The sequence below is a fragment of the Muntiacus reevesi genome, chromosome 1, assembly GCF_963930625.1.
Source record: "Muntiacus reevesi chromosome 1, mMunRee1.1, whole genome shotgun sequence".
Lineage (NCBI taxonomy): Eukaryota > Metazoa > Chordata > Mammalia > Artiodactyla > Cervidae > Muntiacus > Muntiacus reevesi.
The window spans coordinates 176,281,355-176,424,240 of record NC_089249.1 but is presented as its reverse complement, the minus strand read 5'-3'; the positions used below and the strand labels follow the sequence as shown (position 1 = coordinate 176,424,240).

The 142,886-nt window shown below is 50.6% G+C and overlaps 1 protein-coding gene and 1 long non-coding RNA gene across 5 annotated transcripts; one reads left to right on the top strand and one right to left on the bottom strand.

Annotated features, from left to right (window-relative positions):
* Positions 1 to 41,163: 41,163 nt before the first annotated feature.
* On the bottom strand, positions 41,164 to 93,502 carry TWIST2 (twist family bHLH transcription factor 2). Of its 2 annotated transcripts, none has more exons than XM_065917177.1 (2): positions 92,831 to 93,502; positions 41,164 to 41,584 (listed from the first exon to the last, which is right to left on the bottom strand). In XM_065917177.1, the coding sequence occupies exon 1, from the start codon at positions 93,346 to 93,348 to the stop codon at positions 92,866 to 92,868; it is 483 nt and encodes a 160-aa protein (XP_065773249.1). In that variant the 5' UTR covers positions 93,349 to 93,502; the 3' UTR covers positions 41,164 to 41,584; positions 92,831 to 92,865. The 2 variants fall into 2 exon arrangements, with proteins under 2 accessions (XP_065773249.1, XP_065773250.1); XM_065917178.1 differs by lacking the exon at positions 41,164 to 41,584 and adding an exon at positions 82,955 to 85,381.
* A 168-nt stretch (positions 93,503 to 93,670) lies between these two features.
* On the top strand, positions 93,671 to 103,970 carry LOC136165022 (uncharacterized). 3 transcript variants are annotated; one of them, XR_010662441.1, is made up of 4 exons: positions 93,671 to 93,891; positions 98,645 to 98,833; positions 101,487 to 101,603; positions 102,265 to 103,970. It is a non-coding gene; the product is annotated as an uncharacterized lncRNA (long non-coding RNA). The 3 variants fall into 3 exon arrangements; XR_010662443.1 differs by having other exon boundaries at positions 98,645 to 98,852; XR_010662444.1 differs by lacking the exon at positions 98,645 to 98,833.
* The last annotated feature ends 38,916 nt before the right edge of the window (positions 103,971 to 142,886 follow it).

The window sequence follows — 142,886 nt, the reverse complement described above, 5'->3', positions numbered from 1 at the left end:
ACTCAAAGGAATCTGCAATGCTATAGGATGGCTAATCCAAATTTCATTGTTAGATACCAATGCCAGTAAATAATCTGGACACAGGAAAGGCTAGATGTTCAATGACACTCATTGCAACCTGAGTCATAAAGTGAAAAACTAGAATCAATCTCAAAGTCTAAATTAGGAGAAAGAGTAGGTAAATGATCCTGCATTTTCTCACTAGATAGAATGGCATGTCCCATTTTCTGAGGTAATTATGAAGACAAAGTAACATGGAGGACTTTTAAGAATGTCTTTATTAAAAAAAAAAAAGGACAAACTGCTAATTGCACCATATTTATAACTCTGGAACAATTATATATGTGCATGCACAATGGCCAGAAGGCAAGAGAGAAAAATGAACACAATTTGTTAGGGTGGAGAGAACTGTGGGTGTTTTTAAATTAGATGTTTTTCCATCTTATTTTTATGCTGTGAGTGCAATAAATGTGAAGTTTGAAAAATAGGTCAGCATGTCTAATAGAAAAAAAATGATTTTCCCACAGCCCTTCCCTGCTGGATGGGGCACAGGTCAAAGGCATCCTTTAGAGGGTCTGTGAGAGGGCCAGGTGATTCTTCCATGACATGACCCAGGGACAGAACGCTGCCTCCTCAGCCATGGTGATGGGCCCTGGGGACCTGGGATGGGATGGAATGCAGTTCCTGGCCAAGCTGCTGGGAGGAGGGGAAGGGGAGGAGGGGATGGGGAGGAGGGAAAAGAGTGTTCTCTTCCTCCCCTCCTAGAAGAGATGTTTTTCCAATAAATAACTGTGAAGTCCCAAATGAAATATAAGCCTTGAATTATTTGGCCTTTGAGGGATCCAGGAATCTCTCAGTGTCTGCACAGGGTCACTGAGAAGGCTTCTGAGAGACGCCCATATCTCCCCTGAGGAGGGGGCGCTCCCTTCCTGATGATAATGGGTGACCAGCCCATTCCACCTCTCCTCCCATCCCACTCCTTCCCCCTGAATCTAGGGGCTTCCAGCTTCACTCAGTAGTCCAGAGCTGTCCTCCTGCATTTCTGTCCTGTTATTTATTTATTTATGTGTCCAAAGGGGAAGGAAGAATGTGCTGCGGAAATAATTTGTCAGAGCATTTTTCCCAAAGAGGGTTCCGTGTAGGCTGAAGAACCATCCTGGTTTGCCTGGGCTCAGGTGTTTCCAGGACACAGAGATTTTCCTGCTAAAATCAGCAGGTCCTGGGCCAAGTCCTGAGATGAACTAGTCTCCCTGGTTCCATGAATCTCTAGTTTAGTGGGAGACTCATAAGCAGTATTTGAAAATGGTTCCAAGATCACACTGGTTGGCAAAATACTGGACTGAGCAAAGTCGCACACATGTCTTTGCTGCAGGACTTATCAGAGCCTTATGTTGAATGCTATATACCTATACATATAGTGGCTCAGTATAAAGAATCCGCCTGCCAATGCAGGAGATGCAGGTTTTGAGTCTAGGTTGGGAAGAACCCCTGGTGGAGCAAATGGCTACTCACTCCAGTATTCTTGCCTGGGAAACCCCATGGACAGAGGAGCCTGGTGGGCTACAGTCCACAGGGTTGTAAAGAGTTGGATATGACTGAGCACACACACGCACATTCAAGGCAAGGTGCCCCTGGTGTTGAGGTGGGGAGGCTGAGACACGCCACGACACTTAGTAGGACGGGGCTCCCGGGGCCGAGCAAGACGTGGGAAGAGTGAGCACCTTCTGGGGCAAAGAGGACAGCGTTAACATCAGGGGCAAGGGAGTCCTTGTCCACCATCTGAACCCGGGGGTCTCCAGCCCAGCCGCAGAAGAGTGACAGCCTCTGTCAGCAGCTGGGGGGCAATGCCGCCCGGGCTGGGGTGAGCAGGGGAGCCCTGGGTCAGTCACTGACCTGGAGGTGGCCTGCAGGGTCAGTGCTTCGGGGGCAGTGCAAGGCTGTCGCAGTTGCAGACGGCAGCCGCCAGGTGGCACAGGAGTGTCCAGCTCGGGCAGCCGTGGCCAAGTGTCCTCCGGCTGCCCAGAAGGACTCGAGGGCTCCAGACACGGCCCCTCCCTGCCTCCAGTCCACCCCACGCCATCTCCAGGTGAGGCGAGGCCTTCTGTGTGTTCTGGGGGCATCTGACTGACTGTGGGTCCTGGCATGACGGGGTGCTAAGGCGAGTGGGATCAAAAGCCCCCTCCTCTCACTGGCACCAGAGACTGAGGCAGGAGGCCCAGGAGCAAAACTGGAAAGCCCCGAAAGTGCAGGAGAAGGAAGGACAGGAGTAGGGACAAGTGGGGACCTTCGTCCCGGGCGTCCAAGTTCACGTCGAGCTTCAGCCGCGGGAACGAACCCTGCAGAACCCTGTTCTGATTTTCCACATTAGTAGACATTTTAATCAAGGATAGGTGGCACCTGTCAACACAAATTGCTCATTCTCAGAGCAGTCTTCCCTTGGGTCCGGAGGGTCCTTCTTTCACCAGGACCCTGCATGTGTGTTTGTGTGTCTGTGTGTGTGTTGTGTGTCTGTGTTTATGCCTGCGTGTGTGTCTGTGTGTGTGCCTGTGTGTGCATGTGTCTCTGTATGTCTGTGTGTGTGTTTGTGTGTCTGTGTATGCGTCTCTGTGTCTGTGTCTCTCTGTGCATCTGTGTGTGTTTATGTGTCTGTGTCTGTTCTGTGTGTGTGTCTGTGTGTGTGTGCCTCTGTGTGTGTCTGTGTATGTTTGTGTGTCTGTGTCTGTATGCATCTATGTATGTGTGTGTGTCTCTATGTGTGTGTGTGTCTGTGTGTGTGTTTTTGTGTCTGCGTGTGTGTCTGTGTGTGTGCATCTGTGTATGTTTGTGTGTCTGTGTATCTGTGTGTGTGCGTCTGTGTATGTTTGTGTGTCTGCGTGTGTCTGTGTGTGTGTCTGTGTGTGTGCGTCTGTATGTTTGTGTGTCTGTGTGTGTGTCTGTGTGTGTGCGTCTGTATGTTTGTGTGTCTGTGTGTGTGTCTGTGTGTGTGCGTCTGTGTATGTTTGTGTGTGTCTGTGTGTGTCTGTGTGTGTCTTTCTGCGAGTGTGTGTGTGTCTGTGTGTGTGTGCATCTTTCCGTGTGTGTCTGTGTGTGTCTGTCTCTGTGTCTGTGTGTGTCTGTGTGTGTCTGTGTGTGTCTGTATGTTTAGGTCTGTGTGTGTGTCTGTGTGTGTGTGTGTCTGTGTGTGTGTCTGCGTGTGTCTGTGTGTGTGTATCTGTGTGTGTGCATCTGTATGTTTGTGTGTCTGTGTGTGTCTTTCTGCGAGTGTCTGTGTGTGTCTGTCTCTGTGTCTGTGTGTGTCTGTGTGTGTGTCTGTGTCTGTGTCTGTGTGTGTGTGTCTGTATGTGTGTCTCTGTGTGTCTGTGTGTGTGCATCTGTATGTTTGTGTGTGTGTGTGTGTCTGTGTGTGTGTGTCTTTCTGTGAGTGTCTGTGTGTCTGTCTCTGTGTGAGTATGTGTCTGTATGTGTGTGTCTGTGTGTGTGTCTGCATGTGTCTCTGTGTGTGTGTCTGTGTGTGTGCGTCTGTATGTTTGTGTGTCTGTGTGTGTCTGTGTGTGTCTTTCTGAGAGTGTCTGTGTGTGTCTGTCTCTGTGTGTCTGTGTCTTTCTGTGTGTGTCTGTATATGTGTGTCTGTCTCTGTGTGTGTGTGTGTCTGTATGTGTGTGTCTGTGTGTGTCTCTGTGTGTGTGTCTGCTTCGATGTCTCTTTGCGTGTGTCTGTGTCTGTCTGTGTGTGTCTGTGTATGTTTGTGTGTCTGTGTGTGTGTGTCTGTATGTGTGTGTGTGTCTGTGTGTGTCTGTGTGTGACTGTATATGTGTGTGTGTCTGTGTGTGTCTGTGTGTGTCTGTGTGTCTCTGTGTGTGTGTCTGCTTCAATGTCTCTTTGCGTGCGTCTGTGTCTGTCTGTGTGTGTCTGTGTGTGTCTGTATATGTGTGTGTGTCTGTGTGTGTCTGCGTGTGTCTGTGTGTGTCTCTGTGTGTGTGTATCTGCTTGGGTGTCTCTTTGCGTGTGTCTGTGTCTGTCTGTGTGTGTCTGTGTATGTTTGTGTGTCTGTGTCTGTGTGTGTGTCTGTGTGTGTGTGTGTCTGCTTGGGTGTCTCTCTGCGTGTGTCTGTGTCTGTATGTGTGTGTCTGTGTATGTTTGTGTGTCTGTGTGTGTCTGTGTGTGTCTCTGTGTGTGTGTCTGTGTCTATATGTTTGTGTGTCTGTGTCTGTGTGTCTGTGTCTGTCTGTGTGTGTATGTATCTGTGTGTGTGTCTGTGTGTCTGTATGTGTGTGTCTGTGTGTGTCTGTATCTGTATGTTTGTGTGTCTGTGTATGTCTGTGTGTGTGTGTCTGCTTGGGTGTCTCTCTGCGTGTGTCTGTGTATGTTTGTGTATCTGTGTGTGTCTGTGTGTGTATGTGTCTGTGTGTGTGTGTCTGTGTGTATGTGTGTGTCTCTGTGTGTATGTCTGTGTGTGTCTGTGTGTGTGTGTCTGCTTGGGTGTCTCTCTGCGTGTGTCTGTGTCTGTGTGTCTGTGTGTGTGTGTGTGTGTATGTGCATGCGTGTGCACTCAGCTCCGTGGCGGGTCACAAACTCGAGGACACTTTGTAAGATGTGCTTCTCTCTCTCCAGGTCCAGAGTCCCTCGTGTGATCCACTCTGCACGTGGTTTCTGGGAGGCAGCTTTGCGGTCCTGCAAAGTCGCCGAGAGCTGGTCACAAGGTGAGCAGTGCCTTCTGGAGCTGTGGCACCTCTGTGGGGCTCGATGCACAGGCTGCCCTTTCCAGGAGACAGCCCCGGGCAGACCTGCCTGAGGAGGCCATGTCTGTAGGGAAGGCCTGGGGAGGAGCAGGAAGGTCGGGAGGAAGCTGAACCCGCCCCAGGGATGGGGGACCCGGAGACTCGAGGGGACCCGGGGAGCCGGGGCCTGTGGTTGTGGCCCCAGCTGCCCTCCCCAGGGCCAGGGCGGCCGAGGTGGCCAGGCCGGCCCCAGCTCGATGCATTCACTTTTAAACAAACTCGCCGCAGCCCCAGTTCTTTCCTGGAAGGCCTTGTCACATAAATTTTCATTTAGTGCCATTGCGTTCTCATCCAGGGAGCTGTCAGGGGTATTTTGAGAAGGAACTGGGAGGTCAGCTGGTCAGGCTTCAGCGGCGGCGCGGATTATGGCTCAGGCTGGATGCCAGACTTGGGGAAGACTCAGGGGGGCTGAGCCACAGGCCCTGTCTCCTGTGGGGTCCTCAGGACGGCACTTCCAGGGAGCTGACCCTGCAGACAGAGAAGCAGCCACTGGGGTTTGACGTCAGAGGGGCCAGGGCTGTCCCCCTTTCTCCTGGATGTGAGACGCACAGAGGGGAGGCTGACGAGGCCTTCAGAATGTCCTCCTTCTCCCTCAGGGCTGCAGATGGTGGCCTGGACGTGTGAGGGTCCGTCTGTGCGGACTTCTGTCTTGCCAAAGCACTCTCGCGTACATCACCTCACTCGGGTCTCATGTGCGTCTGGAGTGATGCAGGACAGGAGCTCGGCCGTCTCCACAGGACTGCGGCCCCACGGAGCTGGCAGAGTCCCCAGGGTCACTCCGGCAGAGGGGTCTGCAGGGGCCAGCTGCCCCCTGCCTGTCTGAGAAGCACCTGCTCACCCCAAGCCACTATTTAATGTCCATATGAAACCTTACAGTGTGTGCAGAAAGGAATGACTTCTTTCCCCCCCACCCCATCAGAACTGAGGCAGCTGGAGTTGGGGGTCTGACATCCTCCCCCCAGGACCCATGGCCACTTAATTAACAAGAGCGTCTTCAAGCCACCAGGCGTCAGCTCTCTCTACCACATCCTACAACTCCTAAAATCTGGCCCTCACCTTGAATCTGCTCTGGAATTTTCAACCCAGGAGAAAAGAGGCGTAAGGGTTTCCCTGGCCAGTTGGGCCTCTCCAACATAAGAGATTAAATTCAGCAAATATTTATGGAAATGAACAGGTACCGCAGGCTTGGGACAGACCTGGGTGCAGCAGGGAAATGGAAGCAGTCTCCCAGCAGAAACCTAGGAGAGATTCACGGAGGTGGTGTCCCGGGACCCCAGCCTCAGAGGAGCCTGGCTGTGCTGGCAGAGAAGGCGAAGGCTGGGCAGAGCCGTGCTGCGTGAGGGCAGAGCGGGTGCCCCGGGAAGCGTGTTTTTGTTGGCAGCCCTGACGCTAGAGCCAGTCTGCATTTGGATGGCTGTGAGATAGGAGAATGTAGGTCAGTGGGTTTAAAAAAACACATCTCCGGACGTAGAGTGCATGTGAGTGTGTGCAGAGAGGCTGAGCCACTTGCCTGAGAGTCAGTGCGTATAAAGCCCACTCTGGTTGGGAAGGGTGGAAACGGTGGGCATCCCAGTGGTCCTGGCAGGGGACGGGAGGCAGACGAGGGCAAAAGACGCTCCTGTCTTCGTGAGACCGTCGCGGGTGCAGAGCGTCTACCGTGTGCACGTCCGCGCGGGTGGCACGGATACCAGTTTAGGAAGCTGCAGGGGAAAGAAAACGCCAGCTGGTGAGAAAGTAGAGAGACTGGGGCACCTGGACGGTGGAGAGGGGGTCGGGGACGCGGAGGGGATCCGGGGACCAGAGGCCCCAGACCGGACGGGTTAGCGAGGGAACCTGGAAACGGAGCAGCAGATCCACGCGGACTGCGCCCGAGGAGCTGACGCCTCCCGGCTAAGGTGGAGCCGAGATGTTTGAACACTGACCACAGCCACAATCTCAGGGGTGAAATATGGGACCCTCTATCTCAGTTCGGGTGGATTTTTTAATCATCTCCCAGCAGTAGCTGTGGTTCTGGGAGATGCACACCAGAGCTGAGGGCTAGAAGCACCCTGGGTGGCCCCGGGAACACTTAATTAAACAGAAAGCCCGTCACCAAGGGCCGATGACAACCCCCTGCTGGTTCCGGGACTCAGGGCCTGCCTGACGCTGGCAGAGGTGGTCTTGCCTGCAGGAGCCCCAGAGACGGTGGAGGGAGGAAACAAGTGGGAGTCGCGGGGGGCTCACCAGGGCTGCAGATGGCCCAGTGCACTCCCCTCGTCAGGGGCAGTGTCCTGGAGTCACCGTACTGGCCGCATCCTGGGTTGGCCACTTAGCAGGCAGGTCTCAGCCTCTGCGAGCCTGTCTCCTAACTTCGTGCTGGGGCCACTGCAGCCCTTCCCCTCGGCCCTGCAGGAGCACTAGGTCCCCACACCACGGGCCCCCTTCCTGCATTTAGCGGGGAGCTCCCTCCCAGGAGCACGGAGGGCAGGCTTTGCTCCCGGGCACCTGGGCGCCTTGCCTGCCTGTAGGACTCCAAAGCAGCTCCCCAGCCTCCCCCTTCTGAGGAATTCCTTGGCTGCAGAGGGGAGATGCTGAGGATAAGAAAAACACCTTCCCGAATACCAAGGAGCAACCCTGAGAGTTAAATCACCTTGGTGGGAGTCCTGAGCCGGCTTCCTCCGCTGAAGTAATTAATGGGATGGAGAGAGCAGCGGGGTGAGCCCGAGCCACAGCTACAGTGAGCACCAAAAATTTACAACACGTTATTTTAGCCGTAAAGAGCCCTTGGGGCCCTTCCACTTGCAGGTCAGCTGGCATGGACGCCTGTCCCAGCCCCGATCTGTATTTACTGAGAAAATATCGCATGCCTCCCCATCTGCTCTTACACTTAATATCTGAAACGGAGCCACACAAAAACAAGAGGATATTTAGGAAAAGGGGCAGGCTTTCCCTTGCACACGTGGAACATCTCATCTGAGTGTGTCTGCGGGTCCAGGAACCTCACTCAGGCTGGTTCCTCCTCCTCCTCCCTCCGGCAAGCAGGGGTGATAACTCTTGGTGCCACGCAGAATGAGACGGGGTGGGAGACCCAGGATGGCTGGGGGCTTCAGCCCGGACCACTAGCCTGCCCCTCCTCTCTCTGGCCTCTCCCACGAGAGCCTGCTTTTCTGCCCTTGACCTTATCATTCTTTCATTCACCAGTATTTGCTGTGCACCTACTAGGAGCCAGGTTTTGTTCCAGAAATACGTCAGTGAAGAAATGAAAACAGATCAAGGTCCCTGGCCTAGCGGACTGTGTTCCGGTGGGGGAAGGATGTCGGGTCACAAGCGAGGGGAAGCAGTGAGCTGGGCGGTGGCCGCTGTGGGGATGGAGGGGGGTTGTAGCTGCTGAGGGCTGCAGGTGGTCTACATTTTGGCCAGGGCGGGCCGGGTGGACCTCGGTGTGAAGGCAGCCACTGTACAGAAATCTGGGGGGGCATTGGGGTTGGACAGAGGCCCCTCATGGTGGAGCAAGGATGGGAGAAGAGGTGGTGGGCCAGGACCACCGTGGTCCGTGTGTCAGTGTTCTGAGGCTGCTGCAACAGATGACCACAAACGGGATGGCTTGGAACAAGAGACATTGATTTCCTCACTGTTCTGGGCCAGGAGTTTGAAATCAAAGGTTCTGCAGGGCTGTGACCCCTCCAGAGGCCCCGGGGAAAGAGTCATCTCTCGCCTGCTCCTGATACTGAGGACAGTCCTCAGATGCATTGCTTCATCTCTGCCTCTGTGTCTCTCTTCCGTTTCTTTTCTGATCAAGTCTCTTGTCATTGGGTTTGGGGCCCATCCAGTGAAACCAGGATGGGCTCATCTCAAAACTCTTAATCCCGTCTGTCATCATTGAGTCACCAAATCATGTCCCACTCTTTGTGACCCCATGGACTGTAGCCCACTAGGCTCCTCTGTCCACAGGATTTCCCAGGCAAGAAGACTGGAGTGGGTTGCCATTTCCTTCTCTGGGGGATCTTCCTGACCCAGGGATCAAATCCACCTCTCCTGTGTTGGCAGGTGGGTTCTTTGCTACTGAGCCACCAGGGAAGCCCATCCTATCCACAAAGACCCAAACATACTCGTGTTCACATGGACCAGGGGTCAAGACCTGGGTGTATTTTGGGATCCCCATTCAATGCACTGCAGCCTGTAGGTCAAGCTCACGGGATGAGTGGGATTAGAAATCTGTACGTCCTGGTTGGAGGAATCACGGTGCAGTGTGGAAACCCAGATTCCCACCAGGAGAGGAGGGCCAGAAAGGTTCTAGACCTGACTGCTCCAAGGCCCACATCCCGGTGTGAGCTGGGGGTTAGCAGGCCTGCCTTGGGCTGGTCCCCCTCCTGGCCAGGCACAGTCAGGATACAGGGTGGGCGGGGTTGGGCCATGCTGCTCACCAGAGGTTCTGTGCAGTGAGATCACTTAGGCACATGCTCAACGGGCATCAGAAACTCCACCACATGTGGACACAGTGATTAGAACAGAAGGCGGACAAGCCCCGTCCAGCCGGAGATGCACCCACAGCTCACTGGTGATGGCGTGGAGAGGCCTCGGGGCAAAGAGGGGAGGGGGCTGAGCCTGCAGGAGGCTCGATGGGGCTCAGCATCAGAGTCCCCACAGAAATCCCAGGGGTCGAAGCCAGCTCTGCAGGGGCCAGCATGTTGGGAGGACAGGTGGGGAGGGAGTGACAGGGGGGATGCGGATGCGGGAGTGGGGACAGAGCAAGGAGCCGGAGGTGGGCTGGAGAGGTGGGCAGGGCTGATGTTGGGAGCCTGACTGGCAGGGCTGGGATGGGCCCCTTGCTGGGGAGCGGTGTGCTGGGTCCGCTGTGTCGTAACCGGGTCCCCAAGAAGGGGCATCAGGACGCATTCGAGGTTAAAGGCGCTTGAGGTCGGTGGTCCCATCAGCGTTCAGCATCAGAGCACAGACGCAGCACAGCTGATGTCTGAAGCGCTTCCCCCCAGCACGGTCTGACTTAACCTCCTGAGCCCCGCTTACTGGGTGGTGGGGAGGCCTCCCTGCCTGCTGTGGGAAGTGAAGGCAGGAGGTGACGGGTCGCAGGAATATTTTAAACTTTTCTTTCTCAGACACCTGGATGTTCCAGTTATGGCTGGAAGGTTGAAAAGGTTCGAAGTCCCATTCCTGGTTCCGGCCAATTGCTGAGGTCAGGAGGCTGCCAGCAAGGGCCTGGGGCCTAAAGGGGAATTTCTGGCACGCATTCTGTGCTGGGAAAACAGCGACTGACTTCCTAATGGCGAGAAGAGGAAACACGAAAAGAAACAGAGAAGAAAGTTTATAGGTTGCAAAACAGGGCTGAGAAAGGAAATCTTAACTGTATTATTTAAGCCAGGACAGAAGAGAAGAGAGACCTCTGTGTCCTTTGCATTTTAAGTGGGGAAAGAATCGGTTAAATAATTGCAACAATAAAATAGCATCTTCTCATAAGAACACCCAGAGCCAAGGACGTGCAAACTCATTTGCTGACTCATTAAATATCAGAACAGGTAGGAACCTCTGCCTGGCCTGCATCCCAACTTTCCCACTTACCGGGCAACCCCCAGCTCTGAACCTTGGTGTTCTCATCTGTAAAATGGGGCTGAAAGAGTGCTGACTTCTCAGGGCTCTTTTGAGGGCTAAACAAGATCATGTGCAAGAAAGTCTTAGCATGTTGCCTGGTAAGCATGAATAAAGGTTATTGTTATTACTCTTATCGCAGTTGTTTAAATACCAGTCACTGTATCAGGGGAATTAATATCTAATCATTATAAGAACTTCCTTTTACAGTGTGAAATTTGCTGGGGTACACAGGAAAAAATCATTACAGTTGTGTGTAAGTTACTCAGTGCTTTAAGATAAGGAAACAATGGATACTTTAGGGGAGGGCAAGAAAGGGGTCTAGTGCAGGCCATTTGTTGTTGCTCAGTAACTCAGTCGTGTCTGACTCTTTGCGACCCCATGGACTACAGCACACCAGGCTTCCCTGTCCTTCACCATCTCCTAGAGCTTGCTCAAACTCATGTCCATCGAGTCAGAGATGCCATCCAACCATCTCATCCTCTGTCGTCCCGTTCTCCTCCTGCCTTCAATCTTTCCCAGCATCAGGGTCTTTTCCAACGAATCAGCTCTTCTCACCAGGTGGCCAACGTATTGGAGCTTCAACTTCAGCATCAGTCCTTCCAATGAATTTTCAGAGTTGATTGCCTGACTGGTTTGATCTCCTTGCTGTCCAAGAGATTCTCAAGCATCTTCTCTAGCACCACAATTCAAAAGTATTATTTCTTGGGTGCTCAGCCTTCTTTATGGTCCAACTCTCACATCCGTACATGACTACAGGGAAAACTATATAGACCTTTGTCAGTCAATTGATGTCTCTGCTTTTTAATAATCTGTCTAAGTTTGTTGTAGCAGGCTATGTAGAGAATAATAAAGTTACAGTAGACATGGCAATTTTGCTATGTTGTCTAAACAAGCCAAAGATGGCCCTCTATCCTAAAACTCACTACTAGGTGCTGAGGTCAAAACTGCACCCACGGAGCAATTCTAGGGTTAAACAACTTAAATACCAAATAAGGAGGACCCTATATAAAGAAACTAAGCATAGAAAACATGAAAACTAGAAAAGAAAAAAATAAGAGAATTTAGAAATTCCAATTTGAAAAATGTGGTGGAATTGAAAACAAAATCGAGAGCTGGTTCTTTTCAATAAGATTAAGGAAATTGAAAAAAATGACTGGCTAGCCTAACTTTTTAAAAAAGAGGAAAAAGATAAACAAAATTAGAAATGGAGAAAATAAATCATGATAAATGGTGGAAAATGGCATGTAAAACTTTTTAAATCTTAACAAAATGCATAAATTTAAAAAATACAAATCACAACATTAGTTTCAGAAACACTAAAGCCTAAATAAACCAAAAGCATTAAGATTTGAAAATATTGTGAGAGTGTTATTTCCAAAGTAAGCGCCAAGTTTAAATGAACTGGGGTGAATTATTTCAAGCATCAATATGACATATGATTCTTGTGTGTTCCACAATGATGTAAGATATGGAAAAAGATCAAACATTTCCAATATGTTTTATAAACATATATATATATATAAAACTTTAATTCTCAAAATTAACAAGAATAATGCAAAAAAAAATACTGTGTTGCTTAGGAAGAGAAGCCTAAGAATACAAAGTAAAATACTTGCAAGGTGACCTCTTTGTCTACTAAACAAATACTACATACCCAACAGGAAGGATGGATTGCAGAAATGCAGGATTATTTTCTACTAGAAAACCTGTCTATTCCATTTTATTTAATAAATCAATAAAGAAAAAAATGTAATAATAGTCTGTGCAGCATGGTCAGAAAAAGCCAAGACTACAATAATATAGAATGTGCAAAATCTTCGAAAATAGAATCTCAGTACTTTGTTAGGAGCCAGCAGGACCCTGGCAGGAGTGCAGAGGCCGGTCCTGCCCCTGAGCGGGAAGACTCCATACTGAAAGCACAGAACTTACCCTAGGCTGAGCTGAGTTCGGGGAGAATGGATACATGTGTGCGTGTGGCTGAGTCCCTCCACTGTTGGCCTGAAACTACCACAACACTGTTAACTGGCTATACCCCAATACGAAATAGAAAGTTAAAAAAATTCCCCCCAGTTAACCAGTAGATTTTCTATTATTTGAATTTAGGTTGCAGTGTGCTCAGAGAGAAAGACAGAAGGAGAAATTTGATGATTCTGGAGTTCATTACTCTCTCTCTCTCTCTCTGTATATATATATATATATATATATATATATATATATTTGCAGGAAGTGTTCATTTCCCATCAGGACTGGAGACTTTGTTTAAGGCATACGTGGCAGGAAGAACCTCAGCACTCGTGGGCCACCGATGGGCAGATAGGAAGCTGCGAAGGGATGGAGCCAGGAGGCACCATGAGGCCAGGAGGCAGCGTGGAGCCCTGGAGGCCGCAGCGGTGGTGCTGTTCTCTGACCCTCCATCCTCGGGGACCCAGCCCATGTGCGTCCTTGCATGCAGCTGCCCCTCGGTTCCCGTCAGCCCCCCCTCGGTTCCCGTCAGCCCCTACCCCACCCTCTAGGCTGTCTTCTCCCCTTGCCCCGTGGCCTTTGCTGACTCCTCCTACAGTCCGCTCTGAAGGTCAGCTACATGAGGTGGTGGGAAACGAGGCTTTAAGGATACGTCAAGCGCAGTCAGAAGGGGTTGGGTCCAAGCTTAGGAACGCACCTCCATCAGGAGAGCGAGGGGAAGACTGGGAAAGAGTTTCAGATGAGGAAAGGACATCAGATGATGCAGGTAGAGGATGGGGAAGAAGGGCTGAGGACTGCCGTGGCTCCAGGAGGCTGGATGGTACCCAGGGATGCTTCCAGAGGGAAGGATGGTCTCCAGGGATGCTGAGACCTCCCCTGGGAGCCCTCCTTCTGCCTCTCAGCACATTTCATCATTCCTGAGGTTTCGGGGCCAGATTCCAGGACTGTGACTCATGGGGTCAAGCTTTCCAAGGGTTAAAGGTTGGGTCACCGGGGCCTTTCCTGCTGACGCAGACAGGCAAGTGGTGGGTGTGTGATCCTCACTCCCTCTGAAAGATTTTGGAGAAACTGGGTAGACCTCACACATTTTAAGTTTACATATAAACATTTTAGTCACGTTTTAAAAAGTTGCCAAGCCTATAATTTCCAGGATATTGTAAATAACAAATTTAAGCAAAACTGTTACTTTTATATTTCAAAGATATTTGTTAGACTGTAAATATCATAATGAATCCCTTACTAATATTAGCTTAGAAAGTACATCATAAGCGTTACCTGTCAGAAAACGTGCATGTTCCCTTTCTTTCCTTTAACTCCTAATTCTTTTCCATTTCCTCTACCTATGTCTGTCTTCATGTAATATATTTTCATGCTGAAAAGCCTCTTATGGAACACCCTGTTATTATTCTGTCTCCTACTAATCCTATCACAAATGATGATATTTACATATATTAAAATTTAAAAATACATTTTTTCCTATAACCATGAAGCTCTAATATTAAAACATTTTAATATTAAAAAAAATTGGCCACACCCAGGGACCAAACCTGAGCCCCCTGCTTTGGAAAGTGGAGCCTTAACCACTGGACTGTTGGGAAAGTCTCTTAAACTTTTTGATTAAGACAATTAAATTAAATAATTATTGACTAAATTAACAATTAAAATAGCATTGCAATTAATATTATTAATGATCAGAATTGTATAAATATGTTTAAATTTGATAAATATTAAGCAAAAAAGCAACATTCTCACAAATTGTGCTCAAACTTTTTCTATGCATTTAATAAAGGAAAGATATATGTTGCCAAAATGAATTGGCCAGTTGGCTGGACTATTCTTTTATCTTTTTGTTAATACAAGACAAAAAAACCAAACAATTTTCTAAAACAGATAGGGTGAAGAATAACTGATGCAGAATACATATTTAATAAAATGCTATGAGAAGTATGTTTTAAACATCTGATTAAGGAACAAACATCCCATCTGAAAAAAATCTCATGAAACATTTACCCATGGTGTTCCTGAAGTTGTATCTGTCAGCTTTTGCTGGGTTAGGCTGCATAACAAATGAGCTCAAAATGCCCAGGGCCCACAGCTCTCATTTCTTGCTCAGGCTCCTGGGGGCTGGGTCTCCGCTCTGTGGATCTTCACAGCCCAGGACCCAGGCTGGGTGAATCAGTCACTTTTCAGGACACCCAGCCTCCTGGTTGAGGAACTGGAGCAGGAGAGCTGGTGTGAGGAGGCTGGGGGGACACAGCTCAAACCACTCACACCTGGAGTGAGCAGCGTCTCTGCGAGGAGGGAGCTGATCACACCTGAGGACATAAGCTGCCACAGCTGTAGCTTGAACAAGTGGGTCACCCTGGACCAGGCACCAGTTACATTTGGGAGAATCAGCACGTCTCATCCATACTCCGTAACTGCTTACAGAGGCTTTTTCCCCAGCTGGGGACACATCCTAGCCAGTTGCTTTTGCTTAATCGGGTGGCACAAGACCTGGGTTCAGTACCCAGTGTTCCTAGTGATGCTTTCTCTTGCTTTCTCAGCAAGAACACGTTATTTGGTATTGATTGAGGGATGGAGAGAGGAAGTCAGGAAACAGGAGCCATCATTGTTTTTGCCCCCAACGAGCACATCTCTACCCACACACCTCAACTTTTACAGAAGTGTGTGCCTTTTACAGAAGGCTTGGAGCCTGAGTGGGGGATGGTTCCCAGAGTCATTAAAGTAGGCTTCCTTGGGGGAATGGGTCCAGACATTTTCCCCACCATGGATGGGTGAGCACCCTGGTTTTATTTGCAAAAGGGAAAACAGCTCCTGGGGGCTCAGGCAGGGTCCAGGCAAGTCCCTTTCAGTCTGGAGGCTCTGCTTTGAGTGGCTCTGTCCTCGCTGGGGGCATGGGGACTCAGACTTAGGTTTGAGTCAGGCTTTCTTCCTGTTGCTCTCAAGGTGAATCTATCAGGGGCTGCAACTACCCACAGCCTGGGACAGGTCTATTCTGAAGAGTCTTCCCAGGCAGGTGCCCTCACCCCGGGAAATGTGGGCCCTCCCCCAAATCCAGCTTCAATTAGTCAGACAATTGCTCACATCACACAGACCCCTCCAACCAAATCTGGGCAGGGGAGGGAGTGGCAGGTTAGTTGGGGAGGGTGCCAGGAAAGACATATCAAAGTCACATCTCAGTAGATGCAGAGAAAGCATTGACAAAGTTCAACATCTCTTTATGATTGAAAAGAAATCTCCGAGAAAACTAAGATTAGTAAAGAACTTTTCAGCTCAGCAAATGAAGCTTACTAAAAACTGTGGCTAAGGTAAATTTATGGTAAGAAAACAAGATACTTTCTTCCTGTGACTGGGAACCAGGCAAGAACGTCTGTGTTCACACTTCTGTTTAATATGGCGCTGGAGGCTTCACCATGGCAATAAGGAAGTGAAAAGAAACTTACACCGATGGAAAGAATGAAGAAAAACCATCTAAATGCACAAGTGACAGGTTGTCTGTGTAGAAAAGTCTAAAAGATCTATAAGAGAGCTACTAAGAGTGGTTAATTTTGGCAGGTTGCAAAATAGCAGATCAATACTCAAAAATCAATTGCACTTCTATACACTAATAGGAATCAAATGGTAATCAAATTTTTTTTTAAGTAGTGCCATTGACAATGAAATACTGTAAGTACATTTAACAGAAAATGTGTAACACTGGTGTGTTGAAAAGCAAAATATTCAGAAATTCGAAGTGACCTATCTTAATGGAATGTTATATCATGTTCCTGAATCAGCAGATTCAATACTGTTTCAGATGTCAGTTCTCAAATTGATCCAGGTTTTAAGTGCAGCCCCAATAAAAATTATAGCAGCTTTGGACTTCCCTGGTGGTCTAGTGGTTAAGAATCTGCCTGCCGGTGTGAGGGACACAGGTTCAATCCCTGACCCAGGAAGATCCCACATGCCAAGGGGCAAATAAGCCCATGGTCCCAGGAAGAGAAGCCTCTGCAAGGAGGGCCCGCGCACCCCAGCCAGAGAGTAGCCCCTGCTCGCCACAGCCGGAGAAGCTGCATGCGGCAGCGAAGGCCCCGCGCAGCCCCGACTGCCTAGGGAATAATTCTAGCAACTTTTCCGGGGGTAGAAATCACAAAGCTGATTTTCAATTTACATAAAAGTACAAAGGACCTACGGTAACCCAAATAATTAAAAAAATAAAAAGAGTAGGGCTGGAGGATTTACGCCACCTGATTTCAAGGCTTTGTATGAAACCTCAGAAATCAAGACTTGGACACTGTCATACAGATGACCATATAGAGGTATAGAACAAAACAGGGAATCTAGACAAAGGCTCAAGCAGATATGGTCTCTTAACTGAGATGAGAGCAGATCATGTTCCAGCAAGAGCCTTCTCCCCGGTGGGAATTTAGGACTGATTCTTATTTCTTGATTTTTTTATTTTTAAAGGAGGGTACTTTTTTTTTTTTTTTTTTTACTGTGTTCTTTGAACATCACTGGAAACAAAAGAAACAGAGTTTGTACTGAACAGGAATGTCTTTTACGACAGGAAAAGGCCCCGAAAGATGCAGCCGCCAGGATTCTGGCCGCAGGGCTGACCTGAGAGGAAAGAAAAACAGAGTGAGTCAGGCTGCGGGGGAGCTGGGGGAGAGGGGTCTGCCCTTGCAGCCACCTGGGAGGTGGGGACCCCCGTCCTGCAGATGGAGGCTCCCACGGGCGCCTGCAGATGGAGGGTCCCACGGGTGCCTGCACCCCGGGCAGTGCCGGGCGAGGTTTAGACCGGCCGCACAGCCGTGGGAGCTGGCCAGATGTCCCCCGCCTGGTGCTCAGCCCCAAGTGGGTGCTGCTCCCAGAATGCCGTGAGAAATCACCTGGCCCTTCTGAAGGGCCTCTTGCTTCCAAAGACCTTTAAGTAGCCACGGAGAGAGAGTTAGTAGCCCTCACTGCAAAGCTCCCCAGAGGCTGCCGGCCGGGCGGGGAGGAGGGCAGCGTGGGAAGCCGGGTCAAAGCCCCCAGCAAGTTACCACTGCGGGGCTGATGCTGGGTGACCTGGGAGGTTCTCTGGGGCAGAGCTGGACTGCGAGTTTTGCTGTCCTTACCTCAAGCCGGGAAACTGTCCTGGCTTGCAGAGGGGCAGAACCTCTGGGCACCGACCCTCGCTCAGGCCGGGAGCACCTGCTGGGCCTGGCCTGGGCCGTTTGCCAGCGACCCGGAGTTAAATCTTCAGACCTTTGGGTGACAGTGAAAGGCACACAGAACTGTCAGGTCATGGAGGGAGGAGGAGCTCTTCCCTGTGTCATCCACTGGGAGACAGTCAGGGTCCAAAGGGGTCAGGAGTGCAGGGGCGAAGCTGGGACATCGCGGAGGGGACCGTCATGGGGAAGAGGATTGGATCTCAGCAGCACCGTCGTTGTTCCCTCGTCTTCAGGGATGTTCATTTCCTGGGGCTGCTGTAACCAGTCGCCACACCAGACACTCAAAGCAACAGAAATACATTGTCTTCCAGCCTGGAGGCCAGAGTCCCCAGATCCAGGGGTCGGCAGGGCCACCCTCCCTCCTGCGGCCCCAGGGGAGGCTCCTTCCCTCCTGCCTATTCCAGCTTGTCGTGGCTCCAGCCGTTCGCCCCTTGGTTCGGGGTGCGGCCTCCAGTTTCTGCCTTTTCTTCACACTGCCTTCCCTCTGTGTCTGGGTCCCCGCCTCCCCTGCTAAGGACCCTGTTGACTGGATTGAGGACCCAACCTACATCAAGGAGGGGCTTCCCCAATGGCCCAGCAGGCAAAGAATCTGCCTGCAATGCAGGGAATGAGGGAGATGCAGTTTCGATCCCTGGGTCAGGAAGATCCTCTGGAGGGGGAAATGGCAACCCACTCCAGTATTCTTACCTGGAAAATCCCATGGACAGAAGAGGAGCCTGGTGGGCTGCAGTTCACAGGGTCACAAAGAGTCAGACACGACTGAGCGACTGAGCATGCATGCCCTGCATCTAGGATATTGCCATCCGAGATTCTCACCTAACTGTGTCTGTGCAGACCCTCTTGCACTCTGGTTCTGGGAGGACGTGAATCTGGGGGAGAGGGTACTATTCAACCCACAGCAGCAGGTACATGTTTGTTTGTATCTGTTTTCCCCATTTCTGTATCAAGATGGAAAAAGTGATATCTACACAACCTTTTCTCAGGGACACAGTTCAGGTAGCTGGCGGGGTCACATTGAAACCAACTGGGGTGGACAGTGAGAAACCAGGGCAAACTCAGCATCAGTAACCAGTAATAAAAAGCTGCTGATTCAGGGGGCTGGGGAGGCTTCTTCCAGGGTTTTGCGGGGCTGGGACCAGGTTCTAGGAAGCAGCCGATCTCAGGCTCCAGGAAGGAGGAGAGGGGAGGGGAGGGGAGAGAAGGAGGGGAGGGGAGAGAAGGGGAGGAGGGGGAGGTCCGCCTCGTGGAGGTGCCAGAGAACGAGGCAGGAAGGGGATCTCGGGGACTCACACCTGGAGAGACTGGGGAGAGCTCTCCTCTGCCTTTCCCTACAAAATGGTCAATGAAAAAAGCGGTCAGTGAAGTCCACCCCTGATGTTTGGTGGAGAGTGCTGTTTCTGGAGAATTCTCTGAGGAAGGTGCCGGACAAGAGCAATGTTTGCACGGGGGGACAACCAGCATCGGAGACATGGCTCCTCTCTCCCAAAAGGAGCCGGGAGCTTGCAGCCTGCACCCAGGGTGGGTGGGAGGAGGTCAGCTCCTGACCAACGGCAGCCCTCACCTTAGGAGAAAACATGTGGACGAAGCTCTTGGTCTCTGGGAAGACGGGGCCCAGGGCCGTTTGTAGTCGGGACTGTGGAGACTGTGGATGGCGGTGGCCGTCCTTCAGCTCTCGGAGGGACAGCCCCTCCTGATTGCCCTCCGCACCCCACTCAGCACGTGTTTGTGCCCCAGATTCTGATCCCCCGGGACCCTTCCATCCCCATTGCTCTCTGGGAGCCCGGCACTGGAACAGCTCTCCCCACCCCCAGACCCCCAGAGGACAGCCTCCGGCCCGAGTGCAGCGACACAGGGCGCCCTCCGGCAGGTGTGCGTGGCTCCGTGCTTGGTGCCCCGTGGCTCCCCGCCGGGCTGGGGGGAGGCCGCTGGCCTCTAGCTCCTTTGTTGCCTCTGCCAGTCCCTGCAGCAGCCCCTGCCTGTCTCCACTGCTTCTCTTGGAGGACTTCTCCGAGTTTCTGGAAGAACGCAGCCTCGAGGATCTTCTCCCGAGCGCTCCCGTCACTAAGGTCGCTCTCCCTGGGACTCTCCCCCATCCACCACGTGGTCCAGCTTCCCCGGGGCCTCCTGGCACCTGGGGGTTATGTTGGCCGCGTTCCATGGCCCCTGTCAGATGCCCCTGAGACCTGAATCTACTTATTGCTCTGATGACCAGGGGAACGGCATGGGCCCAGGGGCTGTGCTGTGTCAGGAAGCAGGGGACCCCGCATCCTCTCAGGTAGGGGGAGCACTCATGGTTCACAGGCTGGAGGGGGCTCGTTGGTGGGAATTGGGAGTCTGCACACTTTCTAGGGTATTGGCTTGGCAGTCCCCATCCTGTATCTCAGGACCCCGGTCTCTGCTCCCTGCATGGCCCTGACCTGGCCTGAGAATGGAGTGCTGGCCTGGGTCTAGGTCCAGATGGACAGGGCCTACGGTGGGTCCCCGGGGGGGGTACATGTGACCTGGGTGGGACTGGGTCACAGCGGGTGCTCGGCAGAGGGAGAGGAGAGGAGGGTGGAAACCCTGTCTCCACCCACGACACGCAGTCTCGTAAGGGCTACGTGCGGGTAATTGCTGGAGAAGGAGAACACACGTTCAGAGAAGATGAAATAGGACGAGGCCTCCCCCAGCCGATGGACGCAAGGGCACAGATGTTCCGACTCTTTCCCCTCCTAGATGGACCACAGGCAGAGGCTGGAGCCCGTCCTTCCTTCTCTGGACACAGACAGTGAGACACGAGTGAGGACAAAAGTGTAAACAAGGCGCCCAACCACGTGGTGATGAAAGACACTTTCAACCGGAGACAGTGGGTCCACGAGGAAACGAAGAGCAAAATGAAACTGTAACCACACAAAGAATGCAAAATGACTTCTTACCCTGGAGGATACTGAACAAAACTACACATAAAAAATTGAAGGATTACGGTCAGGGCAGCACCTGGAGGGGTTGAAATGACTTCTTTATCAAAATAAGAATATGATCACACTGAGTCTGCAGTGTATGATCCCAAGAAGGTCTAAGGAAATAGGAGGGAAAATAGTAAAAATGGAAATAGATCACGTTAGCAGAAGTAAACATACATGGCGTGAAGAGTAGAAATAAATGCATTTAAAATATGGAAAAAGCTGAAATCAGTCACAAAAGCCAAGGGCTCATCCAAACAAAACAGATGAGAGGATATTTGGACAGAACCTAGAAGGGAGTTTCTCAGCCTCTGTTACTGACATTTTGAAGCAAGTCATTCTTTGCTGGTGGGTGGGGTGCCCTCGTGTGCAAGCTAGGGTATTTAGCAGCATCTTCTACTGGAAACATCCCCCAGACGTGACACCCTAACATATGTCCAGATATTGCCAGATGTTCCCAGGGGAGAAATGGCCCTGGGGAAGAACCATGGCTCTAGAAATAAGATCAGAAGAGCCCTGACCCTTCTGATGGGTTATCTGGTCGACCTCATCCTCCCAAGGACAAATCATTTTCATAGTACATAACTTCTTTCTGAATATTCTTTGAGGTATATATCTTGGGATGAGAAAATCTGAAGAAGATTTCAGGTGCAAGATTGCTATTTAGAGACAGTGTGAGAATCAGCAAGGGATGGAGGGAGAGCAGAGACCAACCAACTGGTAAACTTTGCTTCCTTTTCAAGCAAAATTGGGAAAAGACCCAAGGTTTTGAAAAGAGGTGACAGAGGAACGTCTTTTGTTGATGACTGATGACAAGAGTTCTCTGATAAAACAGCATCTCCTAGATGGACCACTTTCTGGAAGACAAGGCTAAAAACTTGTCACCCAGATGAGGCCAAGAACCAGTAGGTCGCGGATGCCCGCTGAACCACGATAGCATCAGGAGTGCCAAGTTCCAGTCACACGCCTGCTCTGCAGGGACGCACTACCCCTCCTAGGCCTCGCAGGGCAGAGTCTTTGGTCATGAAGGCCCTCGCCAGCTACAGGCGCACTTGGGGTCTGTCCCGATGGCTGCCATTTCACGCCCCGTTCCCTGGATGGTGCTCACCTCCTTCCCCAGGACCAGAAGAGGTCTCCCCTTTGGCCTCAATCCCTGGGTCCTGGGGGCTCCTAGTGCCTAAGCCTCCAGGCATCAGAGCTGGGCTACGGCCCAGCAGATGTTAGCAAAGTAGCGCCTCCCCACCCAGCTTGAGCGGCTGCACCTCTGGGGGTCTCGTCTGAGGAATTCCTTCGGGGGAATGTGACTGGCAGGGGGACCGGCAGGGAGGCCAGCTTCCCACCCTGGTCTTGCCGGCTCAGTGCTGCACCTGTTACCAGCCCACAGGCGTCTCCCCGCTTCTGCACGAAGGCTGCAGCCAAGGTCAGGGACACGGTCTCACCTTTCAAAACAGAGTTCATTTTTTAACCATCCCCCGGGACTCTTCCACATCTCCACAGAGACCAGCTCTGTCTACTCAGGTGGTCAAACAGGTGAGTGGCCACGCTTGTGGTCTTTGTCCTTTGGCCCCGCGGGATCCTTATGACCATTTTCCTCTCAAGAGTGACCTGGTGCGTTCAAGCTCTGTGCTCGTCCCCCTCCCAGTCGTGCACACACACAAATGGCACCGGATCCCAGAAATCCTTCTCAAGACACCTGGCAGACTTTATCCTTTGAAGTAGCAGGACTCGAGGACCGTTTAAGGCCATATTGTGCAGAAAGCTGGAGGTCACCTGGAGTCTGTCTTCTGAAAGGGGACCAGTGCTGAGCAACCCAGGGTTCCCCGCCCTTCCCCCGCCCTCTCCTGCCCTCCCTCAACCTCCGCCTGCCCTCCCCTGCCCTGGGCCAGCCCCTGGACTCACCAGTGTTTCTTCCAGCACTTCTCCAGCTCCACCTCTCCATCTACCACCCACCACACCGCCCACCAGAGTTGTGTCTATAGGATGAATCTCGGTCTGGACCCTGTCTAAAAGCTGCACCGTCTCCCCTGGACGGGGGTGCCTTTGACCCCCACGGGCGACCTCCTGCTGTCCCAGCTCAGACGGGGCTGAGGGTGCCAGCGTGGCATCGGCCATGTGATCCTCACCTGGAGGCGGACAAGGGCTTCAGGAACGGCGTCCTGGCCCAGACACGGGAGCGTGCATGGGCTGTGGACCCATGCGAGGCAGGGGTCCCACCGAGCTCAAGCACGTTTCCTGGAGGAGGGGGTGCCTAGGCTGAGTCTGCTAGGGTGTGAAGAGTGGCCGGGGAAAGGCAGGGGGCCCTCCCTGCAGAGGACTGGAATGAGCACCGGCAGGTGACAAGCAGGTGTGCTGAGCCTGTGCTACGTGGGAGGGCTGGGGCCGGGGTGGGATCTGGTCACACGTGGACACACGTGTGCAGGCGGCTCGGGAGGCCCGAGCTGCCTGAGAACTCAGTCTGGGGAGGCTGAATCCCCTCTTTCTGGCCCCACACCACCAAGAAAGCTCTCCTACAAAGTCACAGCTTACCTTCCAGAAACATCAGCTACCAGGTTAGAGGGACCCCACAATATAAGGGAGCAATCCAGCCTGGGACATACAATGGATCCTGCGACGGACCCCCGGCGACTGCAGAGTGCCAGGCATGCTGCCTGGGACTCTCGTGGGCGAGAAGTATGTGGACTGAATGAAGACCACCCAGATGGGGACAGAGCCTGCGCCCGCAGAGCTGGCTCTAGCGAGGGACTCGGCCACCACAACCTGGTCTGGCAGGGTCTCTGGGCAGGCCGAGGCCAGGGGAGCTGGACGGTGGACAGAGGGACGGCTCCCCAGCGCCCCGATTGGAGGTGGGGACCCAGGGAAGTGGGGCTGGGCCGACTAGCAGTGGGGCGCCCCCCCATCATTCCTTAGGGTGCAGATCTGGCTTTCTCTGGGAAACTGGAAACTGAAATTAGAGATGCCGTCAGTTATTAATCAAGTCCTGGTTGTTCGGGGCCAGTTATTACAGGGGTTATTGTCTCACTTCCTGGACCAGTTCCTAGAGATAGTTGTCTGACTTCCTACATGAGACAGCCTGACTCAGAGCAGCTGCCTCCCGGCTGGTTGGTGCAAAGAAGGGGTTGGTGGTCTGGCTGGTTAGTGCAGAGAAGAGGTTGGTGGTCTGGCTGGTTAGTGCAGAGAATGGGTTGGTCTCCAGGCTGGTTAGTGCAGAGAACGGGTTGGTCTCCAGGCTGGTTAGTACAGAGAACGGGTTGGTCTCCAGGCTGGTTAGTACAGAGAACGGGTTGGTCTCCAGGCTGGTTAGTGCAGAGAACGGGTTGGTCTCCAGGCTGGTTAGTACAGAGAAGGGGTTGGTCTCCGGGGCTGGTCGCTGCAGGCTGTGGGTCAGAGTTCTATTTGCACACACGGTCTTGCCATCCTCTGCTTGCATTTCAGTCTCTCTGGTGAAATGGGGGTTTGGGACTTGGTGGTTGGTCATCACACTAGAAACACCCCATGTTCTGACACCTGCCAGGCTGGCACGTGGTTAGGTACAAGTGCAGTCTGGCGGTTCATGGAGGCCTCTTGTGTCTCACATCTGACGTGGCCACAAGCAGGGCAGTCCTGGAGCGCGTGGACACAGCAGGGCCGCGTCAAAGGAGAGGCATGTACCCAGCTACTCCTGGGCCCGGCTTCCGTGAGAACCATTTTATTGAGATGGATGGTATGCAGCGGTTGAGAAACTGCCGGTGGTTGGGAAAACAATGAAAAAGCCTCCCAGAACAAAATACTGATGAGAAAAGTGCCCAGATTGAGGGAGGAAGGCGAGGAGGAGCATGTGGGAAATTGCAAACTATTTTAAAAAAGGGAGCAGAGGGAAGCGCGAGCTGACTGTGTGCCAGTGCTGGGGAATTTGGCCGGACGGCGGTTCTGACTGCGTTTCGAGTGTAAGATGCACTTTGATTAATTTCTCTGGACTTCACCAGAGTTACACCAGCAACTCCCAGAACACTAATTACGGAGAAGAGGCGGACAGTGACTCATGCTGGAAAGAACCCAACTGACGAAACCCTCCCAAGCCCTCGGAAAGCATCCGTGGTCCGCATGCGATGGGAACCGCCTTGATCAGGCAGCTTTGGCGGGAGGTCAGGGAGATAATGGAGACAGAGCTCTGATTAATGTTGGTGTGCGAGTGCATGTGTGTGCACGTGCACGTGCATGGGTTCTGGGTGTGTGTTCCTGAGAAAAGCTGGCAGGGACATCTGGCTGGCATGCTTCCTGCGGGGGTCACCCTGCAGGAGACGGATGGACCTGCCAGCATTCTGGGGTTTCAATTCCCGGGAAAACAGCAGAAGCCAGGGCCGCGGAGGCTGCTGGGCTCCCCGACCCGCCACCACCGCGGCCTGGACATCACCTCTCCCAGCTGGACCCGACCACGCAAGGCCGCGTTGGCTGACCCAGCTTTGGCTTGAAAGCCTGGGGGATGGAGAACAGAACCATTCATCCCCCAAATGCAGTGGGGACGGGATGGGGCAGAACCGCCTGCCTCCCGCCTCTGGCCTGGAGCACGTGAGAGCCCAGGAGGACGCTGAGACGTACATTCTCTCTCCAAGTGCCGAGCGGCCCCAGGCCCTGCTGTGACGGGACACCCTGGCTCAGAGCTGACGGCCTCATGGTTGGTCCTTGGAGGGCCCACAACCTGGGGCTCCTTTGTGAGTCAGATGGACTCCCCTCCATCCAGAGACCGGATGGACCCTCGTTGTGGTTGATGGATCCCCCTCCACGGCTCTCAGTTCAGGACTGGGAGCATTCCTCTCACCTATAGCCATCCCGGGGCACAGGCCCTCCGGGGCCTCCTGTGGGACACGAGAAACATCACACTCCACAAGGGCCCTTCACCCTCGACCCCTGGGCACAGACTGAGGACAGATAAGAACTAACAGAGGTAATCTTCTCCCTCAAACTTGTGAAGGGCTGAATGGTGGCTGTATCTTTCATAACTGCAGGGTGTGTGTGTGTGTGTGTGAGTGTGTGCGTGTGTGTGTGTACGTGTGTGCATGTGTGTGAGTGTGTGCACAAGTGTGTGCATGTGTGTGCATGTGTGTGTGAGTGTGTATGTGTGTATGAGAAACAGACTGGGAAACAGGGAGGTCAAGAGCAAGGACTCTGACTCCTGATTCTACCCTGGCAGGTAAACAACCTGTGTGGGTTCAGCTGTCCCACCCTTGGGCAGGGACCGTGAGACCTCCCAGCCCACAGAAGCCCACTCAGGCAGAAGACGGGAGAAGTCGCAGCCTCCGGGAAGCGCTGGGTTGCCGTGCCAGGGAGCTGGCCGGGCTTGGGGTCGCCAAGCAGTGGTGTGGACTGTGGGGGCCTGCACGCTTCACGTCACAGGGGGCGTGAGAACCCACAGGGGAGCGTGCTCCATTCGATGAGACCTTTACGAGTCTGTAACCAAAGCACCAGCTCAGGAATGATCGTCGTAATTTTTAAAATCATAATTAAAAAGGAGGGGAAGGGCAATGTAGGGGCAGGGGAGCAAGAGGCACTAACTCTTAGGTAAGAATGAAGCTGCAAGGATGTATTTACATCACGTGGAATACAGCTAACATGGTTTCAGCGTTTTTTTAAAATGTATTTATCTGTAGTTGGAGGATAGTTGCTTTATGATGTTGTGTTGGTTTCTGCCACACGTCAGCATGGATCAGCCACAGGTACACACATGTCCCCTCCCTCCTGAACCTCCCTCCCACCTCCCACCCCATCCCACCCCTCTAGGTCGTCACAGAGGACCAGGCTGAGTTCCCTGGGTTATATGGCCATCTCTATAGCTGTTCGATATCTATGTATACAGCTATGCCCCCCGCCCTCTGTTTGACACGTGGTGACGTACATATCCAGCGCTGCTCTCTCAATCCGCACCACGCTCTCCTGCCCCCGCCGTGTCCATAAGTCAGTTCTCCACGTCTGAGTCTCTGTTCCTGCCCTGCAAATAGGCTCTTCAGTACCATGTTTCTAGACTCCATATATACGATATTTGTTTTTCTCTTTTCTGACTTACTTCACTCTGTATAACACAGTCAGCATTTTATAGTAACTGTCAATGGAGTATAACCTTCAAAATCGTGAATCACTCTCTGTTGTACAACTGGGACTCATATGCTACAGCAACTAGACTTCAATTTAAAAAAAAGAAACCTATGTTGATACTAAAAAAAACCTAACAGTCCCAAGACTTAAATGCTCAATATGTAATGAAACTGTGACGGTTAATCTTATATTTCAACTTGATTGGGCTAAGGGATGCTCAGATAGCTGGTAAGACGTATTTCTGGACTTGTCTCAGAGGATGCTTTCCAAAAAGATAAGCCTTTGGAGTGGTGAACTGGGTAAAGATCACCCTCCCAGTGGAGGTGGGTGTCATGCAAGCTCTTGAGACTCAGATGAAGCAATCAGGTGGAGGGAGGGTGACGCTGCTGTTTGCTTGAGCTGAGACCCCATCCACTGCCACCTCAGAAATCAACTGCCTGGGTTGTCTGGCCTTCTACTTGGCCTGCATGATATCACCAGCTTTCCTGGTTCTCCAGCTTGCAGATGGCAAGTGACGGACTTCTCAGCCTCTGAGAATTCATGGGAGCTAATTCCTGTAATTGTTGTTTAATCACTAAGTTGTGTCCAATTCTTTTGTGATCCTGTGAACTGGAGCCCACCAGGCTCCTCTGTCTATGGAATTCTCCAGGCAAGAATATTGGAGTGGGTTGCCATTTCCTTCTCCAGGTGATCTTCCTGATCCAGGGATTGAACCCATGTGTCCCGCATTGCAGGCAGATTCTTTACTACTGAGCCACCTGGGAAGCCCAATTGCTATAATAGATCTCCTCTTATATATCTCTATGTCTGTCTGTCTGACTGTCTCTGCTGTTGGTACCACTTCTCTGGAGAACCTTAAGTAACACAGAAATACTAGGTAAATATCAGACTTTGCCTTAAAAGGAGGGGGCAGCTTGATGGGCAGCGTGAGAAGGGCTGACACCACGGAAACAAGGGGACAAGGAAGGAGGTGGAGAACGGACACACAGAAAGTACTTCTAAGAGGACCCTGCACCTCGCGGGGGACCCTGGGGAGAAAAGCTGTGACCAGAACCGCTCTGTGCCTCCCAGGACTTGTGTTCACCTGTGTGTGCACTTTTCATTCAACTGTGATTTGTTAGAGCAAACACCTGTTGTCTTGTGCTGGGAGAAATGAAACAGGAATCAGTCGCCTGGTTTGGCCTTCTGAGGTGGTGCTAGTGGTAAAGAACCCGCCTGCCAGTGCAGGAGACATAAAAGATGCAGGTTCGATCCCTGGGTGGGGAAGATCCCCTGGAGGAGGGCATGACTACCCACTCCAGCATTCTTGCCTAGAGGATCCCATGGACAGAGGAGCCTGGCTGGCTACAGTCCATGGAGTCGCAAAGAGTTGGACATGACGCAGTGACTTAGCACAATCAGCAAGTGGAGTGAATATTCACACAGGTGCAGGGAGGCTCTCCCATGAAGGGCTGAGCCCTCTGCTTTGGATCAGCAGTTCTGGCTGGCACACTGGACCAAAACCAAAACAGGCTTGCCCCTCAATCGGTTTAATACTTCTCCAAGCAGACCCTGTAGGCTGAGCACCGTGCTAGGGCCTGGAGAGCCAGCAGGGAACAAGTCAGACAACAATCCGACCCTCCTGGGGCTCACACTGCAGTTAATGAGCACAGCGACAGTAAAGGCAGAAGATGCAGGCTCTGACCATTGTCCTCTTGGGCATCACAAATGAGCTTAAATGAAGATGCATAGCTTAGGACATCAGCAATACAGACCTCAAGGCAGACATCACCATGATATCGACAAGCACAGATTATGCTTCCAACATGGAAATCTTTTGGAAGATTGTGGAGGCTTTTGAAAACATGCCTTCTTTCATCTCTCACGTGAGGAGGGGGGACACCCGAAGCAAGGCAGTGATCAGCTGAAGGTGCATTGTGACCCCACAGAAGGTCCCCACACTCACCCAAGTCAATCACCACTCTTCCCAACATCACAGCATGCAGAGGTTCCTTCTTCACAGTGGAGAGTATCTGCTTCATTCCATTTTACTTTGATGTATTTTTATTTTTAATTAAAATGTTTATTTCGAGACAATTGCTGATTCCCATGCAGTTGTAAGGAATGATACAGAGATTCCATGTACACATCACCCAGTCTCCCCCAAAGGTGAAAGTGAAAGCCGCTCAGCCGTGTCCGACTCTTTGCGACCCCATGGTCTATACAGTACATGGAATTTTCCAGCCACAATACTGGAGTGGGCAGCCTTCCCCTTCTCCAGGGGATCTTCCCAACCCGGGGATCAAACCCAGGTCTCCCACATTGCAGGCAGAATCTTTACCAGCTGAGCCACAAGGGAAGCCCAAGAACACTGGCATGGGTAGCCTATCGCTTCTCCAGGGGATCTTCCCGAACCAGGAATCGAACCGGGGTCTCCTTCATTGGAGGCGGATTCTTTACCAACTGAGCTTAAAGCTGCAGTGCAGTGTCACATCCAGGAAATCCACCCTGACACAGGCACGATACGAAGCCTCCCATCACTCGGTCAGTCCACATGCCGTCACCATGAGGACCCCTCACCTCGATGATTTGCATAAAGCTACACGCGCTCCCTTTCTGCCTCTTCTTCCTAAGTTCTGGCAACTGCCATTCTGTTCTCCATTTCCATAATTTTGTCATTTCAAGTATGTTACATAAATAGAATTGTACAGCATGCAATCTTTTGGAACTGGCCATAATTCCCTGGAGATCCATCCAGGCTATTGTGTGTATCAGTAGTTCATGCCTATGTATTGCTGAGTGATGTTACATGCTGTGTGGGTGGACCACAGCTTAACTACTCACCTGTTGGAGGAAATCCAGGTTGTTGCCAGTTTGGGGCTATTTCAAGGTAATCTGCTACAAACATTCATGTGTAGTTCTTGTGTGAGCCTAAGTTTTCATTTTCTGGGATAAATGCCCAAGAGTGAAACTTCTGGGTCATATAGTAGTTGCATGTTTAATGTTTTGAGAAACTTCCAAAGTACTTTTCCAGAGCAGCTGTATCATTTTACATTTCCACGAGCCATGAATAATTCAATTTCCCCACATCTTCATCAGCATTTGGTGTTGTCACTAATGTGTATTTTAGACATTCTGATAGGTGTGTGGTTATACTTGGGATTGTAATCTGCATTTCTCTGGTGGCTAATGAGGTTGAACGTTTTTCATGTGCTTATTTGTGTTCTGTGTGTCCTCTTTGGTGAAATGTCTGTCCACATCTTTTGTTCATTTCCTAGCTGAATTGCTTGATTTTTTCTTACTCTTGAGATTTGGAAGTTCTTTACGTATTCTAGATACCAGTCTTTGTCAGGTAAGTGGTTTATAACTGTTCTTCTAGTCTGTCATTTGTTTTTGTTATTCTCTTGACACAGTCTTTCACAGCAAATGCTTTTAAATTTTGAAGAAGTTCAGCTTATTGGTTTTTGTTTTTTAGGTTGCATTTGAGGTCTCAACTCTAAGAACTTTTTGCCAAGCCTAAGATATGAAGTCCTGCTCTTCTTTTTTTCCCCCAAAAGTTTACAGTTTTAGATTTTATGTTTAGTGTGTGATCCGTTTTGAGTTAATATTTTATAAAGAGAAATACTTAGGCTGAAGTTCATTTTTTTGCCTTTTAATGTCCACTTGCTACATTTGTTAAAAAGTCTATCTTTCTTCCATTGAATTGTTTTTGTCCTTTATCAAAAACCAGATGAGCATATGTTCATGGGTCTATTTCTGTGTTCTCCATTCTGTTCCATTGACATATATGTCTGTCCCTTTGCCAAAATCATATCATATTGATTACTGTAGCTAAACAGTGAGTCTTGGAATAGGATTGATTGATTGATTCCTTCTACTTTCTTCTGCTGCAAATTATTTTAGCTATTGGTTACTTTGCTTTCCACATAAATTTCATAATAATTTTGTCTCTAGCTAAAAAAATTCCTGCTGGGGTTTTTGTGGGGGTTGCTTTCAACCTGTATACCAATTTGGGGAGAATTGGGATCTCAGCTGTGTTGACTCTTGCAACACATAAAGGTATGTCTTTACGGTATGTCTCTCCATTTATTTAGATCAGCGTTGATTTCTTTCACCCACATTGTGTGGTTTTCAGCATGCAAGTCCTGTCCATGTGCTGTTAGACTTATATACCTAAGAATTTCCATTTTAGAGATTAATTGTAAATGGTGTTGTGCTTTAAACTGGGGGGTTTGTGTGTTCATTGGTAATATATATAAATGCAATTGATTTTTGTATGTTCATCTTGTATCCTGTTGCCTTGCTGAATGCACACACAAGTCTTTGGAATTTAAAAAAATAGACTCCTTAGGATTTTCTATGTAGACAACTAGGTCATCTTCAAATAGCAACAATTTTATTTATTCTTCTCAATTGTGTGCATTTTATTTCCTTTTATTGACTTACTGAACTCGCTAAAATTTCCAGCTCTATGTTAAGTTAGAGTGGTGAGAGTGGGCATGCCCTTTATTAAGTTGAGGAAGTCCCCCTTTTCTGAGAAATTTATTTACTTATTATAATGATTTTTTTTATCATGGATTTTGAATACGTTCAAATGTTTTTTTGTGCATCAGATAATAAAATCATTTGATTTTTCCTTTTTAGTCTTTTATTATGATGCGTTATATTGATTAACTTCCTTGCATATCCAGAATAGATCCTACTTGGTCATCAGTTCAGTTCAATCACTCAGTCGTGTCTGACTCTTTGTGACCCCATGGACTGCTGCAGGTCAAGCTTCCCTGTCCATCGCCAACTCCCAGAGCTTGCTCAAACTCATGTCCATTGAGTTGGTGATGCCATCCAACCATCTCGTCCTCTGTCATCCCCTTCTCCTCCTGCCTTCAGTCTTTCCCAGGATCAGGGTCTTTTCCAATGAGTCAGTGTTTCTCATCAGGTGGACAAATGATTGGAATTTCAGCTTCAGTATCAGTCCTTCCACTGAATATTCAGGACTGATTTCCTTTAGGATTGGCAGGTTGGATCTTCTTGCAGCCCAAGGGACTCTCAAGAGTCTTCTCCAATACTTCAGTTCAAAAGCATCAATTCTTCGGTGCTAAGCTTTCTTTATGGTCCAACTCTCACATCCATACATGACCACTGGAAAAACCATAGCCTTGACTAGATGGAATTTTGTTGGCAAAGTAATGTCTTTACTTTTTAATATGCTATCTAGGTTGGTTATAACTTTCCTTCCAAGAAGTAAGCGTCTTTTAATTTCATGGCTGCAATCACCATCTGCAGTGAATTTGGACCCCAAAAAATTAAAGTCTGACACTGCTTCCACTGTTTCCCCATCTATTTCCCATGAAGTGATGGGACTGGATGCCATGATCTTAGTTTTCTGAAAGTTGAGCTTTAAGCCAACTTTTTTACTCTCCACTTTCACTTTCATCAAGAGGTTTTTTAGTTCTTCTTCACTTTCTGCCATAAGGGTGGTGTCATCTGCATATCTGAGGTTATTGATATTTCTCCCGGCAATCTTAACTCCAGCTTGTGCTTCTTCCAGCCCAGCGTTTCTCATGATGTACTCTGCATATAAGTTAAATAAGCAGGGTGACGATATACAGCCTTGATGTACTCCTTTTCCTATTTGGAACCAGTCTGTTGGTCCATGTCCAGTTTTAACTGTTGCTTCCTGATCTGCATACAGATTTCTCAAGAGGCAGATCTGGTGGTCTGGTATTCCCATCTCTTTCAGAATTTTCCACAGTTTGTTGTGTCCACACAGTCAAAGGCTTTGGCATAGTCAATAAAACAGAAATCGATGTTTTTCTGGAACTCTCACTTTTTTGATGATCCAGTGGGTGTTGGCAATTTGATCTCTGGTTCCTCTGCCTTTTCTAAAACCAGCTTGAACATCTGGAAGTTCACAGTTCACATACTGCTGAAGCCTGGCTTGGAGAATTTTGAGCATTACTTTACTAGCGTGTGAGATGAGTGCAATTGTACGGTAGTTTGAGCATTCTTTGGGATTGCCTTTCTTTGGGATTGGAGTGAAAACTGATTTGCTTACCACCCTCTAAATGTCTAAACTCTCTATAGTAAAACCCTTCGTTTTATTATTAGCAATTTTTGTCTTTTTTTTCTTTGCTAGTATTGCTGGAGGAGTGCCAATTTTACCAATTATTTCAGAGTACCATCCGTTTGTTTACGAGTTTCTCTACTGCCATGTTTTGAAAGATGCTGATTTCTCTTTATTAATTTCTTACTTCTGTTTGTTCTGAATTCTTTTGTTTTTTTTATGGGTTTTTCAGGCGGGAGTTCAGAGGTTGATCTGAGGTTTTTCTTCTTTTCATACATAAGCCATTAGGGCTATAAATTTTCCTCTCAACACTGCTTTACCTTAAATCCGCGTTTGGGGACAGTGTCTGTTTGTTCTCGCTGCTCTTCATTTCCCTGTTATCTTTCTCCTACTTCCTGCGGGTTACATGAACATGTTTTCAGAATTTCATTTTCATTTTGTTCTGGCCACAAAGTAATACAAATTTAAGGTACACACACATCAGGGTTGGCTTGTGTTCACACTTCTCACAGGCGTGTCTTGGAGCGTCTCTACTCCGCTCCAAGTCCCCAATCCTTAAAGCCCCTCAGTGTGATCTGGGGAAAGCAGGGGTCTGTCTGGGTGTCTCAGATCCATGTAGACAGGCTCTTTTATTCAACTGCCCATTTTGAGAGGTTTCTGCATCACGTAAACCAACGCAGCCCACGTTGCCCTGAGTCTCCAAATGCCCTCAGGCCACAAGCCGCTGCCACACGCTGCTTGTCTCTCCAGTCCCCATTTCCCCCAGTGCTTCAGCCTGTCGATTTCTTAGCATCTTGTTTGCTCTTCCTTGCTTTTAAGAAGATTTTAAAATACTGTTTTTCCAGCCCATTGGTTATCAGCAGGAGTTTGGTTTGAGTCACCGAGTTTGTCACGTTCCTGGAAGTTGAAGTATCAAACTGCTTTATAAAGTACCTTCTGGGTGGTGGTTTCTGTGGTCAGTAAGAGAGATTCATTTACATCACCTCTGGAGAAGGGGTGTCCTTGCTTGGCTTCCCCTGCAAAGCAGAGTCTGAGACGACATTTTTTTGCCCAAGTGACTTGTTCTATGAAGTTTCCAGGGAACGAGAGATGGGGGACCGGGACAAGGAAACCGGGGAAGAGGGGAAACTGAGCCAAGGGTGCCTGGCTATGCTGGGGGAGTGGTGGACGGGGGCTCCACGCTGCCGAGGGCCTGCTGGCGGGGCATGCTTCTCCTCTGGCTACTGTCCTGTGGGTCGAGTGTTGCCCAGGGGGTGTGAACTCCCTTCCGTGCATTTGAGAGCACAAACCAGAAGGGACCAGGGGTCCAGGACAAGTGATCGGGAGCCCCGGGACAGAGGCTGAGAGACATCTGAGCCCTGAGGTCACGCAGTCAGGACAGGGTTCCACACAGCTCATCTCTCAGCAGGACTGGAAAAGACTGCAGGAGACATAAGAGAGGCAGGTTTGATCCTTGGGTCTGGAAAATCCCCCTGGACAAGGGCAGCCCACTCCAGTGTTCTTGCCTGGAGACTCCTATAGACGGAGGAGCCCAGTGGGCTGTGGCACAAAGGGTCGCCAAGAGTCAGACACAACAGAAGTGACTTAGCATGCATGCAGGAGGAAGTGAGCGAGGCCCTGAGAGACGTCTGAACCACTGAATACACGGTCTGGAAGGTGAGGACATCGAAGATCAGATGGCCCCCTTTCTACTTGCTCCTGGGGTGGGATGATCATCCCCGCTTCTCTCCAGGGTTCCCCCGCCAGCCAGCTCTCTCTCCTCCCTCGTAGGTTCGGTCCCTTTCCCTCTCCAGCTTCTTTGGGGGCCAAAGTTACTGCACCTTCATCCCAGTTGTGACTATGGAGATGTAGGCTTATGGCCTCAGCTCCCGCTTCCACCAAGACCTATCTGTGTCCCAGTTCCCAGGAGGACGCTGCTAGGCCCATCTTCTTGACCACAGCCACTCAGGCCACATGCCCTTGGCATCCGAGCAGCCAGCTGCGCTTGGTCCAGCATCCACCCTGTTCCAGATGGCCTGGGCGGAGGAACGGGGGTGGGGACTGCGGTGGCTGCACAGAGAGATGGCTCTGTACCCAGAGGAGCTGTGGGCAGGAAGGCCCTATCAACGCAGAGGACATCAAGGCGAAGGCAGGGAGCTTTCATTTTGTTTTTTATTAATTCTCACAGCTCCCCAAGCGGACAGTGGGAGGAACCAGGTCTGCAGGGTCAGCAGATCCTCCAACGGACAGTATGTGCAACTCTTTCCAGCGTGATTAGTTTTACTTTTTTTTTTTAAATCTGTGAATTGTTGGGTCAATTCCCAACATCATGAAGAGCCAGGTTTTGTTCATCTTGGCGTCCAAATGATGTGTTTTCGAAATCGGAACTAAAATAAAGCAGTAACAAGACTAAAGAAGCAACATCCTGTTTTATGGAAGGTCTGTTTAAAAAAATGTGAGAAAAAACACTGTGTGCAGAGTAAATATTTAACACCGCCCACCCCCCCCCCCCCACTGTTGGGAGATGGGGGGCTTTCATCTGGCCAGGACACAAGAAGATGAGAGTCTCAGGACGGACACATCACACCCTCCCCCTCCCCAAGGCCTTGGCATGACTTACGGGTCACCTTGCCTGGTACCATGCAATCCCCGCCCTCCTGAGGGCTGCGACAGACAGAATGTCACCACAGATGGAGAAGAGCTCAATCAAGCACAGGTTTTGGGGACCTTGACTCCGAGAGGATGTGCATTTTTAGCAGGTCAGTCAGGAGTGAGAGTCGTTCACCTTCCCATTCGCAGACCTGGGTTCATGACCTGGTCCTGAGATCAGGATGCTCGAGGCTGAACTCAGCTCTTGACGCCCTCCTGGAGGTTCTTCCAGTCTCTGGGTGTTGAGAAGATGGGTGTCGACACAGCCCCCCGACAATCCGCAGTGAGAGCACACGTCTGGGCTGCCCTTCCCAGGAGACAGGCTCCCGTGTGGTCACCTTCATGTCAGGGATTTCCGCTCAAAAGGAGGGAAACAACAAAGACTGCTGGTCTCACTTTGGGGGGAAGGACGGGGTTTGGGGAGAGGTTGGATCAGTGTTCAGGCACACTGCTGCTCTGTCATAGCTGGTGGATCTTCAGGTCCCCTCTCTGCACCCCCTACTCTGCCCTGAAGGGCAATTGTCCCCAGCAGGGTGTCCCCAGCAGGAGTCCCAGGCTTCACTGAGCTGCCTTCCTGTCTCTTCCGGGACCCACAGGTGTTTTCCTGAAGCATCCAGGTTCCCAGGTGATGGGGCCCTGCGGGGATCATGCACTGGGGAGCACTCGTCTGGGGGGGCCATTTGCTGAAGGGCTCCCCTTGGAAGCCCAGGGCTTGGAACCCGATGGGGTAGGGCGGCTCAGAGGAGGGGCCCACCTTCTCTGGGAGCTGCCATGAGCACCTGCTCCGGTCACCTTCCGCTCAGAGCCGGGGCGATGGGCGGTCACGCGGCTACCTCCCCCATGTCCGTTCCTGGGCCCTGAGACCAGGCCACGTCCCGCCCACCCTGAGGGCCTGACCCTCCCGGGCACAGCACTCTTCCTGGAGTCAGGCTTTCTTTGACCTTCTTGAGCTTAGTTGGGGCTCCTCCAGGAAAGCACCCCTCCTCCAAAGCGCCTTCTTCCAGGGCCCTTCTTCTTCTGAGCTTATTCAGATATCTGACTAAGCCAAGGGTCTCTCGGCCTCTGCCCGCCCCTAACACACACGATTCACGCTGCCTGACCTCCTGGGGGACCAGGCGGGTGGAGGAGGGGTGGGAATGCGGGGGGCAGGCTGTCTCCCCCGGCCTGTCCCCTCCCTGGCTGAAACTTCACTCTCAGCTGATTTGAGAACCGGGGACCCAGCCTACCGGCTCAGCTGAGCTTCCGTTGACCGAGCTTGGTGTTTTGAAACAGAAACTAAAGAACCGTGGGGAGCTGGGGTCGTGCAGAGAAAACATTCTCCCTGACTGTCTCTGCGGAGAGGGCGGGAACAGGCATGTGTGAAGGGAGACCCAGCCTCCCTCCCGCTTGCTCCCCGCCCTAACGCCAATCACCTGGTTAAAAGACAAGCCAGAGAAACACACAAAACTCATGGCCTTGGGTCAGCAGAGTGTGGCGGTGCCCCGTATCTGCTCACTCCGGGATCTTGCCGGCAATCTACCGACGGGCAGCCGAGGCTAGAGACGGTTTTACACAGATGGCCTGGCTGGTTGTCACAAAGCCCCACGAGAAAGGCAGCAGTGGGGTTTCATCCCCATTTCACAGCTGGGGAGACTGAGACTGCGAAGCCAGTTTCCGATGGTGACTGTGCCTGCTTGCTCCGGGGACGTGGTGTGACACACGCCGCAAGCAACAGCTGTGGAACAACCAAGAGGAGAGAGAAATTCCCAGTGCAAACAGAGCCGAAACCTCCCCTGTCTCTTTTGGGCCCCAGCTGTTCACGGCTTGGCGGGCAGACTGTCTTCTCCGAAGCTCGGGGAAGGGGGACCTTATTCTGGGCGGGGAGGGTCAGGGCCATGGCGCCCGCCTCTGCCCTCCAATCTCAAGCCTGGAGCACGAGAGCCGACGGCCAGCCCCTGGTCTCGGCCGGCTGCACCCTGCCGGGAGCACAGATAGCTCCCCGCTTCCTGGGTCAGGACGTCCACCCGCCCGACGCCAGCCACCTCCCCGGGCTGGGCGCTCAGAGCGCCGGTCGCCTCTCACCCAACCTGCCGCCTTCCCAGCAGGTGATGTGGGTTGCGTGGCAAGGCCGGGAAGAACTCACACCCCTGGGTGAGGCACGCAGAGTGATGCGGATGCCAGACGGCAAGAGGTGAGTGCTGAGCGCAGCTGGGCACTGAAACCCACCTAGGAACCCAAAACGGGTCCCTGTCCACTCACGGGGGACACAGTCGCCCAGGCCACACCACGGGGTGCTCTGGGAGGAGCCTGTCCCTTGTGTGCGACAGGGGGCATCCAGAAGGTGTGGAGCGGGGAGGGGCTGGGTGCTCGGCCACCTCCGAGATCAGGAACACCTGCGGACCTTCTCTCTTTACACATTTGTGGGTGCGGCAGCCACAGCCTTATCAGAGGGGTCCCCAGCCCAAGTCCACCTGGCGCCAATTCTGAGCCTCTCTTCCCATGAATGATGTCTGGAGACCTCGTGGCCTGGAATGTCTCAGTGAGCAGAACTGGACCACAGCGTGGGAAGCAAGACACATCCAACATCCAGCCCAGAGAGGCGGCTGGGAGCGTCGCAGCTCAGCCCTTCCAGCAACACCGAGGAGTCACAGTCCCTAGAAACCCATCACCCGCCCGCTCTGTTCATGCAGGCGCAAGAGCGAAAGTGCCCACGGCAGGGCACACGTTTCACAGCGAAACCTAGAGCAGTGGGGATGCTGGGACTTCAAAGCTCCACCCTCGCCTTGCCCCTCTGACATGGTGTCTCAGGATTCTGGCAAGCTCATCTCTAAATGCCCTTGGGTTTTGTCATTGCCCGAGAAGATGTGCCCAGCCGCCACCTCCCAGCTGGAAACGTCTTCTTGTGTGAAAACACCCCAAGGTGGTTTCAGGTTTGGCGGTAAGGGGCCGGCAGTTGCAGCGGGCCGCCTCCTTTCCACTCCCTGGGCATGCGGGACTCTGGGGAACATTGAGTTTCTATGGCCCCTGCAATCGCGCGGTTTCCTCCCTTGAATCAAGCCCTGATCTTTGAAGCCTTGAGTTTTGTAGATTTAAACTGACCTGAAGGGATCGAGAAAGGACTCAGTGAGGCCGGGAGTCTCCCCGGCCGCTCTGAACACAGCAGGGAAGGGTCGGATTGCTCACCCCTGTGGCCGCCCCTCGGAAATGACTCCCACACTGCGGGGAACTTTGCAAACGCTCCTGAGGTCAGAAGGGCTACAGGGTGGGCCCCGGCTGGGGGTGGGGTCACGGCCTCTGCCCCCTCCCCACCACCCAAGGGGGCATTTTAAAGTAGGGGCTCAGCTTGTGAAGGATTTGTGCCTGTATTTGGGTTTTTGTTTTTTTGCTCTAAGCTGGACATTTTGCTTTGAAGGGAGAGGTGACCACGGAACTGGAGGCTGGAGGGGCTGGACACGTACCTGCAGTGGAGTGGACACTCACCAAGAGCTAGAGGGCCTCTCTTTCAGGCAGTGATTCTGCCGTCAGCCAGGCGGCCTGGCTCAACTGCTAACGGTGACGTTTACTTTCAGGCGGGGAGGAGTCAGTCCAGCAGGTTCTCTCCTTGCACGAGACCTGAAGTGGTGCTGGGAGAACGAGCTGCCTGGATGGCCTCCTCCAGCTGTTGGTAAGTGGAACCGGGAAGTGTAGCAGTTTTATCCAGAGCTTTTTCTGTGAAGTGTGTTCAGGGCCCCCTGGAAAGGTCCCTTTGGCTTTTGTCAGTTCCAGAGACCCAGATGGACGCCACTTGTGCTATTGAAAGATGCTTCTCACGGCCTAGGTATTACTACCTCTTTCCACATTTCCATGGAAAACTCGGGGATGGCAATGTTAATTTAAGAAACTCTATCTGATTAGGCAGAGGGAGGGAGACATAGATAGGGGAGCCCTCAAAGACAACACAGTAGGTAGAGAGTGGCTATCAAACCGCTAACTGGGGTATCACTATTCTCGTCACGAGGCCTGGACCTGGAGAGGCAGGCTTCCTCTGAGCACGTGTCCAGACAGGGGAGGGATCCAGGCGCAAAGAGCTGGGTTTTGTGGGTCCCCAGATGTGACCTGGGTTCTCTCCTTGGACTTTGGCCTTGGGGTCTCCTGACTGTCCCGTGTGGGTGCCTGCGTGCTCACCTGCACGGGCACTCCTTGTTCCTTGCCCGCTCTGTGGTCAGGCCCTCTGCCTTGGGCTTGGGTGTGGGAGGCTCACAGGGCCTGGTCACCGGCAGTAGAGACCAAGGGGCTGGTCAGTCTGCAGGGATGCAAGACACCCCTCCAGCCCTAGGAGGAGGGGCATGGGCTTTGCGATTCAGAAACCAAGAACGTTCTCTGTGGCCACCCTGTCCGTAAGTTTTGGATGATTTGATCTGACATTGCTCTAATCAGCCCCCAGAGAATGACCATGACCTTTGCAGTCTTCATGACCTCCAAAGGCCTGGAGGACCCTGCGGGACAGCACAGGGCATGTCTGGACTTCATTGCCGAGACAGCAGCTCTGCCTCCCAAGGCCTCAGCAAGGAGTCCAGGTGTGTGTATGTGTATGTGCACACATCCGTCTGTCTGTGTTTGCGGTATGCAGCGGCCACTGGGGCTCGTGCTGCAGGGTACTGCACCAAGGTCACCTCTAGGGGCCCGCAAGGTGAGGACAGGCTGGCATTTCTGGAGCTCATGCCTTTCTGGTGGGAACAGAAGTCAAGAGTGGGGTGAGAAGGTTCAGGGTCCACCACGTTCTGGCACAGACCCCACTCTCCGGAGCCCTGTCTGGAGGTGGCAAGGGGTCTGCGTGGCCTCTCACCCGTGGACAGCTCCATCCAGCTGACCCAGGTACCAGCTGTCCTCCACGAGCCATACTTCTGGAGCCTCCGGGTGGCAAGCAGGTGACTTGCAGCTCCCCGGCCGGAAACCCTCTACCTGGGCGTCACCCCAGCTCCCACTGATGTCCGTGGACACAGTAAGTAGGCCAGCAGGAGGGGAGTGGGACTTCCTGCCCCAGGTGGAGCGTGTCTGTACCGACCCCCTGCCCGCCCAGACCAGAGCCCGGCCAGAGTCTCCTTCTTGGCCACAGATCGTGGCCTTCATGGGGCCTCTGCCCCAGGGCTCCCTCCTTACCTGTACGCACAGGCATCACATCCTCACCCTCGCCCAGCCGCATGAACCGGGCTGCAGGGGACGGGACAGCTGCCATGGAATTCGTCATCAGGGAAACCGAAGGCACGCAGAGCAGACTGTGGCCCACCAGGAGACAAACCTAAGTGGGCATGGAAGTCGTGTCAAGGGGAAGCAAGGAATTCCACCCGGGAAGGCTCTGCAGGGCTGGTCCTGGCTGGCCCTGACCTCAGGCCGCGGGGGTAGGACACAGGATGGGTGACTGACGGGGTGGGGGTAGCAGACGGGCACATGGAGGGGCTGAGGCCAACCTCACCAGCTTTCCCAGACCTGGGCCCACTGAACACGCTCAACCACACCAGTACTGGCAGTTCTAGAAAGTCCTATGGTCACGCACAGCCTAACACGCCTCACATCCCTGCTGGTCCCTTTTAAAGTGACGCGATTGTTATTTTTGCAACCGGTTCCAAGTTTCTCAGGCCGTGCTCAGGCTGCAGTATAGAGAAAAGAGACGGAAGGCGGAGGCTGCAGGGACGTCTTTATTGTTCCTGGGAGGGGAGCAGTATACACAGCCACACTGCAGTCACTGAGCTCTTTAAAGACATCTCAATAAATAAAACAAATAAGCAACATATACACTGAAACAGAAAATATTAAAAAAAAAAAAATGATTAGCTGAGCGAATCATGGAGGAAGAGAAAAGGAGAGGTGAGAATTCCAGGCTAACTTGAGACAGTCATGCAGAGGCTGGGACGGGGGGTGGGGGGTGTAGCTCAAGGTTCCTTTGCTAAGAGCCTTGGTCCAGTTGAAACAGAATGTACAGGAAGGCATTTCTGGTTTATTTTTCTTAAAAATATACAGTAAAAAAAAAAAGGCACTTAGAGGGAAATACAAAATCAAAATCCTCGTAAATGTGTTCCTGAATTCAGCGATTTTCAGAATCAATCCCCGCCCCCTCAAAAAATAAAAATAATAAAAAAAAAAGAACCCAGGGCTGGGTCTGTGAACACTCTCAAACAGCGGCGACAATAGCGCCGTGAGCTATCGGGCGAGATGGACCCCGAGCGCCGCTTCCTCGGCGGAGGCGTCTCGGGGCGTCTGGGGGCGGAGGCCGCGCGGCCCAGGGGCTGCCGCTGGACCCTTGTCTGGACGCCGCCACGCGGGAGCGCCGAGATGACGGGGCGGAGGGGCTTCCTGGAGGTCGTTCGGGTTTCAGAAGTTGCAGACTCGGACGTTCCCCAATGCCAGCTGCACTCAGCCCCGCAGGAGCCTCTGGAAGACAAGGTACAGGGAGACTGAGAAGCCGCTGCAGCCCTCGCGTCCGGGCCGCATGGCCGTTTCACCCCCGTGGGCCCCCGACGGCCGTAACAGCTGCTCCGATACCTGCCTGCCCCCACCCTCCCGGCAGGAGCTGGGCAGGGGGCCCTGCCTGCGGGCCGCTGCCCCCAGGGGCCCAGGCCCGGCCCGAGGGCTCCCTCCCGCCCCACCTCCACCCTCTGCAGCCACTCCCAGGCCCCTAGGGCCGGATGCCCTGCCTCCCGCGCCCACCAGAGCCTGTCCCGCACGGGCCCGCAGGCCGCTGCCGCCCCGCGGAGGAGCCGCCCCCAGGCGGGCTCCCGTGGAAAAAGCAGTCCCCACCCTGGAAGGGGAAGGGGGTCGGGGTGAGCTGTTGGGGCTCCAGGGTCACTGAGAGCAAAGCCGGCCGCGAAGGGGGGAGAGTGAGGATGCAGAGCAACGGGGCCACCGTGGGGGTCGGCGCTGGCAAGGGCAGAGGATTGTTTAAACCCGAGCTTTTTAAAAAACGCGCTTATTTACTTAGGCTGCTTAGGTCTTAGCTGCAGCACGCGGGCCCAGCAGTTGTGGTGGGTGGGCTTAGTTGCCCCGTGGCATGGGGGACCTTGGTTCCCCAACCAGGGACTGAACCTGAGTCCCCTCCATTGCAAGACCGATTGTAAACCAGTGGACCACCGGGTCAGTCCCTAACCTGTGCTTTTGAAGTAACCGTACAGGCAGTTGCAAAAAAAATGTATAGGGAGGTGCTACATACATCTCACTGGGTTCCCCCACTATGCTCACCTTGCACTAGTCAAGTGAGGCGTCTCAACCAGAAAAGGGGCCTGGGCGTGGCTGGAGGGCTGACTCACACTTCACTCGTGCGTGTATGTGTGCGTGTGTGTGTGTGGCCTGACCCCGCTGGGCAGTGGGCAGCAGCAGGGACGTGCCCCGCCCTCCCGTGCAGTCTCACGCTGAGGCCCTGCAGCTCAGGGGGCTCTAGGACCCTTGAGGGTACCCGGACAAACCCCCGCGAGCGTGAAGACCCTGCCTCCCTGAACCCCAGCGCCTGGAGACACACACGCACTCCTTTTTTCCAAGTTCTGAGCACTCCAAATATGTCAGCGGTTTAAAGTGGTCCTGGGCAGAAAGTCAAAGGCTGCTCTCTCGGAGAATGTGGTTGTAATTAGATAATTAATAAGAGGGGCAGCTAGAGAAAGCTAAATGGAAGCCTTCCTCCGCGGGAGGAAGTCATTACAACAGGTTTTGATATATGAGCCTCGCCAGCCCTCCAAGGGGAAACGGCATCATCTATGGAAGCCAGGACGGCAGGGCCACCCGGAGCAGTGTGGGTATTGGGGTTCGCTCCACATGCCCGGGGGACCTGGGCAGGAGCCGGCAGCAGGTTCATTAGTCTACCTGACTGAGGGCCTCTGGGCCAGCCCCTTGATGTCACCCTGACCCTGGCGTGTCTGCTGACGTGGGCGGTGCTCTCGGCCACAAATGTGAGACAGCTGGGGCCCCGACTGCCTCCTGCGTGGGACAGCCACCTGAAGCCGTGCGCACGCGTCCCCTGCACTGCTCAGCCGGCCTCTGTCTGCCGGGTGCAGAAGGGGGCAGGGGGAGAGGCCAGGGGGGCGGCTGTGCTGAGGGCATGGGCGCCCTCCTCTCTCACCAGGCCAGACCGCAGGGCACTGAGAGGCAGTGGAGGGTCTTACTCCAGTCTGTGTCCCGAGGGCCAGGGCTGAGGGCCGGCCCGGAAAGGGGCGTGCCCAAAAGTCTCCAGAAACAGAGGCGGGTAGGCTTAAAGGGGAAGCACTCATCCTAGGGCCTTCCATTCATTCACGGATCCCCAACACCCCATCCCTCCACCCACGTTCCCTTCCTTCCTCCCCCCTCACTCCTTTCCTTTCTTCATTTCTTCCTTCTTTCTATCCACCCATCAATCCATCATCCATCCACCCACCATCCATCTATCCTTCCATCCACCATCCATCCACCCATCCAGCCACCCATCCATTCATCAATCATTCATCCATCCATCTATCCATCCAACCACCTATCCATCATCTTTCCATCCATACATCTACCCACCATCCATCCAGTCATCCATCCACCATCTATCCACCATCCATCCACCCACCATCCATCCACCCACCATCCATCCACCCAGTCATCCATCCATCCAGTCATCCATCCATCCAACAAGTCATCCATCCAGCCACCATCCATCATCCATCATCCTTCCCTCCTCCCTTCCATCCACTCTCCCTTCCATCTATCCCCCATCCACTCTTCCATCATCTACCCTTCCACCCATCCATCCATCTACCTGTCCATCTATCCATCCATCTTTCCAACATGCACTGAGCACCTTTCATGTGCCAGGAATGCTGCTAGTTGTTTATAAAGCCCAGGCATGGATCGAAGAAGTCCATCAGGGGAGGAGAAACGTGCTGATAAACAACTAGAGCTCAGGGTAGACAATGGCAACTTTTTTAGAGGAAGTACAGCTAAGACTCTGCAACCAGAAAGAAAGGGACAAAATACCTTGACTTTCGTTGGGGCTGCCAGTGGGACACTGAAGGCTAGAAGTGAGGGTCAGGAGGCCCGAAGCTTCTCCCCGAAGTCAGGGGCTGTGGCTGTGGGCCGCAGCACAAAGCAGATGTCCAGGGCACTGCTCCAGCTCCCACTGCCCCTTCCATGTGAAAAGCAGAGGCACCTTCACCTCTATAGAGCCCAGCATCCACGGAGGGGGCCAAGCTGCTCTTACTGCCACAACTCTTCCCTCCTCCCACTCGCTGCACCTAAAACAAAGACCCTCAACTCCTGGGTTCCCACGGACACTAGGGTGGGGGTGGTGAGGGTGCCAGGGGAGACAAGCAGCAATTGGCCCAGTGGTGGAGAAGCTGACAGCTGCCCCCCACCCTGGCGGGCCTCACCCAGTCTGCACAGGTCGGTCCATCTGCCTCTGGGGCATCTGTCTAGCACTGTCCTTCAGCTGGGCCCTCCGGCCCCTCACCAAGCCTGGACCTAGCCTCCTGACCATCTGAACACAGCTCCCAAGAGTGGTTTGGAGGGAGAGAACCAACAAAATGCGCCGTCAATACAGATAGAAAACAAATGACAATTCACAACAGGGGACTGAGGGCCAGAGAGCGGAAACGGCCTTGCTGAGCACCACTCACACACATGCGCACACACACACATGCACACACACATGCGTGCGCATACACACGGCCCAGTGAACAGGGACGAAACCCTCAAACAAGCGGAAATTATCATCTCGGGAGAAGCCAGAGGAGTGCGTGAGGATGAAACAGGGACACTCTGCTTTGAAAGAGAAGGAGCAATAGGAGACGAGGGAAGAGGTCCAGGAAATCACGGAAAGAATAGAAGCAAAATAGCAACACAGACACGGACGAGAAACCGTTCCTAAACTGGAGACTGACCTCTGGCGTCTCCTGGCATCTGAGCCAAAAGACTCAGCGGACGCAATCACACACGAGATCCAGAGGGGAGGGTCCCGGCACTCAGGAAAGACAGGAGGCTTCAGATTGGAAGGAACATCCAGCTCTGGAAAGGACACCCAACGAGACAGGCAACCGAGCCACAGTACACAGAAATTTCTGGATCCTAAGACTGGAGAGAAACTCCGACAGGTCTCCAGCAGAAACAGGGAGACCCGGCCGGACTGGGGTGACGGCCCCGTGCTCACACCACTGGCTAACTGACCATGGCAGGACACCCAGAGGTTCGACGGAGAAGGGTGGTGTCCCTGGAGCACTGCTCCCCGAGAATCCGCAGACCCCCTGGAAGGAAAAGAAACGTGAGGCTCTGAAGCCCTCAGAAAGTGCCCCTCTCCGATGCCACTTCCAGGAAACACTGCTAGAAAACACCTCCCATCCGGATGAAAAGCAGTCTGGGCTCTGTCTCCACAGGCACGACGACATCTGACCTAAGCACACCAGACAAACCGCACACCAGACAAACACATAAGACGCTGTGCTCAACGCTCTTGTAGTCTCGAGAGGGCCGGGCACCGTCTTTTCTCCAGCCAGGTCCCTAGGGTCTAGTGTGGCAACTGGCATACAATAGGAGCTCAATAAATACCTGCTGAAAGATGGACTCCAATGAAGAAATCAGACCCACAGCAGAGGAGATGGTCATCCAGGTGTGGTGTTGTTCAGTCGCTCAGTCATGTCCGACTCTTTGTGACCCCAAGAACCACAGCACACCAGGTCTCCCTGTCCATCACCAACTCCCGGAGTCCACCCAAACCCATGTCCATTGATGCCAGTGGATGCCATTGATGTCCAGTGATGCCATCCAACCATTTCATCCTCTGTTGTCCCCTTCTCCTCCTGCCCTCAATCTTTCCCAGCATCAGGGTCTTTTCCAATGAGTCTGTTCTTCGCAGCAGGTGGCCAAAGGATTGGGGTTTCAGCTTCAGCATCAGTCCTTCCAATGAATATTCAGGCTTGATTTCCTTTAGGATGGGCTGGTTGGATCTCCTTCCTGTCCAAGAGGTTCTCAAGAGTCTTTCCCAGTGCCACAGTTTGAAAGCCCAAGTGTATCGGTCACCCGGGTGTGACATTCTGGGCTCCCTGCAGCGCCCCCCCAACATAAAGCACTCAGACTCCTGAGCATCTCCTCAAGGCCAGCAGCGGTGGCACCAGCACACAGAAGCCTGTGAGAAGTGCAGAGGGCAGGCCTCGCCCCGAACCAAGGACTGAGCACCTGCACTCAGGCAAAATCGCTGTTCTTTGGCGAGCTCCTCGGGCAGGGAGAAGTGGGTGGGGGTGCCCAGCCGCATCACCTCCACCCCTGTTCAGAGATTAGACCGCGGTTGGGATGGGCAGAGACGTGCGAGGGGCAGACGTGCGAGACGGCTGCATGGAGAGCAAGAACTTGGGCATCGTGATGCTCCCTGTTGGGCGCGGGACCCACCGTGGGCAGCCAGGCCTCAAGGTCATGCCCACCGCTGAAATCCTGCCTGAGAGTTCCAGACACAGAGACCCCCAGGGCCCAGCTGCGATACCCAGTGGGCACAGCCATGTCCGGCTGTGATTTTACCTCGATGATCACCCCCCTGAACAGGCGGGCAGCAGGGGTGCCAATGACAGGCCCCCGGGGGGTCTGAGGGTCACCCACTCAGCTGCCTGGGTTCTCATCTTCCCGCTGGGTAAGGCCTCTAAGAGACCGTGGGGCCCTGGGTGCAGCAGGCTCTGGCCCGACAGGGATGTGCGGTGTCAGCGGGAGGCCAGAACCAAGCTCAGCCCCAGAGTGGCGTGCCTGCCCCGAGGCCGTCTCTGTGACACGTTTGTCCAGGGGTGAGAGGAGATAGGGGCTCTGCTTCCACTGGAGAGGACGGGGAGCCAGGGATTCAGGCATCGTGCTCCGATCAGGCCTGGCTGACGGCAAAGCGGGCAGGTGGTAAACAGCACCGCCCCTTTGCGCCATCGGAGAGGCCGGGGGTCCAGCGAGGGTGGCTCAGAGGCGGGGCGTCCTGCCCGTTCGGGCCCCTCTTCCCTGCAACCTCTGGGCACCTGTCCTGGCTGGAAGGCCAGAGAGGCGGAAGCGTAGAGAAGCAGCCATGGGAACGACAGAACAGACCTGATCCCGCGACTGCTTGGGAACCCACGCCTAGCAGGGCAGGAGTGAGCCGGAAGCCACTCTCTGCAGGCCCGACCCTCGATTTCAGACACATTCCTAGGAGATGATGGTGGGCCAAGGAGGGACAAAAGCAAAGCCCACTTCCTCTTCCAGCAAATGGAGATCAAAAAGCACCTGGCCTGTGAGAACGCTGCACTGTGTCCAGCTTCCCCTGGATGCACCTCAGTCCCTCTCCTAGTCCTCCCTACCCTCGAAGGGGCTGCAGGTGGTCCCCGAACCAGGCAGTGGCTTTAAGAGGCAGGACGCCCCGGTCTCTCTCTGCAGGCCCCTGGGCACTCTGTCAGAGGCCGCGGCCATGTGAGTCTCCTTAGCCCAGCGATCAGCCAGGAGGCGGCATATGGGGCCAGAGGTAAGACCCCGAGTTTCTCTGCCGGCGGCCGGCCCGTCCCCTCTGGACAGGCCTGCTCACCTCAGAGTGGCTGGGTTGGCGGGATGCCCTGACCACACCTCAAAGCACTTAGGACTCCTGGCGTGGGGGGAGGGGGGGGCGGGCGGGCTCCTGCTCCTCCACAGAGATGCTCGGGCCCTGGGCACTCTGCTCAGCGCTGCTGGGACTGCAAAGATTCCAGGAGCTGTGTGTCCAGCTCCAGGGTGACGCTCAGGACCGCCGCTCCGACCCCGGCACAGGCTGTGGGCTCCAGAGGGACCGTGCCCATCTGTGCTGGTGGCCTCGGAGCCCCCGGGAGGTTCTCTGTCCCCTCTGCCTCCCAGACAAGCCCTCAGCTTGCAGACCCCATTTGCCTGGGGCCCCTGCCCTGTTCAGGGTCTGGGGTCACTGGGAGGGCGAAGGTGGGTGAGGACCCCTCTCTCCAAACTCCGGGACTCAGACGACTGAGCCCAGCCCGTCCACCACCCGTGAGAAAGAGGATTCCCCTCTGGAATGGCCGTGTTTATGATGCCAGGGCACTTCTATGGCTCCCTGGGGGCTTGCAGGCAAGCTGTTGGCCTTGCTCCTGCAGGAAGCGAGAACTTCACATCCACTTAGAACCAGAGCTAGCGTATGCTCTCTGTCTCTCCCCCTCATCCTCTCCCTGGACTTGGCCTCAGTGACTCAGGCTGACTGTGTCTGGAGTGGCCTGTCTGCCAAGGGGAGATCGCCCTGAGAACACGCTGGGGAGGGGGCGAGCTTACCTCTGGGCGCCCCGGCAGCTCCCTCCCGCTGGCTGCTCCCCAGCCTCCAGGCCTGGAGAGGCCCGCCCTGTAGAGCCCACCCTGGCAGCCAGCGCCCGCCGCCGCAGGGCCAGCCCAGCTCCCCCGGGAGCTGCAGCAGGAAGGCCCCGGGTCCCCGCCAACCCACCCTCAGCGCTACCCCGTGCAGTCTGCCTCCAAGGGAGGCTGTCCCATTTCTTCTCCATGAGTCATGAGACACTGCCGAGGGTCCTCCCACGTTTCAGAGACAGAGAGAGTTAAGTCAGCAGACAAGGAGGGCGCAGTCTCCTCCTGGTACACGGCCTCCCAACCTGGAACTACTTTAACCAGTAAACCAGCATTTCTTCAGATGCCACTGCATCCAGCTTCCGGATAAAATTCACAAGTGGAAGGAAGAGAGGGGAACAGACTCCCACCCTGCAGGTGCCCCCTTTCAGCCTGGAGGTGCAGCAAGTGCCTTCAGAGGCGGTTGTCCAGGGACATCATTTCAGAGATGACCAGAGGGAGCCCGGGGGTGACTTACCCCAGGTCACCAGGCGGGTGTGGAATCACCCACAGAACTCGGGTCAGCTAAGCCCTGGGTCAGAAACCCTCCCCCACCCACAGTCAACTTCATTCCCACGACACCCTTCACTCGGGTCCAGACCTGGGGGCACCAACTTAATAGACATCTTTACGTGTTTGACAAATGAGTGTGTGGAAACACAAGGGTCCTAGTGACGGCGGCACCAGCTCGAGAGAACACCAACTGAATGTCTTCTGACGTCAGGTGTCCTGCTGACACTGGTGTGTGACGGTCAGCGGCACTTGGTCCCTGCTTCCAACCAGCTCACAGTTCGCTTGGGCACAGACAGACATTATTATCACAAACTGCAGTGTGTTCTAATGCAGGTGTAATAAAGGTACATAAAGGTGTCTGATTGTTTCAGTGAAAATCACTCAGTCATTTCTGACTCTTTGCGACTCCATAGACTGTAACCCGCCAGACTCCTCTGTCCATGGAATTCTCCAGGCAAGAAAACTGAAGTGGGTTGCCATGCCCTCCTCCAGGGGATCTTCCTGACCTGGGGATCAAACCCAGGTCTCCTGCCTTGCAGGCAGATTCTTTACTGTTTGAGCTACCCATGAAGCCCTCACTTTAAAAATACAAACATATAAGTATCAATGATTATACAGAAATAGAAGAAATGTTAGGGGTTTCCCAGGTGGCGCTAATGGTAAAGAACCGGCCTACCATTGCAGGAGACATAAGAGACATGGGTTTGATCCCTGGAAGGGAAGATCCCCTGGAGGAGGGCATGGCAATCCACTCCAGTATTCTTGCCTGGAGAATCCCATGGACAGAGGAGCCTGCTGGGCTACAGTCCACAGGGTCGCAAAGAGTTGGACACGACTGAAGTCACTGAACACGCATGCACATAAATGTTATAATAGAAGTAAACCTATAAAGACACATAGTAAAAGCACAGAGAAAGCAAAGGTTAAGTTTCCAGACTTTGGGGAGCTCTTCACAGTCAGGGGCCGGCGCTGGGTCTTCAGGAAGCCTGGTCTTGGGCGGGAAGGGGGAGGGTCTTGTGGGCAAAGGCGAGGGTATACAGGCACAGACAGGTGGGCTGGAGGAAGGGGAAGACTTGCGGTGATGGAAAGGCAGCTCTGGGCGTCAGAGGTGGGCAGGACCCCACGGGGCAGCGGGGAGTGAGTAGACAGGGGAGGAGCGCCCTGCAAGACGAGTTGGGCTTTCCAGAGATTACGGTGGGGAGGCCCCAAGGAGGCCTGGTGGGAAGGAGCCTGGCAGGGCCCCTGCTGCCGTCCAGGAGGAAGGGGTCGAGGACTCTGGGGAGACCCAGCAGCTGCAGAGAGTCAGCCAGAGGTGAGGTGGCCGGGGCTACAGTGCGGGCCCCAGGAGGGGCCGTGATCCCAGGCACTAAACGGGGGTCACGGGAGAAGGCGCCTTTGTGGGAAACAAGACTAGGTCTGGTCTGTGAGCAGCGGCTGGTCTCAGGACTCCCTGAAGCTCAAGTACAGCCAGCAGGATGTGCGGCTCCAGCCCCAGGAGAGGGCTGGGGGCCCAGACTTGGGAGCAAGACCCTCCCCTTGGAAGTGATGAGGGCACCTTGCTTTGCTAGGATTTGAGCCCAGGCCTCTGGATCCCAAACCAGGTGCCTTGCTCCATCCCTTGGCACCCTGTCAGGGACAGAACCAGGGGGCACAGGCCATTAGGGTCACATGTTCAGGGAACAGATGGGGCTGAGCTTGAATCTCCTGTAAGAAATCTTCTCAAGAAGACTCTTGAGAGTCCCTTGGACTGCAAAGAGATCCAACCAGTCCATCCTAAAGGAAATCAGTCCTGAATATTCACTGGAAGGACTGATGCTGAAGCTGAAGCTCCAATACTTTGGCCACCTGGTGCGAAGAACTGACTCACTGGAAAAGACCCTGATGCTGGGTAAGATTGAAGGCGGGAGGAGAAGGGGACGACAGAGGATGAGATGGTGGATGGCATCACTGACTCAATGGACATTGAGTTTGAGTAAGCTCTGGGAGCTGGGGATGGACAGGGAGGCCTGGCGTGCTGCATTCCATGGGGTCGCAGAGTCGGACACCACTGAGCGACTGAACAAGTGTGCGCAGCTGGCCAGCAGTGCCCCCTCCTGGCGGGAGGACCGCATTGCAGCAGAGAGCTTAGATTTTCACCGGACCCTCGGGGTCCCCAGGTGAGCCGGGCTGGCTGAGAGCAGCCTTCTGCACGCTGGAAGGAGCGAGGCTTGCCAGGAGCTGCCTCTCCATACGCAATTCTGCCCTCAGTCCCACATCTTCCACGTAAACACACCATGTGAACAGCTGGGGTCAGAGCAGAGGCGCCAGAGCTGGAAAGGAAACCGAGACCCCCGCTGTTTGAAGAGGCGGCGGCCCCGTCCCTTTCGCGGGAGCACAGCCTGGAAAACGCTAAAGAACGTTTCCCATGAATGATGAAAATGGGGGACAGAAAACTGTTTCCAGGAACACATAGGCTGTGATGACGACCTCTACCTGACTACTGCCAGCCTTCAGTTACCAAATGAATCTCAGAAATGCAGGCAATTTTTAAAACGCAAAATGGTTTACAGAAATAACTGCACCTAAATCTATTTTACTGGGCACTCTTTCTTCCAACCACCAAGAAAAACCTGCTACGTTTGAAATATGATGTGCATAGGCGTGCAAACCCAGGAAGAAACAAAACCTTGGTAAGTGGCAGGAAGACTCAAATGTGACCGGGTCCCCAGTTGGCCCCATCTCCAGGAGCCCTGAGTCTGGCGATTGGTGTGGACAAACCAACAGGTCACAGGGGTTCCTGGCAGGAGGGTGTCCTTCTGCGCACACAGATACCCCAGGTTGCTGGGGTGCAGCCGGGGGCTTGGCCAACCCACCCCTTCTGCTTCCGAAGCTCCGGACTCAGCTGCTTTGAGCCCATTTCCTATTCTCAAGCTTTAGCACCACCTGAATACAACTGATCTCTGCTGGGAAACATCATACTCAGAAATCGATCAGGGATTTCCCTGGTAATCCTATGGTTAAGATGCCTCGCTTCCACTGCAGGGGCCAGGGGGCACAGCTTCGACCCCTGGTCGAGGAACTAAGATCCTGCATGCCTCTGGGCACGGCCATAAAAGAGAGAGAGAAAAACAGGACAGAAATGAACCGGCCCTCACTTAAGCGCGAAAGGCCCTCAGGTGTTTGGGTAAGGTCAGCTCAGAGAAGCAGGGCAGGGTGAGTAAGTGACCCCGGCCCGGCCCGGCTGGGCGGCTGTGAGCGGTGGAGGCCAGGCCTGCGGTCCCGAGGACAGGTGTGCATGATGACAGCCCCTCCTGCAGAGCCCGGTCCCCTGCCGCCGGTGGTCACTGACTCTGACCGAAAGACACCTGATGGGCCTGCAGGACCGGCGCTCATTGTCTCAGGGCAAATGCAGAGAGGCAGGGCAGCGCAGACACTGAGAACTGGGGGTTCTGGACTGGCCGCACTTCCCAGGCAGCCCCAGTCCCCCAGCTAGAGGGTGACCCCAGGCCTGTGGCTCCCACCCTGTCTTATCTCTTGGCCTCCACATGCTGCTCATGACCATGGCCTCCTGCTGGCGGGGAAAGCGGACACCTTTGTACAGACACTCGAATTCCTGGCAGCAAGGAAGTGGGGTCCTCGGGGCGTTAACAGGGGTCTCTGCTGTCAGCTGAGCAGGACCAGCCGGGGGTTCCAGCCCTCCAGATACATGTGTATGTGTATGATTGTGAAAGTCGCTCAGTAGTGTCCGACTCTTTGCGACTATACAGTCCACGGAATTCTCCAGGCCAGAATACTGGAGTGGGTAACCTATCCCTTCTCCAGGGGATCTTCCCAACCAGTGATTGAACCCCGATCTCCCGCATTGTGGGCAGATTCTTCACCAGCTGAGCCACCAGGGAAGCCCAAGCATACTGGAATGGGTAGCCTATCGCTCCTCCAGGGGATCTTCCTGACCCAGGAATCGAACGGGTGTCTCCTGCACTGTAGGTAGATTCTTTACCAGCTGAGCTATTAGTCACGGTTACTCTGCTGATCTTCAAAGAACCTGGAGCTAGCGCTGCCTCTGGGAAATGTGTTAGATAATTTCTCCAAAACAAAGTCATCCATCACTCTCCTTCCAACCAAGAGCACAATTCCCAATGATTAGGATTTGAGATTCAAACTTCTAATTTCACAATACACAAATTTAAGGGCTCTTTTGTCTACTGAACAGACAGAAGTCCACTGAACCTAGGACTTGTGCAAGTGGGCGGCAGGCTCTTTAAAGTGCATGACTGCTGATTTACAATGTTGTGTTAATTTCAGTTGGACAGCAAAGTGATTCAGCGATACACAGATACATTCATTCTTTCTCAGATTCTCTTCCATTATAGGGTCTTACAAGATGTTGACTATAGTTCCCTGCGCTAGACAGTGGGTCCTTGTTGATGGCGTATTTCACGTGTACATGTTACTATGTGCCTGTGTGTATCTGTTAATCCCAAACTCCCAATTTACCCCTGCCCGACTTTCCCCTTTGCTAACCAGAAGGTTGTTGTCCATGTCTATGAGTCTGCTTCTCTTTTGGAAATAAGTTCATTTGTATCATTTTTTTTTTTCAGATTCCACAGTAAGTGCTATCATGTGGTACTAGTCTTTGTCTGACTTACTTCCGAGTGGGAGACTCTTACCAGGTCACTGGTAACTGCCCGCTGCTGACTGTCACTGAGGGGCTGAGCGGCCCGGTCTGGGAAAGGGTGGGTTCTGGGGGATCGATGCCGGGTGGGGGGCCTTCTCGGCCTTGGCTTCCACAAGATAGATCTGGGTCACGCCCTTGTCCCGGACAGCTCACAGCCCCTAGGGCCAAGGATGGAGACACAGAAATATGCTCATTATTGCTCAATTTTTAAAAATTCAATTTTCCTGGACTGAAATCCCACATTTATAAATTACAGAAGACTCAAATCCTACGGAATAGACTGTGTTTTTAAAATATTTTGGAATAGGAAAAAAAGAAAACCCTGAATTATTCTGTATTTTCCTACCCAGCGTCCTTCCACAGAAAGTGACAGGAATGAGAAGTGACCGCTGGGTACACACGCTTCTGCCATCAGACCTCAGCGGTATGGCCCGTCCTAGGTCGCGGGGTGACCCCAGGGGGCCCCTCTTTCTTAAAGGCTCCGTGGGATGGCTGGCTCTTCGGAACCTCTTCCTAAGCTGAGGGCTGCTGCAGTGAAGCATTTGAAAACAAACAAAACCCCTCCCTGGGTGCCCTGACGTGGAGGGGGGGGCGCTGACCTCTGCCCGGGGGTGTGACCAGGCCTGACCAGGGGACATCCTGCAAGGCCAGGGCGGGGGGTCTGTGAGTCTGCAGCCCGGTCCTGTCTCTCTCATCTGTAAAACGGGCTGGTCCTTTCTGCCCAGGTGAGTGCACACCTGCTGTATGACAGATGCCTGCTTTGTGTCTGCGGGGAATGTTAATGAATGAGCCGGCTGGCATTCCAGGGACCGAACCCAGTTTTGGGTCACACACACCGGCTCCCCCGGATTCGGGATGACCGTATGGCATGGGCTGAGCAACTCGAGGGGCCTGATTGGATGGTACAAATGCAAACAGACGTTCCTCTGAAATGCAACCGCTCACAGCAAGGATCTATCGTGCGCAGAGCGTGTGTGGGGCCCTGCTGTAGACCCAGCAGCTGGAGGGGACAGGGGCGGGGAGCAGGGCTGGGGGCTTCTAGGCCTTCGGTACTTGGATCGTATGTGCATTTGTGTGTACACACGCCACCACAGTCCACCTACCTATGTATATATGCACTGGATAGACACATACAAACATCACATACAAATACATACACACACCACCACACTCCTCTCTGAGAGGGCTCACCTCTGTCCCCAGTTTGCTGCTGACTTAATGGTTTGGGGGTTGAGATCATGCACTCACGTTGCTCCTAATGGCCCACCGCACAAATGTTGGCAGGAATTCAGGGCCGGCTTCAATCAGACCCCACCACTGCCCTGAGCGGGATGGCTCAGGGTGCCTCCACGGCTCCTCCGCTGAGGCCAGGAGCCCTGGGGTGACCAGGCGTGGACAACAGATGGAGAAGGGGCAACTCTGCACCCTGGAGTCTGCCCAAGGAGGACATGGGATGCCCTCTTCTTAAAAGTACCTTTCTGATCACTCATGCTAACACTTCCCATCTCTTCCTTTCTGGTCAACTCAGCCTGACAGTCACTCGTGGAAATCACAGATGTACACGTGCCACACAGACCTGTGTACTCCCCAAATATTCCTCTGTAGTCTTTCATTGATTGCAACCGTATTCCTGAGTTTGCAAGCTGGAGAAGACCACTTTTATTAGAATGACGGCAGTGCCAAGACCCAGAGATAGGGGACGAGACTGCAGAGTTAGGGTCAGAGCAAAGTAGGTGAATCTCTGAAAGTGTGATCTCATGTTTCTGAACAAGCCAAAGGCTACTGCTCCTTAAAGGGAATCACCCTTCCATAGTCAGCCCACTTTTAACGAGTTTATTTACATTCAGACTCCAGCCTAATATCCTACAGTAATTTCTTTTGCTGAGACAGACCCATGAATAAGGAAAGCTGTGTGTATGTCAGTGTTTATAAAGGAATTCAGCTTCTACTTTGAGTCTTAGACCCAGCAATCCACCTTCCCCTCTAGACGCTCTTTAATCAAGCTTTGTCAATAAATAGATGCAGTGCAGATGTTCTGCGCAGTTTTAAAGAATTCAGGTTGAATCCACTTTAAAATAAAACACTACCCAGCCATCACGTACAGAGGAGGGAAGTTAAGAGACTGAAGAAAACTTTAACAAAACCTGAAATGGAGGCAGGATTCTGAAAATCAGTGAATACACCTTGAACCAGAAACAAGAATTTGAATAATGCTTAGAGAAAGCACAGAAAGACTGAAACACTTTCAACACCTAAACACCTAACAGGAGTTACTTCAGGAAATCTGGGGTCTCACCTTCAGTAAACAGACAAAGGAAGCCATGGTTACACTCTGAAAAAGTTTTATGATTTGTGAAGAACTTGAGTGAAAAGTGCCCTTAAAAATGGAGCTGCCCTCCCAAATGAATCTGAAACGAGTTCATTTAGACAGTTTTCCCAAGCACACACGCACGTCACAAAGTGCAGTGAACACATCTAAGGCTTCAGGACCCGAGAGAGACCGACCCCTGCGTGGTCGGACTGTCCTCCCTCGTGTCACAGGCTGGTCCGGTCAGGGCGAGGATGGTGAGGCTGCAGCCACAGATGCGTGCCGCCTTTCCTGGGGTGGTGCCGGGTCCTCCATCTGGTCTTCCTGCATCCCCTGGCCGGCTGGGGCTCGACTCCACACGGCCAATCAGGACTCAGGCTGGTAGAGTCTCCGCTGTCTCGTGGCTGCCCCGTGGGGGCACGAAGCCCCCCAGCCACTCGGGACAGACCCTAAGCGGTCCACACTGACTCCTGCACACATCCACGCTGCTCCCACTTCCTCCAGGAGCTCCCCAGCTGGTGCCAGTCACCTGGCCTGGCCCAACCGCAGGGTCCAAGGAGTGGAGCGGGGAAAGCCAAGCTTTGGGGGTAACCACTGAGTCCACCCCAAGCGCCAAGGCAAGATTTTAAACAAAGGCTTGTCCAAACACAAATAGTAATTTGCACACAGTCACTTGGGAGATCATCTGATCATCTGACTGCACTGTGTGTATGTGTGAGTCACTTAGTCATGTCTGACTCTTTGTGACCCCACAGACTGTAGCCCACTAGGGCTCCCTTGTCCACAGGATTCTCCAGGCAAGAATACCAGAGTGGGTTGCCATTTCCTTCTCCAGGGGATCTTCCTGATCCAGGGATCGAACCCAGGTCTCCTGCATTGCAGACAGATTCTTTACCATCTGAGCTACAGAGAAGTCCCTGATTAAACTACTTTCTCTAAATGTGGGCCTCAGAGTCCTGAAGGTTCACAAGTGGCTGAATCATGCCTATGAAGGCAAAGGTACAGAGAACCAGATACTGGATGAATGTATGAAAGAATGCAGCTTTTAGAAAACAGTCATTGAGGTCAGCCAAGCTGGAATCAAGATTGCCGGGAAAAATATAAACAACCTCCAATATGCAAATGATACCACCCTCATGGCAGAAAGCAAAGAGGAAGTAAAAAGCCTCTTGATGAAGGTGAAAGAGGAGACTGAAAAAACTGACTTAAAACTCAACGTTCAAAAAACTAAGATTGTTACATCTGGTCCCATCATTTCATGGCAAATAGATGGGGAAAAAATGGAAACAGTGACAGACTTTATTTTCTTGGGCTCCAAAATCACTGCAGATGGTGACTGCAGCCATGAATTTAAAAGATGCTTGCTTCTTGGAAGAAAAGCTATGATAAACCTAGACAGAGATATTGCTGACAAAGGTCCATATAGTCAAAGCTATGGTTTTTCACCTGGAGAATACCCAGGGACCGAGGAGCCTGGTGGGCTGTAGTCCATGGGGTCACAAAGAGTTGGACACGACTGAGTGACTAAGCACAGCACATGGTTTATCCAGTGGTCATGTATGGATGTGAGGGCTGGACCATAAAGAAGGCTGAGAACCAAAGAGTTGATGCTTTCAAATTGCAGTGCTGGAGAAGACACTTGAGAGTCCCTTGGACAGCAAGGAGAACAAACCAGTCAATCCTGAAGGAAACCAACCCTGAATATTCCCTGGAAGGACTGATGCTGAAGCTGAAGCTCCAATACTTTGGCCCCCTGATGGGAAGAGCCGACTCATTAGGAAAGACCCTGATGCTGGGAAAGACTGAAGGTGGGAGGAGAAGGGGTGACAGAGGATGAGATGGTTGGATGCATCACCAACTCAATGGACAAGTCTGAGCAAACCCATGGAGATAGTGAAGGAGGGAAGCCTGGCATGGTTCAGTCCTTGGGATTGCAAAGAGTCAGACATGACTGAGCAACTGAACAACCACCACCACAATGACAAAGATGGCCATAATGGCAAAACACCAAGGTAAACACAATGAAGTAGATAAACCCCACCTCAGCGGGGCCTCACGCACTGACTCACACCCTGTTTAGCTGGGATGTGGTGGCTGGGAGGGAGGTGAGGAGGGTTAGGGCCGGGCTCCCAGGTGCCGCCCCGCTTTCCTCTCCCCACTCCAGGAGACGGGCCACCTGGCTCTCAGGGTGGGGGCAGGTGTGTGCTGTGACAGCTCCGCCGTTACTTCGGAGGCTCGTCATGGCAGAGGGGACAACCACCCCTCCGTGATGCCCCAGGGTTTTGTGAAGGCTCCTTGCTGAGCTCGGAAGACAGCTCCACGAGACGCTGCTAACTCATTAATTCCAAATCCAGTATCCCAGGGCTCTGGAGTGCCTCCCACCTTCTTCCTGGTTGTTGCCCTGGTCGATTCACTCCCAGCACAACCAGGAGGTGTAGCTGGGCAGCTCACTCGGGATGTCCTCCATGGTGAAGCTTGTCTGTGCTGGAGACAGAGCTCCCACTGACCCGACATTCGACTCTCCCACCTCCCCTGCCCGCTAGCCCCATTCAGCTCAGGGGCACCTCCCAGAGCCCTGCACCACACGGCAGCCTGGGTGCCGCACACACACCCAACATCCCCCTGGCTCAGAAAACAACCCAAAAGTTAGCTCTCTCACATCCTGAGTGAGCTGAAGTCGGGGTTGGATGAGGGATCACCACGTACACTGTGCTCATCGTCAGAGACCCAGGAACCTGGTGGCATACCCTGGGAAGGAACTTGGGTTCTCTCCCATACCTTGTCCTGGGGACTAGAGAAGCATAAATGAAAGCGTTTCAGTGAACCAAAAGGACGTGGAAGGAAACCAGTTCCTTCCCCCAATATAGTTCAGCCTGAGTTTCAAGAATTTTAATCGTTGAGTTGAAGACAGAATTAACACTAAGTAAAGCTGTGACCTTGGATATTTACAGGGCTTTAGAGGTTAATGTCATTTCACTAACAGCTGGGGACTCAGATCCCAGAAGAGGGTCTAGGCAGGTGGGAAGCATGGGGGTCGTTCTGTCAGTCTTTAGAATAAAATTCACAACACAGTGGCTGTCTTAGTGGGGATTTACAAAAGCTAATGGTTTTCCCAATAAGATGTCCAATCAAGGTCCGTCTAGTCAAAGCTATGGTTTTTCCAGTAGTCATGTATTGATGTGAGAGTTGGACCATAAAGAAAGCTGAGCACCAAAGAATTGATGTTTTTGAACTGTGGTGTTGCGGAAGACTCTTGAGAGTCCCTTGAACTGCAAGGAGATCCAACCAGTCCATCCTAAAGGAAATCAGTACTGAATATTCATTGGAAGGACTGATGATGAAGCCAAAGTTCCAACGCTTTGGCCCTCTGATGCAAAGAACCAACTTACTGGAAAAGACCCTGATGCTGGGAAAGATTGAAGCAGGAGGAAAAGGTGACGACAGAGGATGAGATGGTTGGATGGCATCACCGACTTGATGGACATGAGTTTGAGCAAGCTCCGGGAGTGGGTGAAGGACAGGGAAGCCTGGTGTGCTGCAGTCCATGGGGTCACAAAGAGTCGGACACGACTGAGTGACGAACTGAACTGAACTGAAGTTCAGACAGTGAAGATCACAAACATACTTAGAAAATGCAAAATCACCTTGGTTTCCTCAGGAAGTGATCCTTCAGTGTTCAGTAACATGCCCTCCGCCTCCCCAGGGCCCCAGGGGGCACTGACGACCTGGTCTGCAGGATCCTCAGAGATCTCCATGGTGAAGTCTCCTCACCACCCTCAAGTTCTTCAAACAGAACTTCACCTGCTGACTGGCACCTACTTACAGGGCAGCCAAGAGGCACTGCCCCCAGACCCTGACGTCCTTGCTGGGCTGTCCCCCCCCGCCACACAGCCATGGGGGGAGAGTCATCAATAAACCTCCTGCCTGAATTCGTCCCTTGGTCAACTGTGCAAAGTAAACTCAGCTTTTCACCTTCTGTCACTTCACCCAGACGAAGCAGACCCGGCCACGCCATGCGGCAGGTGTCAGGGCCTTGGCAGGGCACCCCACAGGTCACTGAAGCTTGGGGCGATGAGAGGACACCACGCCCAGAGGGGGGTACCTGCAGCCCTGCAGATAGCCGGGGAGCAAGGCGGGGCTCTGGGGACCAGACCTCATGGGCTCCAAGAAGGAGGCGGCGCAGGGTCTCCTGCGGAGACGGAGAAGGGTCTCCGAGAAGGAGACCCTCCCTTTTGGGAGGGTCTGGGCACTGGAGGCATGATAAGCTGCCCCAAAGCACCCCAAGCATCTCAGGGGTGCAGCTTCATGTGTACCCTAGGCCGTCGTGTCTTTTCTCACAAGGGAAAGAAACTCAGCGGATGACGCCACGGCCCCTCTGCCCCTTTATCCGCCCTGCTCGGGGGAGGTGCATGTGGTGAGGGAAGCAGAGTACTCAGCACAGGCCCCTGGGAGCTGGCTGCAGGGAGCACATCCCCACCCCGCCCCCAGCAGCTCCCCCACCGACACCCCAGCCCCGTGGGGAGGCCCCGCTTGGCCCAACTCTGCCAACACAGGCCTGCATCTGCCTGACCTCAAGCCCTCCATCTCAGCCATCATCTGTAAAAAGCGGGGGCAGCCCACTCCAGGAGGAGCTTCAGAGCCTCGGGGCTAGGGCTGCCCTCACAGGTCAGGCAGCTTCGCAGAGGAAGCTTCCATCGGCTAAGCCCTCCCGCCTCCCCTTCGCCACTGGCCATCTGATGACCTTGCTCATGGCTTGTCCCCAGGCTGGACCTCACGTCTCCCAGGTGGAAGCGGGCACCTAGGTTGAGGTCTCCATGGCCCTGGGGGTCTGCTGATTTTTGAGAATCTCAAGGGAGATGTGAGAGCTCGCTCTCCTGTCCCCGTGGGGGCGCACCTTGTTGTCACTGTTCAGTCCCGCAGTCATGTCCAACTTTTTGTGATCCCGTGGACTGCAGCCCTCCAGGCTCCTCTGTCCATGGAAATCTCCAGGCAAGGAATACTGAAGCAGGTTGCCGTTTCCTTCTCCAGGGGATCTTCCTGACCCAGGGATTGAATCTGCGTCTCCTGCATTGGCAGGTGGATTCTTCACCACGGAGCCAGCAGGGAAGCCCTGGGTAGCACAGGTAGCATTTGATAAACCTGTTTGAAGGCCTGGTTAGAGCTGCAGAATCCTCAATTTTCCCTGAAGATGCTCAGCTCTGAGAGCACACACACATACATCGTTCTTGAGGAGGAGGCTGGTTTAACCAGCAGATTCCTGAAGGGAAGCAAGAGGCTAGAAGGAACCCAGATAAACACTGTGGGGTGGGGGAGGCCAGGAGCAGTTGACGCTGTGGATCCAGATGGACTGAAGCCAGATGTGCCGCCCACGGCCCTGGCTTCGCGGAGCGGCCCTTATCAGCCATCGCTTCCTGATGCTTCGCAGATGCACAATCAGAGAAAAGCCGGTTCCATCGTCCATCTCACAGTCGGGAGACCAGCCACATGCAGCCCTCAGCCATCCACTCCCGAGAGCCGGCGCCCTCCGCCCTGGCCCCCCTCTGGAGGCCCCGAGAGCTGGGGTGCCGCTGCCCCTTTCCCCCCTTGCCAGGCCTCTAGAAAACTCTTCTGCTCCAGTGTTGAATGGCTTCCCCACTCTGCCTTCAAAACCCCGGCCTTTTCTTTCTGCTGGAGCAGAAGGCGGGTGCGTAGTAAGGAAGGGCCAGCCTCATTCTGCCCTGTCTCCATCCTCCTCCTTGGCTCCTGGCTTTTCCCTCCCTATTTCTCCTGTTTAACTCGGGAGAGCCAGCCCAGCCCCTCAGAGATGAGCCACTGCCGGAGGGAGCGGGAGGTGGATTTAGACCTGCAGAGAACTGAAGAGGGATGTGGTCACCGTCCGTGCTCCCCCACCTGTGCTCACGGCTCCCCTGCTTCTTGGCGAGGACGGACAGGCACAGGGCAACTTCAGGGGTCGAGGAAGCAGCCCCCAGTTCCATCCTCACAGTTAAACAGGATTTCTCAGCAATGCCACGCTCTCCTCCAAGGGACAGCAGGCATCACAGGCAGAAAATGGAGCCCCAGGAACCCTAGGTCTCTCGAATTAGCAGAAAAACAGATGCTGGAAAGAAAGAATCATCAGAGACGTTCACATCCATCTCGCCCCAGACCCCCCCTGGGCTGAGTCCCTAGGGGCCACGCTGTCCAGCCCTGTCTGAACACCCTTGGGCTCAAGGTCTGAGGACGGGCAGACTCCTGCACTTGGGGGGCAGCTGCAACCGTCTCAGGTTCTGAGACTTGGACCACACTGGACGGTGCCCTTGGCCCATCACGAGAAGCTCTGCCATTAAACCCCAAGGCCCCTGGACACACATCTCCCTGGGCTCACACCTGGACCGGTCTACCTGTCCCCCCGCTGTCACCTGCTCTGGCTCTCGGCAGTTGGGACTGTCCCCAGTGCCCCAGTTTCTGAAGGGTTCCTCAGGAAGCATATTCTAATTGTTAAGAGAAGCTCTGTCCTTGGAGAACTCTTAAAACTGAGTTATCACTTCTCAGTGATTCAAGCTGACTCGCTTCCCGAAAGCTCCCTCACACAAAACAAAGTGAATGGGTGAGCTACAAACAAATTTGCTCCTCCCAAGGAGTTCTCATCATGAACTTAAGTGCTTTTACAGGTCATTAGCTCCCTGGCCGAGGGGCTGGAGAAGGGAGGGAGCCGAGCTGGGGTCCTGGGGGCTGCCGCCCCAGAGGCCAATCAGAGTCGGCCCAAGAAGCTCTGAAATCATAATAACATGAGTCAACATTCAGCCAAATGAAATTTGCACATGCTTCTGAGCGCTGTCTGTTTTCTGAGGCCGGGCACCCTGGCACAGGGAGGGCCTTGGGGCTTCTGCATTTCTGTTTGGGCCACGGCACAAAAGTGGAAAAACGTCCTGATGCGTTTTCCAGCCGTTATCTGGTTTCAGGTCCCGGCAGTTCGGAGAAGATCAGTCAGTGCAGGTGGATGGCGGCGCTGGTGCCAAGGGGCCCTGGGCTCCCAGGAGGGCATGGAGCGGGGGTGTGTCCCGCTCGGCGCCCTGAGCTCATGGGACCCGCCTGCTGCTGGGAGAGGCAGGAGACAGCCCTCAGAGGAAGAGGAGACGGGGCCTGGTGCGGACGGGGGTCAAGGCCAGAGGGGCCTGAACCTAAATCCTCACTGTGTGATCGTGAACAAGATGGTGTGAGTCTGTGTGTGTGCGAGAGAAAGAGCGTGTGTGTGTGTGGATAACAGTGTGTGTGTGTGTGTGAGAGAGAGACTGTATGTGTGTGTGTATGAGAGTGTGTGTGTGTGTGAGAGGGACTGTATGTGTGTGCCTCTGTGTGTATGAAAGAGTGTGTGTGTCTGTGTGTGTGAGAGTGTGTCTGTGAGTGTGTGTGTGTGTATGAGAGACTGGGTGTGTGTGAGAGAGTGTATGTGTGTCTCTGTGTGTGTGTGTGTATGAGAGTGTGTGTGAGAGAGTGCATGTGTGTGTATGAGAGAAAGTGTGTCTGTGTGAGCATGTGTGTGTGTATGAGTGTGTGACTGTGTGTGTGTGAGTGTGTCTGAGCATGTGTGTGTGTATAAGTGTATGACAGTGTGTGTGTGTCTGTGAGAGCATGTGTGTCTGTGAGAGTGTGTGTCTGTGTTTATATGTGTTTGAGTGTGTATGTGTATATGTAAGTGTGTGTGTGTCTGTGAGCATGTGTGTATGTGTATGAGTGTGTGTGTCAGCGTGTGTGTGTCAGCGTGTGTGTCAGCATGTGTGTGTGTCAGCGTGTGTGTGTCAGCGTGTGTGTCAGCATGTGTGTGTGTCAGCATGTGTGTGTGTCAGCATGTGTGTGCCAGCGTGTGTGTGTGTCAGCATATGTGTGTGTGTCAGTGTGTGTGTGTCAGTGTGTGTGTGTCAGCATGTGTGTGTGTGTCAGCATGTGTGTGTGTCAGCGTGTGTGTGTGTCAGTGTGTGTGTCAGCATGTGTGTGTGTCAGTATGTGTGTGTGTCAGCGTGTGTGTGTGTCAGTGTGTGTGTCAGTGTGTGTGTGTGTCAGCGTGTGTGCGTGTTAGTGTGTGTGTGTGTCAGTGTGTGTGTGTCAGCATATGTGTGTGTCAGTGTGTGTCAGCATGTGTGTGTGTCAGCGTGTGTGTCTGTCAGTGTGCGTGTCAGCATGTGTGTGTGTCAGCGTGTGTGCGTGTTAGTGTGTGTGTCTCCCAGTGTGTGTGTCAGCATGTGTGTGTGTGTCAGTGTGTGTGTGTCAGCATGTGTGTGTATATGTCAGTATGTGTGTGTGTCAGCATGTGTGTCTGTCAATGTGTGTGTCAGCATGTGTGTGTCAGTATGTGTGTGTGTCAGCATGTGTGTCAGCATGTGTGTGTGTGTCAGCGTGTGTCAGCGTGGGTATGTCAGTATGTGTGTGTGTCAGTGTGTGTGTGTCAGCATGTGTGTGTGTGTCAGCGTGTGTGTGTCAGCGTGTGTGTGTCAGCTTGTGTGTGTGTATGTCAGTGTGTGTGTATCTGCATGTGTGTGTGTCAGCGTGTGTGTGTCAGCGTGTGTGTGTCAGCGTGTGTGTGTCAGCTTGTGTGTGTGTATGTCAGTGTGTGTGTATCTGCATGTGTGTGTGTCAGCGTGTGTGTGTCAGCGTGTGTGTGTCAGCTTGTGTGTGTGTATGTCAGTGTGTGTGTGTCTTCATGTGTGTGTGTCAGCGTGTGTGTGTCAGCATGTGTGTGTCAGCTTGTGTGTGTGTATGTCAGTGTGTGTGTCTCAGTGTGTGTGTGTCTGCATGTGTGTGTGTCAGTGTGTGTGTGTCAGTGTGTGTGTGTCAGCGTGTGTGTGTGTACATCGGCATGTGTGTGTGTGTGCACCCACATGTGTGTATGAGACAGACAGAGGAGACCTGATTCACGGATTGCAGTGGGGCCGGCGGTGCACATGGACGGGAAGCCCAGCTCCACTCGTGTGGGCACTGTCCACCCCCAGCCCTGTGATGCTCAGCGTCCCCACCGAGGGCCAAGCAGCCCCCAGAAAGCACCCTGATGCGAGCACGAGCAGACGCAGGATCCCACTGGGTCTGCACAGACGGCAGGCACAGGTGATGCGCAGGAGACACTTGCTGCACGGAGCTGAGCGGAGGGGGGACCAGAGCACGCGGCCAGGGGGGCATGCCTCCCAGCAGGCTCTGGGCAGCAGCCTGCGCCAGGGGGGCACACCTCCCAGCCCAGCCCAGGTAGGATCCCGGGAATCCGCCCTGTGACAGAGGTGGGCTGTGGGCACCAGTGACTGAGGGCATGGATGGGTGAGGGAGGAGCAGAGAGGCAGGGGTGCTGACTGCCCTCTGGACCCCCGGCCCCCACTGGGGGATGGGCATGCTCCGGGCTCACTGGCTGGAGGGCGAGGGCCCGCCACCCACTCAACAGTGGTTACAAGTGGTCGCAGTGCCCCATGGCTGCCCCTGCCCTAAGGCACCGGCTGCCCCGACTCTGCCGAGGTCCTTCCCTGCTCACAGGGCACACACTCTGCCTGGGGGCTTCACTCTCCCCGGGCCTCCACTCACTCCCCACCTGGTTGCCGCCCCTCAGCCCACCTTGAGCTTCCACGTGGAGACCTGCACTGTCTTGAGCAAACAAGAGCCCTGTGAAAGGACGTGACGGATCTCTGCTCCCCTTCATGGGAGTGGAGTGCCCTCTCCCTGGGTGACTGGTCCTGGGCTGCTGGCCCGAGGGAGCCCTTCCTGACCCTCAGACCGGCCCTCCCTCCACATGTTCAGCAGGCTTCCCACCAGGGCAGCCTGACCGGGGACTCGGTCAGTGTGGCTGTGATGAGCACAGCCTGGGGCCTGGGGCGTGACTCGGGATGGGGTCTTGCTAACACCGGGCTTTGGCTCCAGGTCCCTGCTGTTACAGGGTGGGGGCAGCACACTAGGATTGGGGGGCAGGTGGGGTGGAATTTCGGCACACACTTCTGGGCAGGTAGGGATGGGGAGGGGGAGCAGGGCGGAGAGAGGATGGAGTGTTGTAGAAAGTGAGGAGCGATTCTAGCAAACATCCCCAGGAGCGGCAAGCACCAGAGAACAGGTCAGCGGCCCCGGAAGGAGGCTGTGCGTGTGTGTGTGTGTGTGCATGTGTGTGTTTGTGTGTATGTGCAAATTTGTGTCTGTGCCCATTTGTGTGTGTGTTTGTGTGTGTGTGCGTGCGTGCACATTTGTGTTTGTACATGCATGTGTGTGTGCACGTGTGAACCTACATTTGTGTGTGTTTGTATGTGTGTGCACACGTGTGTGCACGCACATACATTTGTGTTGTTTGTATGTGTGTGTGCATGCACATGTGTGCGCATACATTTGTGTGTGCGAATTTGTGTCTGTGCCCATTTGTGTGTGTGTGCACATTTGTGTGTTTGTATGTGTGTACATGCATGTGTGCGCGTGCACATGTGTGCACGTACATTTGTGTTTGTGTGCATATGTGTCACACATATGTACATGCATGTGTGCGCACGCATTTGTGTGTGCACACGTGTGTGTGCACATGTGTGTGCGCATGCGCTCATTGACAGGATGGCCACAGGGCACATCAGCTAAACTGAGACACTCCTGAGAGTGACGGGCACTGTCACTGACCAGGGCTGAACCAGGCTGACCCCGGGCGATGGGCAGGGGCAGACACCCCATTGACAGGGCATCCGTTTCTTACCTCCCCCCCACACCCACAACCTCACCTCAGCCCAGAGGAGCCTGCTGGTCGACGTCATCATGGGCGCACCAGCCCTGTGCCTCCCTAAGACACTCCACCCCCAGCAAGACACACAGTCCCAGCGGGCACACATCCGTGCAGGTGCACCCACAACAGCGACGCCCTCCCGCCTTCCCTGCAGCGCACCCAGCGCCCCCGGTATTGCACAGTTAGGAGTCTCTTCACAGTCATGGCCTCAGGCTTATCCTGGCTGTCCCAGTCCTTCCAGACGCTGACATGCCCTCCCTGGGTATGGGTCATCGGCAAATGCTCGCTGCGGCCTCCAGCACTAACATTTAATGAGGCGTGCAGAAGAAAAGTGGCTCTTCCAGGGGTGGGCACTGGGGTCTGCAGCTGAAAGCACAGACCCCCCACACTCTCACTGTGTAACTGCAACTCCGAACACACGAGTGGGCTGGTGCAGGGGTTCCAGACGGGGCCCGATAAAGGCCGGCCGTGGGGCCTGCGTCTGCAGATGCCCAGGCCTTCACTGCTGAGCCGCCGGCTTGTGAACGAGGTGGGGTGCAGCTGGGGAGCGTGCCCGCCTAGAGCTGGGGGCCGTGCTCACTGGCAGAGAATCTGGTTCTGCACAACCCCGTGGCTGTTCCTGCAGAGACCTGGCAAGCCCTGCCTTTCTGGAATCACACTCTGAATAGTGGCCCCTCTGCCTGCGCCGGGGGACCACAGGTACTGGGCTGCCTCTTAGCTTTCCCTATGCCGTTTCCCTATGCTTCATGCCGTTTCCTTCTGGTCTTCAACCCTCCTGTGATTCCAGCCCAGGGCTCGCTCGGAGACCCCAGCCCGGGCCACACCAGCCCATCCTCCACACTCTTCCTCGTCAAAAATCTCTTGGCTGTATCTGCTGTCTTCATCTTCTGTGTTTCCCTGACAACAACTTTCCTGAATTAAAGATTATATTAAAAATATTAATTATATTGGGAAAGAAAAGGCACCTTCACGATCATATGTGTTTCCAAACAGCCTCACAGTAAGCGGAGCTTCTCATTCAAAAAATATTGTGTTGGATTCCCCAGCTAAGAGATGTGCCTTATCAAGACAAGCACAGAGCCACTGATCCATCAGAATGGGTGTGGAGAGAAAAACCCACGCATGTATGTTGAAACTGGTGGAGTGCTGTTCTCAGTTGCATCCAACCCTCTGAAACCCCACGGACTGTAGCCCGCCAGGCTCCTCTCTCCACAGGATTCTCCAAGCAAGGATACTGGAGTGGGTTGTCATTTCCTCCTCCAGAGGACCTTCTCAGGCCAGGAAACGTATGTCTCCAGAATCTCCTACATTGCAGGCAGATTCTTTACCACTGAACCGAGCCACCAGGGAAGCCCATGTTAAGTACCAAGAGTTAAAAAACCGCAATAAACAGACGCAGCACAGTCGTGGTTCTTACCAGGAAGGCACACACAAAAATTTCTCAGCTCTTGTTCAAAAAAGTCCTTCACTTTTCTCATGAAGGATATAAGTGATATTATCTAGTTTCTGTTTCTCTGAATGGAATATTTTTGTTTCATTATATAATCTGATTATTTATCTCTAGTATGTATGAGCACATTCTTAACATCTTCACTTAGTAACTGGCCTCCATTCTAAATATTTGTTTGGTTCTAATGGTTCTGAATTGGTTTCTTTTTTGGTTGCTGGGGGCAGAGGGGCGGGGCAAGGTCCCAGGTAGATAATTGTGTCTTCTCGGAATAACAACACTGTTGCTGTTCTGCTTTCCAATCATCCCGTCTCTATTTCTTTTTCCTGTTTCACAGGTTCCTGTTCATGTGCCAGGCAGTGTTGCCATACAGAATGCTGCTGAGGATACTCTTGACCTTCATGCTAAGGCAGTGATGGCCATAATAGTTTCTGGAATAGGTACGCTTGGTGAGGGTGAGGACGAATCTTATTGTAGCTTCTGGAGACTTGAAATACCAGAAAAAGAGATTTTAATATCAGAAATACATAACATTTTCCCAGATGCACCTTCAGCATCTATTGAGATGATTATATTTGTTTTCTTTTTTGACCGTGGATGGACTGGATGGAGTGACTCAGGGGAGAATCAGGAACAATGTCAGTGCTTCTGACACATATTGACAGTGTGTCCAGAAACCTGGTGTGCGTGCGCACTCAGCTGCTTCAGTCATGTCTGACTGTGACCCCATGGACTGTAGCCCGCCAGGCTCTTCTGTCTGGGATTTTCCTGGCAAGAATACTAGAGTGAGTTGCCATTTCTTCCTCCAGGGGACGTTCCTGACCCAGGGATCGAACCCATGTCTCCTGCATTGCAGGTGGAGTCTTTTACTGCTGAGCCACTGGGGAAACCCAAAAACCTGGCCAAGAGACCCAAATGTTCAATGGGCCTTCTAGTCCATAAATAAAACCTCCTTCTAGTGGGCCTTAATCTTTGGAAATACTGCTGAATTTATTTTTCCTATACTTCACATGGAATTTGATCTAAAAGGAGGTGGGTCTCTTTGTTTTTTAAATCTCCAACAGGTTTTCGTTTACAGATATGACAAACACTGAGATGTTTTTTCTCTTTCTTAACTAGTTGCTGGGTGATGGAGGTGGTCCCCAGAGGGGGACTCTTCCTCAGTCCCCAGGGGAGTGGGCACATGAGGGTGCCCCCTTCCTGTCCGAAGGATGCTTCAAAGTAGAAGGAATCACCTAGACAGAGCTCACTTGGAGCCTGACGTCTCCGGAGGCTCTTCATGAAACATCTGACAGCCATTCTTTTCCCAGGCTCTGCTCCTCTCAATTTTGAAATTCTTTAGGAGGAAGTTAAGAGCCACTCAGAGCCTCCTGGTCCCCAGTGCAGAGCTGCCTGGATGTCCACCTTGACCTTCGACTCCCCTCTAGTGAGGGCTCGGCAGCTGCTGCATCTCCAGAGGGACCCCTGGTCATCTCACAGTCACCCAGGGGGCCGAGGCAGGGCGGGTGGCTGGGGCTAAGTTCTGCCAGCCCCTCACCACAGCCAATGAGTAATTTTGGACTTGAGCCCTGGCCTGTGGGCCTTGGGAGCACCCCTGCCTCCTGGCATCCTGGTGCCTCCCTCCAGCCTTGCCAGACAGGGGAGCCCCATGAGAGGTGGGTCCTCTTATCTTTTCCTGACTTTTCTCTATTGCATCAGAATCTTCTGAAGCAAATGTGCACTTGGGACCAAGCTTTGCAATTCCAGGGGTCTTTGCCAAAGATCTGCGAGGTGACATTTGCATCTGTTTATTTATTGTTTGGTGCTTGGGGACAGGGTAGAAATGTGCAGACACCCATGACCCCCAGAAAACGGGCTGAGGGAGTCACCATGGGAACTGGTCTGGCTGATTTATGGCACTCCCGTGACCCAGGTCAGGAAGCTCAAGTTCACAGCATTTTCTTGGCGCCCCTCTACTCCTAAACGTCCAGCTCACTGCAAGCCAGTCCCCGTCTCAAGGTGATGTGCAATTCTTCAATTTCCTAACAAGTAACAAATGCCAGCCACGCGAAAACAGAGCACCCAGGTTGCACCCTGGGTTGGAAGGCTTGGCCGCCATCACACAAACTTTTCATTGCTCTACTTTGATCTTTTGAGTCCATCTGTTCTCCCCCCAGGGAGAAGGCTGCTGGGGTTTGTCCCAGGGGGTAGCACCACTGGAGGAGTCTGGGAAGTGGCCTTCTGAGCCTTGACTAAGCCCTACAGCTGGACCTTCCCTCTCATCTGTCATCAGGGATCCCTGAAGGGCTAAGTGTCTGCTGTGTCCCACCCCAGAAGGAAGACAGAGAGCTGGCTCCACTGTGGCCTGAGGCCGTGACAGTGTCCAGACGTCCCCTGTCCCCGGCTGGGGTCTGCCCGCTTAAGTCAAGCCATGGAAGGGATGGGAAAGTCAAGGACAGTTCTGCATTGTTTCCCGAGTCCTCTGGTTGTAAGACAGGGGATGGTGTCATGTTGAGGATGCCCTGTCGTCCTTCACTGATTTTTGCGCTTTCATGCATTCGGCACCAAGTCCCAGATAGAGGTTACACAAGCACAAGCGCTCCGCAGGGAGGGGTCTGGTGTGGCGGAGAGAGGGAGCACATCCCAGTAACAGAGGAGCACGTGCCCCTGCGCTGGGATGGCTCAGATACACGGGAGCCCAGGGCAGATACCCCTCTACCTGAAACCCAGCAAGCATCCAAACGATGCCCACCTTGACCTTGTCAGAGAGGCAGCCTCTGCAGATACTCCAGGAGAGGAGAAAAGGGCCAGAATGCATGATTCTTTTTTTAGAAAGCTACCTTGAGGCAGTTGGAAATGGACCTCGATGGCAGTTGGCGGAGACTGGCATCCACCAGGGAGAAAGTCAGCGGGCCGGTGTCCAACCAGGACACAAATCATTGCAAAAGTTCAGCCTTCTGTTTGGAGGCAAGGGACATTGCAATGTCTCGTTGGGCCGTATCCTAACATTTTTTCCATTCTTCTGCAAAAGGCGAACATTAAATAACTAAATTGGACACTTTAAGCCCCAGTAACATGGGACTGAAGAGGAACACTGTGCTTGCAATTAAGATAACCACAAGAGGAAAGGCAGGAGCTTTGAGCAAATGAGGTTTCCATTCTACTGGGCTCAGTAATGCAGGAGGAGTCCACCAAGGGCCTGGAGACAGCCATGGCCCCACATCCTTGCTTCCCTTGAACAACGGAGGCCGCTAACCACCCCCGCCAGGTCTCGGCCTGCCATGCTGCAGGAAACCTGTCTTCTGGGAAGATGGTGCCCACTCCTCACCAGCCTGCCCGGCCCCCTCGTCTCCCATAAGGGCTCCTAAGTTCTCCAAGAAACAGATCGCGTCTCAGCCTGCTGGAGAACGGCCAGTGACTATCAGTAACATTAGAGCAAGTTACAGCCCAGCTTTGGGGTGACGCAGAGTCCCCGTTTTCAGGGCAGGTTTGGGGACAGGGACCGTAGACCAGAGAAGCCTAGGTTTCCAGGCTCTCCTGAGTGAGATGTGAAAAAAACACATTTCATTATTTTCTTTTTGGCACTGAGACATTCCAGAACATTCCTTACAGGCTCACTTATCAAGTCTTTCAAAGACAAATGGGACTCTGGGTTGAGTTTGGTTTCTGCCCTCCCGGGAGTTGGGGGGACTTGGTAGCACATAGCTGTGGCGGGGGAACATGCAGGTGTGGATTCCAGCTGTCTCTCCCACCCGCCCCTCCCCCAGCCGGCCCCGCCCTGCCCCCACGCGCATCCCACACCCTGGATGCTCTCACACCCCACACCTGCCGTCCCCTCCACCCAGGTCCCTCCGGCGATGCCCTGCTCAGCTCTGCTAACCCTCGACCTTGGCAGGACCCCCCTGCCTCATGCAACCCTCTGCTCAAGCCTCCTCTTCAGAGAAGCCACGAGTGACCAGGGTGATACCAGCCTCCTGTCACCCTTCCCTGTGTCCCCAGCTCTGCCTTCCTGCACAGCCCCTGCGGCAATGACTTGAAGTCTGCTTCCTGGTGTGTGTCCTGCCTGCTGTCCCCTGCCCATCAGGCCAAGCTCCATGGAGGCAAGAACCGTCTTTCCCTGCCCTGAATCCCAGCCTCTAATTGGAGCCCAGCACACAGCTGGAGCTCAACCAATTTCTGCCCGAATGAAGGGCCGGGTCCACAGAGTGCCATGCCTCTGTCTGGCCTTCCCAGGAGATGATCCCACCGCTGTCTGGTTTGCAAGCCACTCTCACACCACGCTGATGTCCATCACCAGTGGGGGCTTGCACGTCTGTCTCCCCAACTGGGTGGGGAGTCCTCCACGGGAGAAACCCAGTCACGATCACCTTTAGTCTCTGAACAGCCAGGGCTCAATGAACGTGTGCACAACGTGGAGACAGGGCTCTGAATGCCAGCGCCTCTGGACTAGCCCAAGAATGTGTGCTCCGGGCCACACGTCCCAGACCTCACATTTGGAGCTGCAGGACGGGAAGACGGCTCACAAGGTGAACCGGTGCCTGCTTGGCCCGACGCACCTGCCGCCTCGGCGAGGCCACCTGCCCCCGGTCATGCCCCGCCACCCCAGATCTGTCCCTCTTCCCATTAGCATGGCAGGAACACGTCCTGAAACTCTTCCTTTAGATTATAATGAAAAACACATACCATTACACATTACCGTATATAAAATAGATAAACAGCAAGGACCTACCGCATAGCATAAAGAATTATACTCAACATTTTACAATAACTTATAAAGAAAGAAAATCTGAAGGCTGTGTTAGTGTTACTCACTCACTAAGTCATATCCAACTCTTTGCAACCTCATGGACTGCAGCACGTCAGTCTCCCTGTCCTCCTCTATCTCCCGGAGCTTGCTCAAACTCACGTCCATCGAGTCGGTGATGCCATCCATTTCATCCTCTGCCTCCCTCTTCTCCTTTTGCCTTCAATCTTTCCCAGCATCAGGGTCTTTTCCAAGGAGTCAGCTCTTCACAACAGGTGGCCAAAGTACTGGAGCTTCCACTCCAAGGATATACAAATGCATACTCCAGGGATATATATGTATGTGTGTATCTGCAATATCTTGCTAGTTTGGGCATACAACACAGTGATTCAGCTTTATATATGAACAGAGATTGCATGTTGTTGTTTAGTCACTAAGCTGTGTCCAACTCTTTTGCTACCCCATGGATTGCAGCCAGTCAGGGTCCTCTGTCCATGTGATTTCCCAGTCAAGAGTACTGAAGTGGGTTGCCATTTCCTTTTCCAATAGATTATATACACACACACACACACACACATGTATGTGTATAACTGAATCTATGCTATACATCTGAAACTAACACACATACTATAAATAAACTCTACTTCAATGTTTTAAATAAATGTGGGGGGAAATGCAGCATAAAACTCACCATCTTTACTATTTTAGGGATATAGTTCAGTAGCATTTAAATATCACACAGTTGTGCAACCAACCTCTCTGGAACTTTCTCATCTTGATAAACTGAACCTTTGTACCCGTGAAGCAACATCTCCCTTATTTCCTCCTCTGCCCAGCGTCTGCCTCTAGGACTCTGACCATGCCAGAGACCTCATATGAGCGGAATCACAAAGCATTTGTCTTTTTGTGTCTGGCTCACTTCTCCTGGCCTGATATCCTCAAAGTCCATCCACAGCGGAGCCTGTGTCAGCAGGCCCTCCCCTCTCAAGGCTGAGCAACATTCCACCCAAGGGATACACTCTATTTTGCTCACCCATTCAGCCATCAGCGAATACTCAGGTGGTCTCCACTGCTTCACTGTCAACGATGCTGCTATGAACGTGGTGCACGAATCTCTCTTGAAAGACTCTGCTTTCAACCTTTTCCGGTGCTTTACCCAGAAAAGGAGCTGCTAGGTCACATGGCCCTCCTGCAAGCCTCTGAAGAACCTCCACACCGTTTCCACAGCCGCTGCTCCATCTTACCTGCCACCTACAGGGCACGCTTCCCCACATCCTCACCAACGCTTGCTGCTTTTCTGCTTCATGGAAGCAGGCACCATAACAGGTGTGAGGCCGTGTCTTACTGTGCGTTTAATTTACATTTATCACACGGCGAGTAATGCTAAGTATCTTTTCCTGTGCTTGTCAGCCATTTGTATATCATCTTTTACATTTCTACTTCTTTATGTTTTTGATGCAGACAATTTTTAAAGTCTTTATTGAGTTTGTTACAACATTACTTCTGTGTTATGATTTTTTTTGTTTTTTTTTTTGACCCTGAGGCATGTGTGATCTTGGCTCCCCCATCAGGGATCAAACCCGCAGCCCGCCCCTGTGTTGGAAGGTGAAGTCTTAACCACTGGACCACCAGGGGAGTCCCCGTGTATCAACTCTGGAGAAATGTCTATTCAGGTATTTTGCCTATTTTTAAATCTGACCTCTATCGTTGCTGCCAAGGTCGGAAGTCCTTCACATATCCTGGACTTGCACGCATTTTCTCAGACACACGATTGGCACATATCGTCTGCCATCTATAGCTGCCTTTTCACTCTGTTCGTTGAGTCCTGTCATGCACAGAAGTCCTTCCAGTGGATGGAGTCCCATAGGCTTATTTCTGCCTGCCTAGCCTGTCTCCTGAAAGGTTTACTGCCAGAGCCCAGATTGTTCTTTTTGGAAGGAGAAGATTCCGTCTCCACGGGGTAAACAAGCCGCGGCCACAGCAGCCGGTGCCGGCGCTTCTCGCGAACTCCCTTCCTCCAGAGAGCTCCTCGTGCACTTGCCTGGTTTCCGTTCTGTGCCCTCGAGACCACGATGCCCGCTCCTCAGTGAGCTATGCCCGCGGGGCCACCTCTCCATGGAGTCCTCCCTGGCCTCCGCAGGGAGCAACTCAACCTTCAGACGTCTGCATCCCTCACTCCACGCCATCTGACTGGCCACAGTCAGCATGGTCCACCCCACCTGCCTGACTGCACGGCGCCCCCATCTCCAGCGTCAGAGCAGGCAGAGACCAGGGTGCGGGGCGTCCTGCTGCGGCCGTGCTAAGCCACCGCCTCTGATCCTTTTTTGTCCCCGCATCCTCCCCGCCCGGAGGCTGGACTGTCGTGGGGACTGATGGGTGCAGGACGGGCAGGCAGGGGCTTGCCGAGCCTGTGCCCCGTCCACGCTAAGCCCGACCAGCCACATCTGCACGTGTGAGTGACCGAGGACCTGGAGACTCAGCCAGCTCAGAACACGGCTCACCTCGCAGACCGAGCCACGCCCTCCCCAGAGGACAGCACCTTCTGTCCTGGGGGGACCAGCCAGGGGCCCCCGTGGGCCAGCCGGCGATGGCAGGACGGAGTGACATGGAGGGGAGGCTACCCAAGGTGCTGTGTGACTCGGCCTCCTCCTCCCCTGGCTGAGACCTGCAGCCTCATCCCTGCCCCGAAGCCCACTGGACCGGAGCTTTGCCCAGCATGTGCTGGGATGAGGGGTCAGCTCTCGGCCGATGGCAGTTTGGGGGCTTGGAGCCCATCAGCTCTTGGCCCCACCGAGCCCCAATCTAAACAGGACGATGTGCCAGACGATGCCCAGGCCCCTGAGTCCCCCAGGAGCCTCAGGCTGGTGCGGCCAGCGGAGCCCCAGTACTCGGGCTTGGGTCTCAGGGACGTGGTCCGCGCCACGCTGTACTGGTGTGTGACAGGGAGGTGGTCCAGCGGTGCCAGCTGCTGCCCCGGGCTTCCACTACCTGCGTTCCTTCCTTCAGCCATCCTCTACCTCCACATAAAGAGCCTCACTCAGGCAGGAAGCGAACCCCTCTCCTGCCTCAGGCCTGCGGGCCATCACCTCTGACTCCTCCTCCTTCTGACACACCCCACCCTCTGGGTCCCTCCTGGTCCTCCTTCCCGCATCATCCAGGCCCTTGGGGACACACCCAGAGACCTCGGAGGGGGAGGTGCCCCACCTCCGGCCACCCAGCCTGCTCACCAGTTTCTTTCTGGTGAGGATGCTGCTGCGCTTCGTCCCTGGGTTCGAGGCACGTCCCAGGTGTGGAAGGATGACCCAGAGCCCACGCCTGGTGGCCAGTCTGTCCACCCTGCCCTCCGTCTCTGGAGGCTGTTTGCTGGCAGCTTGCCCAGGGCCCACCTCGTGCACCTGGGCACACAGGGCGTCCTGCAGACTCTGCAGTAAATGCGACTTCTGCCTTCTCCACGGCTATCCAGACTCACCTCCCTCCTATTGCAGCCGCCCCACTCCAGGAGAGGGGCTGGGTTCTCCTTGGTGCGCCCTGACCCTCAAAGTCACTGCAGAGAGACTGGTGAGTGTGTGTTTGAGACAGTGTGTTGAGGTCAGAGGAGATATCACACAGTGTAGAGCATTACAATTCTCGAAAATCACCAATCACACCCAAAATTCATCAATTACCCACCCCCAGATCCGGATGTGTGTCTTCCCCATATCATCAAAAATCACCAGTCACTCCCCAACATCACCACTCACGCCCCCCAGATCTGAATGTGTGTCTTTCCCACAACACCCCCCACCCCGCTACCAGGCTAGGACGTACTGGGGCAGCTCTCTGTCCCTCCCCCATCCCTCTCCCTCCGCCGAGAGCGGCTCAGGAGCATGTCCCCTCCAACGTCACAGCCCCCCACAAACCATCATTGACTCCTAGTAAGGATGAGGCCAATGCTTTGTCGTCCACAAGCCCGAGGGCCCCAGACAGCAGCTGGGGAAATGCACATCACCAGCACTTTATCCTGTTGCACGGAAAATGCACTTTTGTGTCACAGACACAACGTGATTTCTTTGTGCACTTGGTAGGAAACAGAGGGCTCTCCCGTGACCCCTCGCCTGTATTTTCGCATCATACGAACACGCCCCGTGTGCAAGCCACATGTGCGGCTTCAGTCTGGGCCAGGCAGATGCACACAAAAGCAAGCCGTGGTTCCCAAGGCACCCCCATCCTGAGGGTCAGACGTGCCTGGAGAGACTTCCAGCACCAGGGCCACAGTACGGGGAGCACGTGGGGCGGGGGGTCGCCACAGACACCACCGCTGGCTGGCCTCAGCCAAAGCCACTCGGCATCCCCACCAAAGCCACTCGGCGTCCCCACCAAAGCCACTCGGCATCCCCACCAAAGCCACTCGGCGTCCCCATCTGCGGGCTCACAGTAAGAGCACCCACTCATGGGGCAGCTGCAGGATGAGAATCAACTCTACTCATCAAGGCCGGGACCCGGAAGGAAGCGCTGCGCTCACGGCCTCAGCAGGCCCCTCGCTGGTCCCCCGGGCTCCCTGTGCTTCTCCTGGGCCGTGTGGTTCTGCCCGACACCAGTCTGGAGCGGGGGCGCCCTCACACCCCCATGCAGCCGGGACTGTGGGTGGGAGGCACCCCCCGAGCCACCCCCAAGCCTGGTTTCACCCAGCTGCACCCTGGGGGCCTCTGACCCCCATGGACCCATCCCTTAGAGCATAGGAGCCCAGAGAAGGGACTGCTCAAGGGGCGGTGCCCAGAAGGGTGGGGTGCAGGGCAAGGAGCAGTGTTCCGTCTGCGCCCAAGCGGGCCAGGCCGGAGGCACCCAGGGGCGGGTGGACCCCAGGCAGGGTGGGCCCTGGGCCCTGCATCTCTGCAAGGCAGCCCAGGCTGGCTCCCGCCTCCCCCAGACCTCCCTGACACATCCCATGCGGTCTTGGCCCCGGCCTGGGTTCTAATGTCCTGGGCCCCTTGTCCCCTCGCCCAGGCCGACCCTCAGGAGCTGGGCGCTGCCTCCTGCCCCGGGCTCCTGGCGCCCCATTCAAGCCTTCCTGCTCTGTTTATTTGCACAGCCAGAAGACAAAAAGCCATCGCTCTGAGTCACTCCTGTTCCCCAGTCGGCTCTGATTCATGCAGGAGGCCCACGGCGGGGACTAACCCGGCCGTTAACCTCTTGGTTTCTTTATGTCTCTACAGCAAAGGCATGCGTGGTTTCAGATTGAGAATTCAGGCACAGCCCGTTGCACCCGCGTGCTCGTAGGAGAGCTGCTGAGGACAGGTGGCCCGCAGGAGAGGGCCTGCCCCGGGCTTCCCCTGCTGGACACCTCAGAGCCACCTCACCCGGCAGTGATGGAAACTTACAAACATTTCAATCGTCCTGCACAGGATCGGGCCATCTGGCAAGGGTGTTTCCAGGATGTGCCAGAAGTATGCACCAACGCAGCCCCGGGTGTGAAAGAAGACAGGCTCAGAGAAAATTCAATGACAGTTCAGAATCGGAAAGGAAATGTGAGGCTCAGAGCCAGGCTCAGCCTGGGGACCCTTGGTTGGGAGGTTGCAGGTACAATTCAGACCCTAGAGGAGGCTGTAAATGACCAGGGTCCAGGGTTCGAGAGAACCTGACTTGCCCAGATGGGAGGGGGTGGAAACCCACCAGCACCACCAACCTCTCCTTGGGTCCTGAATGTGTGAGGTTCGTCTCCAAAGGCCAGGAGTGAGGGGTGAGCAATTTCAGTCTTGAATCCCAGTGACCGGTGAACACAAGTGACCCCAGAAGGGAAAGTGGTCCTCTCTGGGCCCCTCTGAGTCTGCGTTAGGGGGACCGCCTGTTCACTGTATCTTCTCCACTTGCTTCTATTAATACAAATTTGAAGTGGTTCGTGATTAAGAGCAGATATCTCCCAGTGCAGAGAGAACAGAAAAGAAAGACGAATGAAGAGGCTGAACCCAAACCGAGGGCGGGGGTGACCACAGGGGCAGAGGATGAGCTAAGCGCCTGTGCCGATCTGCCTGGGAGATAAAGGGCGGAAAACAGAAAGATGTCCGCCCCCTGCCCCCCACAGGCCGGCCTGGGGTTCCGCTAGGGAGCCCGGCTGGGCCAGGCTGACGGGTTCTGGGAGAAGACATTGGATGATCACGGCATGAAGGGCACTGCGGTGCAAACACAGCGGACGGGGATGGAAGGGTGAGCAAGGATCACAGAAGCAGCAGAAACTATCTCGGAGTTACTTCCGGAGGAACCGAAGCTGTGACTCGGAGAGGAAGCTCCAGTGAGGGCGGGTTTGTGGAGGGCAGAGGGCTTCACCGGGGGGACTGGGGTGGGAGGGCGAACAGAGTCCGGAGGAAGGGGTGCTTGGGATGAGCCCTCCTCTCTCTCTCTCAGCAAATCCCAGTGGCTTTTCTCAAACCGTGTAAGTGATGCATGGTATTTGTGGAAAATTTGGAAAATAAAGGAAAGCAATAAAAATAAGGAGGAGAGTTCGAGGCTCTTCCATAGATTCTAGTCCACAGGCATCTGTCCTTAACCTTTCTCTGGACAAGGACACCCATGCGACCACACATACAGAATCTCCAACCTGCGATCGTATTGGGTCTTATACCTGTTTCCCTCCCATTATTACATCTCTGCTGAGACGTGAAGCGAAGTGAAAGTCGCTCAGTCGTGCTCAACCCTTTGGGACCCCATGGACTATACAGTCCATGGAATTCTCCAGGCAGGAATATGAAAGTGGGGCCGTTTCCTTCTCCAGGGATCTTCCCAACCCAGGGATGGAACCCAGGTGTCCTCCACTGTAGGCGGATTCTTTACCAGCTGAGCCACCAGGGAAACCCTACATCTCCACTGATGCCACAAAATTTGCTGACTGTATAGTGTTCCAGTGTAGGGACAAACCACTTATTCAACAGCCTCCCAGGACACTTTAAACATTTCCCTCCTGTTAGCTAAGCTGATAAGAATGTCTTTGTTGCAAGGCAGAGCCACAGTGATTCACTCAAGATAACTCCTGAAAGTGGATTTGCTCCATCCAAGCCACTTTCCAATTTTTCAGTCTTTTCTTACCTACTGTCAAAACCTCTTTAGAAAAATTTTACAACTTATCTTCTCCCTGGCAGGGACAAGAGGCCCTGGCTCTTTACAGTTTCCTCAATAATGGGAATTATCGTCATAATTATATATGTATTATTATACAATAAATAAATAATAATAAATTACATAATAAATAAAATAAGATATATCGTATATATAAAAAGCAGAAAATCCACTTTAATATAAAGTCATGTCCTCCTATTTCATTTTGAGTTTCTTGGCTACTGTTGAGGTTCAACACTTTTATGTGTACTGGCCAACTGAATTTGCTCTTTTATAAATTCATATATTTTGCCCTTATTTTCTGCTGGGTAATTATATTTTCTCTTGTGGCTCTTTAAGGGTTCTTTGTCTTGTTAAGAATACTTATTCATTATGAAACAGATTGCAAATACTTCCTAGTTCCTTTCATAACTCTGAATATCCCAGCTCTTTGGCACTTGAAGTTTAACTTTTCAGACTTTCTCCTTGTGACTTGTGTTTGCTGTTCCTCAGATGAAGCTCTGAGCGCAGGAGCCAGGCCGTGAAGGCTCCATCAGGAGCCAGGCTGTGAAGGCTCCGTCAGCAGAGCCCCTTCAGTTCCCTCCGTGTCCCCTGTCAGACTCTGGGGTGGGTGAACCCCGGGGTGCGGGGGCATGCATGGCAGCGATTCCCGCCGAACAGAACCACGGACCTTGGTGGGACAAACCACACTCACTGTGTCCGCCTGGATGCACCGGGAGGCCCGATTTCCCACTAGCTTTGTGGCAGACGTCTTCACGGAGAGGCTGGGTGGTACCTGGCCAGCTCCGGGCACGGGGAGAGAATGAGGTGGGTGGAGGGCGCTCCCCGTCTGTGTGCTCCCAAGGGTGCCAGCCTAGCCCCCGTCCCCCTGAGGGTATGGGGCCAGCCAGACATTTCACTCGGGCTTTTCTGTAACGTCTTGTGGAAACACCCAAACGAACGTTCTGGCCAACCTGATATTTCTGAGTCTGTGGGATCACCGACGAGATGGACATGGGTTTGGGTGGACTCCGGGAGTTGGTGATGGACAGGGAGGCCTGGCACGCTGTGGTCCATGGGGTCGCAGAGAGTCGGACACGACTGAGTGACTGAACTGAACTGGACTGAACTGAACTGATATTTCTGAAACCCAGCTGGAGGAAGGATGGAGATCCCCCCGGCCCCGACCCTGGACAGGGCCCTCCCTGGACTGTTGGCCCGGTGCCCACAGTGAGTGGCCCACGGGGGAACGTGGCGAGCCCGCCGCTCCGTCACTCAGAGCAGAGGTGGGGGCCAGCAGAGCAGCGTCCCCGGGCATAGCGGCGCTGGACTGCACCCGTGCACAGTACCCCCATGAGTTACCACACGCCCTCTGCATTCGGGCTCCATGCTCGCACCTGCGGGAGGAAACACACCGCACGGAGGCATCAGGGTCCCCGGATGTGTCTGGCTTGTGGGGGGCACCTGGGTTCTTGTCAGGAACCAAACCACTTAGCTCGGGGAGCCGGCGGGCAGCCGGGGTCCTGCCTTGTGTCCCCATGTGAGTCCTCGCAGAGCAGCTCGGGGGAACCTGTCTGCTTCCCTCCTTCCCCCTGGGGGTTTTCTTTCTTTTTGGGGGGGGAGGAGGGTGTAGGGGACCAGGAAGAGGGGAACAGCAGCAGCATCTCTGCTTCCACCCCTTTTGGAAGAGTCTTCTCCATCAGCTTCCAGCTCTCCAGGACCCTCTCGTCTGGATTCTCCAAACACAGCCCATGAGCCCAGCACCACCTGTGGGGTCTTAGCCAGCGAGTCAACGTGCAGCCGGGGTGGCACCATGAAGGCGGTGGTGTCCTTAGGAATAGACCCGAACCCCGGCAGAGGAAGCCCCAGGTGAGCACGCACCCTCCAGCCCTCTCGGTGGGTCCCCGGGGCGGTGGCCAGGAAGCAGGTGAGGGGTGAACACGTTCACGAGGGCACCACACCCGTTGGCAGCCTGGCACAACTGTGCCTGGGGACACTGCTCTGCTGTCCAGGCACCTCTGCTTGGAGCACTGGAACCGGGGTCTCGCCACGTCCCCCTGGGCACCGCACCCCATGGACACCAGGCCAACACTCCAGGGAGGACAGCAGACACATCAGCGAGACAGGGAGAGACGGCCCCCCAGCCGGCCCTGAACGACGTCCTGCCCCCTCCTCCCCTTGTCCCTCTCTCTGCAGGCAGCTCCCATGAGGCTGGTCACACGTCCACTCTGCACTGGGCCAGGGTCCCGGCCCCGGGAAAGGAGACTTTGGAGACAGAGAGGGATTCCTCCATGAGAGCAGCTCAGGGCCTGCAGCCCCCTTCTCAGGAATTGCCACATCAGGGCGGCCACAGAATCCATCCCCTTTGAGGGTCTCTGAGCCTGTGAACTGGACTGAAATGGTCTGATGGGTGGGTGGGCCCCGAGCTTTGGGGAGCCCACTGCTGGGTGTGATGGGCTCCAGGGCTCCCGGGCCAGCCACCCGCATGGGTGTGGACGATGCTTCTGCTCCGGTCCACTGGGTCACCGGCCAGCAGAGCAGAACCCTGCGGCCACTCTCTCCCCTGCCCCCTGCCCACCCCCCAGCGCCCGGCCCCCAAGCAGAAGCTTCTGGAGGTACAATTGACAGGCTGCCAAGTGCGTTGTCAGAATTGTTTGAGGAACGTTCTCGATGAAGACGTAACAGAGATTTCGAAAGGAAAACGCTTTTAGGCTGCACAAGCTGGCGAGATGACAAGCCTCTGATAAGGCCTGAACCACGTGGACCAGCGGATAACGTCTCGGGAAAGTGGACAAAAGCAGACGGTCTCGCCCACCTCCACCCTCGAGGCCTACTGGTCACCAGAGAGGCCCAGGGTCTGACTCACAGGAGGTTTTTTTGGTGCTAAAATACACATAATATACAATTTATCATTTCAACCATTTTAAAGTATACAATCCAATAGAATTTCACTCGGTTGTGCAAACATCATCACTATCGAGTTCCAGACCTTTTCCATCACCCCAAACAGCCATCCCACACCCGTGAAGTGGTCCCATCCCAGTCCGCCCCACCCAGCCCTGGTCCCCGGCAACCACGAATCAGTTTTTGCTTATTCCGGATATTTCATACAAATGGAGGCACACGCTTTCTGGTCTTTTGTGTCTGAGTTCTTTAACTCCGCATTAAAATGTTTTCAAGGTCCGCCCATGTTGCATGAATAGCCTGAGCCAGAGCACCGTTCCCTCCGCCGAGTAATGCTCCACTCGACAGGCAGAGCGCACCATACTGACCCCCTCAGCTGGTGGACGTCCGTATCGCCTTCACCTCCGGCTGCTGTACACAGTACTGCTATGGACATCAGTGAACACTTCGGTCTGAACACCTGCTTTCAGTTCTTTGGTGTATACACACAGGAGGAAATGACTGGCTCCTACTGGCTCTTGGAATTCTGATAACCACAGAGCTGTCTGCAACTTACTCCACCTTTTTACAGACAAGAAGACTGAGTCCCAGCGAGGCTATGACATGCCTCAGCCCAGAACTGCAGGGCTGAGAGCAGGAAAGTGCCCGCTGCATGTTCAAATTCAGGGAAGTCCTACTCAGACCCTCCCTCCCTTAGACACAAGACAACGGGCTTCCCCCAACAGATTCACTTGGAGGCCTAACCTGCTCCCACAAGAGCAAAGCCTTTGCTCTCTAATTATAGTCTCCCCAGATAGACCATGTCAGAGAAGTTCTTTCTAAAGGAAAGAATTACAGATGGTTTATTCCGGAAACGGTATTTTCACTGAAGAGCAAAATGCATTGTGGAGAGACACGGTGACCACATACAGTCACGGACATTTAAAACCCTCAGAATTCATGAATGACTGCTTCACCCTATGAAGCGCCAGGCAGAAGGGAGCTCAGCGTGTGATGGAGACACACCAGCTCTGCTTTCTGTGTCCTCACGTCCCTGTTGCCTCTTTCTGGTTAGAAAAAGTGAAATCATGTAATTAACGCTGAATGACACTCTCTGTAACTTTCAAAAAATACACAACACAAGCTGATTGTCCAAGAGCGTGCCTCATAGAATGTGCACGTCGAGACACTGCTGAGGACAGGCCAGGAGGGTGAGCTCTGTCATCCATGCAAATAACACTTTATCACCGTTAGGAGCTTGGCCGCTCCAGCAAAGGACGCTTCATAGTGTGGTCGCTCGGCTTCTCTTGGCAAAGCCAGGCTTGTCTGTTTCCTCTGCGACCCTCGGAGGTGGGCAAGTGTCTTTAGATGAGGGGGAGCTTGAAAGTGAAATTTGACGGAGGGGCTGGATCCCCCGGAGAGGGAAATAAACGCTGAGTTCCCGCTGCCTCCTGTTAACCTTGGCAAAGACTGAGCCACACTGGGCTCACGCTCAGGCATCCGTGACCTGAGGGTGGATCAGGAGCTGGTCCAAGACCCGTCCCGTCCAGCTGAGCACTGAGAAGACCCGAATTGTGGAGACCCCCACCTGGGGTCCCCGCCCCTCGGGGGAGGGACCACCCTGGCCACCAAGCTCTCAGGGGCCTCCGCTTTCTCGGGCACCCAGAGACGGGGGTGGGGCCCTGCAGTCGGGGGCCACCTCTGATGCCGCCTCGGGGTGATTCTGAGCCCTGGGGGCACGTGGCAGGTGAAGGCTCCTCAGATCCTCGTTTAGAGGCCCTGCAACCTCCGGCCCGGGGTGGCATCCCAGCAGGGTTGAGGGAGCCCTACTGAATTTTACAAAGTGTCACCTTCTGGGAAGACCAGGAGGGTGTGGCTCTGATAAACCACTGTCCTCTGGGTTCCTGAGGGAGCCTTGGGGGTGACGATGGGTCTGCAGGGACCAGCAGGGGGAGGTCCAGCTTCTGTTTCCTTATTAAGGGGCCTCAATCCCCTTGATCACCCTATTTTTGTGTGAAATTCTCCACACACCACTTTTCCTGTTCATACCTTCACTTTCTCTTTTACTTTTCCACTCCTGAAAAAGTTACCCTTGTCATATTATGAAGCTTTAAGTGATTGATTCGTGTTTACAGCATCACTGGAGATGCATACAAACATTGAATTACTCAAATACAATTCTTCAATGTAATAAAACAAAAGTGGATGTAGATAATAGCAATCTTTGAAATGAGCGGATAAACATATCATAGTCCCTGCTTTTTGCTTACTATTTAATTAAAAGAAAATCTCTAGCCTCAAAAAACTGTCTTAAAGAGACTACTGGAACTGGCAATAATTTAACATCCAGCAAAACAACCTTGACTTAATTCTGCCCTTAGATACCTGACCGTGGACTCTTGACATGAAAGGGGTGTACATGAAGATCTCGTGCAGCTCTGAAACGGGCTCCATGAAATTCCAGCCCCGGATGCACCCGCTGGTGGAGTCCTCATGTGGTCCACGCAGCTCTGGCCAGCTGAAGCAGGTCATTTTACACAAGAGAAATCAACAAAACAGGACACACCACGCTTCCTGGGTTACAGATATCCATTGGGGGACTTCCAGTATCAGTGAAGCAATTTTCCTAGAAAATATTAGCGACAGTCACTAAGGAGAAGGAATCGCCAAGCACATGGGCGTGTGTAGCAGGGGGCACGGGGGATCTGACTGCACATCTGTTGCTGAGCCCACTGAACTTCCAGAACGCCCGGGACCGCTCAACTCGGAGAACCTGAGACATGCACTAATTCCCTGTGCCTGTGCGTGATATCGTGGGATGTGATGACGGGCTCTGCGTTCCTCCTGTATCACCTACTATGATATAAAACCTTATGTGGACTCCAGTCAATAACCGTGATAGATTTCAGCTAAAGAATAAGCACAAGAAAGGGTGCGGGGCTGTGAGGGTTGGGGAGGGAGAGGAGCTAAAGAAGAAACGCTCACGAGACAAAAGAAAATGCACCAAGGAACACGTCTTTCTCAGGTTCCACCAGCGCACAGAGATACCATGAAGGAGGACACCACTTGGCTGTGTGCATTCTGAAGATTTTGAATAGTTCAGGCCCCCCCGCATAGTCCGCAGTTTGGAGTGATTTAAATTCAGGAAAATTAATCTTCAGGGAAGACATTATTTGTCAATTGAACCCAATTATGTGAACAGAATGGTTCCATCCCTGAGTCGGGAAGATCCCCTGGAGGAGGGCATGGCAACCCACTGCAGTATCCCTGCCTGGAGAATCCCATGGACAGAGGAGCCTGGCGGGCTACAGTCCATTGAGCTGCCAAGAGACAAGACTGAAGCGACTTAGCACGCACGGATGCCTGTGAACAGAGATGTGGTGATGCTCAACTTGAGACAGAAAATAACAGCTCTTCCTCCCTCCTTTTCTCTCCAATTTGCAGGAAGGCAGGCATTTCCCAAAGAAACAATAAACACCTGTGTATTGGTCAAGGTGGTCTCATTAAGAACAGGGCTTTCAATATGCCCGGCCTTCCGGAAGTGACCCAGTAAGGATCGATCCTGTTAATGCTGCAGGCGAGCTCGCCTTGTTCTTCCTCCATGGACTTGAGCGTCCGAGTTCTAAAAGCAGACGAGCAGGGAGCAGGCACTTCTGCACCCACAGGGCCAGAAAGTCAAACAAAGCAAACGGCTTTTGACTTCTGATCCCACTGCGCTCCCTGCAAATGAATCTACTTAAGGGACTGAGATTAATGAAAGGAAATAGCAGCTCAACGTCCATTTCTGGGTCTCCTGATTGAAAGAGGACGCTGCCTGCTCGCGTTCTGACTTCCAGGATGTTAAATCAAAATGGAACACACAAAGAAACCCACCGCGGTAAACTACGGGCCTGTGTTTTCTTTCAGGGAGTTTGTTTATTTTACAAGCTGTCCCTCAAGAAGCCCTCACTTGTCTCTGGAGCAGGCAAACGTCTCCTGACTCTCTAAGGAGAGGGAGACTCTCAGATAGAATGTAACAGAAAGGCCAGTGTGACATTTTGTTTGAACAGCCACAGAAGACTGCGGGAACAACAAAAGCTGGGGCATCTGTTCTCCACGGGGGGGTCAGAAAAAGGCTCCCCACGCCTCCCTTCTCCAAGCACAAGGCTGAACGCCCACCCTCGGGCTTCCTTCTGAGTTGTTCTGCCTGACTCTGAGTGGCTGTGACCCCGCCACAAACTTCAGCCCCCGGGGTTGGGGTCGGATGTTTGGTCACCATCAAAGGGTTAATACGTATTAAGGTCTCTGCCCAAATCTTTCCTGCCAGTCACACGCCAGATCTGCATGTCCAGAAAACCAAATGCAAACTCTCCATCATAAACAGCAAGAAAAAGGGATTTACTGTCAGACAATTCAGTTGACCATTCCCCCCACCCCAAAGATGCAGGTGGCTATTTTCAAGGCTGAATATAAGCTAAAAAGAAAGGAGTATTTTTCTGAATAACTGAATTTGATAACTTAAAGCTCGCTGGATTCAACCCCGCCCTTCATTCAATCGACGGGAAATTCTGGTCTAAAGAAAGGAGAGACGGGCTCAGTTTTATCAGAGGCACCGCTCTTAGGATGGGAAAAGTGAAATGACCATTCCACAGGAGCTGTCACGAGAAGCTGGGTCATCTTAGTCTTTCCCTGATCAAATAACAGGAAAACAAAGTGATAGGAAGAAATTGAGCAATAACTAACAGCCTCCACAGACACCATGCCTCAACTCTCCCGGTCAGGTCCCTTCTTACACATAATCACAGGGTCATATTGTTCTGAACGAGAGAGTTGTGGATAAAATAATCCAGATATTCAAAGCACGTAAGACATTGTTTTGATTCAAAATGACTCTCTTTTCAACTAACCATGAAACATTTCTCTTATGTCGGAATAAAGTTACATGTTGACTTTTCCAATTTCTGATTTGAGTCTGCCCTTAGCGTGACAACTGCTAGCAATCACGGAAGAAAAATCCCACCGTGCCTTAGTTGACATCAGTATGAAAATCATAGTGTTAATGTCACCGTGTCTCACTCCAAAACAAACATTAAATTAAGGCTCATTTAATATAACTAAATTGCATTCAAAGACTTACTACTGAACCTAAACACAAAATATGTCCCTATTAACAACAAACAAATCCTAATGTAAAATAAATATGACTGATTTAGGATTTGATACCTGTCTGTTTTTCTCTTTCTCTGTCTGTCTGTCTCTCTCTCTGGGTCTCTGTGTTTCTTTCTCTCTCCCCACCCTTCAACTGTGTATGACTCCAAATATTAAGATTTCAATCTCTCCACTTCTTGGATGAATAATTTTGATAAATCATTGGCTTTAGAACAGTTGTGTGTGTGAGAGAGAAATGCAAGTCAATGTAGACAGTATCTTACAAGCAAATGTTGTCAGTTTCAGGCTTAGTATCTTTCAAGGAAATGTTGTGTCAGTTTCAATGAATATTTCCTAAAATTCCTCTGAAAAATATATTCTTGATTAGCATAGCAATAAATATATTGATTGGTATTTCTCTTCCAGATTTCTAGGATTTTACTCTTTGTTTCTAAATGATAAGGAATCACTTCTAAATAGTTACATGTTGAAAATATGAGCAGTCCCCTTATATTCTGAAAAGCACAGTAATGCAAATGACATCAGGAAAAAAGTGTTATTTTTGCTCAAAGCATATTTTTGACTTATTACTCTGAGATGGGCATAACCCTTCCTTATATAATTTGCTCACTTGAATGAAACTTTTAAAATTCTTGTGGAATATCTTTTCTTTTGTTTTAAAGTGTGTTTTTGTGGGGCATTTTTTATAGTCTTAATTGAACTTGTTACAATATTGCTTCTGTTGTTACATTGGTATTTTGACCATGAAGCACACGGGATCTTAACTCCCAGACCAGGGGTGGAATCTACATCCCCCTGCATTGGAAGGCAAAGTGTTAACCACTGGACTGCCAGGGAAGTCCCCTGCAATATCTTTTCTTTCAAACTTTTTATTTTGAGACAATGTTTGATTCACAAGAGGTTGCAGGAAATAGTACACAGAGATTCTTTTACATTCTTCATTTCATTTCCCCCAGTGGTAACATCTCAAAAAACTATATACAATATCACAATCAGGAGACTCACACACCGATACACTCTCCAGATCTTATACAGATTTCGCCAGTTTTACACGTACCCGTGTGTGTGTGCGTGTGTGTGTGTGTGTGTGCGTACACAAATGTGTGCATATTTCATTCTGTACAGTTTTATCACACATGCAGACTCAGGTGACCACGTAAAATATGTTTTTAAGCAGTTTCTGCTCTTAGTGTTTCTTCTTGGCTTTACTTTTTAATGCATCCATGTCCGTATCCCTTAGACTCTATGTCTACTTTGAGGCTCTCTCCGTATCTTGGCTACGCGAACTTAGTCATCTCTTCTTTGAATTTTATTGCCTCATCCATGAACTCTTTCTCGCAGAAGGTTTTGTTTTTGGTTTGCTTTTTGCAGCACATTTATCCTTTCCCAGGACAAGACACAAACATAAACAGACATTCCAGCATACATTCACAGGGTTTTTAAAGACACCAGTGAGAATAGATTAATATAAATACTAAGCTTAAAAACTGTCATAAAAGTTCAGCCTTTAAAATTGGCTTATTAAAATATTTGTTTTTTTAAAGCCCAGATTTAAACTGCAGTTATGAGTTATAGTACTCCGCTCAGAAAGAGTTTACTTTATGATCTTTCTGCCAGGCGAAAGGGATCTGGCATCTCTGCCGTCTGTCCAAAATATAGAGAAGCAACGAGCATGAAAACTCAATTCTTTCAGGCTCAAGACTTGTCTGAAAAGAGTATAGCCCTCAGAAAACCTCAATAAGGAACTACATTTCAAGTGACCTCAAACAGCCACTCTCAAAGGCCCAAGCCTTCAGCCCCCACTCTGGCCTGATGGGCAGGGAGACCTGCTTCCTGCAAGATGGAAGAGTAACTACAGACATTTAAGGGAACAATATCCAGAAAGGGAGGTCAGCCCCTACATCGGGTCTTTTCAATGGGTGTTTTATAACAAAACGTTGCTTATGTTTCAAGTAGCTGGGTCATTCATTCCACTTCTTCCCAGGACCAATCAAAAGGTCGATTAGGATTCTGCATTTCCATTCTCCATAGGCAATTCATTTTCTTTCGAGACCAGCTAGGATTCCGAATGTAGCCGTTGACAGGTACCTCCAAGAAGTCAGTTTTCTGAAGAGAGGAAAAGGCTTACACGTATTGGAGGGTTAGAGGGTCACCCTCTGTTCTCCAAAGTAACTGAAAGTTGTTAGGGAAACAAAGCTCGTCTGTTGCGAGTAGGGACCTGTGGGAAGCCTGCACACAGTGCTGAAGTCAGAGAGACGTCTTCTCTATCCACGAAGCAGGGAGCAGGAAAAACGCCCCGTCAGGTTCCACCTCAGCCAGGTGCCTCTGACCATGCACTGGGACTCAGGCATTTATGAGAAAACAGAAAACTCCTTTAGAGATTTTCTGCTTAGATGAACGCAGATGACTGTCCAAAGACACCTGATTTATTGTGTATTTGCATTTTTAAACGCCAGGCCAAAAGAAGAAGGTCAGGATAAATGTTAGCACCAGCCAAACTCCAACATTTCCTGTGTCTCTTTGTACTAAGGGACAGTTTTGGCATTTAACAGCATTGCTACTCATCTAAACACAGACTTTTTCATGTATCTCAACAGACACTAAAATCTCCTACCACTGATGGGAAGGTCTAGAAATTCTTTACTAATACATATGCCTATGTTTTAACATTAACATAACCTACGAAGCAACATTTGCAGGAAATCAAACCAATTATGCCTGTATTTACACTAATACAGACTAACGGGTTAAAAACGGAAAGAAAGCAAAAGTGTGTTGAACACGCCTGATAGTAAAAACATGGCAAGTCCAGAATCATCCGTGTGTCAGCAATTTTCACATTTCCCTTCTTGTGCTGTACACAGCGGGCATCTCTCTACTAAGGAAACTGCTTTATCAGACCTAGACAGTTACACTCAAGTATATAAAAGTAAATAGTGGGTCCCACAAAGATCATTTGCTCTCCAGCTAAATGTGTTTCTCTCTTACATTTTGCAGATTTTTTCCCCCAAGCAAAAACTCTTTAACGCTTTTCATTTATTCATTACAAATAATACCTTTCAGTTTATATACTGTTTAATTGTGATCTATGTCTGATAAGTTTCAGGAATACAATTCTTTTTAAGTGAATCTTAAATGATCCTAAGAAATTCTTGCATTAAGGTAATACCTCTTGCTTTTGCTTTCAATAATTTTCTGGAGGGAAGCCTTAATGATAATTGTGTTGACATTTTCCTTAAACAAGGCTATATATGTGTACATTTTAAAAAGATGACCTTCCTCATCTGTTTGTTCTTATTTCAGATGTGCTATAAACTATGCATGGTGGAAAGGGTAAATGGAATTAACTAATGGACGCTCATAATTTAGGCAGCAAAAACCAGAATTAATGTATTATCCCACTGTAGCATTTTAGTACTCGCCAATCCAAACTTTCTTTCCTGGGAAAACATGTGATTAAGACATTTTCCATCTGCTTTCAACAGAGATCGGAGAAGATCCCCATAAGTGACTCTCTACTAAAAATTCTTTAAAAAAAGAAAAAGTCTATAAAATGATTATTATCTTAGGGGCCTATTTCACAAATGAATGTTCAGTGGCACAGAAATGAAAACTAAAAAAAATAAAATAAAATCCACCTGTGCTAGAGGAGCCTTTCCGCCCCACAGCAAAAACATGTGCAGATATTATAGAGCACATAGGAAAGAAGTGGATATGCTTGGGAGAGTGGGCGGCTGCATGCCCGTGATTAATCTAAATTCCTTCTGTGTTAAGTGGAGACGTGAAGAAAAACACTGCAAGATGAGCGAGAAAGCCCAACAGACCAAGAAGGGCGGATTTTTAACTCGGCCCTCTCCCCACCAAAAATCGCGAGCCCTTCCTTCCATCCCGAGAAAGAGCCACGGTCACAGTGCCTTCTGGAAGGGACAAGACAGCATCTCCGCGGATAGGGACGGCCTGAGGGTCTCCCGAGGTGCCTGGTGAAAGGGGCCGGCGCGGGACGCCCCGAGCGCTCCCCTAGAGAAAGCGGGAACTCGCCGGGCTCGGCGGCTGCACTCCTTCGCCAGCTCCCGCGCAGGCCCCCGCGGCACCGCCTCGCCTCCCTTTCCCCCCAGCAAACCTGTTTCCCAGCCTAGACCCTTCGGACCGACGCTCGGCCCCCACCCAGACTCTCGAGGGTTAGAGCTGGGGCCAGAGCCCGCCAGCTCCGAGGTCCACTCCACCTGCCTGCCGGCAGCCGGGCTTCCCCGCGGCGATGTCTGCCTTCGGCCTCCACGCTCGGGTCTCCGCGCCTCCGCCTCGGCCCTGTCCTCCGCTTTTCCGATGCGGACGCTCCTCGGCTCCCGGGCTGCACTGGCCCCGGCGCCGCCTGCGCGGGGCAGGGTCCTCCCGCCTTCGCCAGGCCAACCGAGGCGCCGTCGGTCCGCAATTCTGCGCCCACCGGGGCAGTCAGGGCGCTGACGGCCGGGTCCCCGAGGCGCGGGCCGGGGTACCTGCACGAGCAGCCAAGGAGAACTGGGTGTCCGCACGACGAAAGCGCGCTGCCTCTCCCCGGGAACCGGGCGAAGCCACCGTCCGGCCCGGCAACTTCACGGGCGGCCTCTGCTCCGAGGGACGCAAAGGACAACTGGTCCTCAGCCCTTTGCCGCTGGCCGGCTCCAGGCAGTTCTGACGTCCACTCCCCCGACGGTCAACCACACACCCTTATCCACCATTCCCACAGCACCAAGGACGGAAAATAACGACTGTCACCCGTCCGCCCGTTCCTGACCGACACCCTGCCTGGGAGCTCGCCCCAAACCACAGGGGCGCCCCTGAGACCTGGCAGCTTCCTGACCGACCCCCATCTCTGGCTAGGAAGAAAGGCGCGCCCCATCCTCGCAGCCGCGGCCCGCGGGCCTGCGTCCATCGCGCGCGCAGCACCTACCCTGGCGCGCCGGTCCGGACGTGGGTGGCGCGGCGCTAGTGGGAGGCGGACATGGACCACGCGCCCTCCATGCGCCACACGGAGAAGGCGTAGCTGAGCCGCTCGTGGGCCACGTAGCTGCAGCTGGTCATCTTATTGTCCATCTCGTCGCTCTGCAGGACCTGGTAGAGGAAGTCTATGTACCTGGCGGCCAGCTTGAGCGTCTGGATCTTGCTGAGCTTGTCCGAGGGCAGCGTGGGGATGATCTTGCGCAGCGCGGCGAAGGCCTCGTTGAGCGACTGGGTGCGCTGGCGCTCGCGCACGTTGGCCAGGATGCGCTGGCTCTGCAGCTCCTCGAAGGACTGCGCGCTCGGGCTGCCCTTCTTGCCGCGCTTGCCGGGGGTCGGGCTGCCATCTTCGCTCGACTTCTTGCTGTAGCGCCGTTTCCGGCCGAAGCGCTTGGGCTGCCGCTCGAGCTCCTCCTCGCTGGTGCCCAGGCTGTCCACGGGGGACACGGGCGAGCTGGAGCCCTCCTCCATGGCGCCCGCCCGGCGCGCGAGGGGCTGGGGGCGCCGGGCGCAGAGCGCGCGCCGCTGGCCAAGCCCCGGTCGCCGAGCACACGGTCCCCGAGTTGCTCGAAAGGTTCTGATTTCAAGGCCGGCTTGTGCAAAACCGAGGTCTCCGGGAGAGGAAGTTATTCTAACTTTTTTGGAAACCCTAGCCGGGCTGGGTTGCTAAATAGTTGTCAGTAGCGAGGGCGGCGCTCTGATTGGTCGCCGCGACCGGGGGCAGGACGAGTTCTGGGGCCTCCGCCGGCCGCCCCCGCCCCCCGGCGCGGCACTTTCAGTTTTGCCTCCCCCTGCGGCCCGGGCCGCGGCGGGCACCGGGGACTGCCGGGTCCTCGCGCGCGCCGCCCGCGCCTCCACCCTGGGCTCTGACCGCTCTCCGGCCGCGCCGCGTGCTCAGCCGATCCCGCTTTGTCTGCTCCTTAACCGGAGATCGGGCCCCGCCGGGCTGCGGGGTCTCTCCCGCGGCGCGAGGGGTGCGGGAGGCAAGTCCTACCCTAGATGCGCTCTCAGGAGGTGAGGACGCGGCGGGGAGCCCCCGGGGACGCCCGGGCCAGTGTGAGCCTTGCCTGTCCCTGGGCGCACAGCGATTTGGCGAGGTGGCCCGCACGTTCGGCCAGGGGAGGGGGACGTGCGGGACCAGTGGCCCCGTCCACCGGCGGGCTGACACTCGGATGCGGCTACCTTCGGCCGCGCCCCGGGGATCCGTGGAGACGCGCGGCCCGCTTTGCCCAGCTGTTATATGGGGGAGTGTCACCCCAACTTGCAGAGGAGCCCCGGTCCCCGACGCCCTTCGCAGGCGGTCCTTCTAAGTACGTTGAAACCTCAGCACCAGCGCGCGCCTCCGCGGGAGGGCCCCGTGCCCACCGAGCCCACCTGCCTGGCCCAGCCCGGGGTAGACAGCCTGGCAAAGGCGCCGGCTAGGCCGCGGGGCCGGGCCCCCGCCCCGGGGCTCCCCCTCTGCGAATCGGCCGGGGACAGAGGGCGGTCTGGGGAGGCGCCCGGCCTCCCCTACGCTGGGCGCCTGCGGGCAGCCCGAGCGGCCGCGGCGCGGGGCCCGGCCCGGCTTCGGCGGGCGACCCGGGCGGGGGCCGCCGGCCCCGCGCCATCTGGACGCCGAGCGCGGGCGCGTTTGAAGTGGTTCGGGGGCTCTTTGTTCGCCAGGCGGCTCTGGCTCGGGGCCTGGAGGTGGTTTACGGCCTGGATGCCTTTGAACCTATTCCCAGGTGAGCCGGGCTCAATTAGGCCCGGGCCTGAGCCGGCTGTCAGGCGAGCCGCGTGATCAAGGGCGCGCTGGGCCCTTTTATTGCGGTTGAACTCGGGGCCGGGGGAGCTCGGCCTCGGCTGCTCCTAGGCGGGCCGCGACCCCAGCGTTAGGAAACCCGAGGGCAGGGCTGCGTTTGCGGCCGGCGGCTCAGGGCGGCCCCCACAGCCGGCGATTGCGGGGCAGAGCAGCGGGGCGAGGCCCTGCACAACGCGGCCGCGTCCCCGCGCTGTGGGCTTGCAGCTTCTCCTGGGCGGGCCCGCGGGCCGCAGGGTCCTAGGACTGCAGCGTCCTGGGAGTCGCCGCGCCCCGTCCGCCTCGCCTGACCGCCCGCCCCTTTCTCCAGCTCTGCTATGGCCCTCACATTATCCAGAGCAGCGCTTTCCCTGTCTCTTTAAAAAAAGTCTAAATAAAAAACATAAGCAACAAAAGAGAGGGCGAGAAGGGCCCGGGGAGCGATCTGGCCTCTCAGGGTCCCAGCCTCCCCGAGGCTTGGCTCCTCGAAGAGGGGACGTTCGCCTTCCGGAGACATTAAGGACTTGCTGCTCTTAACCTCTCTGTGTCACTCCGTGTGGGGAGCCAGCTCGGAGCACCGCTTCCGCCCAGCTTAAATAAGTCCAGAGACATCCCTCCGCCCTCCCCCTGCCCTTGATCCTGGCGGTCTAAGGAGCAGAGGAGTCGGCCTTGTAGCCTGCTCCACCCGGCTGTCTGTCTCACTGTGTTTGGGCCTGAAAATAATGTCTGGAAGTTGGGGTCTATGACCCAGTCATCTACCTAAGCTGCCGAAGTAGGTGGAGTGGGCTTGTGAGGGACTGACAACTGATGTCCAAGTAACACTGTTGCCTACAGGTAAGATTCTCCTGTAGGAAAATCCAGTTTAAAAATTTTCCCTTGAAAACTCGCTCCGGAGGGCACAGGACAAGCCCTTATTATAACACTTGTACCCTTGCCTTGTACACATGCGTGCTAAGTCACTTCAGTCGTGTCTGACTCTTTGTGACCCTATGGATTGCAGCCCACCAGGCTCCTCTGTCCATGGGATTCTCCAGGCAAGAATCCTGGAGTGGGGTGCCATTTCCTCCTCCAGGGGATTTTCCAAGTCTTAGCACAAGGCTTAAAAACATGGTTCCCTCTGTGCGTGGTGGGTGTGGTGGGTGGGTGCTCACTCTCTTTTGCATCCTTATTCTACTACCTTCCTGAATCACAGGGGATGAAAGGCTGCAAATGACCTCGCGAGACCGTTGGTGGCCCTGGTCTGCAAGATGTCATCTTATGGGGTGTGGGAGGGAAGAGGGCTGCGGCTCTGCTTGCCCCTGTCCAGGGTGGAGGTGTTTGATTGCTCTTGGTAATGCAGTGTCTGGTCACATCTAGAGGAGAGGGAAGGTGTCACTTTTCCGGAGTGGAACCCAGCAGCCCAGGGGTCTGGCAGAGATGGCAGTGGTAGTCGCTCCCTGATTCCAGCCCGGTTCTGGAACCAGTTTTCCTGGTACTGAGAGGCAAGGGCTCCATGTCTGCACTGCAGTTTGCAAGCCCGTCCAAAATACTCTACCTAGAATCTGTCCTCAGTTCCACTGCAATTATGTCATAGTCCCTAATAAGTTGTTTCCCACATAAACCAGCCACAGTGTGGGCCCTATTCTCTGCCAGAGAACCCCAGGACACCCCCACTCTGGACTGGGGTGTGGAAGACAAACACCAGGGCTCTCCCCAGGGGGCCTAGTTTTCTTGACAACACTCACTCGTAATGTGAGATAACTCGGGCCTTTGCCACACTTTTAGAAATGCCTTTAAGATCAAATCAGCAACTAACTCACACTATGATTTTTTTTTTCACATGGAATATATATACCAAATTTCAATTGAAAAATAACACTGGAAAGATCAACAGTGGCCTGAAAATAATGGAAAGAGAGAAGAAAGTGTAGGACTCTGGGACAGAGGCCAGTCTCCTCTGCATAAACCTTGTTCTGTAGATTTGACTTTGGAAGCATATAAATGTTCCACAAAGTTATTTAAAAATTGAACCAAAATGAGGAAAAATAGAAATCCCTAAAAAGTCAAATGCAAAATCAGACAGATGTACCTAATTTTGTATTATCTTGGTGGCTTACCCAAGCAGGCAGGAATAATTAAAGATCACTTTAAACGCTGCGATTCTACTGCATGCACTCCCGGAGGGGTACACTGCAAAGGAGAGAGGAAAGAAGCGAATCAAGTCTGAATCTGTTTTCGGTATTCATATTCCTAGTAACGGTATCGCTGTTGTCATTCTGAAACTGTGAGCTAAAGCAAGTTATTATGTTTACATCTTTGGGAGTCAAGATTTCCAGCCTAAAAGAAGAGAGATACAAGTATACAATGAAAGAAGTAAGAATGTGTCTTACTAAATTTGCTGGAAATATCAATATGAGCTCACTTTGTACTTCCTCTTACATCATGCATCTGCTGACCCTGACCATTGAAAAGACACAGAAGCATTGAGTGACCCGGGGCAGTGAGCACCACTGGCGTCCAGTTTATGGTCTCTCCTTGAAGAAATAGCTTAACTAAGGGCTGGAGCAAGACTTGGACAAGGTAAACATGGTGCATCATTTTCACCAGAGAGCAAGGAGCTTTCTGTGACTCCTGGTCTTGCTGGAATCTTGTCACTGCCCAAGAGCTTCCCAACCATGGTGGACTGGGAGAAGCTATCATCCAATGTGGTTCTAGGAGTTGTTGTTCAGTCACTAAGTTAAGTTATATCCAACTCTTTGCAACCCCATGAACTGCAGCACGCTGTGCTTCCCTCCCTGAGTTTGCTCAGACTCATGTCCACTGAGTGTTGATACTACCCAACCATCTCATCCTCTGTCATCCCCTTCTCTTCTTGCCCTCAATCTTTCCCAGCATCAGGGTCTTTTCTAATGAGCTGGCTCTTCACATCAGGTGGCCAGAGGATTGGTGCTTCAGCTTCAGCACCAATCCTTCCAATGAATATTCAGGACTGATTTCCTTTAGGATTGACTGGTTTGATCTCCTTGCAGCCCAAGGGACTCTCAGGAGTCTTCTCCAACACCAGAGTTTGAAAGCACCAAACTTTAATGAGCTTCACTTTAATTCATGACTCAGGAAGGCTGTTTTCTCTCCCCATCCCCACCCTTTTCAAATAGTTCCTTTGAGTTCTCACTGTCCTGTCTTGTTGGTTTTTAATCTTAAAATCTGTTACTTACATCTTCTGCCCTCTCCTTCCCCCTCACCATCGAACCCTCCTCTTCAGACTTCGCACTTTCCAGTGGAGCCCAGCAGATCCTGTTGACTCTGATGGGTGCAGAGATAATATGACTTGTGGTCACACTCTAATAAAAACATGCACTTTGTTGTACACGGCGGAGAGAAATGGACAGAAGACAGAAGAGTATTGATGCAGGCCTTTTAACTATCACTGACTCTGCTTAGTATCGGAGCTAAGAAAGGGAGTAGGAACCACATAACGGAGACCTCATGATGCAGCACATCGAGGGGTGTGGTGGAGTGGTGAACCCCGACTGAGATGGGCGAACACGGCAGGTCAGGGAGGCTGGGAAAGACATCAGCAAAGGGTGAGTGAGTCCGCCAGGAGACGTGAGGATGTGCAAGACCCACGGGGTGAAGGAGGCATGGGTGTCCCCACTGTGGGCGGGCTCCTGCAATTGGGAGCTCAGAAGATCAGTGGCCGGCACTCTCTTGGTTGCAGGTAATACACACACAGCCTGTACCTGCTTAACAGAAAAAGAATTTGCTCACTACTCGGGGAGCTCAGGCTCCAGCGGGCTGCAGGGTTAGCTGGATCCAGGGGTTTCAGTGATGTTGTATCTCTCTGTTCCCTCTCCACCCTCAGCTGTGCTTCCCTCTGTGTGTGGGCCTCACTCTGTCTTGGTGCAAGGGGGCCTCCCCCTTCTGCCTCAGGGTGACAGGCATCACACTCCAGGGTTGTATCCCCCTGGGGTGGCATCACTGGTTTGACACAGTTTTCTCCTCTTGCTTCAGCATAAAAGGTGAGCATGAAACCCCATCTGGCTGGACTCCACCATGTAGCTGAGGGCTCTGAGAGTGGGTAGGTTCTCCCAGAAGAGTCACTGGACCCATGAGCATGGCGTGTACAATGCAGGGTGCAGTGGCACCATGGATGAAGGTTGGGGCCAGGCTCTCCAGAGTCTCAGAAGACCAGTTACCAAGGTTGGATTTCCTTCTGAAGGTGATGGAGGCCAAAGCAGTGTTCTAAGGAAAGATGTGATGACCAACTTTTATTTTGAGAGAAGTTGACAGCCACTTGGGAGGTGATAGCCCAATCAGCTGACCTAGGAACCAAGGAACCAGGGAACCAAGGGACTAGAGAACCAAGAGACTGGGATCCAAGGGACTAGAGCACCAAAGGACCAGGAACCAAGGGACAAGGGAACCAAGAGACCAGGGAACCAAGGGACCGGGAACCAAGGGACTAGAGAACCCAGGGACCAGGAACCAAGGGACCGGGAACCAAGGGACTAGAGAAACCAGGAACAAGGGAACCAAGGGACTAGAGAACCAAGGGACAAGGGAACCGAGGGACAAGGGAACCAAGAGACTGGGAACCAAGGGACTAGAGAACCAAGGGACCAGGAACCAAGGGACTAGAGAACCAAGGGACCGGGAACCAAGGGACCAGAGAACCAAGGGACCAGAGAACCAAGGGACTGGGAACCAAGGGACCGGGAACCAAAGGACTGGGAACCAAGGGACTGGGAACCAAGGGACCAGGGAACCAAAGGACCAGAGAACCAAGGGACCAGGAACCAAAGGACCGGGAACCAAGGGACTAGAGAACCCAGGGACTGGAAACCAAGGGACCGGGAACCAAGGGACAAGGGAGCCGAGGGACAAGGGAACTGAGGGACGGGGAACTGGGGGACCAGGAACCAAAGGACCGGGAACCAAGGGACTGGGAACCAAGAGATTAGAGAACCAAGGGACCGGGAACCAAGGAACAAGGGAACCAAGGGACTAGAGAACCCAAGAACAAGGGAACCGAGGGACAAGGAACCAAGAGACCAGGGAACCAAGGGACTAGAGAACCCAGGGACTGGGAACCAAGAGACTAGAGAACCAAGGGACTAGAGAACCAAGGGACTGGGAACCAAGGAACAAGGGAACCGAGGGACCAGAGAACCAGGAAAAGGCAAGCCATGAGGTGGGGAGGATGAGGAGGGATTTAAGAGAGAGGCTTCAGGATTTGATTCTGAGGAAGAATCAGGATTCTATGTCCTGTCATTGACCAGCATTAGGCCCAAGGTTAGTCCTTGGGTTAGGGACTTGGCTTAGGGTCTTCTCAGTGGGACTCAGTTGCCCGTCTGTGAAATAACAGGTTGGGGAGAAAGATTCCTGAGGTTCCCTGAACATGACAGTGTCCAGGCTCTGTTTTCAGAAACTGAAATCCAAGTTTGGGAACTTAAGTTTCTTGTCACACTTGGACGCATTGTGGAGCTTTAGAAAGGCAGGGGGCAGGGTGGATACTTGCAGAACCTAGGGACTCTGATTTTCTTTAATCTAAGTAATGTGCAGGGGAGCCTTGGTGACCACACATGCCCTGACCCCTCATAAAGTCCTTGCCCTCCTGTGGCCTGGTCATAAACTTTCCTGGAAAGGTCATGTGAATTTATCGTCCCCAATACTTTATAATTAGAAATTACGGTCTCCCTTCCACATGACACTTTTGAGTTTTAGCAGATCTTAAATTAAAACTGTATACGTGTTTCAAAATGTTCTTTGGAAAACTTGAAATGCGCAAGTTGAAAATTCGGTAAGGTCCTGAACACTTATCTAAATAAACATAACAAATTCTACCTAGAATGTCTTAGAGAACACATGTGGAATTAAATGTGTGCGTTAAAACTCTGATTATATCTTAAATATAAAAACTCATCAAAGAAGTCTTCTAGGGGAAACACTTCAGGGTGTATGGCAAATTTCTCTTTTATAGAGGTCACCAGAGCGGTGAGGAAGTGAGTTGCAGGGCTCTCTCAAGTGACTGGGAGACAGAGCGATTGGCTGCCCTTGTTTAAAGAAGAAAATGTGTGTTTGTGTGTGTGTGTTTACGTAGGGATAAAGGGCAAGATGAACTTCCCCAGGCTACACATTTTTTTAAGCATTTTTAATTATTTTACTTGACTCTCTGTTCCTGCTTCATTTCTTTATCTCGTACTTTAGGGAAGATGGGTAAATAACAACCAAGAATACCTCCCTTTCCCCTCCTTTTGGGTGGAAATCTGGTCAGAAGCTGGTAGGGTCCTGAGTCCCACTCCAGGTTTCTCCCTCTAATTTGCCTTCCTCCTCCTGGCTCTGCTGACTTTCCCTTCCTCCTCTTCAAAGAGGCCCTCACACCTGACTCCAAGGAGATACTATCTGAACTCTGGATATAGAGGAAAGTGAGTTTTGTTCTATTTTTCTGATGGATGCTTCCCCCTTCCCCCACTGAGGAACAACTCATGAACACTGATAACAAAGGAGGGAGGTGTCACCTTTATTTCCCTGGGCCACACAGGAAGTATTTTGCCCATACTTGGTACAACTTTTGGGTGTGACTTCTAAACTCTGGATCCGTTCTGAAATCTGTGGCTTGCTGGCTCATGGCTGAGCAGCTTGGATCATAATCAGTTATATTTTTGGCTGTACAGAGGTTTGCAGATGAAGAAGAAAATGTTTGCACTCCTTTTCCATTTTTACAGTCTTCGTGTAAAAACTCTGGAATATTGTGTTTTTTAAATCCCCCAGGAAAAGTTTTTGGATATACTAATATTCAAATAACGGCAATGTGGGAGAGCCTCAAATAACTAGATGCTTTCTTACTGATCAGGTTGATGAAAAGCAAGGTGAAGGAGAAGGAGAGAAGATGATAAAGATGCTGGTTACGTCAATTAAGAAAGAAAACAAAGCAAGAACAGAAGCCAGCCTGCCAGCTCTTGTTGCTGGGGTGGGTAGAGAATGGTCCAGCTGCCCTCCCCACGTCCTCCCCTGACTCCTCTGCTGTGTGTTTTGAGACACTGAGACCCCCAGCCGATAAGCAACTATATTCCATATACTCAAGCAGGAAAGTGGTTCTAAGTTTCAGAATGAAGAACTGGGTCTCTTTCTCCTTTTGTGAAGGCATGAGTGTGTGTGCTTAGTCGCTCAGTTGTGTCCGACTCTGCAACCTCATGGACTGTAGCCCACCAATCACCTATCCCAATAAACTGCACCCATTTTGAATTTAAAATGTGATGCCTTTTGACGAATGTGGAACCACCTCTTCAGTGCAAACATTTCCATCACTCTGGAAATTCCCTTATGCCCCTTGCAGTCAATCACCTCTTCCTCCCCAGCCACCAGCACCCACAGATCTAATTTATGTGCCTGTTTTGCTTTTTCCAGAAAGTCATAAAAACGAAGTTGTACAGGACATAGCCTTTTGTGTCTGGCTTTTTACACTTAGAACACTGCCTTTTAGATCCATCCACAATGCATGCATGCTGAGTATTCTGTCATATGGAGACACTATAGTCTGTTCATCCATCTATCAGCTGATGGACGTGGGGGTTGTATCTGGCTTTTGGTGATATGAATTAAGTTGCATTTAAGTCCTTCTTCTCTCTCAGGTAAATACCTAGGAGTGGAATTCTTGAATCCTATATAAGTAGATACTTAAGAAGAAACTGCTCAACTGTTTTCCAAAGTGGCAGGACCATTTTGCATTCCCAATGTATGAAATTTCAGTTGGAGATGGCTATAAGCAACAACAAAAACCCAGAAAACACCAAGAGTGGACAAGGATGTGGAGACATTGGAAGTCTCACACCTTGCTGATCAGGGTGTAAAATGGCTCAGCAACCCAGAATGACAGTTTGATGATTCCTCAATAGGTTAAATATAGAAAGATCACGTGACCCAGCAGTGCCACCCTTGGGTACTAAATATCCCAAATAATTGAAAATAGGTGTTCAGCAAAGCCTGTACACAAATGTTTATAACAGTTATTCAAAATTGTCAAAACATGGAAACAGCACAAATGTCCACTGATGGATGGACGGATTTACAAAACGCGGTGTAGCCATACAATGGAATATTATTCAGTCTTTAAAAAGAATGAAGTACTTGTTGGATATCACTTACAGGTAGAGTCTAAAAAATATAACATACTAGTGACTATAACAAAAAAGAAGCAGACTCACAGATGTAGAGAACGAGCTAGAAGTTACCCGTGGGGGTGGTGAGGGGAGATTTAGGGGTGGGAGAGTGGGAGGTACAAACTGTTGGGTGTAAGATAGGCTCAAGGATATATTGCACAGCTTGGGAAATACAGCCAATATTTGGTAATAACTGTAAATGGAAAGTAACCTTTCAACATCATGTAACAAAATTTTTAAAAATAAGGAATGATATACTGATGTATGCCACAAAATGGATGGACCTTAACAACATTATATAAAATGAAATAAGCCAGGGGGAAAAAAATCACGTATTGTATGGTTCCATTTATATGAAATGTCCAGAAGAGGCAAATCCATAGAGACAGAAATTAGATTAGCAGTTGCCAGGGGTTAGGAGGAGGGGATGTATTAATCATGTTTTCCATTTTCTGTATTTTATAATGCTTTGACTTCTTGGGGCCTCCTGGGCCCAGAGAGGGACTGCCCCTCCCGTAGTCAGCTGATTCCTGGAGATAGCAAACAGCTTGCCTTAGGACATCCCCTTTGATATGTAAACCAACCCAGCTCAACTGTCTGGAACACGGTTCCTTCCCTAAAGTACCCCAGGACCAGTTAACCAACAACTCGGGTCCATCTTCACAGACCCAGCTGCTCAAAGTGTTTCACGCTCCAACCCGAAGTCTGCTCAACTTGCTAGCCCACCGTGCCTTGCCAGCCCCACACAGACCATGATCCAGGCTCCCACCCTCACGTCCCCCTCTCATCTATCTCCTGACCACCCTGGCATTTTCTCCAGCGGCCCTGCTGTCTCCTTCTTGGATCTGTAAGTATAAAAAGTTCCTGCTTCCTGACAGTCACATCTGTTTCTGTGTGCCTTAGCTCACCTAATGAAAACAAACCCCAGGAACATTTAAAACGGAGGGGAATAGGAAGTGACTTTAATATGTATAGGTTTACCGTTTGGGTTGATAACAATATTCTGGAATTAGGTAGTGGTATTCATGGGGTCGCAAAGAGCCGGACACGACTGAGTGACTGAACTGAACTGAACTGAACTGAACTGAATGACTGCTCAGCGTTGTGACTGACTCTAAGGGTAAATTTTATTCTCTGTTTTGCATGTCTATGTAGACAATCATGTTGTCTATGAATAAAATGTTTGCATCCACTCTTTCTTATTATGTGCCTTTTATTCTGTTTTCTTGTCTTATTGCACTGGGTAGGACCACCATACAATTCTGAAAAAAAAAAAAAAAAATGTTGTGAACAGAAACCCTTGCCTTTTTCCCAAATGCAGGAGAGAAATATTCAGATTCTTGCCATCAAGTATGATATTAGATGTAGGTTTTTCATTGGTTCTCTTTATCAGGCTGAGGAAATTCCCTTCTACTTTTAGTTTTCTTAAAGTTTTTGTAATGAATAGGTGTTGGATTTTGCCAAATTCTCTTTCTACATCTGTTGAGTTATCATATTGTTTTCTCTTTTTCAGTCTGTTGGTACAGCAAATTACATTCACTGATTATATATGCTGAACCAATTTTGCATCTCTCAGGTGAAGTCTGCTTAAACATGATTAATTTTTCTTTTTATATATTGCTGGATTTGGTTTGCTAATATTTTGTTAAGAGTTTTTATGTCTAATATGGTTGTTTTTCTTTGTAACATCTTTCCTTGGTTTGGACATGAAGATAATATTGGCCTCATAAAATAAGTTGGCAGTTGTTCCCTCCACTTGTATTTTCTGGAAGAGATTGTGTAGAATGGATATTATTTCTTTCTTGCTGTACTCAGTCATGTCCCACTCTTTCTCCAGGCTTTTCTGCCCATGGAATTTCCCAGGCAAGAATACTGGAGTGGGTGTCATTTCCTACTCCAGGGGATCTTCTCAATCCAGGGATTGAACCCACGTCTCTTGCGTCTCCTGTATTGACAGACAGATTCTTTACCACTAGTACCACCTGGGAAGCCCCATTTCTTTCTTAAATGTTTGGTAATATAAGTTCATGAAGACATCTAAGTCTGTACTTCTCTTTGTAGAATCCAAAGAAATTCAATTCACTATGAATTTAATTTCTCTAACAGAGGTAGGATTATTCAGGTTATCTGTTTCTTCTTGGGAGAATTTTGGCAGATTGTGCCTTTAAAGAAATTGTTTCATCTCATCTACCTTGTAAAAGTTGTGAAGTTGTTAATAACTTTCTCTAATTGTCCCTTTAATTTCTGTGCTATCTGCCTTATCCTTAATATTCTCTTTTTTCTTCTTCAGTCTGTATAAGTGGTTATCAATTTAATGCTTCTATTGATTCTTTTCTTTTGTTTCTCTGTTTCTGTGTTATTTTCTTCTGCTTGCTATGGCTTTAATTTGCTCTCCTTTTTATAGTTTTCTAAGTTGGAAGCTTGGGGAGTTGATTTGAGACGTTTCCTCTATTCAGTATTTATGTTTTTATTTATTTAGCTGCCCAGGTCTTAGTTGTGGCATGAGGGATCTTCAGTCTTCATTGCAGCGTGGAAAGTCCTTAGTTCCTGCATGCTAACTCTTAGTTGTGACATATAGGATCTAGTTCCTTAATGGAACTAGAATTGAGCCTAGGCCCCTTGCGAGGGGATTGCGGAGTCTTAGCCACTGAACCACCAGGGAACCCTCCTTCTTTTCTAATATAAGTAGTTAATGATGTAAGTTTCCTGAAACATTGCTGTACCTTCATCCTACAAGTTTCAACATATTCTCCTTTTTGAATATTCAAATTATCTTCTAATTTATCCTGTGTATCTTCTTTGACTGGATTATTTGCTGTTTAATAGTCAAATATTGGGATTTCCAGATGTTGTTCTGTTGTTGATTTCTGGGTGAGGTACATTACAGTTAAAATATATATATATATTTCGTACAACTTCAGTCTTTTAAATTTTGTTGTGATTGGTTTTATGGCTATATGTTCTATCTTGGTAAATATTCAGTAGACACTTGAAAATAACATTGGTTGCAGTGTACTAAAGCATGTCAGTTAGTTCAAATTGATTAATCTTTTCAAATCTTCTACAGTCTTATTAATTTTTTGTATATTTTGTTGGTATCAGCTACTAAGAGAGGAGTGTTGAAATATCTTGCTATCATTGTGGGTTTGTCCATTTTTCACTTTAATTCTCTCAGCTTTTGCTGTACGTATTTTGAGGCTCAGTTAGTAGGGAAAGACACAATTAAGATTATGTTTTCTTGATGGATTGGCTAATGTGTCCATTTACAAGGTCCCCCTTTTTCTTTGTAATAGTCCTGTTCTAAATTTTAGTCTTTCTAATATTCATATAGCCACTTCAGCTTTCCTTTGACTGGTGTTTGCATGAAATATATATTTTTCTATCTCTTTACTTTTAACCTTTCTATGGCAATATACTTAAAAGGTTGTTCTTTTTTCTTTTAAGTATATGGTTGTCTTGTTTTCTTCCAATTTTACAATCTCTGTCTTTTAAATGGAGAGTCTACATTTAATGTAACCATTCACATAGCTGAATTTAAATCCATATCTTGTGTCTTGTTTTCTATTCTGTTACTTTGTTCCTTTTTTCCTGTTTTTGAGTCTTCTTTCAGATTAATTAAAAATTGGTGTATATTCAATTTTGCTTTACAACTGGCTTATTTTCCTTTCTCCCCACTCTCTCTGTTGTTTTCCTAGGCTTTACAATATACACCTTTAACTTACCATAGTCTGTATTCAAATACTACTTTTCCCTTCACACACTACTGCATGAAACTTACAATAGTTTATTTCCACCTTTCCCTCCTACTCACTGTGCTTTTGTTATCAGACCTTTTACTTCCACATGTGTGAAAAGTCCTACCATATCATTACTGTTTTTTGTTTTAGACAGTTGTTTACCTTTGCAAGAGATTAAAATATAATTTTCTATTTACTCATTTGTACCAGTCTGGCACTCTTCATTCATTGGTGTATACTCAGATATACATCTGGTATCACTGGCATCACACTTTCTGCCTGAAGAACTTTCTCTAATAATTTTTTTTGCAGTGAAAGAAGATGAGGAAAGAATTGACTCAGTTGTTATTGGTCTTAAAAAGTGTCTGTTCTGCTTTCTCCTTTGAAAGATATTCAGTATTTGCACAGTCTATAAACTTCTGGGTGGACGGCAGCTCCTGCCTCTCGCTCTCAAAGGTGCCACTCCACTGCCATCTGGCTTTTAAAGTCTCTGACCAAGAGTCTTCTGAACTCTTGTCTTTGTTCCTCTGTGTACAGAGGATATTTTTTTTCCTCCAGCTTCTTTCAAGATCTTGTCTTTATCTTTGGTTTTTAAATATTCAGCTATGACTGGAAAAGATCAATCCTCATCTCAGTTCCCAAGAAGGGCAGTGCTAAAGAATGATCAAACCACTGGACGATTGCACTCATCTCCCATGCTAGTAAGGTTACGCTTAAAATCCTCCAAGCTAGTCTTCAACATTACATGAACCAAGAACTTCCAGATGTTCAAGCTGGGTTTAGAAAAGGCAGAGGAACCAGATATCAAATTGTCAACATTTGCTGGATCATAAGGAAAGCAAGGGAATTCCAGAAAAATATCTACCTCTGTTTCATTGACCACGCTAAAGCCTTTGACTGTGTGAATCATAACAAACTGTGGAAAACTCTTAAAGAGATGGGAATACCAGACCATCTCACCTCTCCTGAGAAATGTGTGTGTGGATCAAGAAGCAACAGTTAGAACCCTGTATTGAACAATTGATTGGTTCAGGATTGAGAAAGCAGTACAAGAAGGCTGTTTATTGTTACCTTGTTTATTTAACTTATGTGCAGAGCACATCATGCGAAATCCTGAGTTGGATGACTTACGAGATGGAATCAAGATTTCCAGGAAAATATCAATAACCTCAGATACACAGATGATACCACTCTAAAGGCAGAAAGTGAAGAGGAATTAAAGAGCCACTTGATGAGTGTGGATGAGGAGAGAGAAAAAGCTGGCTTAAAACTCAATATTAAAAAAAAACTAAGATCATGGCATCCAGTCCCATCACTTCATGCAAATGGAAAGGGAAAAGGTAGAAGGGACAGATTTCCTCTTCTTGGGCTCTAAAATCACTGCGGGTGGTGACTGCAGCCATGAAATTAGAAGCCAATTGCTTCTTGGCAGGATAGCTATGATGAACCTAGACAGCGTGTTAAAAAGCAGAGACATCACTTTTCCGACAAAGGTCCATATAGTCAAGGCTGTTGTTTTTCCAGTGGTCACGTATGGATGTAAAAGTTGGACTATAAAAGAAGCTGAGCACCGAAGAATTGATGCTTTTGAACTGTGGTGTTGGAAAAGACTCTTGAGAGTCCCTTGGACAGCAAGGAGATCCAACCAGTCCATCCTAAAGGAGATCAACCCTAAATATTCATTGTAAGGACTGGTGCTGAACTTGAGCAAACTATGGGAGATGGTGAGGGACAGGGAAGCCTGGTGTGCTGCAGTCCATGGGGTCAAGAGGAGTTGGACAAAACTTGGCGACTGAACAGCAACAATAAAATGATGTGTTTCCTGTCATGATTTGTTTTTATTCTGCTTGAGGTGCTTTGAGCTTCTTTGATTTTTTTTTTTTTTTTTTTTTTTGGCTGTTGTTTTTCAGTCAGTCGTGTCTGACTCTACAACCCCATGAACTGCAGCACACCAGGCTTCCCTGCCCTTCACTGCCTCCCTGAGTTTGCTCACACTCATGTCCACTGAGTCGGTGATGCCATCCAGCCATCTCATCCTCTGTCGTCCCCTTTTCCTCTTGCCCTCAATCTTTCCCAGCATCAGGATCTTTCCCAATGAGTCAGCTCTTCGCATCAGGTGGCCAAAGAATTGGAGCTTCAGCTTCAGCATCAGTCCTTCCAATGAATATTCAGGACTGATTTCCTTTAGGATTGACTGGTTTGATCCCATTGCTGTACAACGGACTCTCAAGAGTCTTCTCCAACACCACAATTTGAAAGCATAAATTCTTTGGGGCTCAACCTTCTTTATGGTCCAACTCTCACATCTGTACATGACTACTGGAAAAACCATAGCTTTGACTAGACGGACCTTTGTTGGCAAAGTAATGTCTCTGCTTTTTAATATGCTGTCTAAGTTGGTCATAGCTTTTCTTCCAAGGAGCATGCATTTTTTAATTTCATGCTGCAGTCACCATCTGCAGTGATTTTGGAGCCCAAGAAAATAAAGCCTCTCACTGTTTCCATTTTTTCCCCACCTATTTGCCATGAAGTGATGGGACCGGATGCCATGATCTTAGTATTTTAAATGTTGAGTTTTAAACCAGCTTTTTCACTCTCCTCTTTCACCTTCATCAAGAGGCTCTTTAGTTCTGCTTCGATTTCTGCCATTAGGATGGTATCATCTGCATTCTGAGGTTATTGATATTTCTCCCGGCAATCTTAATTCCAGCTTGTGCTTCATTCAGCCCAGAATTTCAAATGATGTACTCTGCATATAAGTTAAATAAGCAGGGTGACAATATACAGCCTTGACATGCTCCTTTCCCAATTCTGAACCAGTCTTTGATTTTTAGTTTATTGTTTTTCTTTATTGCGGTGCATTATCAAATTCTGACACACAAATCTTTCTCTTGCTGATTTCTTTTGATCCTTCCCTTCTCATATTGGGACTAAAATCATGTATGCTAGTTTGTTTTTTATTTCCCCACAGTTCATGGATGCTCTGTTTCATTTTTTTGTTTGGTTTTTTCTTGCTATCTGTGTGTGTATGGTGTGTCAGCTTGGATAATTTTTATTGACCTAACTTCAAGCCTAACGGAATTTTTTTAATCTGCTATGTCCAGATTTTTTTAATCTGTTATGTCCAAATTTCCAATAAGCTTGTTGAAGGAATTCTTCATCTCTAATATGGTAGGCTAACATTTTTCTTTCTTGCATTTCCATTTGACTGCTATTTATGGTTTTATCCTGCTGAGATTTCTCATGTGTTCTGACATGCTCTTTACATTATCCTATACCTTATTTGGGGGAAGGGAATGGCAGCCCAATCCAGTATCCCTTCCTGGAGAATTCCATGGACAGAGGAGCCTGTACAGTCCATGGGATCGCAAAGAGTCAGACATGACTGAGCGACTAATACATACACCACCTTATTTGTTAGATTAAAGTGAAAGTGAAGTCACTCAGTCGTGTCCAACTCTTTGCAACCCCACGGACTGTAGCCCACCAGGCTCCTCCATCCATGGGATTTTCCAGGCAAGAATACTGGAGTGGGTTGCCATTTCCTTCTCTGGGGGATCTTCCCAACCCAGGGATCGAACCTAGGTCTCCCGCAATGTAGGCAGATGCTTTACCATCTGAACCACCTAAATAAGTTACTTATTATATCGACTACAGTTACAGAGGATTAGCTGGTTGGATGGCATCACCGACTCAACAGCCAAGAGTTTGAGCAAACTCTGGGAGATAGTGAAGGACAGGGAAGCCTGGCGCACTGCAGTCCATGGGGTCACCAAGAGTCAGACGTGACTTAGCAACTGGACAACAATCTGATAGTTCTAACATCTAGATCATCTCTGGGTCTGGTTTTCTGATTATATATATTTTGACAATGAGTCATCTCTTTTTATCTTTCTGTGTATGTCAAAAAAGGTGTTTTTTTAATAAATGAAAATTTTTAAGACATGTTTTTAAATTTGGGACATTGTTTGAGAAGGAATAGTAGAGACTGACCTTAACGGTATTTACAATAAGGGGCCAACAGAGGATGAGATGGCTGGAGTCTGAGCAAACTCAAGGAGATGGAGAAGGACAGGGAAGCCTGGCATCCTGTAGTTCATGGGGTCTCAAAGAGTTGGACACGATTTAATGACTGAACAACAGCTATGCCTGGGAACGGGCATGCATCTTCTGAGAGACTTGCTGGTAGGGGATCTGAGTCTTTCTGTTCAGTAGTTGCGTTAGGCATGGAGTCTTTGTTGCTAAACTCCATTCCCTGAAGGGTGCCTCCTCCCTGTCTTTACTTTGGGCCTGCAACGTTGTGCAATTTTCTTCCATCTTTGCACTGCACCCTCAGCTCTGTTTTCCCTGAACTTCTGCTCCACAAACAGGAACCTTCTTGACCCTCTCCCGGTGGTTGTCTGTGGTTGCAGACCCTGCTGGCAGGATTCAGAGAGGTTCTCTTCTCTTGCTTGGGTCTGTCTTAGGTCTGCACCGAGGTCTCAGGCATGAGGCTTTCTCAGCACTCCTGACTGCCAAATCCTCCCTTGTTAGTGTGAGGGAAGGTCTTGGGTGGGAGTTTCTTTACCCTCTTCCTACCGAGCTGGCCCAGCCCATCCCATGGAGGGGGAGACAGCTTTTGCTTCTTCCCCTGTCTGAGGCAGAGCATCTTCTCCTGGGCCCTGGGGGCCAACCCTCCCCCCAGCTTGTCTTTTGCTTCATCATAGAAAAGGAAGCAGGAAGGGTTTCATGCCTCTGCACCACTGAGAGACCCTTCAAGGTCTCCTTCTCTGCCCCTGATCTTTCTTTTAATTTTATTTTTAAAATTGGGAAGGCTGAAGTTGCAATTTACATGTTATTTATTTATTGACCACATGATATGTGGGATCTTAGTTCCCTGTTCAGTTCAGTTCAATGTCCAACTCTTTGCATGAACCATGAACCATGAACCATGAACCACAGCACGCCAGGCCTCCCTGTCCATCACCAACTCCCGGAGTTTACCCAAACCCATGTCCATTGAGTCGGTGATGCCGTTGAACGGTCTCATCCTCTGTCATCCCCTTCTCCTCCTGCCCTCAATCTTTCCCAGCATCAGGGTCTTTTCCAATGAGTCAGCTCTTTGCATCAGGTGGCCAAAGTATTGTAGTTTCAGCTTCAACATCAGTCCTTCCGATGAATGTTCAGGACTGATCTCCTTTAGGATGGACTGGTTGGATCTCTTTGCAGTCCAAGGGACTTTCAAGAGTCTTCTCCAATACCACAGTTCAAAAGCATCAATTCTTCGGCGCTCAGCTTTGTTTATAGTCCAACTCTCACATCCATACATGACCACTGGAAAAACCACCAGAGATCAAACCCATGCCCCCCGCATTGGGAGCATGGAGTCTTAACCACTGGACTGCCAGGGAAGTCCCCCCTCCCTCCTTCCCCCAACCCATCTAGAAAGAACTTGGTAAGGGCTCATGGGAAAATGTGGGGAGCAAGTGCTGACTGACTCCCCATGCGTCTGGAATTACCAGGGATGCTGAGCTGCCTTCTGAGCCATTGTATTAGCTGATTAGCACTGCCTTAACAAATTACCATGCTTGCTGGTTTGAAACAACAGGAATTTGTTCCCTGGCAGTTCTAGAGGACAGAAGTCCTCCTTAGGCCCTAGGGGAGACTGTTTCTTTGCCTCTTGGAGCCTCTAGCTGCTGGCATCCTCCATTTATGGCTGCCGCTCACCAGCGTCTGTGATCACACCACCTCTGTGTCTTCTCTGTGTGTCTCTTAGAGGGTAACTTGCCATCATATCGAAGACTCACTTGAATAATCTGGGATGATTTCATCTCAAGATCCTCAACTCACATCTGCAGAAACCTCTTTTCTGAGTAAGAAAACAGGTTCCAGGGATCAGGACATGGACACAGCTTTTGGGGACCACCACTGGGGCTTCCCATGTGGCTCAGCAGGTAAAGAATCTGCCTGCCAATGCAGGAGATGCAAGAGGTGAGGGTTCACTCCCTGCGTTGGAAAGATCTCCTGGAGGAGGAAACGGCAACCCACTCCAGTATTCTTGCCTGGGAAAGAGGAGCCTGGCGGGCTACAGTCCGTGGGGTCACAAAGAGTTGGGCATGACGGAGTGACTGAGTACACACATTCAACCTAATGTACCCATGTTCTGAGTTTAAGAAATCATTAACTTTCATTAACTGTTTCTTTTTGCCTGCTTGTATGATGACCACCTTTTTTTATGCTCTGTCAAACACAGGTAAACCCATGTGGCCCAGCACTCCTCACACTTGGGATTTAGTTTCTCTGTGGCCTTTGGAATTCAGTTCACTAGGGACTAAATGAACATGATGATCTTGTAGATTATCCAACATCTTCTCACTGTCAGAGTAAGAGTAGTGGTCCCCGGCAACTTTACAACCCAAGTAGAAATAGTTTGTGCAAGCTCATTCACTCCATCACTCAATTGTGTCTGACTCTTTGCAACCTACGGACTGTAGCCTGCCAGACTCCTCTCTCCATGGAAACGTCCAGGCAAGAATACTGGAGTGGGTTGCCATTTCCTATTCCAGGGGATCTTCCTGAGCCAAGAATCAAACCCATGACTCTTGGGTCTCCTGCGTCTCCTGCGTCTCCAGCACTGCCAGCTGATTCTTTACCCGTGAGCCTCCTATGAAGCGCCAGATGGAAGCAGATTCCCCTGAAAGCTCTCCCCAGCCATGTCTCCCTGCCGCTGTCCCCCAGCTGGGCACTGTTACAGGCATACCCAAGACAGGCCGTGTGGTGGCCTCACCCGTCATGGCTGTTTGTGATCAACAGAAGCATCTAGCTTGTCTTTTACATCACTTGTTACCAGAGCTTATATTCAACTTGCATCTCATGAGTCTCTTTGTCAGAGTGATTTTGTTAGTCTTCCAAGGCTTAGGGGAAACTCATTTGTAAATTGTCAAAGGTGGGAGCTTTCCAAGTGAGAGTTCCTTCCCGTGTGAAATCTAACGTCATGAAGCGCATCCTATCCACCCACCCCTCGTCCTATCCCAGGACCCGGGTGCCTGAGTCCTGTCTCTGCCTGCGTGGTGATGGAGATGTGCACATTCAGAGAGGTCCCTAGTCTCCGCCCTCCCCTTCCACCCCCAACGCTCATCCGGGGCTACCGGCTTGCAGGGGGTGTGAACCACAGATCCCAGCGCGACTCTTAGAACACTCCCATCTGCTCTCGGAAGGGTCACTTTCTGGACAATAAATTAAGCAGGCACCCTCCTCCTCGGGGATCAGGTGACCCCGCTCAGCCAGAACGTCTTGGCGCTCGGTGCGTCTTGCCCCCTGAACTGTTCTTGTGTTCTCTCAACCCACATCCTCTTGCTTGGTCCCATTCTCACTCTGAGTGATGACCACTCAGGGCTGACCCTCACTCTTCTAGGCCATGACACTTCTCTTGGAGGCAGCCTCAGGGAAGCGTCTTATCTGTCCACCTCTGCCTCAAGGCCCCTGGCCGGGTACTGACTCAAGTGACCCAGGCTTCTCTTGCACCAGGACAGGGTTAGCTCAGTGCTGCCGTGATGAATCCAGGGCCCAGAGAGGCAGAACTCTCACGTGCAGAGTCTGCCTTGAGTGGGACAGCTGGCCCGCACATTTGTGGATTTATCCAGAAATCCATGCTTGTCGGATGCTGAGGGCGGCTCTGAGCTGGGGATCTGCACAGACCCAGGAGCCATGAAGCACCTTCCCTTCTTTCCAGATGAACAGAGAGAGGCGTGTGATGCCGGTCCCATGGCAATTCACACTCATCCTTTGGCACCTTTCTTCTCTTCGTTCTGACATTCCTTATCTTGTGGGTCATAAAGATATTTCATATGATGTACATTTTCCTTTGAGTCTTTCTCCTTTGTTCAGAGGAGCTGGCTCCCCCCTCCTCTTCCCTGTAGGGAAGGGAGCCTCCGAGTCCTGGACTTTTGGAAGGACATCCTACCATATTAGAGCACGCACACACACAACCTTTGATCCTTTCTCTGACACATGGCACATTGATCATCCTTCACAGACTTGCATTGTCTGTGGCTTACATCATGAAGCGTGGTCCTGTGAAGAGACTGGATCTGAAGAACACATGAAACAGAGAATGCGTATTGTCAAATTGATTTAAACTTAGAGGAATCAGCAGGAAATTGTTGGCATCGTGAATCATGGGTGAAAGATCTTTGCATCACAGGCAAAATGCTTCATTCCAGTGTCTGACGGTCTTACCCTGATGGCTGCTTCCAGTAAGGATTTCCCCTTGGAAAGCATCACGAAAAATGAAAGGGTACTTTCCCAATTCTTTTATTTTTCAAGTTTATTTTTAGGGCAGTTTTAGGTTTACAATAAAATTGAGAGGAAAAGAAGTTCCATATACATTATGCCCTCCACCCCGAGCACAGCCTCTCCCACTATCCACATTCCCCACCAGAGGGATGGTACATGTGTTACAACTGATGGACCTATGCTTTGTGGTGGTTGTTCAGTCACTAGGACGTGTCCAACTCTTTGCGACCTCGTGGACTGCAGCACGCCAGGCTTCCCTTGCTTCACCATCTCCTGCAGTTTGTTCAAACTCATGTTCATTGTGTCGGTGATGCCATCCAACCGTCTCATCCTGTGTCACCCCCTTCTCATCCCACCCTCAATCTTTCCGAGCATCAGGGTCTTTTCCAGTGAGTCAGCCCTTCACATCAGGTGGCCAAAGTACTGGAGTTTCCGCTTCAGCATCCTTCCAATGAATATTCAGGACTGATTTCCATTAGGATTGACTGGTTTGATCTTCTTGCTGTCAAAGACAGCAAGACTCTCAAAAGTCTTCTCTAGCACTACAGTACGAAAGCATCAATTCTTCATCACTCAGCCTTGTTTATGGTTCAACTCTCACATCCATGCATGACTATTGGAAAAACCATAGCTTTGACTAGGCAGCTTCTCTGGTAGCTCAGTCGATAAAAGAATCTGCCTGCAGTACAGAAGACCTGGGTTTGATCCCTGGGTCAGGAAGATGCCCTGGAGGAGGAAATGGCAACCCACTCTAGTATTCTTGCCTGGAGAATCCCAAGGACAGAGGAGCCTGGTGAGCTACAGTCCACGTGGAGGAGAGAGTCGGACATGACTTAGTGACTAAACCACCAGTGACTATACAGACCTTTGTCAGCAAAGTGATGTCTCTGCTTTTGAATATGCTGTCTAGGTTTGTCATAGCTTTCTGTCTAAGAAGCAAGCATCTTTTAATTTTGTGGCTGCAGATACCATCTTCAGTGGACCTATACTTGTACATCATAATTACCCAAGGTCCATACTTTATATAAGGCTCACTTTTGGTGTTGCACGTTCTGTGGGTTTGGACAAGTGTATCCATCATTATATACATAATATCATACAAAGTATTTTCACTGCCCTAAAGATCAGCTATGTTCCTCCTATTCATGCCTCCTCTGCCCCCTGGCAGCCTCTGGTCCTTTAATAGTCTCCAAGTTTTGCTTTTTCCAGAATAACATAAAGTTGGAATCATACAGTGTATAGTTTTCTCAGATTAACTTCCTCTGTTTAGTAATATGAATTTAAGTTTCCTCCATGTCACTTCACTTTGACAATTATGAATAAAGCTGCTATACATATCTGTGTGCTAATTTTTATCTGAACATGAGTTTTCAACTGCTTTGAGTAAATATCAAGGAGAATGTTGGCTGAATCCTATGGCTAGAGTATGCCTAGGTTTGTAAGAAAATAAAACTGTCTTCAAAGTGACTGTATCACTTTACGTTCTCACCAGCAGTAAATCAGAGTTCTTGCTGTTCCATATTCTCGGCAATACTTTTTGTTGCCAGAGTTCAGATTTTGACCTTTCTGATAGGTATGTAGTAGTATCTCATTGTTTTAATTTGCATTTACCTGGTGACCTATTATGGGTGTATCCCTACTTATTTGTCATCAGTACATCTTTAGTGAGATGTCTGTTAACATCTTGGTCCATTTTTAAACTCGGCTGACTGTATTTTTAGTGTTGCATTTTAAATGTTCTTTGTACATTTTGGAAAACAATCCTTTATGTTTCTTTTGCAAGTATTTTTCTCTTGTCTACAGTTTGTCTTCTCATTCCTTTAACATTTGTCCTTGAGTTCCCCTGGTGGCTCAGCTGGCAGAGAATCCGCCTGCAATGTAGGAAACCCAGGTTCAGTCCCTGGGTTGGGAAGATCTCCTGGAGAAGGGAATGGCAACCCACTCCAGTATTCTTGCCTGGAGAACCCCATAGACCAAGGAGCCTGGAGGGTTACAGTCCATGGGGTCACAAAGAGACATGACTGAGTGACTAACACACTTGCAGGGCTGAAGTTTTTAATTTTAATGAAGTCCAGCATATCAATTCTTTTTTTTCATGAATGGTGCTTTTAGTATTGTACCTAAAAAGTCATCACCACACCTAAGGTCATCTCAGTTTTCTCTTATTTTATCTCCTAAGAGTTTCAAAGTTTTACATTTTATGTTTAGGTCTATGATTCAGTTTGAGTCAATTTTTGTGAGGGGTATAAGGTCTGTGCCTTACACAGACCTTAGATTCAGTTTTTTTGCATGTGGATGTCCAATTGTTCTAGAACCATTTGTTGAAAAGATAATCTTTGCTCCATCTTACTGCCTTTACCCCTTGATCAAAGATCAATTGACTATATTTGTGGAGCCTATCTGTGTTCTTTATTCTATCCCATTGATCTATTTGTCTTCAGTGCATCAGTTCTTCAGTGCTCAGCCTTCTTTATGGTCCAACTCTCACATCTGTACATGACTACTGGAAAAAACATAGCTTTGGACATTTGTTGGCAAAGTAATATCTCTGCTTTTTAGTACCTTGTCTAGGTTTGTCATAACTTTTCTTCCAAGGAGCAACCATCTTTTAATTTTATGGCTGCAGTCACCATCTGCAGTAATTTTGGAGCCCAAGAAAATAAAGTCTTTCACTGTTTCCACTGTTTCCCCATCTCTTTGCCATGAAGTGATGGGACCAGTTGCCATGATCTTGCTATTTTAAATGTTGAGTTTTAAGCCAGCTTTTTGATTCTCCTCTTTCACCTTCATCAAGAGGCTCTTTAGTTCCTCTTCACTTTCTTCCACAAGGGTGGTATCATCTGCATATCTGAGGTTAATGATATTTCTCCTAGCAATCTTGATTCCAGCTTGTGTTTCATCCAGCCCAGTGTTTCTCATGATGTTCTCTGCATAGAAGTAAATAAACAGGGTGACAGCATACAGTCTTGTACTTCTTTTCCAGTTTGGAACAAATCTCTTGTTCCATGTCTGGTTCTAACTGTTGCTTCTTGACCTGCATACAGATTTCTCAGGAGGCACTAAGGTGGTCTGGTATTCCCATCTCTTGAAGAATTTTCCACTTTGTTGTTATCCACACAGTCAAAAGCTTTAGCATAGTCCATGAAGCAGAAGTAGGTGTTTTTCTGGAATTCCCTTGCAGAATAATAGCCCCCTAACATGCCCATGTCTTAATCCCCAGGACCAGTGAACTCTTTACCTCACACAACAAAGGGGACTTTGCAGATGTGATTAAGTTAAGGGTCTTGTGATGGGGAAGTTATCCTGGATTATTTGGGCAAGTCCAGTGTAATCACAGGGATCCTTAGAGAGGGAGGCAGGATGGTCTGAGTCAGAGATGGCGACAGGATGTCAGAAGCAGAAGTTGAATGATGTGATGAGGTCATGAGTCAAAGAATGCTTTAGAAACTGGAAAAGATGAAGAAATGGTCTCTCCCCTTGAACCTCCAGAAGGATTAGTGCCCTGTTGACTCCTTGATTTTAGCCACATGAGACCCACTTCCGACTTCTTACTTCTAGAACTGTAAGATAATAGAAGCGTGCCATTGAAAGCCTGTGAGCTTGTGGCAACTTGTACGGCAGCCACAAGAAACAGGCTCCTTCTGGATTAATCACCTAGGTTAAGCCCAAGTTCATGAGGCCAAGTGGCTTGGTGTCTGCAGCCCCATTAATACTGTTCGCTTCGCTGGTTGAAGTCTGCCCTGGGGAGCCCCTGTCGTACCAGACAATTGGATTTGCTTAATTGCTATATTTGCTTTCATTTTCCTCCTAAGAGTCACCATCTCCAGGCCCTCCCAGGAGGCCTCTGACCAAATATGATAATGGCTTTCATGGACTGTAGTGAAACCTTATTAAGATCAATAATTATTCTTTCACAATCAAAATCTGCTCCAAAAAGATCTGGCTGGGCTTGTCCTTGATGCCCTGGATTTATACCAGCAGTGATTCTGGGCACGAGGGTTGCGGAGAAATGCCTTATCCTTCCAACACTGTTTACACATTTGCCCCAGAGCCTTCTCCTAAGTATACCAAACTCCAGGAACATTAGAGAAATAATTTAGGAAATATTTACGAAAACAGTGTAGGACCTGGGATAAAGGAAGCTGTACATTTCTTGCCCCAGAGAAATGTAAAAATTTATTGTAAATTAAAAAATCACTCTGGGGACTTCCCTGGTGGTCAAGTGGTTAAGACTCCTCCTTGCAATGCAGAGGATGGAGGTCAATCCCTGGTCTGGGAACCAAGATCCCACGTACTGTAGGGCAGTTAAGCTCAAGTGCTACAACTTCTGAACCCATTTGCCACAACTAGAGAATCCACATGCCTCATTGAAAAATCCCACGTGCTGAAACTAAGACCCAATGCAGTCAAAATAAAATGTTTTTAAAATTAATAAAAACAATCACTCTACATTGCTCCAGCTTTGACATTCAGGAGCTGCTGTCAGCTGTGTAGAACTGAGGAATACAACTCAATAAACCTTGCCAACTCTAGGAGGAGTTGACAGTTCATTGAGAATAATAACAAAAGCAAACTGGGCATGAAAACCTGTGTCACTCGGGGTCTGGTGCAAGAAAAACAGGTCTTTTCCAAACCTGACATGTTTCAGTGGTTGCTGGACAGGGATTTCTGAGCCGCCTGGGCCTTTAGGAGGCTCGGGTGCATGAGATCTGTGTGGTTTTGTCACCAGGCAGCACCCTGGGCCCTCCCAGCAGGTGGTCAGCCCCGTTTAAGCTGCAAAGGCAGACGCAGGCCAAGTGCTCCAGAGCCTGGCTTTGGCGCTAAGACGTCCACGGTGATAACACCTGTCTGAAACAATAGTGCTGAGTCAGCCTCGGGGCCAGTGTTGGAGCTGCTTCCAGGGCCCAGAGGATATCTGAGGTCTTCTCAGTCACTGTCAAGTCAGGGTCGCCCCTTCTAGGACACGGCACTCAAGCAAAGCCTCAAGGATGGCAATTCACATTGTTGATTGAGTGAGTCCCACGTGCCAGGCATCCTGTGAGCCTGGGAAAAGGCCTTGGACAGAAACTGGGACACAGTATGTGTCCAATCAGTGTTGGCTGCTGTGATTACTAAGGTCACTGTGATGACCACTGATACACAGCTGTGAGGTAGTCTTATCTCTGAGACAAGGTGGGTGCTCCCTAGAGGGGAAAAAGCCTCTTAACACACGCACCACTCCACACCCCCAGCAAGTGCACCGAACACTCTCCTTCTGTCCATGCTCACCACTGTCCTCGACTGGAAACAATGTCCCAGGCACATTCTTTTTTAAAGTCTACAACGCAGAACCAAGAGCGTTTTGTAGAACTGAATGAGAACAGTTCTGCCAATGTCCACGGGCTTTGTTACCAAGGAGCTGGTTTATCCTCCCCTGAACCTAAAGTGAAATCACAGCTCTGGCCTTCATGAGGTCATTCTTTCCATTTTGGACAAATAAAAATGTTCAAAAAAAGTTCTCTTCAAAGTCTGCTTTGAAAAGCCAGTGTGAGAGTTTGATAACAGAGCAGGATGCAATCAGAAGTAAATTGTGATTTCCTGCCTCCCTTTTTTAAAGTTCTGATGAGCCTTCTTTCGTGGAAGCCTCGGTTATTAATACAACACCTTGTAGATAGAAACAGGGGGTCGCTGGAAATGAAAGCATCTTTGAGGCCAGAGTGGGCAGGATGTCCGCCTCCCCCTCCCATGCCATCCCTTCCCCAAGACACCACTCGCCATCACAACATGTAAGATCAGATGGGCTGGTTGAGATCCTTTTACTAAAAGGCCTCAAAAGATCCAGTTATTTCCCCAGGCTCACGAAACCAATAACAGCTGGAATCAGTTTCAATAGAAGACTCCCAACTCCCAAGCATGGGGCTTCCCAGGTGGCACTAGCGGTAAAGAACCTGCCTGCCAGTGCAGGAGATGTAAGAGGTGTGTGTTTGATCCCCGAGTGGGAAAGATCCCCTGGAGGAGGAAATGGCAGCCTACTCCAGTATTCTTGCTGGGAAATCCCATGGACAGAGGAACCTGGTGGACTAGAGTCCATGGGGTCGCAAAGAGTCAAACATGACTGAGTGACTAAACAGCAACAAAACGTTGATTGATTGCAAAAGTAAATAAACGTGTGAATGATTAAAAAACTAGTACCAACACTTGATTACTGAAATAAACATTTCAACAGAATATTTGGAAGATAAAAGTCAAGAAATCTTTTCTCCAAGAAAAATAGAACAGTATGACAAAGAAGCAAGCAAACCAGAGCCAGGATTCTTCCAGATTGTCCTGGATCAGTTCCACTACGTGAGGGCACCTGCTCCAGCAGCCTCAGACTGACTCACCTCCCTCACCATCATCCTCGGTGATGGATCCCTGCTCAACACCACCACCCGTCAGTCACACCCTGAACCTGATGAAGTCATCTTTCTTCATAAACTTGTGGACTTGCTTTCTTGTGGACTTGCTTCGCCAGTGAGTTTTATCTGAAGCCTGAATCTTGTTCCTTAAACCCCAAGAACGATCCACTGTTACACACATAATCTTGTTCAGCCCACCACCCATACTCACATCTCCAACTGTATCTCAACTTCACACCATCAGATTGCCAGCTGACCCTGGTCCAAGGGCATGCGTTCAGCTCTTTGAAAGAGGACAACAGTGGTCCAGATGGTGGCCCAGCAGGATCTGGAGAGGCAGGCCAGGAGGAAGTACTCCATCCTCACCGCACCCTCAAGGCAGGGGCGATACTCTCCATGTGCAGGTCGAGAAAGGGAGGCAGCAGTGTCACCGACGTGGTTGCCCAAGGACCAGGCAGAGAGGAAGAGGCAGGGCCAGGTCCTGGACCAGACAAGTGCCCAGGGAGGTTGGCAATCGCTCAGTGACAGGAGTGGAGAAGAAGACTTCCTGCTCTGGTTGGATGTAGGATGTCAGGGGTGGAGGTGCAGACCCCCACAGTAAGGATCCCATTCCAGCATCTCAGGGGACCTCAGAGGACTCAGAGGCTCTGGAAGCACAGTTTCCAATCTCCTGAACAGATAGAAGGAGAGACGAGCATCCCAGAGAGAGTCCCCTTACATCAAGGAGGACACAGATGAAAGGCAGCAAAGCTGCATTGTGATGCTGAGGGCCTGGGGGTCTAATAGTCGAAGAGCATGCTGAGAAATGGCTACGGGGAGACAGAGAAGGGAGCCCAATCCATGAGCTCACCAAGGCTCAGACTAAGCTCAGAGAAGAGTCTGAGCATCACACAGGAGCTCTGGCGTGGCCCAGTGAGGCAGGACGGATGCCCAGAGCTCCCTTCATCCTGGAGCACTGGGGGAGAGGCCTCCAGAGATGGGTTCTCAGGGAGCGGGGTGGGCAGGATGGGCGTGGGAGGAGAGTATGTGGGAAAGCCCTCCTCCGGGGAGTAGGGGCTGGCATTGGGTTCTCCTTTGGGACCAGATGCCTGAGAAGGGGCAGGAGAGCTGTTCCGGGGATAGTGATTAGGACGATCTCCTTGGGAAGGAAGTTGCCATCGGGAGCTGAAGGGAAGCAGCCAGGATGCAGGAAGGGGTCAGGTTGAGGAGGGATGTGAAGCTAGACCAAGGCTCTGAGCTCGATCGCTTAAAGAGGTTGAGAAGGACCTGCTTCTGGTGACAAAGGATGGAGGACTTACATTAGGAAATGCTGGGAATAGGGGTGCTGGCCAGGAAGGTACTCGGAGAGCCTGGGGGAGAGGGAGGTTGTGTGAGTCTGATGAAACTGGGATGCGGGGACAGAGGGAAGAAACAGGAGAGTGAGCGGGCCAGAAAAGAGAGGGAGACTTGTCCAAATCCTGGTTACTGTCAGCTTCCCACACAGACTGCCCAGCTGCTGTGAGCCACAACTTCCTCATCTTTACTTTACGCGTATCCTCCCCATCCTCCCCATCCCCCTCCTCCCCACCCCCCTCCTCCCCATCCTCCTCCTCCCCATGTTCTTCCTCCTGCTCCTCCTCCTGCCATGCAGAAGTGTGTGTGTGTCAAGGACTTTATGAGAAGCTCTAGGTAAAGGGCCCAGGACTATAGCTGGCACATGGCTCTGAATGAAAGGGCAGAGATGAGCACTGGTGTCCATATCCAGGAGGCCTCATTGTGACCAGTGGCTCACTGGCTACAGGGTTGAAAGAAGGGGTCACACAGGGTGCATTGAAGCCATGTGTATAGGAGCCAAGGATGGGACAGTTCCTGGGCAAGGGGGCAGGGGGTGGTCCCCGCCTCACCCAGCACTAGGTGATGTCGACTACAAATTGCCAACCACTGAACAACAAAGGCATTTGCCATCTGCCTCTGCAGAGACTGAAGCCCATGCTCCTATAGCTGTTGACCTTCAAAAACCCCTGAGGGAGATCAGGGTGGAGTGAGGCGCTTTGTGCTCCAGGGAACCTGGTGGGACAGGTCTTTAGATAATTGGACGTTTTTTGGAACAGATTTTATGATCTCCATCCTTGTATCTAGAGAAGCACTAAATCCCTTCATGGTGACATCAGATCCTTGGGATTGGCAGAAAACCTTTTGTAAAATGAGTGCTTACCAAACTCCACCTTCAGCAAAATCTTCTATATTGACCTTCCTTGCACTACCTCTTGGGAGCAGTCTCTCAGAGCTATCTGAGGTGCCACTTCCCGGGCTACAGTCTTCATTTTGCCCCAAATAAAACTTAACTCACAAGTCTCAAGTTGTGCATCTTTTTAGTGGACGCTGAGTAAGGGTGTGTGACTTCCTGCCACTGTCTGAAAGAGGGACAGTGTCTGCCGGGCACCAGCACAAGCTCCATCCTGCCCACTTGATCTCCCAAATGTCCAGCTCTCCCATCTGTTCTGATGTTTCTCTAATGGAAAGAAGCCGGAGAGCTGGTTCACATGCCTCACGTCCATAGCTGCCCCTCCAGAGAGCTGTTCTGAGCGGGGTTTCTTACTCAGGTTTCCAAACATGAACAAGCAAGTTACAAGCAAGAGCACTCTGACTGAGGCCGCTTACTCAGAGACCCTGGCCTCGGGGAAGGTGGGTCCTGGCCCAGGAATGAGGAGCTGAGAGGCTGCAGGCATGCTCGGGTCTGTGGTGCTTCCTAGCTGTACTCAGGTGTGGCTGAGGTCAAGGCAAAGAAAAGCATCAGAAAGGCACTGGCGTCTTAAGATGCCAAATGGCTGAAATGGGAAGTGGAAAAACTACATCTGTTGGCTTCTTCGGCTATATGGAATCACCACTTGCATTGTTTCCATTAGAAAAATCTTACAAAGGTTGTATTCAACAAGACCATTTACATATTTAGGTTTAACCTGGGATTAATACGAATCGTTGCGCGTCCATCTGTTTCCCTTTCTGTTTGATCCTTAGACATTCTAATGTAATCAACATTTTTTTTTTGGAGTTGATGTTGAAGTTGAGGATGGAGGGGAGAAAAAAGAATATTTTAAAATGAACGTGGGCCAGGTTAGTGCTGATTTGATCCTGACAAAAGGAGGAAGAGGGAACACAAGTCCCGGGTCTGCACTGGAGCCTGCAGAGCTGAAACGGACACTTCTGCTCCTGGGGCTCGGACGGCCTGCCATCAGCATGTCTACGCCTCCTCCATGTCTGTCCGTGTCTGTCGGTGTCTGTGCGTCACGCTCTTGATGTCTCATGTTTTCCCTCCACCCCGTATTCAGAAATATTTGAGAAGAGTCAACAGATGTGGTTCTATCTCTGTGTCTCTTTGTTATTCAAATTAGGGAGGAAAGCAGAATTTTAGGGAAATGGTTTTAATTAGCAAATGAAATAACAACGTCTTCCACTCTCAGACCAGTAGATCTGAAATTGATTTGCAAATAGGAGTTTTGTTAATCCTTTCAATGTTTCCTAAGATATGGTTGTGGAAAATCTTATTCTGCTTTTAAGCGGAGAAGCTAGGCTCTGTGAGAAGCAAGTGGCCATATATTAAAGAGGACCCTTTGAGAGGCAACCGCTTTAAACTCCTTGTAAACATCATTCGAAATGAAAACCAGAACGAGGCTGTGTCTTCATGAATCACTCACACCCAGATGTGGCAGAGTTAAGTGGAGAACTTTTTTGTTCTGATTTCCAGATGACTTTAAAAAAAAAACACAACTTTTTTTTTTTTTTTTTTTTAATCATTGGACTGTATCATATCAGCCTTAGGAGATGGTGAAAACTTCCTGCTACATGGTGGGGTGGGGGGACTGTCAGAATGAAACAGGCCATCTTTCCTGCCTGGGGCCTTTTCTATTGTTCTTGGAAGGGGCCTGGAACAAACTAAACCAGGAACATGAAATTCCAGAGAAGAAAGGACTGTCTGAGGAGGGCCTTCAGAACTGGCATTCTGGCTCCAGAGGTCAAGTCTTTCCTTCGGTATGACTGAGTCTTGGAGTAAGGTAGATGGTTGCCCCCCAAAATGTATATCCATGCCCTAAACTCTGGAACCTGTGAACACAACCTTGTTTGAAAAGGGGGACTATGCAGATTAAGACAAAGATTTCAAGATGAGACCACCCTTGATTATTCAGTTCAGTTCAGTCACTCAGTCGCGTCGACTCTTTGCAACCCCACGGACTGCAAAATGCCAGGCTTCCCTGTCCTTCACTATCTCCTGGAGCTTGCTCAAACTCATATCCATTGAGTCGGTGATGCCATCCAACCATCTCATAGTCTGCTGTCCCCTTCTTTTCCTGCCTTCAATCTTTCCCAGAATCAGGGTCTTTCCCAATGAGTCGGCTCTTTGTATCAGGTGGCCAAAGTATTAGAGCTTCAGCATCAGTCCTTCCAATGAATATTCTTGGCTGATTTCCTTTTGGATGGACTGGTTTGATCTCCTTGCTGCTCAAGGGACTCTCAAGAGTCTTCTCCAACATGGACCCTAAAGTGTCCTTATAAGAAACAGAAGAAGAGAGACACAGAGAGAAGAGAAATCCATGTGAAGACAGAAGAAGAGATGGGAGCAATGAAGCCATGAACAAGAGGCACTTAGAGCCTCTGGAAGTTGGAAGAGGCAGGAAGAATCCTCCTCTGGAGCTTCAGAGGGGCATGGCCCTCCTGACATCTAGACTCTGGAGTTCTGATGCCTAGAGCTGTGAGTGAATGCATTCCTTTGGGATCGCCTCATTCCTCGTATCTACCTCAAACTCTTCAGGGTATGCTGAAGGTCAGAGACCGTGGTGGCTAGTGACTAAGTCCTTGTGGAGGCAGATCACTGTTGTTGTTGCTGTTTAGTCACTAAGGCATGTCCACTCTTTGTGACCTCACAGACTGTAGCCTACCAGGGTCCTCTGTCCATGGATTTCCCAGGCAAGAATACTGGAGTGGGTAGCCGTTCCCTTCTCCTGGGGATTTTCCCGACTCTGAGATCAAACCCGCATCTCCTGGGTCTCCTACATTGCAGACAGATTCTTTACCGCTGAGCCACTAGGCAAGCCCTTGGCAAGTGCCAACATTTAGTTGGCATTTGAACCCACCAGGTTTGTGATACTTCCTTATGGTGGCCCCAGGAAACTTATTACAGGCCTAATACAGAGAACTCAGACAAGTTAAGAAGCCCCTGGCGTCACCTTCCTGTCTCTTAGACCCACTGGAGGGGAGGAAGGGGGGCTTCAGCAGAGAAGGGATGGAGGTGGCCCAGGCTCTGACACAGCAGAGAGAGGGGATGACTGTTCTGACCACCTTCCTGTTGGCTCAGATGGGGGAGACCAGCAACATTCATTGGTGGGGCCCAGCAGAGGCCTAGATCACTGCCCAGATGAGGTGGGCCAGAGGCTCAGCCTCCCCAGAGAGCAGAACCCACACCTGTCAGGCTTAGTACCCAGAAATTGAGTCATGAAGCATCTGCCATGTTCACCTTAAGATCCACAGGCTTCAACTAAAGTAGGGAGACAGACAACTGAAGGAAGTTTGTCTTATTTGTTGTCAGGAGGAGGCACCCAATCTCCAAAAGTGGGCTTCCCCAGGACTCCAGGCTCTACTTTTAGGATCCTTAGATAAGAACTAACCCTAGTGATAGTAAGGAAGGCCTCACACCTGATCTGATCACCAGGCAGACCTCAAGCCTTATGGTGGCAGGACCTGTGTCTGAGCAGAAGCCCCCGAAGGTTCAAACATGGAAATCTTGGATTGAGTAACCTGTGGATATAGGGGGCCTCCTCACTGCAGGGTGAGCCAGTGCATGTGAGTTAACTAATTATGGAGGTCTGGTTTTGCAGCTTTAAAAGTGTACAGGGTTCACTCAAAGGTATTTCTGCCTTAAGTAAGGTTTGAAATACGACTTGGAAGGACATGGCTAGAAATACACCATTTTAAAAGTCATATGTAGTCTATTTAACTCAGTGGTGGCCACAGGACTGGAAAAGGTAAGCTTTCATTCCAATCCCAAAGAAGAGCAATGCCAAAGACTATTCCAATGACCGTACAATTGCACTCATTTCACATGCTAGCCAGGTCATGCTCAAAATCCTTCAAGATAAGCTTCATCACTACATGAACTGAAAACTTCCAGATGTACAAGCAGGGTTCCAAAGAGGCAGAGGAACCAGAGATAAAATTGCCAACATTCATTGAATCATGGAGAAAGAAAGGGAGTTCCAGAAAAATATCTACTTCTGCTTTATAGACTACACTACAGTCTTTGATTGTGTGGATCACAAGAAACTGTGGGAAATTCTTAAAGACATGGGAGTAACAGACCACTTTACCTGTCTCTTGCAAAACCTGTATGTGGGTCAAGAAACAACAGTTAAAACGACATGGAACAACAGACTGGTTCCATATTGTGAAAGGAGTACAAGACTTTAAGTTGTCACCCAGTTTATTTGACTTATATATAGAGTACATCATGCAAAATGCAGTGCTGGATGAATCACAAGCTTTAATCAAGATTGCTGTGAGAAATAGCAACAAACTCAGATACGCAGATGATACCACTCTAATGGCAGAAAGCAAAGAGGAACTAAAGAGCCTCTTGATGAGGATGAAAGAAGAGAGTGAAAAAGCTGGCTTAAAACTCAATATTCAAAAAACTAACATCATGGCAGCTGGCTCCATCACTTCATGGCAAATAGATAGGGAAAAGGGGGAAGCAGTGACAGATTTTATTTTCTTGGGCTCCTGGATCACTCTAGATGGTGACTGCAGTCATGAAATAAAAAGATGCTTACTCCTTGAAAAGAAAACTTTCATAAACCTAGACAACATATTAAAAAGCAGAGACATCACCTTGCCAACAAGAGTCCATATAGTCAAAGTTATGATTTTTCCAGTAGTCATGTTTGGATATGAGAGTTGGACCACAGAGAAGGCTAAATGCTGAAGAATTGATGCTTTCAAATTGTGGTGCTAGAGAAGACTCTTGATAGTCCTTTGGACTGCAAGGAGATCAAACCAGTCAATCCTAAAAGAAATCAAGCCTGAATAGTCATTGGAAGGACTGACCCTGAAGTAGAAGCTTCAATACTTTGGCCACCTGATGGGAAGAGCTGACTCATTGGAAAAGACCCTGATGCTGGGAAAGACTGAAAGCCAAGGGAGAATGGGGCAGCAGATGGCATCACTGACTCAGTGGACAAGAATTTGAGCAAACTCCCGGAGATAGTGGAAATAGAGGAAACTGGCATGCTGCACTCCATGGGGTGGCAACTAGTAGGTCTTAGCAACTGAACAACAACAGCAATCTATTTAAAACAAAGATACAATCCATAATAACGACTGCTTGAAAAATATAACTGAAACATTAAAATTAGAAACTCAGTGTATGGACTCAATAGCACAATAGAGAGTGAAAAAGAAAGAATCAGTGAACTTGAAGAGAGAACAGTAGAAATTACCTCCATCTGAACATTGGAGGAAAAAAATACCAAAAAGGAGAGCCTCAGGACCTATGGGCTTACAACCAAAGATCTAATATTTTTGTCTCTAAGGAGGAGAAAAGAGAGAGGAAAGCCCTGAAAGTGGTCAAAGAAATAATGGCTGAATAATTTCCCAAGTTTGGGAAAACATATAAGTTTACAGATTCAAGAAGTTGAGAAAAACCCAAATAAGATAGATTCAAAGAACCCGGTGCCAAAACATGTCATAACCAAACTTTGGAAAACTAAGACAAAGCAAAAATCTTGAAATTAGTAAGATAGAAATGATGTTTTACCCAGGGAAAAAGAGTGTGAATGACAGTGGTTATCTGGACAGAATTCACGGAAGCCAGAAGGACATGGTGACATTTTTTCAAGTGCTGAACTAAAAGAACTCAACTGCAAACTCTGTATCTAACAAAACTACCCTTTAGAAATGAAGAGGGGGGAAAACACACACTCAGACAAAGGAAAGCTAAAGGGATTGACTGCCAGCAATCCTGCTTTGAAAGAAAGGAATTCCTCTAAATAGAAAGAGTGGGAAAACTCTTGGAGCAGCAGGAAGGGAGAGAGAAGAACTGAAAAAGCAAAAATCTGGATCTCAGTATTTTGGAGCCCTGAGCCAGCAAATAAGAATCTGACTACTCTGAAACTGCCATGCAGAGAGCCAAAGGAAGACAGAAAGATGAAGTAGGGAGAATTCCAGTACAGCCTCAATGCTTATGTTATTCCTACCTTCTGCGAATGGGTGGGGCCATTATCCTGGACAGCCTGACCTCATCAGCTGATCCCTGGAAAAGATGGTCCAGAGATCAGAGATGTTTCTGATGACTCAGAAGAAGCTCTTGTGAACTGTTGCCCACAGGAGCTGAGGACTCAGTCTTACCACTGAACTGAATTCCACCAACAACTTGGAGGGGCTGAGAGGAGGACTCTGTACTCCCGCTGAGAATGCAGCTCAGCTAAGAGAACCCAGATAAGCTGTGCCTGGATTCCTGACCCACACTAACTATGAGGTAACAAATGAATGCTGGTTTAAACCGCAAAAGGAAAAAAAGGCACATGTAATCTTCTGACTATAGATGGAGAAACAGTGGAAATGGATGGAGAAATAGAGGAAACAGTGGCAGACTCTATTTTTTTGGACTCCAAAATCACTGCAGATGGTGACTGCAGCCATGAAATAAAAATGAGTGCCAAAAAATTGATGCTTTTGAACTATGGTGTTGGAGAAGACTCTTGAGAGTCCCTTGGACTGCAAGGAGATCCAACCAGTCCATCCTAAAGGAGATCAGTCCTGGGTGTTCATTGGAAGGACTGATGCTGAAGCTGGAACTCCAATACTTTGACCACCTCATGCGAAGAGCTGACTCATTGGAAAAGACGCTGATGCTGGGAGGGATTGGGGGCAGGAGGAAAAGGGGGTGACAGAGGATGAGATAGCTGGATGGCATCACTGACTCGATGGACATGAGTTTGAGTAAACTCCAGGAGTTGGTGATGGACAGGGAGGCCTGGCGTGCTGCGATTCATGGGGTCACAAGGAGTCGGACATGACTTAGTGACTGACTGCTCCTTGGAAGAAAAACAATGACCAAACTAGACAGCATATTAAAAAGCAGAGACATTACTTTTTCAGCAAAGGTCCATCTAGTCAAGACTACGGTTTTTCCAGTAGTCATGTATGGATGTGAGAATTGGACTATAAAGAAAGCTGAGTGCCAAAGAATTGATGCTTTTGAACTGTAGTGTTGGAGAAGACTCTTGAGAGTCCTTTGGACTGCAAGGAGATCAAACCAGTCCATTTGAAAGGAAGTAAGACCTCAGTGTTCATTGGAAGGACTGATGCTGAAGCTGAAACTCCAATACTTTGGCCACCTGATGTGAAGAGCTGCCTCACTGGAAAAGACCCTGATGCTGGGAAAGATTGAGGGCAGGAGGAGAAGGGGACAACAGAGGATGAGATGGTTGGATGGCATCACCGACTCAATGGACATGACTTTGAGTAAACTCCAGGAGCTGGTGATGTACAGGGAAGCCTGGTGTGCTACAGTCCATGGGGTCGCAAAGAGTCAGACACGACTGAGCAACTGAACTGAACTGAACTGACTGATAGTCTTTTGAAAATAAAGATATGATCTAAGTCAATTGCATTACACATCTGTCATCATTTTGCCTCAATAAAAAGCACCAGATTTATCTGAATATCAAAAACTTTATAAAGTCAATGCATTCAGTGATATAAACTCAATGGAAATATTTTTCAGCTATTTCACAAAGAATTTGAAAATATGCCAGGCTGGATGAACCACAGGCTGGAATCATGATTGCTGGGAGAAATATTAACAACCTCAGATATGCAGATGACACCACCCTTATGACAGAAAGTAAAGAGGAACTTCTTGATGCGGGTAAACAAGCTTCTTGATGAGGGTAAAAGAAGAGAGTGAAAAAGCTGGCTTAAAACTCAGCATTCAAAAAACGAAGATCATGGCATCCAGTCCCATCACTTTATGGCAAATAAGTGGGGAAAAAATAGAAACAGTGACAGATTTTATTTTCTTGGGCTCCAACATTACTGTGGATGGTGGCTACAGCCATGAAATTAAAAGACGCTGGCTCCTTGGAAGGAAATCTATGACAAATCTAGACAGTACATTTAAAAGCAGAGATATCACCTTGCCAGCAAAGTGCCATACAGTCAGAGCTATGATTTTTCCAGTAGTCATGTATGGATATGAATGTTGTACCCTAAACATGGCTGAGAGCCAAAGAACTGTTGCTTTCGAATTGTGATGCTGGAAAAGAATCTTGAGAGTCGCTTGGACTGCAAGGAGATCCAACCAGTCCATCCATTTCCATAAAGGAAATCAAGCCTGAATATTCATTGGAAGGACTGATGTTGAAGCTGAAGCTGCAATACTTTGACCACCAGATGCGAAGAACCGGCTCATCTTTCCCTGATGCTGGGAAAGATTGAAGGCAGGAAGGGAAGAGGGTGACAGAGGATGAGATGATTGGATGGCAACACCGACTCAGTGGACATGTGTTTGAGCAAACTGGGAGATAGTGAAGGACAGGGAGGCCTGGCATGCTGCACTCCATGGGTTTGTAATGAGTTGGACATGACTTAGTGACTGAACAACACTATATAAACATTAACAGCAAAGCAGTTTAGTTACATCAGGGCCTTTGCTATTGCTCCTGTCTGGTACCTACTCACATGTGCACTCATGTTGGTGTTGAGAGCACCACACAGCTTAATGTCTATATGGTGGCGTATTCACACAGGCGTGCGATATACACCATGAGAAAGAATAATCTACCTCTGCACATACAAACCCCACAAATACAGAGAGAGTGAGTGAAGCCAGACACAAAACATATATGCTCCATGATTTCATTCCTATAAAGTATAAAAACAAATCTGTGGCCAGACTACCCTGTCTTATTAACAGTTTTGATTGTGGAGTTTTTTTTTTGGGGGGGGGGGGGTGGAGCGCAGGCTGTGTGAGGGACTTCTGGGCACTGTTAGTTCTGATGGCTGGCTTCGGAGGTATGTTTACCTTTATTTATACCTGTCCTCTTTTGAACGTATGCTGTGTGTCATTAAACTTTTAAATGATGAAGAAAGGTCCTTCAACAATAAAACATAAGTGAAGTCTTGATAAGCTGGAGAATCTCATTGCCCTGCCCAGGCTGACGATTCACTTTCTAAGAAGGGTACTGTGGCACCAACTGCATCTTTAAAGTGGATGCCAGAGAGTGCGAACAGGGCTGTGATATCACTGGGACAGGAGAGGTTAGTTGCATCATCCCGTCATGGGGTGGGCTATGACAGCAGCTGGGGTGTACACTTGGAGATAAATCATCTTCTCCTCGGTTTAAAGCCACCAGTGAACGCACACGTCTTCCTCCAAATGAAATGCTCGGTGACTCTCCGGAGTAGGTGGCTGTCTAGCAGATGTCCCGATGTGGCACTTTGGTGTCAGGTAGGACCGCCACCCCTGACCCCACTCCTGGGGTTCAGTGTGGAAAAAGAACTGTGGACAAGAGTCAGCTAAGTCACTCCAGGGGAGAAGCCAAGAGGGGTGGGGGTGCCCATCCCTTTCCCTTGCTCTGAGGGGGGACCTGCCCTGCTTCTGCCCTGCCGTGGGCAGCACCCCGCCCGCTGCCTCACCCTGCCTGCTCCCGTCAGGGGCTGTCTTAGGAGGTGGGAGGGAGGAGTCAGAGCATCTCCCCAGCAACAGCTCCATCGGCCCCCAGATCGCTGGACACCCCAGGACTCTGGAGCATGCATTTAAATCTAAAGCTGGGCCGAGGGGCTGGTGGGGGTGCGAAGCTACGGCGCTGGCGCTCTTCCTTGAGCTGACTGGGAGCCAACTTGACCCTTGGTTCGGGATTTGTGAGGCTGGGTGGCTCTCGTTGTGGACCCTTGCTCCTTCATCCGTGTATGTGCATCAGACTTAGACTTGGGAGGATTTTTACCTGGGTGTGGGATGGTGCTCAGTCGCTCAGTCGCGTCCTACTCTTTGCAGCCCCAAGGATGGTAGCCCGCCAGGCTCCTCCGTCCATGGGATTTTCCAGGCAAGAATACTGGAGTGGGGTGCCATTCCCTTCTCCGGGGATCTTCCCGACCCGGGGATTGAGCTAGCGTCTCTTGTGCCTCCTTGTCCCCTGCATTGGCAAGTGGATTCTTTATCACTAGCGCCACCTAGGAAGTGCGTGGGATGGAGCTGTCTTTATGCCACAGGTAGCAGGTGCTCAAAGGTCATTATTCCCCCCTAAACGAACAGACAGCCCAGAGCGGATTGCTTTCAGCCAAGGCAACACTTCATTACAAAATACTCACAACCAGTAGTTTTCAAGCAGCTGTTTCTTTTAATTCCTTTGTCATTTTAAAGATAAGAGTTTGCTTATAACAATAACCACCATAAAATGATTAACAACTGTTCAGAGACACAGCTAATACAGAAAAATGAGTTAGACATGCCTGTGCGTTTTGGAAGGCTGGTGGGCAAGTGTAAAAGATGAAGGGTCCCTCCTCCGTCTGTGCTTTCCTTGGCTTCGGGGTGAAATGCACCAACATGAGAGGAGAGTATCCTTTTTCAATCACCTAAACCTGTCTCCCTGCAACTGCGATTAACTGTTTGCTGGCCTACCATCCTTGTTCAGTCTTTCAGACTTGCACGTTTTTCTTGCCTGCTTCAAATCACGAGGCTACTCTATGTCTGAAGCCCGTTTAATTTTGCTTTTCAAAGCAACAAAGCTCACACGAATCAGCTTTTAAGGTCTGTAGGAGACTTGTCATATTTATTTTCTCAAGTTATTGGATCTGATCCCACGCCCCCGAGAGATGTGGTGGAGAGGGAGTCTGTTTGTTCCACAAAGTGTGTTTTCATCAGTATTAAAAGTCTTCGCTGCAGAACTGATTAATAGAGTATGTTTGAATTAACTAGTCATTTCATGCTTCTTCTGAATATGTTTTAACTGAAAAAGGCAATACCATTGGTATGAGGGGACTTCTGAAAACTTCTAGGGGAGGTGGATATATGATTGTTTGAGCAGGAAAAATACTCTTCTAAATTCTTAAAATAACAAAATTAAGTTTAAATCTCAAAACATATTAGGTAATCTGTTTCTGTTTCTGGTATTTTAATTTCAGGATTGAAGAGACAGTAGTTATTTTGGGGGCAGGGGGAGAGAAGACCATTCTCTTTTCAATTAGCACAAAATTAATTTTATAGTTACTTCTTTCATCAGCTACTACTCCACTGATTTTTAAGGTGTGAGTTTGTTGGGGTTTTTTTTTAAAGTATTTACCTTAATGCTAATAAAATTAAGTCCAATGAGAGGTGAAGAAATTTTGTGAGAACAAACTATACATTACCAAACTCCCAGTGGTCCCCCAGAGTGGCGGGCAGCATCTGTACTGTGCGGGGGTGTGTGCAAAGCTCTATGAACACTCTTAAAAGGACACATGTTTGTAGGAGAAATTGCGACACAGTTGGGGAGGGGGCTTTCTCCCTATTAACTGTTAATGATCTCTGAGACAGTCACACTCAGGAAAGGAGCTTGTTGATCAAACTGTGGCGGGACAAAGATTCAGGAAAGTTTTGATGGTTCCTCAGAGAGGAATTGGGGACCTAAGGGGGAATGATAGTGGCCAAGAGCTCTTAATAGGAAAGCACATCATGGCCTTATTTATCCTTTCAAAAGTGCTTCCCACACGTGGTGGAAATGCTGCAGACATCCCCTCTGCAGACCTGTTGCAGGAGGACGCAGTGACGAGAAGGAAGTCTGTGAGGTTGCAGTGGAGTGCGTTCTTTGACTAAATTCAGAACCAGGCTCTCTGGAATCCTTCTGCTTTAAGGAGGTCCCGGCACAGGGCCCCTGCCACAGCCATGGCCAGCACCAAGCTGATTATCTCTGCTTTTTATCTGCGGGCGGAAATGGGAGCAATACTTGCAAAATTAGCTCCATAAATAAATGCTGAGGTCTGATTGCCCGGTCAGCCCTGGCCCGGGAGGCAGTGGGTCCTCCCGTCTCTTCCATCTCTGGTCATGGCTGCCCAGGGTGTAGGAAACCTCGGGTTTTCTGCCTGCAGAGGCGAGCTCTGGTGGCCTTCATCCATTTTCGTAGCGGAGAAATGTTTGCTTTGTACTAATTGCTCTCCCTCTTGGCAGCCCCCTGTGAAGGCCCCAACTCTTGGAGCTGAGGCTGAGTTCTGTGTGGAAAGGAGAGAAGGTGATAGGTGGCCTTGGTCAAGGGCAGAGAACTCATGGATAACTGCACTTACTATTCTAGAACCTTCTCACCAAGTGATGGGTCCCAGAACAAGGACCTGCTGACCTCAAAATCACACAGGATCTATCTAACTAGAGAAAAGTTTCTGACACCAGCAACACAGGGTCTGAAGGCAACATTCTGAGCCATTCTTCAGGTCAAAGGGATTCTCCTTCTATCAGGGGCTTTAATTTTCTTCAACATTCACTATTTTGCTGTGCTTATTATAAAGCAGCCTTGTGGTAGAAAACTTGGAAAATGCAGAAAAAAGTAAAAAGATAAAAAAATAAGAGTCTTCATCAATTTAAGCTCAGAGATGACCACCCAAACTATTGAGAGCTGTGTGCTCATGGTCCTTTCTATGTGCAGTATCATCACCTGCTTTTTTTTCCACTTAACTTTATCCCAGGTACATTTTCTGTTCTTCAAAACTCTTAGGGAATTGTTTATACTGCCTGTGCAACATTTCATCACTTAATTTTCATGATTTATTTGGAGACGTATTTCTGATGACGGACACTGTGGTTATTTTCAGATGTCATTATTATAAATGAGGTGGTAATGAATATCTTCAGGCATAAATCATTGTCTCTGTTTTTGATTATTTCTCTAAAGGAGATGACTCAGCGTGGCAGGTCTGGGTCAAAGACAATGGACACTTGATCAGTGTGAATATGTACCTCCCGATCACTTTTCTTAAAGTGTTTTATCAATTTGTAACCCCACCACTGCCAAAACCTAGGAAAATAACTGCCATTCCCCCTACCCTGCTCTCAGCATTGGACATTAACATTAAAAAAAACTTTGATTACGATAACATTGCTTTGATCTGCATTTCTTTGAACATCAGCAAAGTTAAACATATTTTTAACTTACATCAGATTTTGTACTGCCCTTATTTTTAAAATGAACTCTTTAACCTTAAAGATGATGACTGTTTAAGGGAGATGCCGAATGGGTTTTTCTAAGTAGCTAATGACTTCTATGAGCACCATTCACTGGGTGACTTAGACCTTGAAGGATCTGCCTGCAATGCAGGGACCGGGATTCGATCCCTGGGTCAGGAAGATCCCCTGGAGGAGGGAGTGGCAACCCACTCCAGTGTTCTGCCTGGAGAATCCCATGGACAGGGGAGCCTGACAGGCTACAGTCCCCTGGGGTCTCAAAGAGGCAGACACCACTGAGCGACTAACTCTTACCCTTACCCAATCCCTGCTTTGTGATACCTTCTTTGTCAAATATTTGCATCTCTTCTCGGGTTACCTATTCTATTCCTTCAGTCTGTCTGTCCCAGATCAGTCAACAGACATCATGGTTAAGGGTATTATTTCTCTGTGTTCTGACATCTGGTCAATAATAAGACCTTGACAACTGTCACACTATTATTCCTTCACTGAGTGTCTTTCAATCACTTACATCTTTCATAAACTGTCTTTTTATCCCTGGTAGCTTTTTAGATTTTTTCCCCCCTTATCCTTGATATTTGAAGTTTGCCATGTTCTGTCCTCATTTAAATTTGCTTTTATTTATCCTGTCTGATATTTATCCTTCCTGAGGATATTTTGAAATCACAACACTCATGTTTTCTTTCAAGTCTGGGAAAATTTCAGGTGTTATCTCTATGTATACCATTTGTGCCCAAGTTTCAACGTTCTGTCTTTCTAGAAGTCTTATTGGATATATATTTAAGCATCTTAATTGCCTACAAAGGTCCATGTAGTCAAAGTTACAGTTTTTCCAGTAGTCATGTATAGATGTGAGAGTTGGACTATAAAGAAGGCTGAGTGCTGAAGAACTGATGCTTTTAAACTGTGGTGTTGGAGAAGACTCTTGAGAGTCCCTTGGACAGCAAGAAGATCCAACTAGTCAATCCTAAAGGAAATCAAGCCTGCATATTCATTGGAAGGGCTGATGCTGAAGCTCCAATACTTTGGCCACCTGATGCGAAGAGCCGACTCATTGGATAAGGCCCTGACGCTGGTAAAGATTGAAGGCAAAAGGAGAAGAGGGCGGCAGAGGATGAGATAGTTGGCTAGCATCACCAACTCAATGGACATGAACTTGGGCAAACTCCTGGAGATAGTGTCGGACAGAGGAGCCTGGTGTGCTGCAGTCCATGGGGTCGCAAAGAGTCGGACACAACTTAGTGAGGGAACAACAACATTTTATTCTCTAAGTTTCCCAGTTTCTTACTTGTATGTCCACTTCTCTGTTTTCCTGTGCTGTGTGCTGATGAGTTTTCAGACTCTTTTCCAGTTTGTTATTTCTTTCTTCAGCTACATTATGTCTACTATTGGAACTTTAAAAAATTCACTACCCTAAAGTTTCTACTTGATTGTATTTCCATTATTTTTTTCTGTTTCATTATCACCTGTTCTTGTTTCAAATGTTCTTACCTTTTTTGATTCCTTGAATATTTAGAGTATTTTTAGTTTAGAGTTTCATTCATATTATTCCGTTAAGTCTAGTTCTCTGGGTGTGAATTCTCCCATTTTGTGAAGTGGATTCCGTGATCCATCTCAGGTGACTCTGGCCTTATCTGTAGTCAACTGTCACCTGTGGCCTCATTTCAGCGTGGCACTTCATACCCCGGGAGAAGACGTGAGTCTGGGTTTCACACCTAGCGCAGCACAGGCTGAGTTTCTTCTCATCTCACAGCTTGTTAAAGGAAGTTTTCTCCCAGGATATGACGTGGGGCCAGAACACAGGAATTTCTCTGCTCTTTGTTCATGTGTGGAGAAGAACTTTCTAATTTCTGTCTCCTAGATTCAGATAAGGAGAGCAGTTCCAGATTCTCGCTGCTTAGGATCACGTGTGGCCTCTGTTGCTGTAAAAACGCCAACCCACACCCCCTGTGGAGCATGAGGCCAAAACTCCTGCTTTTAGCTGAAATTTTCCTCCTTACTTCTGGGAACTGGAGATTTGCCTTTCTTGCTTTTATCTTGGCTCAGAATTTTAGGTTTAAATCAGCAGTTCTAAGTGTTTGGAACAGGCATGAACAAATCTCATGACTGCTGAGTCTTTTGTAAGGACTAAAATCTACTTAATGATCATGAGTTGAAAATTGCTGTAAAGTCCTTTCTCTTCCCATTCTTAACTTTCTTTTCCCTCCTTCTCTTTCCTTTTCCCCCGTTTTTACATAACTTTTTTTCAGAGTCATCTATCTTTATGAAGTTAGAGAAACTTTGTGAGAATTTTAATTTGAATTAATTTAGGAGGAATTTTATTTATAGGATATTTAGTCTTCTTTATTTAGAAACATGGTGCAATCAACCCTAAGTTCCATGCTCTTCATTCTGTTGTTTACTCTAAAACTTTCTTTTTCCTTCAAAATGTTCGTTCAAATATATGCAACATTTTGGGTCATGAGTTGATCAATTTTCAAAACTTGCCTATTCAGGTATTTTCAAAGGGCCTAGGAAAGTTTTCTTCAATTATAACTTTGATTTTCCTTCTATTTTCCTTTTTTTTTTAAACATAGTTTTCACGGATCTTCATTCTCTGTTTTCTTTGTCATTTTCTCTTTCATAATTTTCTTATTTTAATCTGCATTTTGAGATAACATTTCAGAAGCTTATTTTCTTCACTACAGATTCACCTTTCTGCAGGGGAGCGTGGGCCCCGCCATGTCCGCTATCGGGGGAGCTCGGGCTCCACCGTGTCCGCTATTGGCCCGCAGCCTCCGTGTAGCCACCTCTCCCCTCGCTGAGCAGCTGGCTCTAGTCTTGTCACCCCAGCACCTGCCCCCCGAGGCTCCACACCCACACGGTTGGCGCAGACACAGAGCTAGGAGGAACTGGGCGAGCCATGCCAGTCGATGACTCTCCCCCCTCTTGCACATCACACCTGCTCTCTTCTGGGGAAAGCATGCTTTGATCATCCTTTTTGCTTCTCAGTTCGCCTTCCCTGTCCCCGAAGTTGTTAGAAGCTCCTCCTTTCTCTGACACTCCCTGCCCATCCCACCCCCACCACCTCTGCTTTGGACCAGATCTGAGGTTCTACATGGGACTCTTTCAGGAGTTCCTTCTCCTTCACCTGCATCTTGCCTCCTTTCACCTGGAAAGGGCTTTGGCCACCAGCAATCTGCTGGCTCAGAGCTGTGACTGCACCCTCCCAGAAGACCAGCCCCCTCTCACCTCCAGGGGAAGCATTTTGACCAGCCTTGCTGGGTCTTATGCCCATCCCCCTGGCCTGGGGTCCCCCTGCATGGATGGTCAGCCCCTCCAGAGCCACTGGTTCATGGAGGGAAGGATGAGTTCCCCAGAAGGAGAGAGTATGAATGCCAGGAAAGGGGGGAGAGCCGAAAAGAGGAGAAGAGTGTGCACCCACAGTCTGGTCTGTATTTAGAATTGAGCATTGGTCCTTTCCAAGGTTCCAGAGTAGCCAGAGTCAGTTAATGAAATGAAAAAATGTTGCCGCTAGTTTGTTGGTGTCCTGGGGCTCAAATATCTGTCAAATCCATTGAACTCTTCATTTTGTAACCTATTGTTTCTCCATTTCTCTATTAAGGCATACTTTACTCAGGAAAAGTAATCCTTTTTGGTTTTGACAAACATATATAGCTGTGTGACCACCAGCACAGTCAAGGTGTAAAACAATTCCATCACCTTCCAAAATCCCTAACCTATTTTTGAATCAAGAAACTATAACCAGAGATTATAACTATAATCTCATCAAAAAACGAGATTTCGTTTTAAAATATTTAATACGTAAAGAAACACAGTTCTCCTCCATCATATTTATAATTGAATTTGTCTAAATTTAACAAATTTAGAATGGGGCCAGTAAATGAATGTGTGCGTGCGTTTAACGCCAGCAATCCTAATTCAACAAAATTGCCTTCAAAAGCCACCCAAGTATTCTCTCTCCTGCCAACATGCATTTCACGGCCCCACGTCCTTGAATGCCCACCCAGGTTGAGTTGCATGTCCCTTTGCAGAATTTAGAGCAGAGGATTTCCACTTAGATGGAAGTGGACTAGGCCCCCGGAAGGGAGGCGAGGAGGATGCCGATGAACCACCAGTGCCTCAGCGCCTGAAGAAAGGAGAAAGGTTATAGGATGAAGGGAGAGGAGTAGAAGGGGTTTGGGGAGAAGCCGGCACAGAGCAGGGCTGGGGCGGGCCAGAGGCGATCAGGGTGGATAGAAGGCAGGAGACGCTGAGCGGGCCGGGGCCTGGACTGAGAGGCCCAGCGGAGGCTGTGATGTTGGTGGGAGCAGGGGCCAGCTCCCCACCCGCCGCCGGGCATGATCGGCCAGCATAGGAGTGTGAGCAAAGCCTCTCGGCGACGATGACAGGGCCACCAGGAGAGCGCTTTGCGGACGTGTTTTTGTCTCTAACACATGTGTGTGATCACACACGTGACTCTTCTCTGCAAAGGCCATTCCCCCAAAAGCAAGCCTGCCATCACGAAGGCCTCCGGAACCTGGCTGCAGCACAGAGACCTCTCGGGTTAAGGCAGTGTGAACCGAGTCAGAGTAGGATGATACCTTTTTATTCTCACAGAATGATAGCATCTAGAGGCAGATGAGACAGGCCTCTGGGTTCAGGGACAGTGCTCAGAATGAAGGCAAGCAGGAGGACGCAGCCTCCTAGCTCTCTGGCAGGTGTTTGCTCCAAGACAGACCTGCAGAGGAAGCTCATGTGACGCAGCAAAGCCTGGCCTGGAGCCTCTGCCGCCAGCATGTGGAATCCCGGACAGCCCCGTGTCTTCCCAGGAACGGCCATGCTGGCTGCATACATGCTGATGTTTCCACGTCTGCAAGGCGAAGGTCTCTTACCAAGCGAACAGCACAGTAAATGTCATTATATGCGTTCAAACTAAAAGAAAGAGTTCTTGCAAACTCAGGGAAATTGTGTAGCCTATTTTTCCAATTTTTTTCTTATTAAAACACAGTTTGCATTTAGTAAAAGTCATCTTTTTTCTTTTGACAAATATATATACATGACATGGGTTTCCCAGGTGGCGCCAGCTAGTGGTAAAGAGACCTGTCTGTCAACGTAGGAGATGTAAGAGATGCGGGTTCTATCTCTGAGTCAGGAAGATCCCCTGGAGGAGGGCATGGCAATCCACTCCAGTATTCTTGCCCTCCAAGGACAGAGGAGCCTGGGGCGGGTTGCAGTCCCTAGGTCCCTAGGGTCACAAAGAGTCGGACACAACTAAAGTGACTTAACATGCATGCACGTACTTACGACATGGGGTCTCAAAAGAGTCAGACATGACTTAGCAACTAAACCACCACCACCACCACCACCACAATCAAGACATAAATTCTGGTTTGTCACAGAGTGAATTCAAGGTCAGGACAAGGTACTACCACTGCAGGGCTCCCTAACGACACGGCTCTGACGGCGCGTGGCTCTCAGGGTCGCGTCCTGGCCACGCCGCTGGAAGCTGAGTGACTCTGGGTGAGTAACTCAACCTTCCTAGGGTTTTTCCAGCTACAGGGGGAGAGGACAGTCACTAAGGGGGGCAGTGTGTGTAAGGACGCGAGGAGCTGATGGGAAGAACGGAGGCAACTGCGGGCATGTGTTGGCATCAGCCTCCCTCGGTCCCTGAGCTGGGCGTCAGCACACCCAGGAATCCACCCTCAGCCTGAGATTCTGGGTTGCATTTCAGCTGGAACTGAGACCCATTGCGAGGAATGGGGAACAGCAACAACAAATGACAAGCAACACGGCTGTCTCTCCCATGGCATTTTCTGTGCTCCGAGCAGGATTCTGAGTATTTAACGGAGATTGGCTCTTTTAATCCACACAACGCCTGCTGAATCTCCGTCCTACCCATGAGAAAACCGACGTACACAGGAGGCCATTTGCCCAGGAATTCACAGCTGGTAAGGGGTGGGGTGAGGTCTGTGGCAATGTCTGTGTTTTTAACCACTGCATGACCCCCTGTTTCATGGGCAAAGGCACCATGAGGAGGCAGAAAAATAAGCTGGAAACCATGAAAATAGATGTTCATTTATCTACAAGGAAAGAAGTTCCCCGTGTATAAGGTGAGAAGAAGACACTATAAATCTAGGTACACCAAACAACAACAAAAACAAACAATCCAATTTAAAAATGAACAAGAGACTTAAATGGATGTTTTTCCAAAGAAGATATGCAAGTGGCCAACAAGCACAGGAAAAGAAGCTCAAAGTCACTGATCATTCAGGAAATGCAAATCTTCATAACTTTTACTTCATGTCTATTGGGATGGCTGTTATAAACAAACACAAAAGTGTTGGCAAAAAAGTGGAGAAGTTGGAACCCTTGTGCACTGCTGGTGAGATTGCAGAGCGGTGCAGGCCCCATGGGAAACAATGTGGCAGCTCCTCAGAGCAGTAAGCATAGAGTTACCACAGGATCTAGCAGTCCCAATCACGGGTGTGAGCCAAAAGTATTTAAAACGGGGATTTAAGCAGATGGGTGTGCACCCACATTCCCAGC

Excerpts from the sequence above, each read along its gene's own strand:
- TWIST2 (XM_065917177.1), bottom strand. The coding sequence starts at position 93,348 with ATGGAGGAGGGCTCCAGCTCGCCCGTGTCCCCCGTGGACAGCCTGGGC.